Genomic DNA, 144,179 nt, shown 5'->3' on the forward strand with positions numbered 1-144,179 from the left:
TGCTTATTCTATCAACCCATCTCCCACTTCTTGCATGCAAACACGATTTGGAGACATTTGGGTAACGGACAGCGAGAGCTCTTGCACCTTTATGTTCTTACTTTGGTATTTTCAATACTAAATATATACTCTTGCTTGTTATTGTCTTGACTTGAATTACATATCTTACTTGCTTTCTTTTGAAGTTCTTATATGTGTGTTAGCATGTCATCACAGAAATTATTTGTGTTATCATTTACCTACTCGAGGACGAGCAGGAATTAAGCTTGGGGATGTTGATACGTCCAAAATGTTGTTGGGGAACGTTGCATGGGAAACAAAAAATTTCCTACACACACGAAGACCTATCATGGTGATGTCCATCTACGAGGGGAGAGTGGATCTACGTACCCTTGTAGATCGCTAAGAGGGAAGCGTTAAGAAACGCGGTTGATGTAGTGGTACAGCTTCATCATTGAAATGACCGTCGTCCCACGATCCGTCCCACGATCCGTTCCGATCTACCGCCGAATGGACGACACCTCCGCGTTCAGCGCACGTACAGCTCGACGCTGATCTCGGCCTTCTTGATCCAGCAAGCAAGACAGAGAAGTAGATGAGTTCTCCGGCAGTGTGACGGCGTTCCGGTGGTGGTGATGATCTACTCCTCCAGGGCTCCACCCGAGCTCCGCAGAAATCCGATCTAGAGGCAAAGCTATGTGGAATAGGTTTGAGTTGCACGTGGCAAAGTTGTGTCTCAAAAACCCTAAAACCACCAATATATATAGGAGGAGGGGAGGGGCTAGCCTTGGGGCACAAGGGCCCCAAGGGTGCGCCGGCCGAAGGGGTGGAGGAGGACTCCTCCTCTAATTCGGTTTGGGAAGGAGGAGTCATCCTCTTCCTTCCCACCTCCCTCTTTCCTTTTTTTCTTTCCTTTGGTATTTTTACTTGTGGCGCCATAGCCCTCTTGGGCTGGCTCCACCAGCCCACTAAGGACTTGGTGCGCCTCCCTAAGGCCATGGGCTCACTCCCGGGTGGGTGTGCCCCTCCCGGTAAACACCCGGAACCCATTCGTCACTCCCGGTACACTCCCGGAAATGCCCGAAACTTTCTGGTGACCAAATCAAACCATCTTATAGATCAATCTTCGTTTCCGGACCATTATGGAAACCCTCGTGACGTCTGTGATCTCATCCGGGACTCCGAACAACATTTGGTAACCACACATATAACTCAACTATACTAAAACATCATCGGACATTAAGTGTGCACACCCTGCGGGTTCGAGAACTATGCAGACATGACCTGAGACACTCCTCGGTCAATATCCAATAGCGGGACCTGGATGCCTGATAACCCACAAGTATAGGGGATCGCAACAGTTTTCGAGGGTAGAGTATTCAACCCAAATTTATTGATTCGACACAAGGGGAAGCCAAAGAATATTCTCAAGTATTAGCAGTTGAGTTGTCAATTCAACCACACCTGAAAGATTTAGTATCTGCAGCAAAGTATCAGTAGCAAAGTAGTGTGATAACAACAGTAGCAACAGTAACCAGTAGCAGCAAAGTGACAACAGTAGCAGCAAAGTGACAACAGTAGCAGCAGAGTAACAGTAGTAGCAACAGAGTAACAGTAGCAGCAGTGACAACAGTAGCGACAAAGTAATGTAGCAAGGACCTGTAGGAAAAGACTCGTAGGCACTGGATCGATGATGGATGATTATGCCGGATGTTATTCATCATGCAACAGTTATAACACGGAGAGATATGTAACTAGCTCCAGTTCGTCAATGTAATGTAGGGATGTATTCCGTATGTAGTCATACGTGCTTAGGGAAAAGAACTTGCATGACATCTATTATCCATCCCTCCCATGGCAGCGGGGTCCTAATGGAAACTACGGGATATTAAGGTTCTCCTTTTAATAAAGAACAGGACCAATGCATTAACACTTAGTGAATACATGAACTCCTCATACTATGGTCATCTCCGGGAGTGGTTCTGGCTATTTTCACTCCGGGTTGCCGGGTCATAACACATAGTAGGTGACTACAACTTGCAAGATAGGATCAAGAACACACATATATTGGCGACAACATAATAGGTTCAGATCTGAAATCATGGTACTCGGGCCCTAGTGACAAGCATTAAGCATGGTAAAGTAGTAGCAACATCAATCTCAGAACATAGTGGATACTAGGGATCAATCCCCGTCAAAACTAACTCGATTACATGATAGATCTCATCCAATGCATCACCGTCCAGCAAGCCTACGATGAGATTACTCACAAACGGTGAAGAGCATCATGGAATTGGCGAGGAAGGAAGGTTGGTGATGACGATGGCGACGATCTCCCCTCTCCGCAGCCCAGAACGGACTCCAGATCTGCCCTCCAGAGGAAGAACAGGAGGTGGCGGCGCCTCCGTATCGTAAAACGCGATGAACTCTTCTCCCTGATTTTTTTCGGACGAAAGGGACTAAATAGAGATGAGATTGGAGGCAGTGGAGTAACATGGGACCCACAAGCCTGCCAGGCGCGGCAAGGGGGGGGGGCTGTGCCTGGTGGGCTTGTGGGCTCACAGCTCCACCCCTCCGGTTGATTCTTGCGCCAGTATTTTTAATATATTCCACAAAAGATCCCCGTAAATTTCTAGGTCATTCCGAGAACTTTTATTTCTGCGCAAAAACAACACCATGGCAATTCTGCTGAAAACAACGTCAGTCCGGGTTAGTTCCATTCAAATTATGCAAATTAGAGTCCAAAACAAGGGCAAAAGAGTTTGGAAAAGTAGATACGACAGAGACGTATCAACTCCCCCAAGCTTAAATCCTTGCTTGTCCTCAAGCAATTCAGTTGAAAAACGGAAAGAGACAAAAGAAAAACTTTTACGAACTCTGTTTGATCTTGTTGTTGCAACTATGTCTGATTCATAACCAGAATTTTAGCAAGATCATAAGCAAACCACATAAGCAAATGACATCTAGGTCTCACGGTAAACTCATATCAATGGCATAATCAACTAGCGAGCAATAATAATAAGTCTCAAACGTCAACACTTCAATCAAAACAATCATGAAGCAGTATGAACAGATGGTATCTCGCTAGCTCTTTCTGAGACTGCAAAACATAAATGCAGAGCACCTTCAAAGACCAAGGGCTCACTAAACATTGTAATTCATGGCAAAGAAGATCCAGTCACAGTCATACTCAACATCAGTCAAAAGCAAAGCATAAAAAATGACAGAGGTGCTCTCTAATTGGTGCTTTTATAAGAAGAGGATGACTCAACAGGAACATAAATAGACAGGACCTTCGCAGAGGGAAGCATTGACTTGCAGAGGTGCCAGAGCTCAAGCTTTGAAAACAGAGATAATAATTTTGGGTGGCATGCTCTCATTGTCAACACAATGACCAAGAGTTCTCATCATCTTCCATGCTACACATGCTATAGGCGGTTCCCAAACAAAAAACTAAAGTTTTGACTCCCCCACCACCGATCAATCACACTCCACGACTAGCCGAAGACTCGGGTGCCGTCCATACCAACATCAATCCAGGGGGAGTTTTGTTTGCAATTATCTTTTCGATTTGAGCATGGAACTGGGCATTCCAATTACCGGCCCCTTTCTCGTGAATGATAGTGAATAAACACATATCGAGGATAACACGCCTAGCATGGAAGATACTGATAGCCCCCTGTCACCACATGAGCGGTAGGGCATGCAAAACAGATTATTTCTTGAAGGTTTAGAGAGTGGCACATGCAAATTTACTTGGAACGGCAGGTAGATACTGTTGGAAATATGCCCTAGAGGCAATAATAAATTAGTTATTATTATATTTCTTAGTTCATGATAATCGTTTAATATCCATGCTATAATTGTATTGATTGGAAACACAATACTTGTGTGGATACATAGACAAAACACTGTCCCTAGTAAGCCTCTAGTTGACTAGCTCGTTGATCAAAGATGGTCAAGGTTTCCTGGCCATAGGCAAGTGTTGTCACTTGATAACGGGATCACATCATTAGGAGAATCATGTGATGGACTAGACCCAAACTAATAGACGTAGCATGTTGATCGTGTCATTTTGTTGCTACTGTTTTCTGCGTGTCAAGTATTTATTCCTATGACCATGAGATCATATAACTCACTGACACCGGAGGAATGCTTTGTGTGTATCAAACGTCACAACGTAACTGGGTGACTATAAAGATGCTCTACAGGTATCTCCGAAGGTGTTAGTTGAGTTAGTATGGATCAAGACTGGGATTTGTCACTCCGTGTGACGGAGAGGTATCTCGGGGCCCACTCGGTAATACAACATCACACACAAGCCTTGCAAGCAATGTAACTTAGTGTAAGTTGCGGGATCTTGTATTACGGAACGAGTAAAGAGACTTGCCGGTAAACGAGATTGAAATAGGTATACGGATACTAACGATCGAATCTCGGGCAAGTAACATGCCGAAGGACAAAGGGAATAACATACGGGATTATATGAATCCTTGGCACTGAGGTTCAAACGATAAGATCTTCGTAGAATATGTAGGATCCAATATGGGCATCCAGGTCCCGCTATTGGATATTGACCGAGAAGTCTCTCGGGTCATGTCTACATAGTTCTCGAACCCGCAGGGTCTGCACACTTAAGGTTCGACGTTGTTTTATGCGTATTTGAGTTATATGGTTGGTTACCGAATGTTGTTCGGAGTCCCGGATGATATCACGGACGTCACGAGGGTTTCCGGAATGGTCCGGAAACGAAGGTTGATATATAGGATGACCTCATTTGATTACCGGATGGTTTTCGGAGTTACCGGGAATGTACCGGGAATGACGAATGGGTTCCGGGAGTTCACCGGGGGGGGGGGGGAGGCAACCCACCCCGGGGAAGCCCATAGGCCTTGGGGGAGACACACCAGCCCTTAGTGGGCTGGTGGGACAGCCCACAAGTGCCCTATGCGCCAAGGAGAAGAAAATCAAGAGAGAAAGGAAAAAAAGGGAGGAGGTGGGAAGGAAGGGGGACTCCCTCCCACCAAACCTAGTCCAACTCGGTTTGGGGGGGGGAGAGTCCTCCCCCTTGGACTCGGCCGACCCCCTTGGGGCTCCTTGAGCCCCAAGGCAAGGCCCCCTCCCTCCCACCTATATATACGGAGGTTTTAGGGCTGATTTGAGATGACTTTTCCACGACAGCCCGACCACATACCTCCACGGTTTTTCCTCTAGATCGCGTTTCTGCGGAGCTCGGGCAGAGCCCTGCTGAGACAAGGTCATCACCAACCTCCGGAGTGCCGTCACGCTGCCGGAGAACTCTTCTACCTCTCCGTCCCTCTTGCTGGATCAAGAAGGCCGAGATCATCGTCGAGCTGTACGTGTGCTGAACGCGGAGGTGCCGTCCGTTCGGTACTAGATCGTGGGACTGATCGCGGGATTGTTCGCGGGGCGGATCGAGGGACGTGACGACGTTCCAGTACATCAACCGCGTTCTCTAACGCTTCTGCTGTACGGTCTACAAGGGTACGTAGATCACTCATCCCCTCTCGTAGATGGACATCACAATGATAGGTCTTCGTGCGCGTAGGAAAATTTTTGTTTCCCAGGCGACGTTCCCCAACAGTGGCATCATGAGCTAGGTTCATGCGTAGATGTCTTCTCGAGTAGAACACAAAAGTTTTTGTGGGCGGTGATGTGCATTTTTCTGCCCTCCTTAGTCTTTTCTTGATTCCGCGGTATTGTTGGATTGAAGCGGCTTGGACCGACATTACTCGTACGCTTACGAGAGACTGGTTTCATCGTTACGAGTAACCCCGTTGCTCAAAGATGACTGGCAAGTGTCGGTTTCTCCAACTTTAGTTGAATCGGATTTGACCGAGGAGGTCCTTGGATGAGGTTAAATAGCAACTCATATATCTCCGTTGTGGTGTTTTCGTAAGTAAGATGCGATCCTACTAGATACCCCGGTCACCACGTAAAACTTGCAACAACAAAATTAGAGGACGTCTAACTTGTTTTTGCAGGGTATGCTTGTGATGTGATATGGCCAATGATGTGATGTGATATATTGGATGTATGAGATGATCATGTTGTAATAGAAATATTGACTTGCACGTCGATGGTACGGCAACCGGCAGGAGCCATAGGGTTGTCTTTATACTAACGTTTGTGCTTGCAGATGCGTTTACTATTTTGCTAGGATGTAGCTTTGGTAGTAATAGCATGAGTAGCACGACAACCCCGATGGCAACACGTTGATGGATGATCATGGTGTGGCGCCGGTGACAAGAAGATCGTGCCGGTGCTTTGGTGATGGAGATCAAGAAGCACGTGATGATGGCCATATCATGTCACTTATGAATTGCATGTGATGTTAATCCTTTTATGCACCTTATTTTGCTTAGAACGACGGTAGAATTATGAGGTGATCTCTCACTAAAATTTCAAGACGAAATTGTGTTCTCCCCGACTGTGCACCGTTGCTATAGTTCGTCGTTTCGAGACACCACGTGATGATCGGGTGTGATAGACTCAACGTTCACATACAACGGGTGCAAAACAGTTGCGCACGTGGAACACTGGGGTTAAGCTTGACGAGCCTAGCATGTGCAGACATGGCCTCGGAACACATGAGACCGAAAGGTCGATCATGAATCATATAGTTGATATGATTAGCATAGGGATGCTTACCACTGAAACTATACTCAACTCACGTGATGATCGGACTTGGGATAGTGTAAGTGGATCATGAACCACTCAAATGACTAGAGAGATGTACTTTTTGAGTGGGAGTTCTTAAGTAATATGATTAATTGAACTAATTGTCATGAACATAGTCTAATGGTCTTTGCGAATTACGATGTAGCTTGCGCTATAGCTCTACTGTTTTTTTATATGTTCCTAGAGAAAATTTAGTTGAAAGTTGATAGTAGCAAACTTTGAAGAGGATTGTCCTCGTTGCTGCGCAGAAGGCTTATGTCCTTAATGCACCACTCGGTGTGCTGCACCTCGAGCGTCGTCTGTGGATGCTATGAACATCCGACAAACACGTTTCTGATGACTACACGATAGTTCAGTGCAAAATACTTAATGGCTTAGAAGCAAGGCGCCGAAAACGTTGTAAAACGTCACGGAACATAAGTGATGTTCTAAAGAGATAAAATTGTGATTTCATGCTTGTGCCCTTGTTAAGAGGTACGAGACCTCCAACAAGATTCTTTGTCCACAAAGTAAAGGAGAAAAGCTCAATCGTTGAGCGTGTGCTCAGATTATCTGAGTACGACAATCACTTGAATCAAGTGGGAGTTAATCTTCCAGATGAGATAGTGATGGTTCTCCAAAGTCACTGCCACCAAGCTGTGAGAGCTTCGTGATGAACTATAACATATCAAGGATAGATACAATGATCCTTGAGCGATTCGCGATGTTTGACACTGCGAAAGTAGAAATCAAGAAGGAGCATCAATAGTTGATGGTTTGTAAAACCACTAAGTTTCAAGAAAGGCAAGGGCTAGAAGGGATACTTCGTGAAATGGCAAAACAGTTGCTGCGCTAATGAAGAGACCGAAGATTAAACCCAAACCCGAGACTAAGTGCTTCTGTAATGAGGGGAACAGTCGCTGAGGCGGAGCAACTCTAGATACTTGGTAGATAAGAAGGCTGGCAAAAGTCGAAAGAAGTGTATTTGATATACATGATGTTGATGTGTACTTTACTAGTACTCCTAGTAGCATAAGGGTATTGGATACCGGTTCGGTTGCTAAGTGATTAGTAACACGAAATGTAAGCTACGGCATAAACGGAGACTAGCTAAAGGCGAGGTGACGATAATTGTTGGAAGTATTTCCAAGGTTGATATGATCAAACATCGCACGCTCCCTCTACCATCGGGATTGGTGTTAAACCTAAATAATTGTTATTTGGTGCTTGCGTTAAGCATGAACATGATTGGATCGTGTTTATTGCAATACGATTATTCATTTAAAGAGAATAATGGTTACTCTATTTTCTTGAATAATCACCTTCAATGGTTTATTGAATCTCGATCATAGTGTTACACATGTTCATGATATTGGTGCCAAAAGATACGAGTTAATGATGATAGTACCACTTACTTGTGGCACAACCGCTTGAGTCATGTTAGTATTTGCATGAAGAGGCTCCATGCTGATGGATCTTTGTACTCACCTGATTTCGAATCACTAGTGACATGCAAATCATACCACATGAGCAAGGCCTTGTTTTCATTGAGATGAAATAAGATAGTAACTTGTTGGAAGTGATACATTTTGATGTATGCAGTCCAATGGGTGCTAAGGCACGTAGTGGATATCATTATGTTCTTACTTCACTGACGATTTGAGTAGATACAGGAGTATTTACTTAATGAATCACAAGTCTGAAATGTTGAAAAGTTCAATTCCGTTTCAGAGTGAAGTTTGTCGTAACAAGAGGATAAACTGTCTACGATATGATCATGGAAATGAATATCTGAGTTACGAGTTTTGGTACGCAATTAAGACAATGTGGAAATTGTTTCGCAGTTCATGCCACCTGGAACATCATAATGTGATGATGTGTCTGAACGTCATAGCCATGCACTATTTGGTATGGTGCATGCTATGATGTCTCTTATCGAATTACCACTATCGTTTATGGGTTATGCATTAGAGACAACCGCACTCACTTTAAATAGGGCACCGCGTATTTCCATTGAGATGACACAGTATAGACAGAGGTTTAGAGAAATCTAAACTGTCGTTTCTTGAAAGTTTGGGGCTTCGACACTTATGTGAAAAAATTTCAGTCTGATAAGCTCGAACCCAAAGCGGATAAATGCATCTTCATAGGATATCCAAAACAGTTGGGTACATCTCCTATCTCAGATCCAAAAGCAAAGTGTTTGTTTCTAGAAACGAATCCTTCCTCGAGGAAAGGTTTCTCTCGAAAGAATTGAGTGGGAGGGTAGTAGAACTTGATGAGGTTATTGAACCATCACTTCAACCAGTGTGTAGCAGGGCGCAGGAAGTTGTTCCTGTGGCGCCTACACCAATTGAAGTGGAAGCTGATGATGGTGATCATCGAGCATCGGATCAAGTTACTATGAGCCTCGTAGGTTGACAAGGTCGCGTACTACTACAGAGTGGTACGGTAACCCTGTCTTGGAGGTCATGTTGTTGAGCAACAGTGAACCTACGAGTTATGGAGAAAGCAATGGTGGACCCGGATTCCGACAAATGGCTGGAAGCCATGAAATCCGAGAGAGGATCCATGTATGAAAACAAAGTGTAGACTTTGGAAGAACTACTTGATGGTCATATGACTATTGAGTAAAGATGGATCTTTAAAAGGAAGACACACGATGATGGTGATAAGTCACTATTAAAAAAGGCTCGACTTCTCGCAAAGATGTTTCCGACAAGATCAAACAGTTGACTATGATGAGACTTTCTCACTCGTAGCGATGTTAAAAGTCTGTTAGAATTATGTTAGTAGTTGCTGCATTATTTATGAAATATTTCACATAGGATGTCAAAACATTGTTTCCTCGACGGTTTCCTTGAGCAAACATTGTATGTGATACAACCAGGAGGTTTTGTCGATCCTAAAGATACTAGCAAGTATGCAAGCTCCAGCGATCCTTCAATGGACTGGTGCAAGCATCTCAGAGTTGGAATATACACTTTGATGAGATGATCAAAGATTTTGGGTTTGTGCAAGGTTTATGAGAAACTTGTATTTCCAAAGAAGTGAGTGGGAGCACTATAGAATTTCTGATAAGTATATGTGGTTGACATATTGTGGATCAGAAGTAATGTAGAATTTCTGTAAAACATACAAGGTTGTTTGAAATGATTTTTCAAAGGAATACCTGGATTGCGCTACTTGAACGTTAAGCATCAAAGATCTATGGAGATAGATCGAAAGCGCTTAATGGAAGTTTCAACAAGATGCATGCCTTGACAAGTTTTTGAAGGAGTTCAAAATAGATCAGCAAAGAAGGAGTTCTTGGTTGCGTTGTGAGGTGTGAATTTGAGTAAGACTCAAAACCCGACCCCGGCAGAATAAAGAGAATAGACGAAGTCGTCTTCTATGCCTTAGCCGTAGAATCTAAAGTATGCCATGCTGTGTACCGCACCTGATGTGTGCCTTGACTCAAAGTATGTTGAGAGGTACAGAGAGTGATCCATGATTGAATCACTAGCAGCGGTCAAAATTTATCCTTAGTAACTAATGGACTAAGGAATTTTTCTCGATTATGGAGGTGGTTAAAGAGTTCGTCGTAAAGGGTTACGTCGATGCAAGCTTTGACACTAATCCGAATAACTATGAGTGGTGAAACGGATTCGTATAGTAGAGTAGATATTTGGAGCATTTCCGAATAGCACGTAGTAGCAGCATCTATAAGATGACATAAATATTTGTAAAGAACGCACGGATCTGAAAGTTTCAGAACCATTGACTAAAACCTCTCTCACGAGCAAGACGTGATCAGACCCCATAACTATATGGGTGTTGGATTCGTTGGAATCACATGGTGATGTGAACTAGATTATTGACTCTAGTGCAAGTGGGAGACTGTTGGAAATATGCCCTAGAGGCAATAATAAATTAGTTATTATTATATTTCTTAGTTCATGATAATCGTTTATTATCCATGCTATAATTGTATTGATTGGAAACACAATACTTGTGTGGATACATAGACAAAACATTGTCCCTAGTAAGCCTCTAGTTGACTAGCTCGTTGATCAAAGATGGTCAAGGTTTCCTGGCCATAGGCAAGTGTTGTCACTTGATAACGGGATCACATCATTAGGAGAATCATGTGATGGACTAGACCCAAACTAATAGACGTAGCATGTTGATCGTGTCATTTTGTTGCTACTGTTTTCTGCGTGTCAAGTATTTATTCCTATGACCATGAGATCATATAACTCACTGACACCGGAGGAATGCTTTGTGTGTATCAAACGTCACAACGTAACTGGGTGACTATAAAGATGCTCTACAGGTATCTCCGAAGGTGTTAGTTGAGTTAGTATGGATCAAGACTGGGATTTGTCACTCCGTGTGACGGAGAGGTATCTCGGGGCCCACTCGGTAATACAACATCACACACAAGCCTTGCAAGCAATGTAACTTAGTGTAAGTTGCGGGATCTTGTATTACGGAATGAGTAAAGAGACTTGCCGGTAAACAAGATAGAAATAGGTATACGGATACTAACGATCGAATCTCGGGCAAGTAACATGCCGAAGGACAAAGGGAATAACATACGGGATTATATGAATCCTTGGCACCGAGGTTCAAACGATAAGATCTTCGTAGAATATGTAGGATCCAATATGGGCATCCAGGTCCCGCTATTGGATATTGACCGAGAAGTCTCTCGGGTCATGTCTACATAGTTCTCGAACCCGCAGGGTCTGCACACTTAAGGTTCGACGTTGTTTTATGCGTATTTGAGTTATATGGTTGGTTACCGAATGTTGTTCGGAGTCCCGGATGAGATCACGGACGTCATGAGGGTTTCCGGAATGGTCCGGAAACGAAGATTGATATATAGGATGACCTCATTTGATTACCGGAAGGTTTTCGGAGTTACCGGGAATGTACCGGGAATGACGAATGGGTTCCGGGAGTTCACCGGGGGGGGGGCAACCCACCCCGGGGAAGCCCATATGCCTTGGGGGAGACACACCAGCCCTTAGTGGGCTGGTGGGACAGCCCACAAGTGCCCTATGCGCCAAGGAGAAGAAAATCAAGAGAGAAAGGAAAAAAAAGGAGGAGGTGGGAAGGAAGGGGGACTCCCTCCCACCAAACCTAGTCCAACTCGGTTTGGGGGGGGGGATAGTCCTCCCCCTTGGACTCGGCCGACCCCCCCTCCCTCCCACCTATATATACGGAGGTTTTAGGGCTGATTTAAGACGACTTTTCCACGGCAGCCCGACCACATACCTCCACGGTTTTTCCTCTAGATCGCGTTTCTGCGGAGCTCGGGCGGAGCCCTGCTGAGACAAGGTCATCACCAACTTCCGGAGCGCCGTCACGCTACCGGACAACTCTTCTACCTCTCCGTCTCTCTCGTTGGATCAAGAAGGCCGAGATCATCGTCGAGCTGTACGTGTGCTGAACGCGGAGGTGCCGTCCGTTCGGTACTAGATCGTGGGACTGATCGCGGGATTGTTCGCGGGGCGGATCAAGGGACGTGAGGACGTTCCACTACATCAACCACGTTCTCTAATGCTTCTGCTGTACGGTCTACAAGGGTACGTAGATCACTCATCCCCTCTCATAGATGGACATCACCATGATAGGTCTTTGTGCGCGTAGGAAAATTTTTGTTTCCCATGCGACGTTCCCCAACAGATACCGCATATAGGTAGGTATGGTGGACTCATATGGAACAACTTCGGGTTTATGGAAGTGGATGCACAAGCAGTATTCCCGCTTAGTACAGGTGAAGGCTAGCAAAAGACTGGGAAGCGACCAACTAGAGAGCGACAAGAGTCATCAAAATGCATTGAGATTAACCAACATTGAGTGCAAGCATGAGTAGGACATAAATCACCATGAACATGAATATCATAGAGGCTATGTTAATTTTGTTTCAACTACATGCGTGAACATGCGCCAAGTCAACCCACTTGAATCATTCAAAGGAGGATACAATCCTATCATACTACATCATAGTCATCGGAAAATTCATGTTGGCATCCAAGACAAACCATTATAAGCTCCTAGCTAATTAAGCATGGCATCAGAAACTATGATCTCTAAGTTGTCATTGCAAACATGTTTCTCTCAGAACAAAGCTGAATCAGGAACGATGAGCTAGTCATATTTACAAAAACTAAATGGATCGAGTTCATACCAGCTTTTCCAGGCTCAGTCACTTCATCATATATCATCATTATTGCCTTTCACTTGCACGATCGAACGATGTGAACAATAATAAGAGCGCTCGTGCATTCGACTAAGCTGGAATCTGCAAGCAAACACGAAGGAGAAGACTATGTAATATGGCTCTTTGACAGATAAACAGATATGCATGCGAGAGCCACTAAACATTGTAACCATGGTCTTCTACCTTGACCCAAAGAAAAAAAAACTATTTACACGGGAAAGCTCCCAACAAGCAAAAGAAGAACAAGAAATATTTTTGGGTTTTCTCAAACTTGACAAACACACGAAAAGAAAACGAGAGAAAGAAAATAAACTAGCATGGATGATACAGTGGCAAAGTGTGAACACCGACTAACAATGTGAAAGTGTAAGCAAGAATATAAAGTCGGTGAGAAACACGTATTCCCCCAAGATTAGGCTTTTGGCCTAAGTTGGTGTACTCCCAAGGAGGGAAATAACCAGCTCCAGGGTACTCCAGAGTGTACTGAGGATGCACTGCTGTGTGAGCTCCTCTGGATCCCACTGATAAACTGGCGTCTGGTACTCGACTGGTGGCTCGGGCACGGGCACCTGTGGTTGGGCTATGCACCAATATGCGTAGATGTCCAAGGGCATAATAATGTACCTGCCTGCATGAAGATTGAACAAAGAAGGAGCAGGCAAAGTAATAGTCTCACAAGTACCCTGACTAAATACCAGGTTATAAATCATACTTCTATTTATATCTCTTTCAAGAAAGTCATGGCGAACCATGCTATCATAATCTAATTATCTCTCGGGAAGAGGAATCTCTTCTTCCTCGTCCAGTCTAATAGGTATCTCAAAATGTCTAGCAAGATGGGTAGCATAGATACCTCCATAGACAACGCCTTTAGAATGGTTCGTGTTCAACCGTTGAGCTACTATAGCCCCCAAGCTATAAGTTTTATCATTATAAAGGGCTTCGCGCAAGACCGCAAGATCTGGGGAGCTAAGGGACCTAGCTTTCCCACGACCAATCAAACATTTTCCCACGAATAATGAGAAGTACCGAAGCACGGGAAAATGTCTGCTAGCAGCTCTAGCGCAAGACACTCCTCTTTCCTCTCCTACAGCAATAGTATCGATGAAAGCCTCCAAGTCCCGTGGACGAGGTTCATGAATATCCCCAACATAAGGTAATTTGCAAACATTGCAAAAATCCTGGAGTGACATGCGCTGGGGGATATCATATAATTTGAACTCAACCATAGGAGGATTCTTCCTTGGATAGAAGTTAAAGCTTTGCACGAAAATATTAGTGAGGAGGAGGTATTGCGGACACTTATCTTCAACAAAGGCGGTAAGGCCTGCGTTCTCCACCAAGTAGTAAAAGTCCTCATAAAGTCCGGCGGGGCGTAAGAACAAATCGCTTGGCCACTCGCACGCTCGAACTTCTGCAACTCGGGGGATCAGATACTTGGGTTTCTTCTTCTCATTCCCATCATCCTTGGGGTCACGGCTTGAAGAGCCTCTTAAGAACCTCCTCATCTTTTCCCTTTTCTATCTGTGAAAATTTCTGAAATTTATAGTGACTCCAAGGAAAAGTGAACAAGGCCCAACGGAACTCGTAGCAACTACTCCCACAAGTGCCTAGAGGCCATATTACACATCAAAACTACTTGGGACCAGCTCAAATTAGCATGCAAAGCTCAAGAACAGGGTCACCAAGGCAGCAAAAATACGCGACGTATAAGGAACTAGAGCAAAAACTAATTGGACCAATGGAGGAGTCACTTACCAAGGAGCAATTTCCCCAAAACAGTTTAGTGAATGGTGCTTTGCACAAGGAGATCGAAAATCCCAGCAAGAAGAGCAAGAACACGGGTTTGAGCTGCGAAACGATTTTTTTCTGGAGGTAGGGGAAGCAGATGGGAGCTAGAATAAGTCGAGGGGGTACACGTGGGCCCCACAAGCCTGGTAGGCGCGGCGAGGGGGGGGTGCCCGCGCCTCCAGGGCTTGTGGCCCACTGGTGCAGCCCCGTGACTAGCTCTCCGTCTCAGTATTTTTCAAAAAATTTAGAAAAAATCATACTTGATTTTCACGGCATTTAGAGAACTTCTATTTCTGGGGTACTTTTCTACGAGACGCTAAAAGCAGAAAATAGGGAAAACTAAACTAAACCTATCATTTTTCTTCTAAGCAACCGAAGGTGAAAGCTTGGAACAGAGGTTCGTGACTCCTCGATTCATCCATTCCATGGTCATTGAAAGAAATCTGCCAATGAGGTTGATCAAGTCTCCTTGACAAACTTTTTTGAATCGCAAAAGGAAACGAAGAATTTTCGAATAGTCACTAGGTTACCTCAATGGCATTGTGAATATCCCCAACAATCAAATCATACTTCATCTTGACAGGAGGTATAGGGCATTCAAAGCTCCCAATGAGAATCGATGAAGTTTTTTCGATAGCATTGATGCAATGTACTCGATATTGTTTCTTTGGAAAGTGCACTGTATGCTCATTACCATTGACATGGAAAGTGATATTGCCTTTGTTGCAATCTATAACAGCCCCTGCAGTGTTTAAAAAGGATCTTCCAAGGATGACCGCCATGGCATCATCCTCGGGAATATCCAGGATAACAAAGTCTGTTAAGATAGTGACGTTTGCAACCACAACAGGCACATCCTCGCAAATGCCGATAGGGAAAGCAGTTGATTTGTCGGCCATTTACAGAGAGATTTCAGTGGGTGTAAACTTATCCAGTTCAAGCCTATGATAAAGAGAGAGAGAGGCATAACACTAACACCGACTCCAAGGTCGCATAAAGCAGCTCTAACGTAGTTGCCTTTAATGGAGCAAGGTATAGTGGGCACTCCGGGATCACCTAGTTTCTTAGGAGTTCCTGTTGGAATTATGCCCTAGAGGCAATAATAAATATAGTTATTATTATAATTCTTGTATCAAGATAATCGTTTATTATCCATGCTATAATTGTATTCAATGAAGACTCATTTACATGTGTGGATACATAGACAAAACACTGTCCCTAGCAAGCCTCTAGTTGGCTAGCCAGTTGATCAAAGATAGTCAGTGTCTTCTGATTATGAACAAGGTGTTGTTGCTTGATAACTGGATCACGTCATTAGGAGAATCACGTGATGGACTAGACCCAAACTAATAGACGTAGCATGTTGATCGTGTCATTTCGTTGCTACTGTTTTCTGCGTGTCAAGTATTTGTTCCTATGACCATGAGGTCATATAACTCACTAACACCGGAGGAATACTTTGTGTGTATCAAACGTCGCAACATAACTGGGTGACTATAAAGATGCTCTACAGGTATCTCCGAAGGTGTTCGTTGAGTTAGTATGGATCAAGACTGGGATTTGTCACTCCGTGTGACGGAGAGGTATCTCGGGGCCCACTCGGTACTACAACATCACACATATGCCTTGCAAGCAATGTGACTTAGTGTAAGTTGCGGGATCTTGTATTACGGAACGAGTAAGGAGACTTGCACGTAAACGAGATTGAAATAGGTATGCGGATACTGACGATCGAATCTCGGGCAAGTAACATACCGAAGGACAAAGGGAATGACATACGGGATTATATGAATCCTTGGCACTGAGGTTCAAACGATAAGATCTTCATAGAATATGTAGGATCCAATATGGGCATCCAGGTCCCGCTATTGGATATTGACCGAGGAGTCTCTCGGGTCATGTCTACATAGTTCTCGAACCCGCAGGGTCTGCACACTTAAGGTTCGACGTTGTTTTATGCGTATTTGAGTTATATGGTTGGTTACCGAATGTTGTTCGGAGTCCCGGATGAGATCACGGACGTCACGAGGGTTTCCGGAATGGTCCGGAAACGAAGATTGATATATAGGATGACCTCATTTGATTACCGGAAGGTTTTCGGAGTTACCGGGAATGTACCGGGAATGACGAATGGGTTTCAGGAGTTCACCGGGGGGGGGGGCAACCCACCCCGGGGAAGCCCATAGGCCTTGAGGGTGGCACACCAGCCCTTAGTGGGCTGGTGGGACAGCCCAAAAGGGCCCTATGCACATTGGAAGAAAAATCAAAGAGAAAAGAAAAAAAAAAGAGGAGGTGGGAAAGGAAAGAGGGACTCCACCCACCAAACCAAGTAGGACTCGGTTTGGGGGGGAGTCCTTCCCCTCTTTGGCTCGGCCGACCCCCTTGAGCCCCAAGGCAAGGTCCCCTCTCTCCCACCTATATATACGGAGGTTTTAGGGCTGATTTGAGACGACTTTTCCACGGCAGCCCGACCACATACCTCCACGGTTTTTCCTCTAGATCGCGTTTCTGCGGAGCTCGGGCGGAGCCCTGCTGAGACGAGATCATCACCAACCTCCGGAGCGCCGTCACGCTTCCGGAGGACTCTTCTACCTCTCTGTCTCTCTTGCTGGATCAAGAAGGCCGAGATCATCGTCGAGCTGTACGTGTGCTGAGCGCGGAGGTGCCGTCCGTTCGGTACTAGATCGTGGGACTGATCGCGGGATTGTTCGCGGAGCGGATCGAGGGACGTGAGGACGTTCCACTACATCAACCGCGTTCACTAACGCTTCTTCTGTACGGTCTACAAGGGTACGTAGATCACTCATCCTCTCTCGTAGATGGACATCACCATGATAGGTCTTCGTGCGCGTAGGAAATTTTTTGTTTCCCATGCGACGTTCCCCAACAGTGGCATCATGAGCTAGGTTCATGCGTAGATGTCTTCTCGAGTAGAACACAAAAGTTTTTGTGGGCGGTGATGTGCGTTTTGCTGCCCTCCTTAGTCTTTTCTTCATTCCGCGGTATTGTTGGATTGAAGCGGCTTGGACCGACATTACTCGTACGCTTACGAGAGACTGGTTTCATCGCTACGAGTAACCCCGTTGCTCAAAGATGAGTGGCAAGTGTCGGTTTCTCCAACTTTAGTTGAATCGGATTTGACCGAGGAGGTCCTTGGATGAGGTTAAATAGCAACTCATATATGTCCGTTGTGGTGTTTGCGTAAGTAAGATGCGAGCCTACTAGATACCCATCGTCACCACGTAAAACATGCAACAACAAAATTAGAGGACGTCTAACTTGTTTTTGCAGGGTATGCCTATGATGTGATATGGCCAACGATGTGATGTGATATATTGGATGTATGAGATGATCATGTTGTAATAGATAATATCGACTTGCACGTCGATGGTACGGCAACCGGCAGGAGCCATAGGGTTGTCTTTATACTAATGTTTGTGCTTGCAGATGCGTTTACTATTTTGCTAGGATGTAGCTTTAGTAGTAATAGCATGAGTAGCACGACAACCTCGATGGCAAAACGTTGATGGAGATCATGGTGTGGCGCCGGTGACAAGAAGATCGTGCCGGTGCTTTGGTGATGGAGATCAAGAAGCACATGATGATGGCCATATCATGTCACTTATGAATTGCATGTGATGTTAATCCTTTTATGCACCTTATTTTGCTTAGAATGACGGTAGCATTATGAGGTGATCTCTCACTAAAATTTCAAGACGAAATTGTGTTCTCCCCGACTGTGCACCGTTGCTACAGTTCGTCGTTTCGAGACACCACGTGATGATCGGGTGTGATAGACTCAACGTTCACATACAACGGGTGCAAAACAGTTGCGCACGCGGAACACTCGGGTTAAGCTTGACGAGCCTAGCATGTGCAGACATGGCCTCGGAACACATGAGACCGAAAGGTCGATCATGAATCATATAGATGATATGATTAGCATAGGGATGCTTACCACCGAAACTATACTCAACTCACGTGATGATCGGACTTGAGCTACTGTAAGTTGATCATGAACCACTCAAATGACTAGAGAGATGTACTTTTTGAGTGGGAGTTTAGCGTATAATTTTGATTAAGTTAAACTCTAATTATCTTGAACATAGTCTAAGTCCACTTTGAATATATTTGTGTTGTAGATCATGGATCACGCGACAGTCACCCTGAATTTTAATACGTTCCTAGAGAAAGCTAAGTTGAAAGATGATGGAAGCAACTTTGTAGACTGGGCTCGTAATCTTAAGCTAATCTTACAAGGTGGGAAGAAGGATTATGCCCTTAATGATGCGCTAGGAGATGAACCACCCGCTATGGCTGATCAGGATGTTAAGAACGCTGGGTTAGCACGTAAGGAGGACTACTCAGTAGTTCAATGTGCAGTCTTGTATGGCTTAGAACTGGGACTTCATTGTTGCTTTGAGCGTCATGGAGCATTTGAGATGTTCCAGGAGTTGAAGTTTATCTTTCAGAAGAACGCCCGGATCGAGAGGTATGAGACCTCCGATAAATTCTATGCTTGCAAGATGGAGGAAAACTCGTCTGTCAGTGAACATGTGCTCAAAATGTCTGGGTACTCAAACCGTCTAGCTGAGCTGGGGATTGAACTCCCGCAAGAGGCTATCACTGACAGAATCCTTCAATCACTGCCGCCAAGCTATAAAGGCTTTGTGTTGAACTACAACATGCAAGGGATGAACAAGTCTCCCGGCGAGTTGTTTGCGATGCTGAAAGTCACAGAGTCTGAACTCCGTAAAGAGCATCAAGTGTTGATGGTGAATAAGACCACTAGTTTCAAGAGAAACGGCAAAGGCAAGAAGGGTAATTCAAAGAAGAGCGGCAAGCCTGTTGCCAATCCGACGAAGAAACCCAAAGCTGGACCTAAGCCTGAAACGGAGTGTTACTATTGCAAGTGTATGGGTCACTGGAAGCGCAATTGCCCCAAGTATCTGGCAGATAAGAAGGCGGTCAAAGAAAAATCAGGTATATTTGATATACAAGTTATTGATGTGTACTTAACCGGCTCTCGTAGTAGTGCCTGGGTATTCGATTCCGGTTCTGTTGCTCATATTTGCAACTCGAAACAGGAACTGCGGAATAGACGAAGGCTGGCGAAAGATGAAGTGACGATGCGCGTAGGAAATGGTTCCAAGGTTGATGCAATCGCCGTCGGCACAGTTTCACTTCAGTTACCATCAGGATTAGTTATGAACTTGAATCATTGTTATTTAGTGCCTGCGTTGAGCATGAACGTTATATCTGGATCTTGTTTATTGCGAGACGGTTACTCTTTAAAGTGAGAGAATAATGGTTGTTCTATTTCTATGAGTAACATCTTTTATGGTCATGCACCCAATGTGAGAGGATTGTTCATATTGAATCTTGATAGCGATACACACATACATAACACTGAGACCAAAAGAGTTAGAGTTAACAATGATAGCGCCATATTTTTGTGGCACTGCCGCTTAGGTCATATTGGTGTAAAGCGCATGAAGAAACTCCATGCTGATGGACTTTTGGAGTCACTTGACTTTGATTCACTTGACACGTGCGAACCATGCCTCATGGGCAAGATGACTAAGACTCCGTTCTCCGGAACAATGGAGCGTGCAAGTGACTTGTTGGAAATCATACATACCGATGTGTGTGGTCCGATGAGCGTGGAGGCACGCGGCGGATATCGTTATTTTCTCACCTTAACTGACGATTTGAGTAGATATGGTTATGTCTACTTGATGAAGCACAAGTCTAAAACATTTGAAAAGTTCAAGCAATTTCAGAGTGAAGTTGAAAATCATCATAACAAGAAGATCAAGTTCCTACGGTCTGATCGTGGGGGTGAATATCTGAGTTTCGAGTTTGGTGCTCACTTAAGACAATGTGGAATTGTTTCACAGTTGACACCGCCTGGAACACCACAGCGTAATGGTGTGTCCGAACGTCGTAATCGTACTTTATTAGAGATGGTGTGATCTATGATGTCTCTTACCGATTTGACGTTATCATTTTGGGGTTATGCATTAGAAACAACTGCATTCACTTTAAATAGGGCACCATCAAAATCCGTTGAGACGACACCATACGAACTGTGGTATGGCAAAAGGCCAAAGTTGTCGTTTCTTAAAGTTTGGGGATGTGATGCTTATGTCAAAAAGCTTCAGCCTGAAAAGCTGGAACCCAAAGCGGAAAAGTGCGTCTTCATAGGTTACCCAAAAGAGACAGTTGGGTACACCTTCTATCTCAAATCCGAGGGCAAAGTGTTTGTTGCTAAAAATGGAGCTTTTCTCGAGTAGGAGTTTCTCTCGAGAGAATTAAGTGGGAGGAAGATAGAACTTGACGAGGTTGTCGAACCTCTCATCCCTCTGGATGGTGGCGCAGGGCAAGGGGAAACCTCTGTCGTTGCGACGCCGGTTGAGGAGGAAGTTAATGATGATGATCATGAAACTCCGGTTCAAGTTTCTGTCAAACCACGCAGGTCGACGAGACCACGTGCTGCTCCAGAGTGGTACGGTAATCCCGTCTTTTCAATCATGTTGTTGGACAACAATGAACTTGCAAATTATGAAGAAGCAATGGTGGGCCCAGATTCCAACAATGGCTACAAGCCATGAAGTCCGAGATAGGATCCATGTATGAGAACAAAGTGTGGACTTTGGAGGTACTGCCTGAGGGCCGCAAGGCTATTCAGAACAAATGGATCTTTTAGAGGAAGACAGACGCTGACGGCAATGTGACCGTTTATAAAGCTCGACTTGTGGCAAAGGGTTTTTCACAAGTTCAAGGAGTTGACTACGATGAGACATTCTCACCCGTAGCGATGCTTAACTCTGTCAGAATCATGTTAGCAATAGCTGCATTTTTCGATTATGAAATCTGGCAGATGGATGTCAAAACGGCGTTCCTTAACGGTTTCCTTAAGGAAGAATTGTATATGATGCAACCCGAAGGTTTTGTCGATCCTAAGAATGCTAACAAGGTGTGCAAGCTCCAGCGATCCATTTATGGACTGGTGCAAGCATCTCAGAGTTGGAACAAACGCTTTGATGAGGTGATCAAAGCATTTGGGTTTATACAAGTGGTTGGAGAATCTTGTATTTACAAGAAAGTGAGTGGGAGCTCTGTGGCGTTTCTAATATTATATGTGGATGACATATTGCTGATTGGAAACAACGTAGAGTTTTTGGAGAGCCTAAAGGATTACTTGAATAAAAGTTTCTCTATGAAGGACCTAGGAGAAGCTGCTTACATTCTAGGCATTAAGATCTATAGGGATAGATCAAAACGCCTGATAGGACTTTCACAAAGCACATACCTTGATAAAGTTTTGAAGAGGTTCAAAATGGAACAGTCCAAGAAGGGGTTCTTGCCAGTTTTACATGGTACGAGATTGAGTAAGACTCAGTGCCCAGCAACTGATGAGGATAGAGAGCATATGCGCTCCGTCCCCTATGCTTCATCCATAGGTTCTATCATGTATGCAATGTTGTGCACTAGACCGGACGTTAGCCTGGCCATAAGTATGGCAGGTAGGTTCCAGAGTAATCCAGGAGTGGATCACTGGACAACGGTCAAGAATATCCTGAAGTACCTGAAAAGGACTAAGGAGATGTTTCTCGTGTATGGAGGTGAGGAAGAGCTCGCCGTAAAAGGTTACGTCGATGCAAGCTTTGACACAGATCCGGACGACTCTAAGTCGCAAACCGGATACGTATTTATTCTTAATGGGGGTGCGGTAAGCTGGTGCAGTTCCAAGCAAAGCATCGTAGCAGATTCTACATGTGAAGCGGAGTACATGGCTGCCTTGGAGGCGGCTAAGGAGGGTGTCTGGATAAAGCAGTTCATGTCGGATCTTGGAGTGGTGCCAAGCGCACTGAATCCAATAACCTTGTTCTGTGACAACACGGGTGCCATTGCCTTAGCAAAGGAACCACGGTTTCACAAGAAGTCTAGACACATCAAACGACGCTTCAACCTCATCCGCGACTACGTCGAAGGAGAGGACGTAAATATATGCAAAGTGCACACCGATCTGAATGTAGCAGACCCGCTGACTAAACCTCTTCCACGGCCAAAGCATGATCAACACCAGAACTGTATGGGTGTTAGATTTATTACAATGTAATTCGCATGATGATGTGAGGGCTAGATTATTGACTCTAGTGCAAGTGGGAGACTGTTGGAATTATGCCCTAGAGGCAATAATAAATATAGTTATTATTATAATTCCTGTATCAAGATAATCGTTTATTATCCATGCTATAATTGTATTGAATGAAGACTCATTTACATGTGTGGATACATAGACAAAACACTGTCCCTAGCAAGCCTCTAGTTGGCTAGCCAGTTGATCAAAGATAGTCAGTGTCTTCTGATTATGAACAAGGTGTTGTTGCTTGATAACTGGATCACGTCATTAGGAGAATCACGTGATGGACTAGACCCAAACTAATAGACGTAGCATGTTGATCGTGTCATTTTGTTGCTACTGTTTTCTGTGTGTCAAGTATTTGTTCCTATGACCATGAGATCATATAACTCACTAACACCGGAGGAATACTTTGTGTGTATCAAACATCGCAACGTAACTGGGTGACTATAAAGATGCTCTACAGGTATCTCCGAAGGTGTTCGTTGAGTTAGTATGGTTCAAGACTGGGATTTGTCACTCCGTGTGACGGAGAGGTATGTCGGGGCCCACTCGGTAATACAACATCACACATAAGCCTTGCAAGCAATGTGACTTAGTGTAAGTTGCGGGATCTTGTATTATGGAACGAGTAAAGAGACTTGCCGGTAAACGAGATTGAAATAGGTATGCGGATACTGACGATCGAATCTCGGGCAAGTAACATACCGAAGGACAAAGGGAATGACATACGGGATTATATGAATCCTTGGCACTAAGGTTCAAACGATAAGATCTTCGTAGAATATGTAGGATCCAATATGGGCATCCAGGTCCCGCTATTGGATATTGACCGAGGAGTCTCTCGGGTCATGTCTACATAGTTCTCGAACCCGCAGGGTCTGCACACTTAAGGTTTGACGTTGTTTTATGCGTATTTGAGTTATATGGTTGGTTACCGAATGTTGTTCGGAGTCCCGGATGAGATCACGGACGTCACGAGGGTTTCCGGAATGGTCCGGAAACCAAGATTGATATATAGGATGACCTCATTTGATTATCGGAAGGTTTTCGGAGTTACCGGGAATGTACCGGGAATGACGAATGGGTTTCAGGAGTTCACCGGGGGGGGGGGGGCAACCCACCCCGAGGAAGCCCATAGGCCTTGAGGGTGGCACACCAGCCCTTAGTGGGCTGGTGGGACAGCCCAAAAGGGCCCTATGCACATTGGAAGAAAAATCAAAGAGAAAAGAAAAAAAAGAGGAGGTGGGAAAGGAAAGAGGGACTCCACCCACCAAACCAAGTAGGATTCGGTTTGGGGGGGAGTCCTTCCCCCCTTTGGCTCGGCCGACCCCCTTGAGACCCAAGGCAAGGTCCCCTCTCTCCCACCTATATATACGGAGGTTTTAGGGCTGATTTGAGACGACTTTTCCACGACAGCCCGACCACATACCTCCACGGTTTTTCCTCTAGATCGCGTTTCTGCGGAGCTCGGGCGGAGCCCTGCTGAGACGAGATCATCACCAACCTCCGGAGCGCCGTCACGCTGCCGGAGAACTCTTCTACCTCTCCGTCTCTCTTGCTGGATCAAGAAGGTCGAGATCACCGTCGAGCTGTACGTGTGCTGAACGCGGAGGTGCCGTCCGTTCGGTACTAGATCGTGGGACTGATCGCGGGATTGTTCGCGGGGCGGATCGAGGGACGTGAGGATGTTCCACTACATCAACCGCGTTCACTAACGCTTTTGCTGTACGGTCTACAAATGTACGTAGATCACTCATCCCCTCTCGTAGATGGACATCACCATGATAGGTCTTCGTGCGCGTGGGAAATTTGTTGTTTCCCATGCGACGTTCCCCAACAGTTCCACCCTTGAAGGTATAATTAGCGAGCATGGTGGAAATCTCAACCTTAGGTATCCTCCTCTTATTCGTCACAATATCCTTCATGTACTTAGCATAAGGAGACATTTTGAGCATATCTGTCAAACGCATTTGCAGAAAGACATGTCTAATCATTTCAACAAATCGCTCAAAATCCTCATCATCCTTTTTCTTGGATGGTTTGGGAGGAAAGGGCATGGGTTGATGGACCCACGGTTCCCTTTCTTTACCACGCTTCCTAGCATCGAAGTCATTCTTATCGTATCTCTTATTCTTAGGCCGTGGGTTATTGCTACTGCAACAAAAGACCTTCCAACGGCGCCAGAAATAGGCACGTCGACGGGAGAATACTTGGCTTGATCTTTCTGCTACGGCTACGCCTTAAGGGACTTCCTAGGCAAGTGTGCAAAGGATTTCCCCCGTGGCCTTGGAGCCTTGCGTTGGTGTTCCCTCGACGCGGAAAGGGTGATGTAGCGTAGCGGTGGTAAGTATTTCCCTCAGTTTGAGAACCAAGGTATCAATCGAGTGGAGGAGTATCTCAAGATCCTGCATAAACATAAAAACTTGCTCCCAACGCTTTGAAGGGGTTGTCAATCCCTTATAGATTGTTTGCCAAGTGAGAACTGAAAGCAAAAAAGTAACAAAGCAAAGTAAAAGCGCAGATGTAAACGATGGATGTGAATAGACCCGGGGGCCGTAGTGTTTACTAGTGGCTTCTCTCATGAAAGCAAGTAGACGGTGGGTGAACAAATTACTGTCGAGCAATTGATAGAACCGCGCAAAGTCCTGACGATATCTATGCAATGATTATTTCTATAGGCATCACGTCCAAGACAAGTAGACCGATACTGTCTGCATCTACTACTATTACTCCACACGTCGACTGCTATCCAGCATGCATCTAGTGTATTAAGTCCATAAGAACAGAGTAACGCCTTAAGCAAGATGACATGATGTAGAGGGATAATCTCAAAGCAATGATAAAAACCCCATCTTTTAACCCTTGATGGCAACAAAACCCAAGACTCGGAGAGACTTACAAGGATATCAAATCATGCATATAAGAAATCCGAAAAGACTCAAATATATATCATAGATAATCTGATCACAAATCGACAATTCATCGGATCTCGACAAACACACCGCGAAAGAAGATTACATCAGATAGATCTCCATGAAGATCATGGAGAACTTTGTATTGAAGATCCAAGAGAGAGAAGAAGCCATCTAGCTACTAACTACGGACCCGTAGGTCTGAAGTGAACTACTCACGAGTCATTGGAGGGGCGATGATGATGATGAAGAAGCCCTCCAACTCCAAAGTTCCCTCCGACAGGGTGCCGGGAAGGGTCTCCAGATGAGATCTCGCGGAAACGGTAGCTTGCGGCGGCGGAAAATTATTTTCGAGGCTCCCCTGATTTTTTGCGGAGTATTTGGGAATTTATAGGCAAAAGATCTAGGTCAGGGGGCGGCCAAGGAGGCCACTAGCCTGCCCACCGCCGCCTCCCCCTGGTGGCGGAGTGTGGGCTTGTGGGCTCCCTCGAGCCCACCTGGCTTGGCCCAAAGGCCCCCTGGTCTTCTTCCATTCGGAAAGAATCATTTCGGGGTTTTTCTTCCGTTTGGACTCCGTTCCAAAATCAGATCTGAAAAGAGTCAAAAACACTGAAAAAACAGGAACTGACACTTGGCACTGAATTAATAATTTAGTCCCAAAAAAGATATAAAAGGTACATAAAACAACCAAAGAAGACAAGATAACAGCGTGAAACCATCAAAAATTATAGATACGTTAGAGACGTATCAAGTATCCCCAAGCTTAACTCGTGCTCGTCCTCGAGTAGGGAAGTGATAAGAATGAATTTTTGATGCTTTCATGCTACCTAGGATAGGTGTCCTTTGTAATTCCTCTTATGTGACGTGAATATTCAGATCCATTAGATTCAAAACAATAGTTTTCTATTTACGTGGAAACAATAATAATTCAAGCAAACTAGCAAAGTAATCATGAAGTTTCAAAATAACAAGGCCAAAAGAAAGTTATCCCTACAAAAGCATATAGTCTGGTTATGCTCTATCATCATTTCACAATGAATTTAAATCATGCACAACCCCGGTATTGGCCAAGTAATTGTTTCACACCTTTAATTTCTCAAACCTTTTCAACTCTCACGCAATACATGAGCGTGAGCCATGGTTATAGCACTATAGATGGTGTGGAATGTAGTGGAGGTTGCAAGACAAAAAGGAGAAGATAGTCACATTAACTAGGCATATCAATGAGCTGTGGAGATGCTCATCAATAGATATCAATGTGAATGAGTAGGGATTTCCATACACTTGATGCACTAGAGCTATGAGTATGTGAAAGCTCTTAAAGAAAACTAGTGGGTGTGCGTCCAACTTGCTTGCTCACGAAGACCTAAGGCAATTTTGAGGAAGCCTATCATAGGAATATAAAAGCCAAGTTATATAATGAAAATTTCCCACTAGCTATATGGTGGGCTTCTTTGGCCTCTTTTATTTCCTCACATGGGACGATGCTCCATTAATGATGATAATCACACTTTCAACTCAAAACTTAGAGTAACGATGACTCTATATGGAATGCCTTCGGTAGTGTACCGTGGCAATGATCTAGCATGGCATAGACATCAATGGAAACATCATGCTAGCTATCTTACAATCATGCAATGGCAATATAGACGTGGTGGAACATGTCATGGTGGTAGTTGCATGGCAATATATCTCGGAATGACTTTGAAAAATCCATAGTAGGTAGGTATGGTGGCTGTATTGAGGGAGGCTAATGGTGGGTTTTGTGCACCGGCGAAAGTTGCACGGCACTAAGAAGATAGTGATGATGGAAGGTGAAAGTGCATCTAAACCATGGACTCAACATTAGTCATGAAGAACTCATATAATTGTTGCAAAAGTTTTATTAGTAATCGAAACAAAGCATTCAACGCATACTCCTAGGGGAAGGGTTGGTAGGTATAAACCATCGCGCGATCCCGACCGCCACACAAAGGATGACAATCAATAGACTAACCATGCTCAGATTTCATCACATAGCGGTTCACCATAAGTACATGCTACGGGAATCACTAACTTCAACACAAGTATTTTTAGATCCACAACACCTTACTAGCACGACTTTAATATTACCATAACCACAACTCAAAACTAATTGAGATGAATCAAACCTCTCTAACTATTCAATGCACATGAAGGTGGAAGTTTTTGTATCCCTTTGGATCACTACCCCTTTTGAGAATACTTTCAAAGCATAGATCAACTACCAAGCCACGCACCGCTGTGCTCTAAAAGATATAAGTGAAGCACATAGAGCAAAAGTATCTAGCTCAAAAGATATAAGTGAAGCACATGTGAGCTGAATTGTCTACCAAAAGATATAAGTAAAGCTCGACAAAATCATGGTGTGTGCATGTCTCTCTCTCTAGGTGTGCAGCAAGGATGATTGTGACACAACAAAAATAAAAGACTCCTACGATACAAGATGCTCCAAGCAAAAACACATAACATGTGGTGAATAAAAATATAGCCCCAAGTAACGTTACCGATGGATTGAAGACGAGAGAGGGGATGCCTTCCCGGGGCATCCCCAAGCTTAGACTTTTATGGCATCCTTGAATCTCTTGGGGTGCCTTGGGAATCCCCAAGCTTGAGCTCTTGGCACTCTTTATCTCTTTGTCCATAAGAACTTCACCCAAAACTTGAAAACTCCACAACACGAAACTTAAACAGAAACTCGTGCTAACATTAGTACAAGAAAGCAAACCACCACTTCCTTGGGTACTGTAGCAAACTTAAATTCTACTTGTGCTGATATTGGGTTACTGTACTTTCAATCTTCCATGGCTTATACCCCCCGATACTATCCATAGTTTCATAAAAATAAGCAACCAACACAACAAAAACAGAATCTGTTAACAGCAGACCAGTCTATAGCAATCTGTATATTTCGTATACCTCTGGTACTTCCAAAATTCTGAAACATTACGAAAGTTTGAATAATTTGCGTAGAAACCAGCAGCAAAAAGAATCAAATCAAAATCTCTTACAGAAAAAATGAAAGTTCTTTTCGTGAGCAGAAAGTTTCTGTCTTTTCCAGCATGACCAAACGATCATCCCCAAGACTAATCATAACGGTTTTGCTTGGCACAAACGCAAAAAGAAACACAAAAAACACAATCATAACAGAATTATGAAAGTGTGGAAAACACAAAACAGAAAGAAAAAGGATAGATTCGTTGGGTTGCCTCCCAACAAGCGCTATTGTTTAAGGACCTTAGCTAGGCATTCGATGATGCTCTCACAAAAGACAAGAATTTAAGCACAATGAGAGCATCCGAAAGCATGTGAAAATCACATCTAAGTCTAACATACTTCCTATGCATAGGAATTTTATAGGAAAACAAATTATCAAGACAACCAATAGCTGCCATATGCAAGGAAGAAGAAAAAGACAAGAGCAATATCAACATTACGAGAGGTGATTTGGTAACATGAAGGTCTCTACCACAATATTTTCCTCTCTCATAACAATTACATGTGGGATCATATTCGAATTCAACAATGTAACTATCACATAGGATATTCTTTTCATGATCCACATGCATGCAAAGTTGACGCTCTTCAAAAATAGTGGGATTATCATCAAATAAAGTCATGACTTCTCCAATCCCACTTTCAATATTTTTCAAATGTCATATTCATCATGAGGTTTGAACAAATTTTCAAGATCATAAGAAATATCATCACCCCAATCATGATTATTGCAACAATTAGTGGACATAGCAAAACTAGCATCCCCAAGCTTAGGATTTTGCATATTTTTAGCATGATTTTCACTAATAGGATTTATAGTGAAACCACTGCAATCATGCTTTCCATCCAAGGAGCCCTCGTGAATCACTTCATGAATTTCTTCCTCACAATTTTCAGATTCACGCATCTTAAGCAAAACTCCATAGAAATAGTCAATTGCCCTCAACTCACTAGCAATTCGTTCCACATAAGTGGGTCTCTTAAAGAGATTAACAAACAAAGATGGAAGCATATTGAAGGCACGTGGCACACAAGCGAATAGAAAGCAAGCAAGATAAAAGGGCGAACGAAAAAAGGCAAATGTGAAGTGGGGGAGAGGAAAACGAGAGGCAACTGGCAACAAAAGTAAATGCAAGAGAAGAGTTTGTGAGACCTACTTGGATAGATCTTGATTTCTCCTCCCCGGCAATGGCGCCAGAAATACTTCTGCTACTGCAACAAAAGACCTTCCAACGGTGCCAGAAATAGGAACATCGACGGGAGAATACTTGGCTTGATCTTTGTGCTGCGGCTACGCCTTAAGGGACTTCCTAGGCAAGTGTGCTAAGGATTTCCCCTGTGGCCTTGGAGCCTTACGTTAGTGTTCCCTCGAAGCGGAAAGGGTGATGTAGCGTAGCGGTGGTAAGTATTTCCCTCAGTTTGAGAACCAAGGTATCAATCCAGTGGAGGAGTATCTCAAGATCCTGCACAAACACAAAAACTTGCTCCCAACGCTATGAAGGGGTTGTCAATCCCTTATAGATTGTTTGCCAAGTGAGAACTGAAAGCAACAAAGTAACAAAGCAAACTAAAAGCAACAAAGTAACAAAGCAAACTAAAAGCGGAGATGTAAACGATGGATGTGAATAGACCCAGGGGCCATAATGTTTACTAGTGGCTTATCTCATGAAAGCAAGTAGACGGTGGGTGAACAAATTAGTGTCGAGCAATTGATAGAACCACGCAACGTCGTGACGATATCTATGCAATGATTATTTCTATAGGCATCACATCCAAAACAAGTAGACCGATACTGTCTGCATCTACTACTATTACTCCACACGTCGACCGCTATCCAGCATGCATCTAGTGTATTAAGTCCATCAGAACAGAGTAACGCCTTAAGCAAGATGACATGATGTAGAGGGATAATCTCAAACCAATGATAAAAACCCCATCTTTTTACCCTTGATGGCAACTACTTGATGTGTGCCTTGCTGCCCCTACTGTCACTGGGAAAGGTCACCACATGGCAGAACCCAAAATCAAGTAGTTCTCCCATTGCAAGAATCATAGATCTAGTTGGCCAAACAAAACCCAAGACTCGGAGGGACTTACAAGGATATCAAATCATGCATATAAGAAATCAGCAAAGACTCAAATATATATCATAGATAATCTGATCACAAATCCACAATTCATCGGATCTCGACAAACACACCACCAAAGAAGATTACATCGGATAGATCTCCATGAAGATCATGGAGAACTTTGTATTGAAGATCCAAGAGAGAGAAGAAGCCATCTAGCTACTAACTACGGACCCGTAGGTCTGAAGTGAACTACTCACGAGGCATTGGAGGGGCGATGATGATGATGAAGAAGCCCTCCAACTCCAAAGTCCCCTCCGACAGGGTGCCGGGAAGGGTCTCCAAATGAGATCTCACGGAAACGGAAGCTTGCGGCGGCGGAAAATTATTTTCGAGGCTCCCCTGATTTTTTGCGGAATATTTGGGAATTTATAGGCCAAAGATCTAGGTCAGGGGGCGGCCAAGGAGGCCACTAGCCTGCCCACCGCCGCCTCCCCTGGTGGCGGAGTGGGGGCTTGTGGGCTCCCTGGAGCCCACCTGGCTTGGCCCAAAGGCCCCCTGAATTAATAAGTTAGTCCCAAAAAAGATATAAAAGGTACATAAAACAACCAAAGAAGACAAGATAACAGCGTGAAACCATAAAAAATTATAGATACGTTTGAGACGTATCAGTTATCAAGATCAACAGGTTCAATCTCCACATCCTTATCACTGCTTGGTTGAGCATCAACATGAACATCACTATTGGTGTTATCATTAGGCTCATGTTCATCACCAGATTGCGTTTCGGCATCAGAGACAGGGACATCGTTTGGACTCTCAGGTGTATCAGCAACATGGTTGCTAGCGTGCAAATTCCTATCATCTTTCTTCTTCTTTCTTGGATGACTAGGTGCATCAGTGCTCACTCCTTGAGAATCTTGTTCAATTCTCTTAGGATGACCCTCAGGATACAAAGGTTCCCGAGTCATTCTACTGCCTCTAGTGATGACTCTAACATAATTGTCATTCAACTCATTGAGCAAGTCATTCTGAGCCTTAAGTACTTGTTCTACCTGAGTAGTGACCATAGAGGCATGTTTACTCAACAGGTTAAGATCACTGACATTTCTGTCCACACAAGCACTTAAATGACTAAGCATACGAGCATTTTGTTCCAATTGTCTGCTAACATAACCATTGAAACTCTGTTGTTTGGCAACAAAGTTATCAAATTCATCTAGGCATAAGCTAGCAGGTTTATCAAAAGGAATATCACTCTCATTGAATCTACGAAGAGAATTTACATCTACTACCTGTATCGGGTTATCAAGACCATGGATCTCTTCGATAGGTGGTAGATTTTTGACATCTTCAGATTTAATGCCTTTCTCTTTCATAAATTTCTTAGCTTCTTGCATATCTTCAGGACTGAGGAATAGAATACCTCTTTTCTTCGGAGTTGGCTTAGGAGGTGGTTCGGGAATAGTCCAAGCATTCTCATTTCACAAGATGTTATTCAATAGGATCTCAGCTTGTTCTACAGTTCGTTCCCTAAAAACACAAACAACACAAGTATCTAGGTGGTCTTTAGAAGCATCGGTTAGTTCATTATAGAAGATATCAAGTATTTCATTCTTCTCAAGAGGGTGATCAGGCAAAGCATTCAGTAGATGGACGAGCCTCCCCCAAGCTTGTGGGATACTCTCTTCTTCAACTTGCGCAAAGTTATATGTTTCCTGCAAGACAGCTTGCTTCTTATGGGCAGGAAAATATTTCTCAGAGAAGTAGTAGATCATATCTTGGGGGCTACGCACACAACCAGGAGCAAGAGAAGTGAACCAAGTCTTAGCATCATCCTTTAGCGAGAAAGGAAACAGCTTAAGTATATAGTAGTGGCAGGTCTTTTCCTCGTGAATAGGGTGGCTATATCGTGCAATTTGGTAAGATGGGCTACAACCGTTTCAGACTCATAACCGTGAAAAGGATCAGATTCGACCAGAGTGATTAACTCAGGGTCGATAGAGAATTCATAATCCTTATCGGTCACAAAGATAAGCGAAATAGCAAACTTCGGGTCGTATTTCATCCTAGCGTTCAGAGATTTTTCTTACCAGTTGCGCAGTAATTTCTCAACATCATAGCTATCCTTACAAGCAAGAAAGTCCTAAACTATCTCTCCCTCCATAACATAACCCTCAGGCATACCACGCAATTCATATCTAGGAGAGCTAGTTCTAACATGCAAAATAGCAGGTTCTACTTCAATAGTATCAGCAGTTTCAGAAGTATCATCACATCTAGCAGCAACTCTAGCAATTTGTGCATCAAGGAATGCACCTAGTGGCAAAGCAGTATCAAGCAGAGCATCATCATAAGCATCGTGGGCAGCAGAAGTAGCATCATCAAGCACAGGCGACACATCAAGATTTCTAGCAGGAGGTGGTGTCGCAAACTTACTCATAACAGAAGGTGAATCGAGTGTAGAGCCAGATGGCAGTTCCTTACCTGTCCTCGTAGTTGAGGGCAATACTTTAGTTCTTGGATCTTTCGGATTCCTCATAGTGATCAACAGACGTAAATCCCAACTGACTCAGAGAATATAGCTATGCCTCCCCGGCAACGGCACTAGAAAATGGTCTTGATAACCCACAAGTATAGGGGATCGCAACAATTTTCGAGGGTAGAGTATTCAACCCAAATTTATTGATTCGACACAAGGGGAAGCCAAATAATATTCTCAAGTATTAGGAGTTGAGTTGTCAATTCAACCACACCTGAAAGATTTAGTATCTGCAGCAAAGTATCAGTAGCAAAGTAGTGTGATAGCAACAGTAGCAACGGTAACTAGTAGCAACAAAGTGATAGCAGTAGCAGCAAAGTAACAACAGTAGCAACAGAGTAACATTAGCAGCAGTGACAACAGTAGCAGCAAAGTAATGTAGCAAGGACCAGTAGGAAAAACTCGTAGGCATTGGATCGGTGATGGATGATTATGTCGGATGCTATTCATCATGCAACAGTTATAACACGGAGAGATATGTAACTAGCTCCAGTTCGTCAATGTAATGTAGGCATGTATTCCGCATGTAGTCATACGTGCTTAGGGAAAAGAACTTGCATGACATCTATTGTCCATCCCTCACGTGGCTGCGGGGTCCTAATGGAAACTACGGGATATTAAGGTTCTCCTTTTAATAAAGTACCGGACCAACACATTAACACTTAGTGAATACATGAACTCCTCATACTATGGTCATCTCCGGGAGTGGTTCCGGCTATTGTGACTCCAGGGTTGCTGGGTCATAACACATAGTAGGTGACTACAACTTGCAAGATAGGATCAAGAACACACATATATTGGCGACAACATAATAGGTTCAGATCTGAAATCATGGCACTCGGGCCCTTGTGACAAGCATTAAGCATGGCAAAGTACTAGCAACATCAATCTCAGAACATAGTGGATACTAGTGGATTACATGATAGATCTCATCCAACCCATCATCGTCCAGCAAGCCTACGATGAGATTACTCATGAACGGTGAAGAGCATCATGGAATTGGCGATGAAGGAAGGTTGGTGATGACGATGGCGATGATCTCCCCTCTCCGGAGCCCAGAACGGACTCCAGATCTGCCCTCCAGAGGACATGAGGTGGCGGCGCCTCCGTTTCGTAAAACGCGATAAACTCTTCTCCTTGATTTTTTTCGGACGAAAGGGACTAAATAGAGCTGAGATTGGAGGTGGTGGACCTTCGTGGGCCCCACAAGCCTGCCAGGCACGGCGGGGGGGGGGGGGGGGGGCGCTTGGTGGGATTGTGGGCTCCACGCTCCACTTCCTCCGTTGATTCTTGCGCCAGTATTTGTTATATATTCCAGAAAGAATCCCCGTAAATTTCCAAGTCATTCCGAGAACTTTTATTTCTGCGCAAAAACGACACCATGGCAATTCTGCTGAAAAGAGCGTTAGTCCGGGTTAGTTCCATTCAAATCATGCAAATTAGAGTCCAAAACAAGGGCAAAAGAGTTTGGAAAAGTAGATACGATGGAGACGTATCATATACCTATTGTCAAGATGAAGTATGATTTACTTGTTGGCGATATGCACATCCCCGTTGAGGTAACCTAGTGATTATTTGAAAATTCTCCGATTTTAAGCGATTCGAAAAAAGTTTGTAATGGAGACTTGATCAACCTCATTGACAGATTTCTTTTGATGACCATGAGATGGATGAATCTAGGAGTCACAACCCTCTGTCCCCAACTTGTACTTTCTGTTGCTTAGAAGAAAAATGATAAATTTAGTTTTATTTTCCTATTTTCTACTTTCTCCGTCCCTTAGAAAAGTTTCCCGAAAATAAAAGTTCTTCAAATGCTATGAACTTCAAGTATGATTTTTTCTTGAATTTTTGAATTTTTTTGAGATAGAGAGCTAGTCAGGGGGATGTGCGAGTGGGCCACAAGCCCAGGAGGCCCGGCCACCCGCCCTGGCCTGGCAGGCTTGTGGGGCCCACGTGGCCCCCCTACACTTATTCCTGCTCCCATCTCCTTCTCCTACCTCCAGAAAATATCATTCCATAGCTCAAACCCGTGTTCTTGCTCCTCTTGCTCCATTTTTCGATCTCCTTGTGCAAAGCCCATTCACCAAACTGATTTGGGGAAGTTGTTCCTTGGTATGTGACTCCTCCATTGGTCCAATTAGTTTTTGCTCTAGTGCTTTATTCGTTGCGTATTTTTGCTGCCTTGGTGACCCTGTTCTTGAGCTTTGCATGTTCATTTTAGTTGGTCCCAAGTAGTTTTGAGGCATGATATGGCCTCTAGGCACTTGTAGGAGTAGTTGCTATGAGTTTTGTTGAGCCTCGTTCACTTTTCTCTTGAGTCACTAAAAATTTCAGAAAAAAGAAGATGTTCAGGAGAAACTATCATGGTGGTTCCTCAAGCAAAAGGGGTCCCCGTCTCTTGATTCGGGATCCCGACTCTTATCAGCCGAGGAACGCACAGGTACAACCATGTGAATAGCCTCCACATGAATTCATAATTGATGCATGTTTCAAGGATGAGTTTCATACATTTGTTCACAAGGCCGGGCTCGAAGAATTCATCTCTAACAAATGGGAACAATATACTATGCTCACTGCCTCTTTTGTTCGTAGGTTCAGATTTTCAGTTGGCCGTGACTCATCCATACTGTTTGATCTTTATGACAAATCGTATACCATGGATTTAGTGGATTTTAATAGAATTTGCAAGATACCTGATTGGGGTAGTCCCAATGATCCTCCTAAGTCTTCGGTTAGAGATTTCTTTTCTAGTATAACTATTGGAGAAACTAGAGATATTACGCAGGCTACCTTGGGGAGCATTCAATTCCCTCCTTACATTATTTTGCCCTCTTCATAGATAGATGCATTAACGGCAAGATTGATCATTGTCACCTCTGCGCACCTGACCTTAGTATTCTTAAGAGCGCAGTAACGGGTCATAGAAGTTTCAACATGGGAGCTATAATCGCGAGGAGGCTAAATAATAATGCTAATGAAGGGGATTTCTTTGGTGGGATCTATGCCACTCGCATAGCAAATTTTCTTGGAGTACCCATCCACGAAGGAGATCCCCACTCCATACAGCTTTCCTTGATCGCGCCGCTATGACACGTTATCAGTTCCTTGAGAGGGATAATGAATCCCTCCTATACCGGTTAATATTTTACCGACAACGTGTTTTCCATATTACCCTTCCTGTTCCTGCCTTCTTTGACTTTTAGGTAAAACGGAGATATTACATAACCAGAGGAGAGGTAGAGGAGTATGAGAGGGAGGCGAATGCTGCTCGCCTCTGCGAGGCAGCTATTCACGCGGTAGCTGCCGCGATCCCGTACAACCCCCATCGTGATTTTGGATATCGCCCGGACCAGCCGTGGGAGTAAACCAACTTAGGCCAAAAGCCTAAGCTTGGGGGAGTACGTGTTTCTCACCGACTTTATATTATTGCTCAAACTTTCATTTTGTTAGTCGGTGTTCACACCTTGCCATTGTATCATCCATGCTAGTTTATTTATTTTTCTCTCTTTCTTCTCGTGTGTTTGTCTACTTTGAGAAAAACACAAAAAAAATAGTTGTAAGTTTGCTTTCCAGCTTGCTTAGTGGTGTTTAAAAGGAAAACCAAAAAAGGTTTCTTGTTCTTCTTTTGCTTGTTGGGAGCTTTCCTGTGTAAATAGTTTTCTTTTTCTTTGGGTCAAGGTAGAATACCATGGTTAAAATGTTTAGTGGCTCTCACATGCATATCTGTTTATCCGTCAAAGAGCCATATTACTTTGTCTTCTCCTCTGTGTTTGCTTGCAGATTCTAGCTTAGTCCAATGCACGAACACTCTCATTATGATTCTCATCATTTGGTCGTGCAAGTGAAAGGCAATAATGACGATATATGGTGAAGTGACTCAGCCTGGAAAAGCTGGTATGAACTCGACCTATTTTGTTTTTGTAAATATGACTAGCTCATCGTTCCTAATTCAGCTTTGTTATGAGAGAAACATGTTTGCAATGACAACTTAGAGATCATAGTTTCTGATGCCATGCTTAATTAGCTAGGAGCTTGTAATGGTTTGTCTTGGATGCCAACATGAATTTCAAAATGATTATGATGTAGTATGATAGGATGGTATCCTCCTTTGAATGATTCAAGTGGCTTGACTTGGCACATGTTTACGCATGTAGTTGAAACAAAATCAACATAGCCTCTATGATATTCATGTTCATGGTGATTTATGTCCTACTCATGCTTGCACTCAATGTTGGTTAATTTCAATGCATATTTATGACTATTGTCGCTCTCTAGTTGGTCGCTCCCCAGCCTTTTGCTAGCCTTCACCTGTACTAAGCGGGAATACTGCTTGTGCATCCACTTCCATAAACTCAAGGTTGTTCCATATGAGTCCACCATGCCTACCTATACGTGGTATCTACCTGCCGTTCCAAGTAAATTTGGATGTGCCACTCTCTAAATCTTCAAGTAATAATCTGTTTTGTATGCCCGAACCGCTCATGTGGTGACAAGGGGCAGTCAGTATCTTCCATGCTAGGCGTGTTATCCTCGATACGTGTTTATTCACTATCACTCACGAGAAAGGGGCTGGTAATTGGAATGCCCAGTTCCATGCTCAAATCGAAAAGATAATTGCAAACAAAACTCCCCCTGGATTATTGTTGGTATGGACGGCACCCGAGGATTTTACTAGTCGTGGAGTGTGATTGATCGGTGGTGGGGGAATCAAAACTTTACTTTTCTGTTTGGGAACCGCCTATAGTATGTGTAGCATGGAAGATGGTGAAAACTCTTGGTCACTGCGTTGACAATGAAAGCATACCACACAAAATTATTTATCTCTGTTTTAAAAGCTTGAGCTCTGGCACCTCTGCAAATCAATGCGTCCCTCTTTGAAGAGTCTATCTATTTACGTCTCTATTGAGTCATCCTCTTCTTATAAAAGGCATCAATTAGAGATCACCTTTTTCATTTTCATGCTTTGCTATTAATTGATATTGAGTATGAGTGTGACTAGATCTTCTTTGCCATGAATTACAATGTCCAGTCAGCCCTTGGTCTTTGAAGGTGCTCTGCATTTATGTTTTGCGGTCTCAGAAAGAGCTTGCAAGATCCCATCTGTTCATATTGCTTCATGATTGTTTTGATTGAAGTGTTGAAGTTTGAAACTTATTATTATTGCTCGCTAGTTGATTATGCTTTTGATATGAGCACTTCATGAGACCTAAATGTCACTGCTTATGTGGTTAGCTTATGATCTTGCTGAAAATCTGAATATGAGCTAGACATAATTACAACAAGAAGGTCAAACAGAGTTCGTAAAAGTTTTTCTTTTGTCTCTTTCAGTTTGTCAACTGAATTGCTTGAGGACAAGCAAGGCTTTAAGCTTGGGGGAGTTGATACGTCTCCATCGTATCTACTTTTCCAAACTCTTTTGCGCTTGTTTTGGTCCCAAATTTGCATGATTTGAATGGAACTAACCCGAACTAACGCCGTTTTCAGCAGAATTGCCATGGTGTTGTTATTGCACAGAAATAAAAGTTCTCGAAATGACATGGAAATTTACGAGGATTTTTTGTGGAATATATAAAAAATACTGGCGTAAGAATCAACTGGAGGGACGGAGCCAGGAGCTCACAAGCCCACCAGCCCCCCTGGCCGGGCCTGACAGGCCTGTGAGCCCCTCGTGGCTCCGCCGCCTCTAATTCCAGCTCTATATATTCTCTTTCGACCAGAAAAAAAATCAGACAGAAGAGTTCATCGCGTTTTACGATACGGAGCCGCCGCCACCACCTGTTCTTCCCCTAGAGGGCAGATCTGGAGTCCGTTCTGGGCTCCGGAGAGGGGGAATCGACGCCTTCGTCATCACCAACCATCCCTCATCGCCAATTCCATGATGCTCTTCACCGTTCGTGAGTAATCTCATCGTAGGCTTGCTGGACGGTGATGGGTTGGATGAGATCTATCATGTAATCGAGTTAGTTTTGATGGGGATTGATCCCTAGTATCCACTATGTTCTGAGATTGATGTTGCTACTACTTTGCCATGCTTAATGCTTGTCACTAGGGCCCGAGTGCCATGATTTCAGATCTGAATCTATTATGTTTTCATCAATATATGTGTGTTCTTGATCCTATCTTGCAAGTTGTAGTCACCTACTATGTGTTATGACCCAGCAACCCCGGAGTGACAATAGCCGGAACCACTCCCGGAGATGGCCATAGTATGAGGAGTTCATGTATTCACTAAGTGCTAATGCTTTTTTCTAGTTCTCTATTAAAAGGAGAACCTTAATAACCCTTAGTTTCCATTAGGACCCCGCTGCCACGGGAGGGATGGACAATAGATGTCATGCAAGTTCTTTTCCATAAGCACGTATGACTATATACGGAATGCATGCCTACATTACATTGACGAACTGTAGCTAGTTACATATCTCCCCACGTTATAACTGTTACATGATGAATGTCATCCGGCATAATTATCCATCACCGATCCAATGCCTACGAGTCTTTTCCTACTGGTCCTTGCTATGTTACTTTGCCGCTACTGCTGTCACTGCTGCTACTGTTACCGCTACTGTTGTCAATGTTGTTACTGTTACCGTTGCTATCACACTACTTTGCTACTGAAACTTTGCTGCAGATACTAAGTATTTCAGGTGTGGTTGAATTGACAACTCAACTGCTAATACCCGAGAATATTCTTTGGCTTCCCCTTGTGTCGAATCAACAAATTTGGGTTGAATACTCTACCGTCAAAAACTGTTGCGATCCCCTATACTTGTGGGTTATCAAGACTATTTTCTGGCGCCGTTGCCGGGGAGGCCTAGCTCTATTCTCTGAGTCACTTGGTATTTATGTCTATTGATCACTATGAGGAATCTGAGAGATCCAAAAACTAAAGTCTTGCCCTCAACTACGAGGACAGGTAAGGAACTGCCATCTAGCTCTGCACTTGATTCACCTTCAGTTATGGGTAAGTTTGCGACACCACCTCCTGCTAGAAATTCTGATATGTCGCATGTGCTTGATGATGCTACTTCAGCTATCCATGATGCTTATGATGATGCTTTGCTTGATACTACTTTTCCTTTGGGTGCATTTCTTGACGAACAAATTGCTAGAGTTGCTGCTGAATGAGATGATACTTCTGAAACTGCTGAAATTATTGAAGTAGAACCTGCTGTTTCACCTGTTAGAACTAGCTCTCCTAGATATGAATTGCCTGATATACCTGAGGGTTATGTTATGGAGGGAGAGGTAGCTGAGGACTTTCTTGCTTGTAAGGATAGCTACGATCTTGAGAATTTACTGCGCAAGTGGAAGGAAAAATCTTTGAATGCTAGAATGAAATACGATCCTAAGTTTGCTACTTCACCCATCTTTGTGACTGATAAGGATTATGAATTCTCTGTCGACCCTGAGTTAATCACTTTGGTCGAATCTGATCCTTTTCATGCTTATGAGTTTGAAACGGTTGCACCACATCTTACCAAGCTGAATGATATAGCCACCCTATTCACGAGCGAGGAAAAGATTCGCCATTACTATATCCTTAAGCTGTTTCCTTTCTCGCTAAAGGATGACGCTAAGACTTGGTTCACTTCTCTTGCTCCTGGTTGTGTGCGTAGTCCCCAGGATATGATCTACTACTTCTCTGAGAAATATTTTCCTGCCCATAAGAAACAAGCTGCCTTATAGGATATATATAACTTTGTGCAAGTTGAAGAAGAGAGTCTCCCACAAGCTTGGGGGAGGCTTGTCCAGTTACTAAATGCTTTGCCTGATCACCCTCTTGAAAAGAATGAAATACTTTATATCTTTTATAATGGACTAACCTATGCTTCTAGGGACCACCTAGATAGTTGTGCTGGTTGTGTTTTCAGGGAAAGAACTGTGGAACAAGCTGAAATTCTATTGAATAATATTTTGAGCAATGATAATGCTTGGACTATTCCCGAACCACCTCCGAAGCCAACTCCGAAGAAAAGAGGTATTCTATTCCTCAGTCCTGAAGATATGCAAGAAGCCAAGAAATCTATGCAAGAGAAAGGTATTAAATCTGAAGATGTTAAGAATCTACCACCTATCAAAGAAATACATGGTCTTGATAACCCGACACAGGTAGTAGAGGTAAATTCTCTTCGTAGATTCAATGAGAATGATATTCCTTTTGATAAACCTGCTAGCTTATGCTTAGATGAATTTGATAACTTTGTTGCCAAACAACAAAGTTTCAATGATTATGTTAGCAGACAAGTGGAACAGAATGCTCGTATGCTTAGTCATTTAAGTGCTTGTGTGGATAGAAATGTCAATGATCTTAAGATTTTGAGTAAACATGCCTCTATGGTCACTACTCAAGTAGAACAAGTACTTAAGGCTCAAAATGACTTGCTCAATGAGTTGAATGACAATTCTGTTAGAGTCGTCACTAGAGGTGGTAGAATGACTCAGGAACCCTTGTATCCTGAGGGCCATCCTAAGAGAATTGAACAAGATTGTCAAGGAGTTAGCACTGAGGCACCTAGTCATCCTGGTTATAGGAAGAAAAAGAAAGATGATAGGAACTTGCATGCTAGCAAACCTGTTGCTGCTACACCTGAGAGTCAAAATGATGTCTTTGTTTCTGATGCCGAAACACAATCTGGTGGTGAACATGAGCCTAGTGATAATATTGATAGTGATGTTCATGATGATGCTCAACCTAGCAATGATAAGGATGTGGAGATTGAACCCAGTGTTGATCTTGATAACCCACTACCTAAGAATAGGAGATATGATAAGAACGACTTCATTGCTAGGAAGCATGGTAAAGAAAGAGAACCATGGGTTCGGAAATCCATGCCCTTTCCTCCCAAACCATCCAAGAAAAAGGATGATGAGGATTTTGAGCGCTTTGTTGAAATGATTAGACCTGTCTTTCTGCAAATGCGTTTGACAGATATGCTCAAAATGTCTCCTTATGCTAAGTACATGAAAGATACTGTGACCAATAAATGGAAGTAGGATTTGTCCCTGTTCATGCTCACGTACACAACGTCTAATAACACCATCTACTTCTTCTTTATAAAGGTGAGGATCATCCCTAAAGTAATGTCTCAAATCATAAAAGAACTTTTCCTTTTGTTGGTATGTGAAAATAGGTGGTATATATTTAGCAACAATATAATTAGCATAATCATCATACCATGGTGTACTACGTGAAGCATTGATTACATTCACTTGTTCATCAAGAAAGCTATCATCAATAGGTTGTGGGTCATCAAGGACATTCTCTAACCTAGACAAGTTATCTGCTACGGGGTTCTCAGCACCCTTCCTATCAACAATATGCAAATCAAATTCTTGTAGCAAGAGAACCCATCTAATAAGTCCAGGTTTAGCATCTTTATTTTCCATGAGATATTTAATAGCAGCATGATCTGTGTGAAGAGTAACTTTGGAATCAACAATATAAGATCTGAACTTATCACATGCAAACACAACTGCTAAAAATTCTTTTTCAGTAGTAGCATAGTTTCTTTGGGCACTATCTAGAGTTTTGCTAGCATAATGAATACCATTTAATTTCTTATCAACTCTTTGTCCTAGAACAACACCAACAACATAATCACTAGCATCACACATAATTTCAAAAGGTAGGTTCCAATCAGGTGGTTGAACAATAGGTGCAGTTATCAAGGCCTTCTTAAGTATTACAAATGCTTCTTCACAATCATCATAAAAAACAAATGGAATATCTTTTTGCAAGAGATTGGTGAGAGGCCTAGAAATCTTAGAGAAGTCTTTAATAAACCTTCTATAGAAACGAGCATGACCAAGGAAACTTCTTATACCTTTAATGTCTGTAGGGCATGGCATTTTCTCGATCGCATCAACTTTACCCTTATCGACTTCAATACCTCTTTCAGAAATTTTATGTCCCAAGACAATGCCTTCATTAACCATAAAGTGGCACTTCTCCCAATTCAAGACAAGGTTAGTATCTTTACATCTCTGCAAAACTCGATCAAGGTTGCTCAAGCAATCATCAAAAGAAGATCCGTAAACGGAGAAATCATCCATGAAAACCTCAACAATCTTTTCATGAAAGTCAGAGAATATAGCCATCATACATCTTTGAAAGGTAGCAGGTGCATTACATAAACCAAAAGGCATACCTCTATAAGCAAAGGTACCGAAAGGGCAAGTGAAGGTGGTTTTCTCCTGATCAAATTGTGCAACAGGTATTTGGGAGAAACCAGAATAACCATCTAGAAAGCAAAAGTGTGTATGTTTAGACAATCTTTCTAGCATTTGATCAATAAAAGGTAAAGGGTAATGATCTTTCTTAGTAGCTTTATTTAATTTCCTAAAATCAATTACCATCCTATAGCCAGTAACAATTCTTTGTGGGATCAATTTATCGTTATCATTAGGGACAACGGTAATACCTCCCTTCTTAGGGACACAATGCACCGGACTTACCCAATCACTATGAGCAACATGATAAATAATGCCTGCTTCCAGGAGCTTTAGTATTTATTTTCTTACTACCTCTTTCATCTTAGGATTTAATCTTCATTGGTGATCGGCAACTGGTTTGGAATCAGGATCAGTTTTAATTTTATGCTAGCATAGAGTGGGACTAATGCCCTTAAGATCGTCAAGAGTATATCCAATAGCAGCACGGTGCTTCCTCAGAGTTCTCAATAATTTCTTTTCTTCATGCTCTAAAAGGTTAGCACTAATAATAACATGATATATCTCTTTTTCATCAAGATAAGCATACTTAAGAGTATCAGGCAATTGTTTAAGCTCAAAAACAGGATCACCCTTTGGTGGAGGTGGATCTCCAAGTAAGGCAACAGGAAAATTATTCTTAAGGATAGGACGTTGTTCAAAGATGACTCTATCTATCTCATTCCTTTCATCCATATGCATATCATTTTCATGTTCAAGAAAGTATTGCTCTAAAGGATCAGTAGGAGGCACAACAATAGAAACAAGAGCAATAATTTCATCCTTACTAGACAATTCTTTTTCATGAGGTTGTCTACCAAACTTAGAAAAATTAAATTCATGTGACACACCTCCAAAGCCAACAGTAACAGTTTGTTTCTCACAATCAATTTGAGCATTAACAGTATTGAGGAAAGGTCTACAAAATATGATGGACAAAAGCTATCTTGTGTGGTAACAAGAACGAGAAAATCAGTAGGATACTTAGTTTTACCACACAAGACTTCAACATCTCTAACAATTCCCACAGGGCAGATAGTATCTCTATTAGCAAGTTTAATAGTAACATCAATAAATTCCATCTCGACACGTGCAATCTCATCTTTAACTTCATTGTTTAAATATTGAGGTATTGCACTAACACTAGCACCCATGTCACATAAACCATGATAACAATGATCTCCTATCTTAACAGAAACAACAGGCATGCCAACAAAAGGTTTATGTTTGTCTCTAGCATGAGGTTTAGCAATTCTAGCAGCAGCTTCACAGAATTGAATAACATGCCCATCAACATTATCGGCCAAGAGATTTTTAATAATAGCAATACTAGGTTCAACTTTAATTTGCTCAGGGGGTGTGGGTGTTCTAATGTAGCCCTTACGTATCATAGTTGAAGCTTTAGCATGATCCTTTATTCTAACAGGGACAGGAGGTTTCTCAATGTAAGTACTAGGAACAATAGAATCATTATAAGTAATAACTTTCTCTTCAACTGGATTGGGTTTTACTACATTAAGTTCTATGGGAGGATGATATTTAAACCACTTCTCCTTAGGGATATTAATATGAGCAGAAAATGATTCACATAAAGAAGCTACTATCTCAGAGTCAAGTCCATGTTTAGCGCAAAAATCACGAAAAGTATTTGTTTCAACGAAGGATTTAACACAATCGAACTTAAGATTCATACCTGACTCCTTACCTTCATCAAACTCCCAATCTTCAGAGTTGCGTTTAATTCTTTCCAATAAATCCCATTTGAAATCAATATCTCTCTTCATAAAAGAACCGGTACAAGAAGTGTCAAGCATGGTGCGATTGTCATGAGAAAGTCGAGCATAAAAGTTCATAATAAGAATTTCTCTAGGGAGCTCATGGTTCGGGCATGAATATAACATTGACTTAAGCCTCCCCCAAGCTTGAGCGATACTTTCTCAATCATGAGGCCAAAAATTTAGATATAATTCCGATCACGATGTACCAAATGCATAGGATAAAACTTTTGATGAAATTCCAATTTCAATCGGTTGTAGTTCCATGATCCAGTATTATCACATAGCCTATGCCATGTCAATGCTTTATCCCTCAAAGATAAGGGAAAGACCTTCTTCTTGACCTCATCCTCGGGGAAACCTGCAAGCTTAAATAAACCACAAACTTCATCTACATAGATTAGATGCAAGTCGGGATCTGATGTTCCATCTCCTGTAAAAGAATTAGCCAACAGTTTCTCTAGCATACCCGAAGGAATTTCATAATAAATATTTTCAGTAGGTGCAGTAGGTTGAGGAGCAACTCTTTGTGCTTCCGGTTGAGGTGAAGATACCCCGAACAAGCCCCTCAAGGGATTAGTTTCCATAGTGACAAGTGACAGTAAATTTCAGCACACTATATAAATGTTTCCTTACCAAATTCCACTCACCAAAGGCGCTTCACTCCCCGGCAACGGCGCCAGAAAAGAGTCTTGATGACCCACAAGTATAGGGGATCTATCATAGTCCTTTTGATAAGTAAGAGTGTCGAACCCAACGAGGAGCAAAAAGAAATGACAAGTGGTCACTAGAGGCGGTAGAATGACCCAGGAACCTTTGTATGCTGAGGGTCATCCGAAGAGAATTGAACAAGATTGTCAAGGAGTTAGCACTAATGCACCTAGTCATCCTAGGAAGAAGAAGAATGATGATAGGAATTTGCACGCTAGCAACCCTGTTGCTGCTACACCTGAGAGTCTAAACGATGTCTCTGCCTCTGATGCTGAAACACAATCTGGTGATGAACATGAGCCTATTGATAATATCGATAGTGATGTTCATGATGATGCTCAACCTAGCAATGATAAGGATGTGGAGATTGAACCTGTTGATCTTGATAACCCACAACCAAAGAATACGAGATACGATAAGAACGACTTCACTGCTAGGAAGCATGGTAAAGAAAGGGAACCGTGGGTTTAGAAACCCATGCCCTTTCCTCCCAAACCATCCAAGAAAAAGGATGATGAGGATTTTGAGCGCTTTGTTGAAATGATTAGACCTGTCGTTCTGCAAATGCGTTTGACAGATATGCTCAAAATGTCTCCGTATGCTAAGTATATGAATGATATTGTGACTAATAAAAGGAGGATACCTGAGGTTGAGATTTCCACCATGCTCGCTAATTATACCTTCAAGGGTAGAACTTCTAAGAAACTAGGTGATCCCGGTGTGCCCACTATACCTTGCTCCATTAAAGGCAACTATGTTAGAACTGCTTTATGCGACCTTGGAGCCGGCGTTAGTGTTATGCCTCTTTCTCTTTATCGTAGGCTTGAACTGGATAAGTTGATGTTGGAATTATGCCCTAGAGGCAATAATAAATATAGTTATTATTATAATTCCTGTATCAAGATAATCGTTTATTATCCATGCTATAATTGTATTGAATGAAGACTCATTTACATGTGTCGATACATAGACAAAACACTGTCCCTAGCAAGCCTCTAGTTGGCTAGCCAGTTGATCAAAGATAGTCAGTGTCTTCTGATTATGAACAAGGTGTTGTTGCTTGATAATTGGATCACGTCATTAGGAGAATCACGTGATGGACTAGACCCAAACTAATAGACGTAGCATGTTGATCGTGTCATTTTGTTGCTACTGTTTTCTGCGTGTCAAGTATTTGTTCCTATGAGCATGAGATCATATAACTCACTAACACCGGAGGAATACTTTGTGTGTATCAAACGTCGCAACGTAACTGGGTGACTATAAAGATGCTCTACAGGTATCTCCGAAGGTGTTCGTTGAGTTAGTATGGATCAAGACTGGGATTTGTCACTCCGTGTGACGGAGAGGTATCTCGGGGCCCACTCGGTAATACAACATCACACACAAGCCTTGCAAGCAATGTAACTTAGTGTAAGTTGCGGGATCTTGTATTACGGAACGAGTAAAGAGACTTGCCGGTAAACGAGATTGAAATAGGTATGCGGATACTGACGATCGAATCTCGGGCAAGTAACATACCGAAGGACAAAGGGAATGACATATGGGATTATATGAATCCTTGGCACCGAGGTTCAAACGATAAGATCTTCATAGAATATGTAGGATCCAATATGGGCATCCAGGTCCCGCTATTCGATATTGACCGAGGAGTCTCTCGGGTCATGTCTACATAGTTCTCGAACCCGCAGGGTCTGCACACTTAAGGTTCGACGTTGTTTTATGCGTATTTGAGTTATATGGTTGGTTACCGAATGTTGTTAGGAGTCCCGGATGAGATCACGGACGTCACGAGGGTTTCCGGAATGGTCCGAAAATGAAGATTGATATATAGGATGACCTCATTTGATTACCGGAAGGTTTTCGGAGTTACCGAGAATGTACCGGGAATGACGAATGGGTTCCGGGAGTTCACCGGGGGGGCAACCCACCCCGGGGAAGCCCACAGGCCTTGAGGGTGGCGCACCAGCCCTTAGTGGGCTGGTGGGACAGCCCAAAAGGGCCCTATGCGCATTGGGAGAAAAATCAAAGAGAAAAGAAAAAAAGGAGGAGGTGGGAAAGGAAAGAAGGACTCCACCCACCAAACCAAGTAGGACTCGGTTTGGGGGGAGTCCTTCCCCCCTTTTGGCTCGGCCGACCCCCTTGGGGCTCCTTGAGCCCCAAGGCAAGGTCCCCTCTCTCCCACCTATATATACGGAGGTTTTAGGGCTGATTTGAGACGACTTTTCCACGGCAGCCCGACCACATACCTCCACGGTTTTTCCTCTAGATCGCGTTTCTGCGGAGCTCGGGCGGAGCCCTGCTGAGAAGAGATCATCTCCAACCTCCGGAGCGCCATCACGCTGCCGGAGAACTCTTCTACCTCTCCGCCTCTCTTTCTGGATCAAGAAGGCCGAGATCATCGTCGAGCTGTACGTGTGCTGAACGCGGAGGTGCCGTCCGTTCGGTACTAGATCGTGGGACTGATCGCAGGATTGTTCGCGGGGCGGATCGAGGGACGTGAGGACGTTCCACTACATCAACCGCGTTCACTAACGCTTCTGCTGTACGGTCTACAAGGGTACGTAGATCACTCATCCCCTCTCGTAGATGGACATCACCACGATAGGTCTTCGTGCGCGTAAGAAATTTTTTGTTTCCCATGCGACGTTCCCCAACAGTGGCATCATGAGCTAGGTTCATGTGTAGATGTCTTCTCGAGTAGAACACAAAAGTTTTTGTGGGCGGTGATGTGGGTTTTTCTGCCCTCCTTAGTCTTTTCTTGATTCCGCGGTATTGTTGGATTGAAGCGGCTTGGACCGACATTACTCGTACGCTTACAAGAGACTGGTTTCATCGCTATGAGTAACCCCGTTGCTCAAAGATGACTGGCAAGTGTCGGTTTCTCCAACTTTAGTTGAATCGGATTTGACCGAGGAGGTCCTTGGATGAGGTTAAATAGCAACTCATATATCTCCGTTGTAGTGTTTGCGTAAGTAAGATGCGATCCTACTAGATACCCAAGGTCACCACGTAAAACATGCAACAACAAAATTAGAGGATGTCTAACTTGTTTTTGCAGGGTATGCTTGTGATGTGATATGGCCAACGATGTGATGTGATATATTGGATGTATGAGATGATCATGTTGTAATAGACAATATCGACTTGCACGTCGATGGTACGGCAACCGGCAGGAGCCATAGGGTTGTCTTTATACTAATGTTTGTGCTTGTAGATGCGTTTACTATTTTGCTAGTATGTAGCTTTAGTAGTAATAGCATGAGTAGCACGACAACCCCGATGGCGACACGTTGATGGAGATCATGGTGTGGCGCCGGTGACAAGAAGATCGTGCCGGTGCTTTGGTGATGGAGATCAAGGAGCACGTGATGATGGCCATATCATGTCACTTATGAATTGCATGTGATGTTAATCCTTTTATGCACCTTATTTTGCTTAGAACGACGGTAGCATTATGAGGTGATCTCTCACTAAAATTTCAAGACGAAATTGTGTTCTCCCCAACTGTGCACCGTTGCTACAGTTCGTCGTTTCGAGACACCACGTGATGATCGGGTGTGATAGACTCAACGTTCACATACAACGGGTGCAAAACAGTTGCACACGCGGAACACTCGGGTTAAGCTTGACGAGCCTAGAATGTGCAGAGATGGCCTCGGAACACATGAGACCGAAAGGTCGATCATGAATCATATAGATGATATGATTAGCATAGGGATGCTTACCACTGAAACTATACTCAACTCACGTGATGATCGGACTTGAGCTAGTGTAAGTGGATCATGAACCACTCAAATGACTAGAGAGATGTACTTTTTGAGTGGGAGTTTAGCGAATAATTTGATTAAGTTAAACTCTAATTATCTTGAACATAGTCTAAGTCCACTTTGAATATATTTGTGTTGTAGATCATGGCTCACGCGACAGTCACCCTGAATTTTAATACGTTCCTAGAGAAAGCTAAGTTGAAAGATGATGGAAGCAACTTTGTAGACTGGGCTCGTAATCTTAAGCTAATCTTACAAGCTGGGAAGAAGGATTGTGTCCTTAATGCTGCGCTAGGAGATGAACCACCCGCTACGGCTGATCAGGATGTTAAGAACGCTTGGTTAGCACGTAAGGAGGACTACTCAGTAGTTCAATGTGCAGTCTTGTATGGCTTAGAACCGGGACTTCAACGTCGCTTTGAGCGTCATGGAGCATTTGAGATGTTCCAGGAGTTGAAGTTTATCTTTCAGAAGAACGCCCGGATCGAGAGGTATGAAACCTTCGATAAATTCTATGCTTGCAAGATGGAGGAGAACTCGTCTGTCAGTGAACATGTGCTCAAAATGTCTGGGTACTCAAACCGTCTAGCTGAGCTGGGGATTGAACTCCCGCAAGAGGCTATCACTGACAGAATCCTTCAATCACTGCCGCCAAGCTATAAAGGCTTTGTGTTGAACTACAACATGCAAGGGATGAACAAGTCACCCGGTGAGTTGTTTGCGATGCTGAAAGTCGCAGAGTCTGAACTCCGTAAAGAGCATCAAGTGTTGATGGTGAATAAGACCACTAGTTTCAAGAGAAACGGCAAAGGCAAGAAGGGTAATTCAAAGAAGAGCGGCAAGCCTGTTGCCAATCCGACGAACAAACCCAAAGCTGGACCTAAACCTGAAACAGAGTGTTACTATTGCAAGGGTATGGGTCACTGGAAACGCAATTGCCCCAAGTATCTGGCAGATAAGAAGGCGGCCAAAGAAAAATCGGGTATATTTGATATACATGTTATTGATGTGTACTTAACCGGCTCTCGTAGTAGTGCCTGGTATTCGATACCGGTTCTGTTGCTCATATTTGCAACTCGATACAGGAACTACGGAATAGACGAAGGCTGGCGAAAGATGAAGTGACGATGCGCGTAGGAAATGGTTCCAAGGTTGATGCAATCGCCGTCGGCACAGTTTCACTTCAGTTACCATCAGGATTAGTTATGAACTTAAATCATTGTTATTTAGTGCCTGCGTTGAGCATGAACATTATATCTGGATCTTGTTTATTGCGAGACGGTTACTCTTTTAAGTCAGCGAATAATGGTTGTTCTATTTCTATGAGTAACATCTTTTATGGTCATGCACCCAATGTGAGAGGATTGTTCATATTGAATATTGATAGCGATACACACATACATAAAACTGAGACCAAAAGAGTTAGAGTTAACAATGATAGCGCCATATTTTTGTGGCACTGCCGCTTAGGTCATATTGGTGTAAAGCGCATGAAGAAACTCCATGCCGATGGACTTTTGGAGTCACTTGACTTTGATTCACTTGACACGTGCGAACCATGCCTCATGGGCAAGATGACTAAAACTCCGTTCTCCGGAACAATGGAGCGTGCAAGTGACTTGTTGGAAATCATACATACCGATGTGTGTGGTCCGATGAGCGTAGAGGCACGCGGCGGATATCGTTATTTTCTCACCTTCACTGACGATTTGAGTAGATATGGTTATGTCTACTTAATGAAGCACAAGTCTGAAACATTTGAAAAGTTCAAGCAATTTCAGAGTGAAGTTGAAAATCACCGTAACAAGAAGATCAAGTTCCTACGGTCTGATCGTGGGGGTGAATATCTGAGTTTCGAGTTTGGTGCTCACTTAAGACAATGTGGAATTGTTTCACAGTTGACACCGCCTGGAACACCACAGCGTAATGGTGTGTCCGAACATCGTAATCGTACTTTATTAGAGATGGTGCGATCTATGATGTCTCTTACCGATTTGTCGTTATCGTTTTGGGGTTATGCATTAGAAACAACTGCATTCACTTTAAATAGGGCACCATCAAAATCCGTTGAGACGACACCATATGAACTGTGGTATGGCAAAAGGCCAAAGTTGTCGTTTCTTAAAGTTTGGGGATGTGATGCTTATGTCAAAAAGCTTCAGCCTAAAAAGCTGGAACCGAAAGCGGAAAAGTGCGTCTTCATAGGTTACCCAAAAGAGACAATTGGGTACACCTTCTATCTCAAATCCGAGGGCAAAGTGTTTGTTGCTAAAAACGGAGCTTTTCTCGAAAAGGAGTTTCTCTCGAGAGAATTGAGTGGGAGGAAGATAGAACTTGACGAGGTTGTCGAACCTCTCATCCCTCTGGATGGGGGCGACGGGCAAGGGGAAACCTCTGTCATTGCAACGCCGGTTGAGGAGGAAGTTAATGATGACGATCATGAAACTCCGGTTCAAGTTTCTGTCGAACCACGCAGGTCGACGAGACCACGTGCTGCTCTAGAGTGGTACGGTAATCCCGTCTTATCAATCATGTTGTTGGACAACAATGAACCTGCAAATTATGAAGAAGCAATGGTGGGCCCAGATTCCAACAAATGGCTAGAAGCCATGAAGTCCAAGATAGGATCCATGTATAAGAAAAAGTGTGGACTTTGGAGGTACTGCCTGAGGGACGCAAGGCTATTTAGAACAAATGGATCTTTAAGAGGAAGACGGACGCTGACGGCAATGTGACCGTTTATAAAGCTCGACTAGTGGCAAAGGGTTTTTCACAAGTTCAAGGAGTTGACTACGATGAGACATTCTCACCCGTAGCGATGCTTAAGTCCGTCAGAATTATGTTAGAAATAGCTGCATTTTTCGATTATGAAATCTGGCAGATGGATGTCAAAACGGCGTTCCTTAACGGTTTCCTTAAGGAAGAATTGTATATGATGCAACCCGAAGGTTTTGACGATCCTAAGAATGCTAACAAGGTGTGCAAGCTCGAGCGATCCATTTATGGACTGGTGCAAGCATCTCGGAGTTGGAACAAACGCTTTGATGAGGTGATCAAAGCATTTGGGTTTATACAAGTGGTTGGAGAATCTTGTATTTACAAGAAAGTGAGTGGGAGCTCTGTGGCGTTTCTAATATTATATGTGGATGACATATTGCTGAATGGAAACAACGTAGAGTTTTTGGAGAGCATAAAGGATTACTTGAATAAAAGTTTCTCTATGAAGGACATAGGAGAAGCTGCTTACATTCTAGGCATTAAGATCTATAGGGATAGATCAAAACGCCTGATAGGACTTTCACAAAGCACATACCTTGATAAAGTTTTGAAGAGGTTCAAAATGGAACAGTCCAAGAAGGGGTTCTTGCCGGTTTTACAAGGTACGAGATTGAGTAAGACTCAGTGCCCAGCAACTGATGAGGATAGAGAGCATATGCGCTCTGTCCCCTATGCTTCAGCCATAGGTTCTATCATGTATGCAATGCTGTGCACTAGACCGGACGTTAGCCTGGCCATAAGTATGGCGGGTAGGTTCCAGAGTAATCCAGGAGTGGATCACTGGACAGCGGTCAAGAATATCCTGAAGTACCTGAAAAGGACTAAGGAGATGTTTCTCGTGTATGGAGGTGACGAAGAGCTCACCGTAAAAGGTTACGTCGATGCAAGCTTTGACGCAGATCCGGACGACTCTAAGTCACAAACCGGATACGTATTTATTCTTAATGGGGGTGCGGTAAGCTGGTGTAGTTCCAAGCGAAGCGTCGTAGCAGATTCTACATGTGAAGCGGAGTACATGGCTGCCTCGGAGGCGGCTAAGGAGGGTGTCTGGATGAAACAGTTCATGACGGATCTTGGAGTGGTGCCAAACGCACTGAATCCAATAACCTTGTTCTGTGACAACACGGGCGCCATTGCCTTAGCAAAGGAACCACGGTTTCACAAGAAGTCCAGACACATCAAACGACGCTTCAACCTCATCCGCGACTACGTCGAACGGGAGGACGTAAATATATGCAAAGTGCACACGGATCTGAATGTAGCAGACCCGCTGACTAAACCTCTTCCACGGCCAAAGCATGATCAACACCAGAACTGTATGGGTGTTAGATTTATTACAATGTAATTTGCATGATGATGTGAGGACTAGATTATTGACTCTAGTGCAAGTGGGAGACTGTTGGAATTATGACCTAGAGGCAATAATAAATATAGTTATTATTATAATTCCTGTATCAAGATAATCGTTTATTATCCATGCTATAATTGTATTGAATGAAGACTCATTTACATGTGTGGATACATAGACAAAACACTGTCCCTAGCAAGCCTCTAGTTGGCTAGCCAGTTGATCAAAGATAGTCAGTGTCTTCTGATTATGAACAAGGTGTTATTGCTTGATAACTGGATCACGTCATTAGGAGAATCACGTGATGGACTAGACCCAAACTAATAGACGTAGCATGTTGATCGTGTCATTTTGTTGCTACTGTTTTCTGCGTGTCAAGTATTTGTTCCTATGACCATGAGATCATATAACTCACTAACACCGGAGGAATACTTTGTGTGTATCAAACGTCGCAACGTAACTGGGTGACTATAAAGATGCTCTATAGGTATCTCCGAAGGTGTTCGTTGAGTTAGTATGGATCAAGACTGGGATTTGTCACTCCGTGTGACGGTGAGGTATCTCGGGGCCCACTCGGTAATACAACATCACACACAAGCCTTGCAAGCAATGTAACTTAGTGTAAGTTGCGGGATCTTGTATTACGGAACGAGTAAAGAGACTTGCCAGTAAACGAGATTGAAATAGGTATGCGGATACTGACGATTGAATCTCGGGCAAGTAACATACCGAAGGACAAAGGGAATGACATACGGGATTATATGAATCCTTGGCACCGAGGTTCAAACGATAAGATCTTCGTAGAATATGTAGGATCCAATATGGGCATCCAGGTCCCGCTATTCGATATTGACCGAGGAGTCTCTCGGGTCATGTCTACATAGTTCTCGAACCCGCAGGGTCTGCACACTTAAGGTTCGACGTTGTTTTATGCGTATTTGAGTTATATGGTTGGTTACCGAATGTTGTTCGGAGTCCCGGATGAGATCAAGGACGTCACGAGGGTTTCCGGAATGGTCCGGAAACGAAGATTGATATATAGGATGACCTCATTTGATTACCGGAAGGTTTTCGGAGTTACCGGGAATGTACTGGGAATGACGAATGGGTTCTGAGAGTTCACCGGGGGGGCAACCCACCCCGGGGAAGCCCATAGGCCTTGAGGGTGGCGCACCAGCCCTTAGTGGGCTGGTGGGACAGCCCAAAAGGTCCCTATGCGCATTGGAAGAAAAATCAAAGAGAAAAGAAAAAAAAGGAGGAGGTGGGAAAGGAAAGAAGGACTCCACCCACCAAACCAAGTAGGACTCGGTTTGGGGGGGAGTGCTTCCCCCCTTTTGGCTCGGCCGACCCCCTTGGGGCTCCTTGAGCCCCAAGGCAAGGTCCCCTCTCTCCCACCTATATATACGGAGGTTTTAGGGCTGATTTGAGACGACTTTTCCATGGCAGCCCGACCACATACCTCGACGGTTTTTCCTCTAGATCGCGTTTCTGCGGAGCTCGGGCGGAGCCCTGCTGAGACGAGATCATCTCCAACCTCCGGAGCGCCGTCACGCTGCCGGAGAACTCTTCTAGCTCTCAGTCTCTCTTGCTGGATCAAGAAGGCCGAGATCATCGTCGAGCTGTACGTGTGCTGAACGCGGAGGTGCCGTCCGTTCGGTACTTGATCGTGCGACTGATCGCGGGATTGTTCGCGGGGCGGATCGAGGGACGTGAGGACGTTCCACTACATCACCCGCGTTCACTAACGCTTCTGCTGTACGGTCTACAAGGGTACGTAGATCACTCATCCCCTCTCGTAGATGGACATCACCATGATAGGTCTTCGTGCGCGTAAGAAAATTTTTGTTTCCCATGCGACGTTCCCCAACAGTTGACACCCACTGAAATCTCTGTGCAAATGGCCGACAAATCAACTGCTTTCCCTATCGGCATTTGCGACGATGTGCCTGTTGTGGTTTCCAACGTTACTATCTTAACAGACTTTGTTATTCTGGATATTCCCGAGGACGATGCCATGGCGGTCATCCTTGGAAGACCCTTTTTAAACACTGCAGGGGATGTTATAGATTACAATAAAGGCAATGTCACTTTCCATGTCAACGGTAATGAGCATACAGTGCACTTTCCAAAGAAACAATATCGTGTACATTGCATCAATGCTATCAAAAAAACTTCATCGATTCTTATTGGGAGCTTTGAATGCCCTATTCCTCCTGTTAAGATGAAGTATGATTTGCTTGTCGGGGATATTCACATCCCATTGAGGTAACTTATTGGCTATTCGTAAATTCTCCGTCTTCTTTTGCGATTCGAAAAGGTTTGTCAAGGAGACTTGATCAACCTCATTGACGGATTTCTTTCGATGACCATGAGATGAATGAATCGAGGAGTCACAAACCTCTGTTCCAATCTTTCACCTTCGGTTGCTTAGAAGAAAAATGATAGATTTAGTTTAGTTTTCCCTGTTTTCTGCTTTTAGCGTCCCGTGGAAAAGTACCCCGAAAATAAAAGTTCTCCGAACATCCTGAAAATCAAGTATGATTTTTTCTGGAATTTTTGAAAAATACTGAGACAAAGAGCTAGTCTGGGGGCTGCACTAGTGGGCCACAAGCCCTGGAGGCGCGGACACCCCCTGGCCGCGCCTACCTGGCTTGTGGGGCCCACGTGCACCCCCGCCACTCATTCCAGCTCCCATCTGCTTCTCCTACCTCCAGAAAAAATCGTTTCGTAGGTCAAACCCTTTTTCTTGCTCTTCTTGCTTGGATTTTCAATCTCCTTGCTCAAAGCACCATTCTCCGAACTGTTTTGGGGAAAATACTCCTTGGTAAGTGACTCCTCCATTGGTCCAATTAATTTTTGCTCTAGTGCCTTATACTTCGCGTATTTTTGCTGCCTTGGTGTCCCTGTTCTTGAGCTTTGCATGCTAATTTTAGCTGGTCCCAAGTAGTTTGGATGCGTAATATGGCCTCTAGGTACTTGTGGGAGTAGTTGCTACGAGTTTAGTTGAGACTTCTTCACTTTTCCTTTGGGTCACTGAAAATTTCAGAAAAGGAAGATGTTCAGGAGAAACTATCATGGTGGTTCCTCAAGCAAGAGAGGTCCCCGTCTTGCGATTCGGGAGCCCGATCCTTACCAACTGAGGAACGCACAGGTACAACCATGTGAATGGCCTTCTGATGAATTTATGATTGAGGCAGGTTTCAAAGACGAGTTTGATACACTTGTTCACAACGTCGGACTCGAAGAATTCATCTCCAATAAATGTGAATAGTATGTTTCTCTCACTGCCTCTTTTGTTCATAGATTCAAATTTTTAGTTGGCCGTGATACATATGTACTGTTTGATCTCTATGAAAAATCGTATACAATGGATTTAGAGGATTTCAATAGAATTTGCAAGATACCTATTTGGGGTAGTCTCAATGATCCTCCTAAATCTTCGGTTAGAGATTTTTTCTCCGGTATAACTATCGGAGAAACTAGAGATATTACACAGGCTACCATGGGGAGCATTCATTTTCCTCCCTTCCATTACTTTGCCCTCTTCATAGGCACATGCATTAATGGTAATATTGAGCATTGTCACCTCTGCGCACCCGACCTTAGTATTCTTTAGAGCGCAGTAACGGGTGATAGAAGTTTCAACATGGGAGCTATTATAGCAAGGAGGCTGAATAATAATGCTAATGAAGGGGATTCCTTTCGTGGGATCTATGCCACTCGCATAGCAAATTTTCTTGGAGTACCCATCCGCGAAGGAGATCCCCCGCTCCATACTGCTTTCCTTGATCGCACCGCTTTGACACGCTATCGGTTCCTTGAGAGGGATGATGAATCCCTCCTATACCATTTGATATTTAGTCGGCAGCGTGTTTTCCATATTACCCTTCCTGCTCCTGCCTTCTTTGACTTTCAGGTAAAACGGAGATATTACATAACCAGAGGAGTATGAGAGGGAGCCAAAGGTTGCACGTCTCCGTGAGGAAGCTATTCAGGCAGTGGCTGCAGCGCTCCCATACAACCCTCATTATGATTTTGGGTATCGCTCGGACCATCCTTGGGAGCAGACCAACTTAGGCCAAAAGCCTAAGCTTGGGGGAGTATGTGTTTCTCACCGACTTTACATTCTTGCTTATGCTTTCACTTTGTTCGTCGGTGTTCACACTTTTCCACTGTATCATCCATGCTAGTTTATTTTATTTTTCTCGTTTTCTTTTCGTGTGTCTGTATAGTTTGAGAAAACCCAAAAAGATTTTATTTTTCTTCTTTTGCTTGTTGGGAGCTTTCCCGTGTAAATAGTTTTGTTTTTCTTTGGGTCAAGGTAGAAGACCATGGTTACAATGTTTAGTCGCTCTCGCATGCATACCTGTTTATCTGTTATAGAGCCATATTACTTTTTCTTCTCCTTTGTGTTTTCTTGCAGATTCCAGCTTAGTCCAATGCACGAGCATTCTTATTATTGTTCATATCATTCAGTCGTGCAAGTGAAAGGCAAGAATGACGATATATGATGAAGTGACTGAGCCTGGAAAAGCTGGTATGAACTCGATCTATTTTGTTTTTGTAAATATGACTAGCTCATCGTTCCGAATTCAGCTTTGTTGCGAGAGAAACATGTTTGCAATGACAACTTAGAGATCATTGTTTCTGATGCCATGCTTAATTAGCTAGGAGCTTATAATGGTTTGCCTTGGATGCCAACATGAATTTTGAGATGACTATGATGTAGTACGATAGGATGGTATCCTCCTTTGAATGTTTCAAGTGGCTTGACTTGGCGCATGTTCACGCATGTAGTTGAAACAAAATCAACATAGCCTCTATGATATACATGTTCATGGTGATTTATGTCCTACTCATGCTTGCACTCAATGTTATTTAATCTTAATGCAATTTGATGACTGTTGTCTCTCTCTAGTTGGTCGCTTCCTAGTCTTTTGCTAGCCTTCACTTGTACTAAGCGAGAATACTGCTTGTGCATCCACTTCCATAAACCCAAAGTTGTTCCATATGGGTCCACCATACCTACCTATATGCGGTATCTACCTGCCGTTCCAAGTAAATTTGCATGTGCCACTCTCTAAACCTTCAAGAAATAATCTGTTTTGCATGTCCGAACCGCTCATGTGGTGATAGGGGGCTATCAGTATCTTCCATGCTAGGTGTGTTATCCTCGATATGTGTTTATTCACTATCATTCACGAGAAAGGGGCCGGTAATTGGAATTCCCAGTTCCATGCTCAAATCGAAAAGATAATTACAAACAAAACTCCCCCTGGATTGATGTTGGTATGGACGGCACCCGAGGATTCGGCTAGTCGTGGAGTGTGATTGATCGGCGGTGGGGGAGTCAAAACTTTACTTTTCTATATGGGAACCGGCTATAGCATGTGTAGCGTGGAAGATAGTGATAACTCTTGGTCATTGCGTTGACAATGAAAGCTTGCCATCCAAAATTATTATCTCTGTTTTAAAATCTTGAGCTCTGGCGCCTCTGCAAATCAATGCTTCCCTCTGCGAAGGGCCTGTCTATTTATGTTCCTGTTGAGTCATCCTCTTCTTATAAAAGCACCAATTAGAGAGCACCTCTGTCATTTTTATGCTTTGCTTTTAACTGTGATTGAGTATGACTATGACTGGATCTTCTTTGCCATGAATTACAATGTTTAGTCAGTCCTTGATCTTTGAAGGTGCTCTGCATTTATGTTTTGCGGTCTCAGAAAGAGCTAGCGAGATACCATTTGTTCGTACTGCTTCATGATTGTTTTGATTCAAGTGTTGACGTTTGAGGCTTATTATTATTTGATCGCTAGTTGATTAGGCCATTGATATGAGTTTACCGTGAGACCTAGATCTCATTTGCTTATGTGGTTTGCTTGTGATCTTGCTGAAACTCTCGTTATGAGTTAGACATAGTTGCATCAACAAGATCAAACAGAGTTCGTAAAAGTTTTTCTTTTGTCTCTTTCAGTTTGTCAACTGAATTGCTTGAGGACAAGCAAGGCTTTAAGCTTGGGGGAGTTGATACGTCTCCGTCGTATCTACTTTTCCGAACTCTTTCGCCCTTGTTTTGGACTCTAATTTGCATGATTTGAATGGAACTAACCTGGACTAACGTTGTTTTCAGCAGAATTGCCATGGTGTTGTTTTTGCGCAGAAATAAAAGTTCTCGGAATGACCTGAAAATTTACGGAGAATTTTTCTGGAATATATAAAAAATACTGGCGCAAGAATCAGCGGAGGATGTGGAGTGTGGAGCCCACAAGCCCACCAGGCGCGGGCACCCCTGGCCGCGCTTGGCAGGCTTGTGGAGCCCACGACGCTCCACCGCCTCCAAACCGAGCTCTATTTAGTCCGTATCGCTCGGATAAAAATCAAGGAGAAGAGTTCATCGCGTTTTACGATACGGAGGCGCCGCTACCTCCTGTTCTTCATCTGGAGGGCACATCTAGAGTCCGTTTTGGGCTCCGGAGAGGGGAGATCGTCGCCATCGTCATCACCAACCTTCCTTCATCGCCAATTCCATGATGCTCTTCACCGTTCGTGAGTAATCTCCTCGTAGGCTTGCTGGACGGTGATGGGTTGGATGAGATCTATCATGTAATCGAGTTAGTTTTGACGGGGATTGATCCCTAGTATCCACTATGTTCCGAGATTGATGTTGCTACTACTTTGCCATGCTTAATGCTTGTCACTAGGGCCCGAGTGCCATGATTTCAGATCTGAACCTATTATGTTGTCGCCAATATATGTGTGTTCTTGATCCTATCTTGCGAGTTGTAGTCACCTACTATGTGTTATGACCCGGCAACCCCGGAGTAACAATAGTCGGAACCACTCCCGGAGATGACCATAGTATGAGGAGTTCATGTATTCACCAAGTGTTAATGCGTTGGTCCAGTTCTTTATTAAAAGGAGAACCTTAATATCCTGTAGTTTCCATTAGGACCCTACTGCCACGGGAGGGATGGACAATAGATGTCATGCAAGTTCTTTTCCCTAAGCACGTATGACTACATACGGAATACATGCCTACATTAGATTGACGAACTGGAGCTAGTTACTTATCTCTCCGTGTTATAACTGTTACATGATGAATAGCATCCGGCATAATCATCCATCACCGATCCAATGCCTACGAGTCTTTTCCTACTGGTCCTTGCTACGTTACTTTGTTGCTACTGCTGTCACTGCTGCTACCGTTACTTTGCTGCTACTGGTTACTGTTGCTACTGCTGCTATCATACTACCTTGCTACTGATACTTTTCTGCAGATACTAAATCTGTCAGGTGTGGTTGAATTGACAACTGAACTGCTAATACTTGAGAATATTCTTTGGCTTCCCCTTGAGTCGAATCAATAAATTTGGGTTGAATACTCTACCCTCGAAAACTGTTGCGATCCCCTATACTTGTGGTCGTTTGGTCTGGCAAATGCTCCTTCGATATTTTGTCGAATGATGAACTACATATTCTCTCCGTTCAAGAATGAGTTCGTCTTGCTTTATCTCGATGATATTCTGGTCTTTTCAGAGACTGAGGAAGAGCATGAAGAACATCTCAGATTGGTGCTTGATAAGCTGAGAGAGCACAAATTCTATGCCAAGTTTTCCAAGTGTGAGTTCTGGTTGAAAGAAGTCGTCTATCTTGGGCACATCATCTCTGCCGAGGGCATCAAAGTTGATCCGTCGAAGGTGCATGCCATTGTTGAATGGGAGCCTCCGCAGAATGTGAAACAGCTTCGAAGCTTTCTCGGGCTTGCAAGCTATTGTAGAAGGTTCGTTGAGAACTTCTCCAAGATTGCTAAGCCTCTCTCAAGTCTTCTTCAGAAGGGTGTGAAGTATGCTTGGTCTACAAAGTGTCAATTGGTCTTCGACACACTCAAAGAGAAGCTCACCTCTACTCCAGTCTTGGTTCCTCTTGATGATTCCAAGCCTTACCAAGTGTTCTGCGACACCTCTCTTCAAGGTCTTGGTGCAGTTTTGATGCAAGAGAAGAAAGTGGTTCCTTATACCTCCAGGCAGTTGAAGCAAGCGGAGAAGAATCATCATGTGCATGATCTTGAGCTAGCAGCAGTGGTACATGCTCTGATGACTTGGAGACACCTCTTGTTGGAACGAAAGGTTGAAGTGTTCACCGATCACAAGAGTCTCAAGTACATCTTCACCCAGCCTAACCTGAATCTCCAGCAAACTCGTTGGGTGGAAATGCTCCAAGATTTTAATCCGAGTGTTGAGTACACGCCAGGAAAAGCTAATGTCGTGGCAGATGCTTTGAGCAGGAAGGTGTACTACAACAGTCTCATTATGAAGCCACTCTAGCCTGACCTTTTTGAGTCTTTCAGAAAGCTCAACCTTCAGTTAGTACCTCAGGGATTTCTTGCAAATCTTCAGATCTCTCCTACCTTGGAAGATCAGGTCCGAGCAGCACAACTTCTTGATGCAATGGTGAAGAAAGTCAAGATTGGCGTGGCAAAGGGACTTCCCAAATATAAGTGCTTCAGTGTTGATGCCAGAGACACGTTGTTCTTTGAGGATCGTCTTTTCGTTCCGAAAGGTGATCTCAGAAATGTAATCATGGAAGAAGCTCATAACTCTCTGCTCTCTATACATCCTGGAAGCTCCAAGATGTATCAGGACTTGAAACAGACCTTCTGGTGGACTCGCATGAAGCGTGAGATTGCTCAGTTCGTAAATGAATGTGATGTATGTCGAAGGGTGAAAGCAGAGCATCAACGTCCAACAGGTTTTTTGCATCCATTGCCCATTCCCGAGTGGAAGTTCGACCATATCGAGATGGATTTCGTCACCGGGTTTCCGAAGTCCAAGAAGGGTAATGATGCCATCTTCGTCGTCATTGACAAGTTGAGTAAAGTGGCTCATTTTCTTCCAGTCAAGGAATCCATCTCCGCAGCTTAGCTTGCACAGCTATACACTTCCAGGATAGTGTCTTTGCACGGCGTGCCTATGATGATTTCTTCAGATCGTGGAAGTATCTTCACTTCCAAGTTCTGGGACTCTTTTCAATCTTAGATGGGCACGAAGATACGATTCAGCACAACTTTTCATCCTCAGACTACTGGTCAAGTGGAGCGAGTCAATCAGGTTCTTGAGGATATGTTGAGAGCTTTTGTTATATCTTTTGGCATGAAGTGGGAAGACTGCCTGCCTTTCACTGAGTTCTCGTATAACAACAGTTATCAAGCTAGTTCAGGCAAAGCTCCGTTTGAAATTCTCTATGGCAGGAAGTGTCGTACCCCGCTCAATTGGTCGGAGATTGGCGAGAGTCAGATCCTTGGGAATGACTTGATAGAAGAAGCTGAAGAAATGTGTCGGGTCATTCGGGATAATCTCAGAGCAGCGCAGTCCCGTCAGAAGAGCTATTATGATAGCAAGCATCATGACATGTCTTATGAGCTTGATGACTTCGTCTATCTCAAGGTGTCCCCTATGAAGGGTACAGATCACTTTGGCATCAAAGGCAAGCTTGCGCCTCGTTTCGTTGGTCCTTTTAGAGTTATTGGCAAGAGAGGCGACCTTGCGTACTAGCACGAGCTCCCGTCAAACTTTGCAAATGTGCATGATGCGTTCCATGTCTCTCATCTCCGGAGATGCTTCAATACTCCCGAGCGCACTGTTCATCTTGAAGACATCAACCTTCAACCCGACCTATCCTATCGTGAGCATCCAGTTGCGGTTCTCGAGGCGACTGAGTGCAAGACCCGCAACAAGACTGTCAAAATTGTCAAGGTGCAATGGTCACACCATTCTGATAAAGAGGCCACTTGGGAAGGCGAGGATCACCTCCGTTTTGAATTCCCACAGTTCTTTCAATCTTAGATCTCGGGGCGAGATCTTTTTGTAGTGTGGGAGAGTTTGTAATGCCCCAAGAGTGTAACTTGCCTTTATTGGAACCTTCTGTATGTGGGTCCATCTTGTCATTGCAATGAGAGATCAATGCATGTGTTATTTCATGTGTCACCTTGTTTTGTTTTCCCTTTTGCATTCATGCATCCATTCATCCATGCCTATTTGTATCTGTTGTTCTTGTGATTGATGTTGTGGTGTGATGACATGTGATGGGATGTGGTGCTAAGTGAGATGATGTGGAGTAGTGTTGTTTGAAAGTAGGAGCAACTATGTTGGTTTGTACAAGGGTTTTAAAAACTTCTTCCCTCTTTTATCTTAAGCTCAAGATTCACTTGCCCCATCCCTATTTCAAAAATGCCCATGCTTTAGTATTATTTGTGGTGGATGTGATGCTATGAATTTGCTGTTTTGAAACTATGTTTTAAAGGTGCAAATATTCACAAAACAGATCAATTAAATTCTGTTTTGTAAATATTTATTTGCTCCAAATATTCCTTTGCCATTTTATTTAAATAGGTCATAATTCCTTATGACCAGGGGCATTTTTGTTTTAATTTTTAGCTTCAACAGTTCTGCATGTGCTTTTGTTTTGCTTCTGTTTATTTTGTAATTAGAAAACCCGAGAGGGTTTTATTTATCTCTTATCTGGCACCACCTAGTGGGCTTCCTCCCACAAGCTGGCCCACCTCCCCTCGCGCGTGGCCGTTCTCTTGTAGACGGCGTTCCCCTTTCCTCCTCCTCCGCCAGTCTTCTTCAGAGAGACAGAGAGAGCGTGACAGCAAGCAGCACCATCACGGACGTTGAGGCGCACGTCCCTCGCCTCCTCCTCCTCCATATAGACCCCCCTTGGCGTCCGTGCAAGGCTAGGGTTCCTCCCTAGCGCCGCCACCTCTTTCCCATCTCCTTCCCCCTCTCTATCGTCGGCATCAGGTAAGGGGACGAGCTCCTCCGCCATGGCCGCAAGCTGAGGAGGTCCTCGCCGTCGCTGCCGTGCCTCTGCTACCTCCCCCACCCCTCGGCGAGCATGCGGGACCATCAAGCAACCCATTCCCGCAGCTAGGAGGACGAGATCCGCCCTGCTTCCCCTTCATCGATGACGGCGGCTTCATCCCCGACGTTCTTCCCCGACGCGGCTTCTTCCCCTTCTTCCTCTACCTCCTCTCCGGCAGACGCGTCTACCTCGTCTAGTGGGTGAGCACGAACTTCTTTCCTTTCCCCGTAGCTAGATCTTGCACCTAGGAGCCCGTAGCCTCGCCGTGTTCTTTCTCTGTCGCCGGCGCCGCCGCGCGTAGTGGAGCCGTTGTTGTAGGCTACCCCGAGGCGATCTAAGTTTAGGAATGGAACTGTGGGAGCCTATTCTCCCTTCCATCGAATTTAGTGTGTAACACCGGCGAGGTACTTCCCCTGTTCCGGCCACCGTCGGGCAGAGGAAATACAAGAGGGGGTTGCTCAATAGAGTTTACTCCCCTTCTCTGTTAAGATCCGAAGCAGTAGCAGAGTGGTAGGTGTGTTTTGGTTTAGTGGACAGGTCATGGGTTCGAAACCCCTCGGCGCACCCCTTTTGTTGTGTTATTTTTCGGCACAGTAGTTTCAGGAGGAAGCATACCCTGCTTCCTTCCTTGTTGCTGTCGAGCCAGTGCAGGCTAGCCCAGTGGTTTGCATGTGTGTTGTTGACCAGGGGGTCTAGGGTTCGAATCCCTCCCCATTCCTTTTATTTTTGTTGCATTTCTTTTACTGTTTTGCATTGTTTTCTTGCATAGTGTTGTGGTATGCTTGGCCACCTAATGTAGTATTTATTTTTAGCTCTCAAACAGTAGGTGTTCCTAGTATTTGTTGCTAGCATAGTAGGAGTGCACGTGTAGAGATTTTTGTGCTAGTGTAGGTGGATCAAGATAACATGTATGTGAGTGTGTTAGCATGTGTGTAGTGTAGTGATGATGTGTGTGTGATACTTGTGCTCATGGGTGATGATCTTGTGCACTATGATGTGCAAGTGTGTGGGTTCACCCCCATACTTTGTGGTGTAGGAGTAGTGGTTCTTATGTGTGTGTGTGTGTATAGTTGATCATGTGATGTTTGTGTGTGCATGTGTGTGTATCTGTGTGTGTGACACACACATGCCCAGGGCATGATGTGCCTTGATGAGCACATGAGCAAGTTAGTATGTGTAGGTGTAGAGATGCATATGTGAGTGTAAGCTAGTGTGTGTGTGATAACTAGCATGTGTAGGTGATACTATGTGTGTGCTTGTTGTAAGTGAGTGTGTGCTGTTGTGCTTAGGCACATGAACATGAGGTCTACCCTCATGTGCACCATTGGTTTTGTGAGTATGTGCAAATGCATGTGTAGATGATGAGCTAGTGGGAGCACATGTGATGATGCACTATTCACCTCTATGTGATTCCATGTATAGTTTCTTCTTAGCTTTGAGTCCATTTGTTCTATGCAAGTGCCTATGTATTATATATGTTTTTGGGGTAGAATCATCCCAGGAATCCAACAGTGGGTTCAGATTCCACTTTGGAACACTTTCTGGGAATGCCATATTTCTGTTTTGTTTAATGTTTAGAGCTTGGTTCCATGTGATGTGATGAGCCCAAGAGGTTGATTCCTTGTTGTGGTAGTAGAGGGTGAACCCCTTGCTGCGGCACCAAAAGTCCTTCCTTGGCGCTAGGAATTCTTCTTGTTACTTCTCTGGTTTGCGTCGGTTTTTCCCTTGAAGAGGAAAGGGTGATGCAACACAGGAGCAGTAAGTATTTCCCTCAGTTTGAGAACCAAGGTATCGATCCAGAAGGAGGGCCTTGTCAAGTCCAGAGTACCTGCGCAAACACAAACAAGCTTGCACCCAACGCTTCAAAGGGGTTGTCAATCCCTTCTAGATTGTTTGCAAAGTGAGATCTGAAGGCGGAAAGGGCAACGAAGTAAAAAAGGGTAAGGCTAAAAATATGGTGTGGAGTAGACCCTGGGGCCATAGTGTTCACTAGAGGCTTCTCTCATAATATCAAATATCACGGTGGGTGAACAAATTACTATCGAGCAATTGATAGAACCGCACAAAGTCATGACGATATATAAGGCAATGATCATACATATAGGCATCACGTCCTAGACAAGTAGACCGATACTTTCTGCATCTACTACTGTTACTCCACACATCGACTGCTATCCAGCATGCATCTAGTGTATTGAGTTCATGACGAACAGAGTAACGCCTTAAGCAAGATGACATGATGTAGAGGGATAATCTCAAACCAATGATGAAAACCCCATCTTTTTACCGTTGATGGCAACAACACGATGTGTGCCTCGCTACCCCTTCTGTCACTGGGTGAGGTCACCGCACGGTATGAACCCAAAACCAAGCACTTCTCCCAATGCAAGAATCATAGATCTAGTTGGCCAGACAAAACCCACAACTCGAAGAGAATTACAAGGATATGAAATCATGCATAAGAGAGATCAGAAGAAACTCAAATAAGATTCATAGATAATCTGATCATAAATCCACAATTCATCGGATCTTGACAAACACACCGCAAAAGAAGATTACATCGGATAGATCTCCATGAAGATCATGGAGAACTTTGTATTGAAGATCCAAGTGAGAGAAGAAGCCATTTAGTTACTAGCTATGGAACCGTAGGTCTACGGTGAACTACTCATTCATCATTGGAGAGGTCATGGTGTTGATGAAGAAGCCCTCCGTATCCGAATCCCCCCTCTGGCAGGGCACCAGGACGTGCCCCAGATGGGATCTTGCGGAGACAGAAGCTTGCGGCGGCGGAAAAGTACTTTCGATGATCTCTTGATTTTTTTGGGATTTTTAGGGAATTTATAGGCGCAACCCCTAGATTAGGGGGCGCTCAGGGGGCCCACAAGCCTGTGGGCCGCGGCCTACCCCCCTGGCCGCAGGGTGGGGGCTTGTGGGGCCCCTGAGGCTCCCCTGCCTTGGCTCTCAAGCTTCCCGATCTTCTTCCGTTCCAGAAAAAATCTTTTCGGGGATTTTCTTCCGTTTAGACTCCGTTTCAAAATCTCCTCTGAAAGGGGTCAAAAACATGGAAAAAACAGGAACTGGCACTTGGCACTGAGTTAATAAGTTAGTCCTAAAATATATATAAAAGGCATGCAAAACATCCAAAGTTTGACAAGATAATAGCATGAAACCATCAAAAATTATAGATACGTTGGAGACGTATCAAGCATCCCCAAGCTTAACTCCTGCTCGTCCTCTAGTAGGGAAATGACAAAGAATGAATTTTTGATGTGGAATGCAACTTATTTCACGTGACATGAATGTTCAGATCCGTAAGATTCAAAACAAAAGTTTGCTATTGACATGAAAACAATAATACTTCAAGCAAACTAGCAAAGTAATCATGAACTTTCAAAATAACAAGGCCAAAGAAAGTTATCCCTACAAAATCATATAGTCTGGCTATGCTCCATCATCCTCACACAACTAATGTAAATCATGCACAACCCCGATATTGGCCAAGTAATTGTTTTCGCACTCTTACTTCCTCAAACTTTTTATAACTATCACGCAATACATGAGCGCGAGCCATGGATATAGCACTATAGGTGGAATAGAGTGTGGTGGTGGTTGTGAGACAAAAAGGAGGAGATGGTCACATTGACTCGGCGTATCAAAAGGCTATGGAGATGCCCATTAATAGATATCAATGTGAATGAGTAGGGATTGCCATACAAAGGATGCGCTAGAGCTATAAGTATGTGAAAGGTCAAAAGGAAAACTAGTGGGTGTGCATCCAACTTGCTTGCTCACGAAGACCTAGGGCAATTTTGAGGAAACCCATCATTGGAATATACAAGCAAAGTTATATAATGAAGATTCCCACTAGCATATGATAGTGACAAAGCAACAAGCTCTCAATCATGAAGAACATGGTGCTATCATGAAGCACAAGTGTGGAAAAAGATAGTAGCATTGTCCCTTCTCTCTTTTTCTCTCTTTTTTCACTTGGGCTCTTAGGCCTCTGTTTTTTCTTTTCTTTTCTTTTCTTTTTTTTTTGTTTTTGGGCTCTTTGGCCTCTTTTTTTTTATTTCCTCACATGGGACAATGCTCTAATAATGATGATCATCGTACTTTTATTTACTCGCAGCTCAAAGATCACAATGATGATGACTCCATAGGAAATGCCTCCGGCAGTGTACCGGGATGTGCAATGATCTAGCATGGCGTATGATGTTGAAACATCTCGCTAGCTATCTTACAGTCATGCAATGGCAATGTGAGAGTGACGGCACAAGTCATGAGACGGAACGGTGGGAGTTGCATGGCAATATATCTCGGAATGGCTATGGAAATGCCATAGTAGGTAGATATGGTGGCTGTTTTGAGGAAGGAATTTGGTGGGTTTGTGCACCGGCGAGAATTGCGCGGCACTAGAGAGGCTAGCAATGGTGGAAGGTGCATCTATACCATGGGCTCACATTAGTCATGAAGAACTCATATACTTGTTGCGAAAGTTTTTTTAGTAATCGAAACAAAGTGCTAAACGCATACTCCGAGGGGAAGGGTTGGTAGGTGTAAACCATCGCGCGATCCCGACCTCAACACAAAGGATGACAATGAATAGATCAATTATGCTCCAACTTCCTAACATAGCGGTTCACCATACGTGCATGCTACGGGAATCACTAACTTCAACACAAGTATTTCAAGATGCACAACACCCTACTAACATAACTGTTAATATTACCAAATCCATGTCTCAAAACTATTTGAGAGGAATCAAAACTTCTCTTTCTACTCAATGCACAAGAAGATGGAGGTTTTTGCATCCTCTTTGGGTATCTATCACTTTTGGGACTACTTTCATAGCATAAGCCAACTACCAGATCACGCACCGCCGTGCTCTAAAAGATATAAGTGAAGCACATAGAGAAAAAGTATCTAGCTCAAATGATATAAGTGAAGCACTATGAGCATTCTTGTCACAACCCAAGTTTGCCTTGCTTGCCATTGCATTTCATGCATGCATTCAAATTGCATTGAATCTGGAAATGGAAGTGATCAATCCAAATGAGTTGAAATTGACAAAAAGGCAATAAAAATATTACCTTAAAAGGAACCAGAAAAATGTTCCAAACATTTGGGAAAATAGTGACAGGGAATAAATTTGTCAAACCAAATTTCTAAGTCACAGGAACTTATGAACATGAATTTTGATTGGATTAAATACTTGTTTGGAATGGAGTTATTTTGTGTTTCTTTTAAAATAAAAGTTTCAAAAATGTTGAAACTATTTTGTGGCATTGATTATTTTTATTACTGTCACATAATACTATTTAGGGTTTTATAAAATGATTAAATGTTTTATTAAAATCCTAAATCTAAATGCCAGAAAGAAAATAAAACAAAAATAGAAAAAAAGAGACACAGAAACTTACCTAGTGCCTACCTGCTGGCCGAGCCCACCAGGGGGGGTCTCCCCTGTCGTCTTCCTCCTCGTGCCAGAAGGAAGAGGAGAAGGAAGGCACGGCGACCCCTCGCCACCTCCTGCTTCGCCGTGGAGCCTTCTCCTGCCTCCACCGCGTCAGCACGAGGCTCTCCTCTCCCTTATCTCCTCCCCTCTCTCCATTCCCCTCCTCTTCTCCGTGTTTCCTCTCCTCTCTCGCCGTCGTTGCCGAGCACTGCTCAAGTTCGTCGCCGTCGACCCCGGCCACCCCTTGCATCCCTGTCGCGCCCTACACCTCCGCCTCAATGAGCTGCTTCTATCCATCAACAACCCCGAGCTCCAGGGCCTCCGCAACGTCGCATCGCCGTCTTCCCCATCTCCGGCCGCCGGCAACCTCGAGGTCGATTCACCCTGCCCCGAGCTTCTCCTCCGTCGCTGTTGCCCCCATCGGAACCTTCGTGAGCTCCTGCGCCTCCTCCTATGCTCTCCCCCTCCGTTCCTGCCCTCTAGCGCCAACCCCCACCATGGACGACTCCGGCCACCGCCCGAGGTCGTCGCCGGCCTCGCTCCGGCCACCTCCTGGCCCGTGGCTTGGTCGGAACGGATGTTGCGTTTCCTCAGCAAGCCGTAGATCCAAACCGCGACCGAAATGGATGCCCGTAGGGATTTTCCAATGACCTCCGCTGCGTCTGTAGTCGCCGGCGTTGAGCCGCCGGTGGTTCTGGCCCCTTGACCAGGGGTTTGACCTCCCTTGGGTCACCTACAGGTGGGGCCTGGCCCCTGTCAAATTAGAATATTTTCAGAAATAGGTTAAACAAGATAATTAACCTAATGACCCACTGACAATGGGCCCAGACCCTAATTAAAAATAAAAGTTTAAAATTAAACCCTTTTTAACACTTGTGTCACTGACTAGTGGGCCCTGGCTGTCAGGTTTGACCTGGCCGGCCAGTTGACCTGCTCACGTCAGTGCTGATGCAATAATAGTATTTATGTTATAAAATAATTCCAGAAAATGCCTAAAACTTCTAAAAAATCATAGAAAATAATCTGTAAGTCCAATGAAAATAATTTATATATGAAAAAGTATCAGAAAAATCCAAGGAATCTGATTATGGCGTTTTCATGCATGTTTGAAAAAGTTAACAACACCAAATAGGAAAAATGATGAATAGGGTAAATTTGATAAATAGTTTGGAGTTGGAAATTGATACTTATTTGATTTCCACTTCAACTGTTATGACCAAACATTGGTCAATGCAAATCAGTACCTCAAAATACTAACTCCATACATGTTGGAATAATTTGTTATGAGCATCAGGTCGAATCAATTATAAGGGTACTTGGAGAGATACCCGGCTTGAAGGGATGTTTGGATCCTAATTCAAACCAACTTCAACTTAAGAAATGATAACCACATTAGCCCTGCCACCTTTCATTTCATGTCTTGAGCATGCATCATAGTGTTGCATTTCCGTGAAGTAATGTTGTTCTTTCTTGTTTGCCGGTGTTGTTCCCTCTCGGTAAACGATGTTTCCGACGATGTGATCGTTGACATTGATGAAGACTCGTTGCTATCTTCAGACGTGTTAGGCAAGCAAACCCCCCTTGAGCATATTGAAATAAACCCACTCTCTCGCTCCTGCTCTCTTTTACTGCATTAGGACAAACACGATTCAACTGTACATGTTATCGATAGTTGAACCCATTCCTTTGCATGACCTAATTTTGTCACAGTAAATAGTTGAAACCACTTAGCATGAGTAGCAACTGCTTGAGCCTTGATGTGCTTACTCATCCATGCTTGTTTACAATGCCTGCTATGCTTAGAGTCGTGTCGGGTCTGATCCATCTGGATGATGAATTAGAATGGTTGTGTTCATGTCCTACAGTGTGAGAGTAAAAGTGTGAATCCGATGTGGTAAAGGTAGCGATGAGAGGCCATGTAGGAGTACATGGCGGGTTGTCTCACTGGGACCGTCCTTAAGAACTGAGTTCTGTGTATGTTATCCAAGACAAGATACTACCATGCATTGGGCCCTGAAATATGACCCCGCTCGGCTTATTAATTGCCTAGATCTCTGTCCAGGAGTTGCAATTAGTTTCTGGTGTTTGGAGGAAAAGTGTTGGCGGCCGTGTTTAGCTCTGCCCGACGGGGTAGGCTTCACTACGGTAGATACATAGTGGCACGGTGTACCAAGTGGCACCCGGATGGTGGGCTTGGGAACCCTGCGCACATCATTTGGGGCCGTAGAGGAAACCTCGGCCGGACTTCCTTGCGGGTTCAGTCTCAAATAGGCGATAAACCTGGACTAGGGTCTTGTGTGGTTAACGGTCGTGGCCGACACCCACGCCAGTGCTTCCGCTTGAAGGTTGCCGAGATGCATGACATGCATATGGTGCTAAGTGGTGATAGCATGTGTGAAGAAGTATACCCCTGCAGGGTGATTTAATCTGTTCGAATAGCCGCGTCCTCGGTTATGGACTACTTGGAAACATTACGTGGTACATAGACAATGTAAATGGATACTCTAAAACATGCAAGATAAGTGTGAGTGCTATGGAAGGCCTTCTCGTAGGGAGACGAGAGTGGATCCATAGTGGTGTATTGAATTGGTGAATATGTGGACTCGTGTGCGTTATCCCACCTCAAAGAAAGAACTTGTAGTCGTAGTACAGGTTAGCCAAGAGTCAAAGCTGGCTTGCTGCAATCAAACCCCACAATCCTTTCATTGAAACATGATGCATATGTAGATAGTTCTGATGTAAGACTTGCTGAGTACCTTTGTACTCACGGTTGCTTTATTTATGTTTTTGCAGAGAAGACTTAGACTCATTAAAAGGTTCTACGCAATGTGTTCTATGTTGACCGGAATAGCTTGGGAATCCCAGACAGAGGTCTGGCTCCTTTGGTAGGGTCGTAGTAGCTTTTCAGGCTCTTCCAGCCACTTTTAGTAGATGTCTGTACCCAGACATGATTTGCTTCCGCTTGTGGTTTGTATGACTTGAGTGTCGGGTCACGAGACCCCTGTTTGTAATATCATACTATGTTGACTCTTATGAGTCTTTAATAAATGCTTGAGTCATAAGAGTTATGTTGTGATGCCATGTTGTATCTACACATATCGTGCATAATGTGTGTATGTTTGAAATGCATTATATGTGTGGGATTCGACACCTAGTTGTTTGCCTTTAGTAGTACTCTTTACAGAGAAATGCCTCTTTGTGATTCCATCGGGCCTTGGTAGCTTGCTACTGCTCGGAACACATTATTGACCGGCATGTATCCTTCTTTGCTGTTGTGTCTGTCCCCTTGGGGAAATGTCACGCGGTGTAATGGAGTCCTTGTAGCTTGCTACGACTCGTCTACACACGCTGATGACCGACACCTGCTTTGCTGGGTTATGTATGCTTGTCCCTGTACGGCTGTACCGCTTGGGTTTATAACTAGTCATGTCGGACCGGGTTCTTTGTCGTTTGAACGCTAGCAACATATTCATATACGTGAGCCAAAATACGCAAACGGTCCCGGCCAAGGTAAGGTGGCAGCCGTGGAGTTTACCGTGCGTGAGGCCGCAAAGTGATGTGATGTGTTACAGGCTGGGTTCTTATGACTTAGGATCGGGGTCCCGACAATTCTAGCAAAAATCACGATGAGTGCATGTCTCTCTCTCTCTCAAAAAGGTGTGCAGCAAGGATGATTGTGACACAACAAAAGGAAAAGACTCATACGATAGAAGATGCTCCAAGCAAAAACACATATCATGTGGTGAATAAAAATATAGCTCCAACTAATGTTACTGATGGATTGAAGACGAAAGAGGGGATGCCTTCCCGGGGCATCCCAAGCTTAGGCTTTTTGGTGTCCTTGAATTTGGTTTGGGATGCCTTGGGCATCCCCAAGCTTGAGCTCTTTCCACTCCTTATCTAATCGTCCATGAGAACATCACCCAAAACTTGAAAACTTCACAACACAAAACTTAAACACAAACTCGTGATAACATTAGCACAAGAAAACAAACTACCACTTCTTTTGGTACTGTAGCAAACTTGAATTCTATCTATATTGATGATGGGCTACTGTTCTCACTTTTCCATGGCTAGTACCCCCCGATACTAACCATAGTTTCATCAAAACAAGCAACCAACTCAACAAAAAACAGAATCTGTCAAAAATAGACCAGTCTGTAGCAATCTGTATACTTCGTATACTTCTGTTACCTTAAAAAATCTGAAAAATTACGACGGCCTGGGAAAAAAGCATATCAATCAGCAGCAAAAAAAATTACTCAAAATATATTCCTGAATAAAAATGAAAAATCATCTCGTGAGCGAAAAGTTTCTGTCTTTTTCCAGCAAGATCAAACAACCATTACCAAGACTAGTCATAAAGGCTTTGCTTGGCTCAAACACAAAAATAAACACAAAAAACACAATCACAACAGAATTATGAAAGTTTGGACACCACAAAATAGAAAGAAAAAGATAAATTCGTTGGGTTGCCTCCCAACAAGCGCTATTGTTTAACGCCTTAGCTAGGCATAAAAGCGATAGAATCACGTATCATCGTCTTTGGTGTTCAAACCATAAGTGGCCCTCATCATGGATTCATAATGCAATCTTATTTTCTTTCTAGGAAAGTGTTCCATGCTCTTCCTTAAAGGAAATTGAAATCTAATATTCCCTTCCTTCATATCGATGATAGCACGGATAGTCCTTAGGAAAGGTCTACCAAGAATAATAGGGCATGTAGGATTGCAATCAATGTCAAGCACAATGAAATCCACGAGTACATAGTTCCTATTTGCAATAATAAGAACATCATTGATCCTTCCCATGGGTTTCTTGACAGTAGAATCAGCAAGATGCAAATTAAGAGAACACTCTTCAATCTCATTAAAACCCAGAACATCACATAAAGACTTTGGAATCGCAGAAACACTAGCACCCAAATCACACAAAGCATTGCACTCATAGTTTTTTATTTTGATTTTGATGGTAGGTTCCCACTCATCATGAAGCTTTCTAGGGATAGAAACTTCCAGTTCAAGTTTCTCTTCAAGAGATTTTATCATAGCTTTGATGATATGATCGGTAAAGGCCTTGTTTTGGCTATAAGCGTGTGGAGAGTTCAACATAGATTGCATCAAGGAAATGCATTCAATCAAGGAGCAACTATCATAATTGAATTACTTGAAATCCACGGTAGTAATTTCATTACTACTCAAAGTTTTAACATCTTCTACTCCACTTTTAATGCTTTTAGCATCAAGATAGATGGACTCTGAATCATTGGGGCACTTTTCAACCCAAGTGGATTCATATCCAGCCCCATAATCATTAGGTTTGACACAAGAAAAAAAGATTCAATGGGAGTCAGACCAAGCACTTTAAGATCTTCGTTATTATTATCATGAGAACACGCCTTTTTAAGCCATTCATGTCTAGCACGAATTTGGGCGGTTATTTCTTGGCTCTCAGTCATGGAAACCCGCATAGCTTTCAAAGTTTCATCCATGTTGATTTTGGGAGGAGCACATCTAACTTTAAAAGCATCAACATCACTAGCAATTATATCAACGCTCTTAGCCAAATTGTCAATTTTGAGTAGTTAGTCCTCTATGGACGCATTGAAAATCTTTTGAGAGTTGATGAACTCTTTGATATTACTCTCTAGATCAGAGGGTAATCTATTGTAATTTCCATGAGTATTGTTGTAGGAGTTGCCAAAATTATTAGAGGAGTTATACTAGGAAAAGGCCTAGGAACGTAGTTTCCTCTAAAAGCATTGTTGTTGCCAAAGTTATTCCTACCAACAAAATTAACGTCCAAGCTAGCGTTTCTACTCTCAATCAAAGAAGACAAGGGCATATCATTAGGATCCAAAGGAGCACTTCTACTAGCAACCAAATTCATTAACTCGTCCATCTTAGCGCTTAACAAGTTAATTTCTTCTATAGCGTGTACCTTCTTACTAGTAGGTGACCTTTCAGTGTGCCACTGAGAGTAGTTTGTCATGATGTTGTCTAAGAGCTTTGTGGCTTCCCCTAACATGATTTCCATGAACGTTCCACCTGAGGTGGAGTCCAAGATATTTCTAGAAGCGAAATTCAAGCCAGCGTAAAAGATTTGAATAATCATCCAAAGACACAAGCCATGAGCGGGACAATTTCTAATCATTAATTTCATTCTGTCCCAAGATTGTGCAACATGTTCATGATCAAGTTGCTTGAAATTCATGATATCATTACAGACAGAGATGATCTTAGCCGGCGGAAAATACTTGGATATATAAGCATCTTTGCACTTACCCCAAGAATTGTTACTATTTTTGGGCAAAGAAGAAAACCAAGTTTTTGCTTGATCTCGCAATGAGAAAGGAAAAAAGCTTCAATTTAATCACGTCATTATCCACATCTTTTTTCTTTTGCATATCGCAAAGCTCAATGAAGGTATTGAGATGGGATGCGGCATCTTCACTAGGAAGGCCAGAGAGTTGCTCTTTCATAACAAGATTCAGCAAAGCGGCATTGATTCCGTATGACTCCGCACTAGTGGCGGGAGCAATCGGAGTACTAATAAAATCATTATTATTAGTATTCGAGAAGTCACAAAGTTTGGTGTTTTCGTTCATGGTGACTTCAGCAAGCAAGCAAGCACACAAGCAAACAAAGAGTAGGTGAGAAAAAGGCGAACGAAAAGGCGAACGAAAAAGGCAAATTGGTGAAGTGGGGGAGAGGAAAACGAGAGGCAACTGGCAAACAAAGTAAGTGCAAGAGATGAGTTTGCAACACCTACTTGGATGAGTTCTTGCCTTGATCTTCCTCCCCCGCGATGGCGCCAGAAATTCTTCTGCTGCGGCAACAAAAGTCCTTCCTTGGCGCTAGGAATTCTTCTTGTTACTTCTGTGCTTTGCGTCGGTTTTTTCCTTGAAGAGGAAAGGGTGATGCAGCACAGGAGCAGTAAGTATTTCCCTCAGTTTAGGAAACCAAGGTATCGATCCAGAAGGACGGCCACACCAAGTCCAGAGTACCTGCGCAAACACAAACAAGCTTGCACCCAACGCTTCAAAGGGGTTGTCAATCCCTTCAAGATTGTTTGCAAAGTGAGATCTGAAGGCGGAAAGTGCAACGAAGTAAAAAGTGTAAGGCTGAAAATATGGTGTGGAGTAGAGCCTGGGGGCCATAGTGTTCACTAGAGGCTTCTCTCATAATAGCAAATATCACGGTGGGTGAACAAATTACTGTCGAGCAATTGATAGAACCGCGCAAAGTCATGACGATATCTAAGGCAATGATCATACATATAGGCATCACGTCCGAGACAAGTAGACCGATACATTATGCATCTACTACTATTACTCCACACATCGACCGCTATCCAGCATGCATCTAGTGTATTGAGTTCATGACGAACAGTGTAACACCTTAAGAAAGATGACATGATGTAGAGGGATAATCTCAAACCAATGATGAAAACCCCATCTTTTTACCCTTGATGGCAACAACATGATGCGTGCCTCGCTACCCCTTCTGTCACTGGGTGAGGTCACCGCACGGTATGAACCCAAAACCAAGCACTTCTACCATTGCAAGAATCATAGATCTAGTTGGCCAGACAAAACCCACAACTCGAAGAGAATTACAAGGATATGAAATCATGGATAAGAGATATCAGAAGAAACTCAAATAAGATTCATAGATAATATTATCATAAATCCACAATTCATCGGATCTCGACAAACACACCGCAAAACAAGATTACATCGGATAGATCTCCATGAAGATCATGGAGAACTTTGTATTGAAGATCCAAGAGAGAGAAGAAGCCATCTAGTTACTAGCTATGGACCCGTAGGTCTATGGTGAACTACTCACGCATCATCACAGAGGTCATGGTGTTGATGAAGAAGCCCTCCGTATCCGAATCCCCCTCCGGCAGGGCACCAGGACGTGCCCCAGATGGGATCTTGCGGAGACAGAAGCTTGCGGCGGCGGAAAAGTACTTTCGATGATCTCCTGATTTTTTTGGGATTTTTAGGGAATTTAAAGACGCAACCCCTAGGTCAGGGGCGCTCAGGGGACCCACAAGCCTGTGGACTGCGGCCTACCCCCATGGCCGTGGGGTGGGAGCTTGTGGGGCCCCTGAGGCTCCCCTGCCTTGGCTCTCAAGCTTCCCGGTCTTCTTCCGTTCCAGAAAAAATCTTTTCGGGGATCTTCTTCCGTTTGGACTCCGTTTCAAAAATCTCCTCTGAAAGGGGTCAAAAACATGGAAAAAACAGGAACTGGCACTTGACACTGGGTTAATAAGTTAGTCCTAAAAATATATAAAAGGCATGCAAAACATCCAAAGGTTGACAAGATAATAGCATCAAACCATCAAAAATTATAGATACGTTGGAGACGTATCACCCCTCTATAGCATGTTGGTTTTGTTTCATGTTTAGGAGTTCATATGTGCAAGTTGTGCCTAGTCAAAGTAGGCATGTGGGTGAAAATTCCAGTTTAGTGAAAATCTGAGAAACTGTTGTTATTTTCTTCCCTTGTAGTTGTGCTTGTAGAAGTTTTTCATTCCATTTGGCTTCATGTAGATATTGTTTTGGGTGCTGTCAAAATGCTTCAGAGCATAAACAGCTAGTGAGAAACTGAGATTTTCACTAAGTCCCTGAAAACTGATATTTTTGTCCAAGTTAGCAGGTGTAGAACTTTCTGTGTGAAACTCCTTTGAATTAGCTTTTTGCTCATGCTTGTAGAGCTTTTGAATATCTTCTGCCACATATCTTATTTGGCACATTTGGGTGGCTGTAGGTACTTTGCATGTAGCTCCCAAACTGCTATGGTGCTGTTTAGGACAGAATGTATAGTTTTGATGTTTTGATGCTTGTGAGTGCATAGTTGATGGTGTGGTGATATTCCTTGCACCACCCCATCCATACTTGTTTGTTTTATGATATGGCAACCAGGGAATACCATAAGTATGCCATTGGAGTGTGTTGTGATGGATTTGATACGTAGGACTCCATTTCTTATTTCGTTGTTTCCGATTGATTCGTAGCTCCGTTCGTAACGTTCTTTATATGTTTTTGCATCGTTTTCACGTGATGCATATGTTCATGCCATCTTCATGCATGTCAAGATAGCTTAGAGTGCAGTTCTGTCCAGAAGTATGTAGTTTCTTCTCGTGCTTGTGCTAGTGACTATAATAGAGATCCATGTTCATTTTCATGTCATGCATCATGTGCTTGTTGCATCTTGTTGTCATGTTGTTCATTGGGTGCTATTTTTATGTTGGGTAGCACCAAGATCGGAGAACGAGTACGTGGATCCGGGAGAGTACGTGCAGGACGAACAAGAGGAGTTCCAAGCTGAGGACACCACAAGCAAGATGACCTTGATTCCATCTCTAGACTTGTTATGCTAGATTCACGTTTCCTTCGTCTTATGCTCGCTGCCTACCACTAAAATAATTTCCTCCTGATATTGCCATGAAACACAAACACTTTTCCCCTCCTAGCAAATATTGAATGGCTAAGTAGGCTTGCTCAGCTACTAATGTTAGCGTTGCTAGTTGCAGGTGCTTTGTCTCATGTGATAACATGAGCTTGATATCATTATGTTAAATCTGTTATTTAATTAATGCACCTATATACTTGGTAAATAACGGAAGGCCTAGCCTTTTGCTGGGTGTTTTGTTCCGTTATTGCCGCCATAGTTTCCGGCTACCGGTGTTTGATTCCATAACTGATCGCTCCTAACACGTTCGGGGTTGTTATGGGGACCCCCTTGATAAATCGTGTAGTGTTAAGACTTGTCCGGCAGGACCCAACATTGGTTTTAATTTGCTAATCACTTAATAATAATCTGCATAGGGAATAGCTACCCCGAGGAATTAATCAACAACCCGGGCCAGTGCTCCTCATGAGTGTTGGTCCACCCACCTAGCAGTCGGCAATACAGCCTCGGGGAAACTTGAGGCATTGGTCATTGTCCACTATGCATAGACAATGTTGTCCTGAGACTGAGATACGCGGCTCTTATCAGGGTCGTCGACACACCGGGAGGTCCTGCTAGTCTTGTCTTACCTTAGCGATATATCTTGCGTATAGGAATCCCAGTGAATCTTTGGTTCTCCCCAGGGTTGAGGTTTTCCTCTAAGGAATCCGACGAGATCACGAGATTCGTGATAGAGGATTACTTTGCGGCCCGTGACCGTTTGTGATGGACTAGTTGGAGCACCCCTGCATGGTTTAATCTTTCGGAAAGCCGTGCCCACGGTTATGTGGCAACGTGGAATATTTGTTAACATCCGGTTATAGATAACTTGAACCTATTCTAATAAAATTGCCAACTATGTGCGTAACCATGACTGTCCCCTTCGAAGACCTCTCTTCGATCGGGAACACGGTGGAGTTATGATTGACGTAAGTAGGTGTTCAGGATCACTTACTGATCAGCTAGTCATCGATCGCTAGTATAGACCACCTTCAATACTTGTTCTACGTAAGTTAGCCACCATAAATGCTTAGGATGCTGCAACCTAAACACTGACCTTTCCTTACCTAATAACTTGACTAGTTCTGGCACCGAGGTCATAGATTCTGAGTCCCCGTGGCTCACAGATTACTTCAACACCCCCAATAGGTACAGGTACGCCCGACACAGGTGATCCCGACGGCACGCAGTTGGCATGGTGGTATGATGAGGAGAACGACCGCCTGTACGTGAACTATCCAAAAGACTGAGGCGTGGTCATGATCGTGGGCAAGCATGCAGGGTAGCATAGCCTTTTTTCATGTTATGTAGTCCGTAGCAGAACTACCTTGTTTGAATAAATGTGTGATGTAAACTCTGATATAATCTATGAGATGGCAGATGAATCCCTATTTGTCATTCTATTGTTATGTATGTGCTATGTTATCATGCTTGCGAAACGCTTAGATGCACTTCTTTCCATCTTGGGGCCTCGTTCCCTAAATCGGAAAGGACCGCATCTTAGTCGTTACAAGTTGGGATCAGAGCCTTACGACCATAGGAGCCTTTGTGTGATCGTACTTGGCCGAGTCGAGTCTAGTAAAATGTTTTGAGTCTTAGTTATATCGGAGAGTAGGATTCTTTTCTCCTCTTCCATGCTCTGGTGAGGTTCTCGACTTAGGAAATTTTAATTCTACTCCTCTTCTCGCTCGAAAAAAAATAGGATCACGCGGGTATTTTTGAAATCTATATGATATCGATGTGACGGAGTTCTGTCTTGGTGCCTCCTGTCTGCCTTGATTTCTTCCAGGGAGTTGAGCTCCGGGGGATTCTTGCGCACATCGCCATCATTCAGATTTCTGAGTATCTCAGAACAAAGGATATACGTAATTGCTTCAATACTAGTAGTGGCGAGATAACCCCGATGTCCCCAGTACTGGTGCAGATTGTTCGGGAGTACTGTCATACTTTGTATCGTTGTGATCACGAGGGTCTATTGTAGATGAAGGTCCGAGATTCTGGTTATGTGTTGACGGATGTGATACAGTGGACGGGTTAGTATAGGAGTTGTGTGAATATACTCCTTGTATACGTGTACCAGATTGCATGACCAGATATTTCGGGAATTCATAGGTGGGATATCAAGTAGTGACTTATAGGGCAATCTTCCTACAGATGCATGATGTGAGGTTGGGATTCGACATTCAGTGGGTATTTTTGTTCACGGTCCTCTTACAGCGGTTCTTGTTGTGTCTTAAAGAGTCCTTGTAGCTCGCTACAACTCGGGGATACTTCGTAAGTCGTGTGCACTACCTTGCATAGGATGGCTACTGTAAATTCGAGCCCGTGCAATCTTATCCATGAAGATATCAGATGAAATCTCGATCATATGTTTGTTCCGAGCAGTTCCAGCTCATACTTGTTTGCAAGTGGTCTTAATCAGAATTTTGTCGACCGTCACTTTGAGGAAGCATTCTTACTATTTTGTTCGAGTGCAATTGCTAATATCCCTGTTCAGATATTCCTGCCTTTTTGATTCAGCTATACCTTCAATTTATTCTGTGGGCTAATGTGTTGTTCGTCTTCAGGATGGCTCCACCAACTCGTCAGAATCCAGGTCGTGAGGATGTGCCGCCACCACCTCCTCCTCCGCTGCCGCAAGCGGTGATGGCTGCTACAAATGCAAACACTCAGATGCTGATACAGTTGTTGCAAGAGAGGACTAATCAGCAACAAGGCAATTTCCAGCATGGTGGCAATCAATTTGTTAATCTAAGTCAGTTCCTGTCAAATCAGCCGAAGACTTTCACTTCCTGTGACCAGCCGTTTGATGCTGAGGATTGGATCCGCAACATGAACAAGCACTTTGAATGTAGCAATGTTCGTCTTGAGGATTTCGTCAAGTTTGCAACATTCCAGTTGAAGGGGCAAGCATCTATCTGGTGGCAACAGTTGAAGGATTCCAAGGGTGCTAGAGTGATCACTTGGGATGAGTTATGCCGTGACTTGAGATCCCACTACATTCCGTCCATCTTCGTGGAGGAAATGTGTGAGAAGTTCACGCGCTTGAAGCAAGGTGGTAACTCCGTGTACAAGTACAACGCCGAGTTCCATGAGCTAGCCCGATACGCCTTGCAGGGTATACCTGATCAGAAGAGCAAGATTTATCAGTTCAGAGGTGGCTTCAAAGAAGATTTGCAGTTAGCTCTCGCTTTGCACGATCCTGAGGAGTTCGATAAGTTCTACAACTTAGCTCTTAAGGCTGAGGCAGCTTTGCTCAGGGTGGAGAATTCTAAGAAGCACTTCAGATATTCCAACTCGTCTTCTACTCAGGTGGTTCAGAAGCAACAGAAGTTTTGGGTGTCTCCTCCTCCTCCTCGGCACACGCAGCAGTTTAAGCATTCTGGTGGCCATGGTTCTTCCCACCCACCCAACCCAGCTTTCCACCAGAGATTCCAGCAGCAGAAGCAAGGGCCTCCTTAGACACAGTACCATCAGCCAGCAGAGGTTACTTGTCACAAGTGTGGGCAGAAGGGTCACTATGCCAACAAGTGCACTTCTCAGCTCCGTCTTCCGCCTCCTCCTCCAAGCAAACCTCCAAGCAATGCTCTCGTGAAGTTCAACCCCAGGTCTGCTCGAGCCAACATGGTGAATGCGACTGAGGCACAAAACTCGTCACATGTGATCATGGGTAACCTCCTCGTTAATGATATTCCTGCTAAAGTGTTGTTTGACTCTGGTGCATCGCATTCGTTTATCTCAAGGCCATTCTCATTTAAGCATGGGTTCTCAATTCGTGATTTGCCTAAGCCTCTATCAATTGTGTCTCCGGGCAAGATGATGAACTCCCACATGGTGGTTCCGAATGATTCTGTCAAGATGGGTACTTATTCTTTTCTGGTGTCTCCTATTGTCTTGGACAATTCTGACATTGATTTGATCCTTGGTATGGACTGGTTGGCCATGAACAAGGCATCGATTGATTGTGAAGCTAAAGAAGTGAAGCTTACTCACTCTTCGGAGGACGTGCTTATATTCGCGGCGCGCGATGATACAATCCGTCTGTTCTCTTTGAATGAAAAGGGTGAGATTAATCCTATTTCCCAAGTCCCAGTGGTCTGCGAATATGAAGATGTGTTTCGAGAAGAACTGCGAGGAATGCCTCCACACCGAGAAGTTGAATTTGTTATTGAGCTTGAACCAGGTACTGAGCCTATGTGCAAACGGCCGTACAAATTGGGTCCAGAAGAGTTGAAGGAACTTAAGAGGCAACTCGATGAGCAGGAGCGTTTGAGTCTGATCAGACCAAGCTCGTCTCCTTTGGGCTGTGGAGTTTTGTTTGTCAAGAAGAAGGATAGCACGGACCGATTGTGTGTCGATTACCGTCCATTGAACAAGAAGACAATCAGGAACAAGTATCCACTTCCGAACATAAATAAGTTGTTCGAACAGCTGAAAGGGGCTAAGATCTTCTCCAAGCTCGATCTCAGAATGGGCTATCATCAAATTCGCATTCGTGAAGAGGATATTCCAAAGACTCCTTTGAGGACTAGTATTGGCTCGCATGAGTATACGGTCATGTCTTTTGGTCTGGCAAATGCTCCTCCGACATTTTGTCGAATGATGAACTACATATTCTCTCCGTTCAAGAATGAGTTCGTCTTGCTTTATCTCGATGATATTTGATGTCCCACAAGCGTATGTGATCGCAGCAGTTTTTGAGGGTAGAGTATTCAACCCAAATTTATTGATTCGACTCAAGGGGAAGCGAAAGAATGTTCTCAAGTATTAGCAATTGAGTTGTCAATTCAACCACACCTGAAAGATTAGTGTCTGCAAGCAAAGTATCAGTAGCAAGGTAGTATGATAGTAACGGTGCCAGAAAAAGCCTTGGTTGACGAGATTGTCGGTACCGCTTACCTAGCTTCGGCAACGGCGCCGGCAAAGTCTTTAAACAAGTAACAACTGGGTAGCAAGGAACAGCAGTAGCAGCAGCAGCAAAGTAACAAGTAGCAGCAGTAGCAACAGCAGCAAAGTAACAGCAGCAAAGTGGCCCAATCCCTCTTGTAGCAAGGGACAAGCCTAGGCAAAGTAACGTAGCGAGGACCAGTAGTAGAAGACTCGTAGGCAGTGGATCGTTGATAGATGAGTGTGACGGATGTGATTCATCATGTAATAGCTATAACACGGAGAGATATGTAACTAGCTCCTGTTCATCAATCTAATGTAGGCATGTATTTCGTATGTAGTCATACGTGCATAGGGAAAAGAACTTGCATGACATCTATTGTCCATCCCTCCCGTGGCAGCGGGGTCCTAATAGAAACTACGGGATATTAAGGTTCTCCTTTTAATAAAGAACCGGACCAACGCATTAACACGCGGTGAATACATGAACTCCTCATACTATGGTCATCTCCGGGAGTGGTTCCGGCTATTGTCACTCCGGGGTTGCCGGGTCATAACACATAGTAGGTGACTACAACTTGCAAGATAGGATCTAAAACACACATATATTGGTGACAACATAATAGGTTCAGATCTGAAATCATGGCACTCGGGCCCTAGTGAAAAGCATTAAGCATAGCCAAGTGACACACATGGAATTGTCGATGGAGAAAGGTTGATGATGACGATGGGGACGATTTCCCCTCTCCGGAGCCCGAAACGGACTCCAGATCTGCCCTCCAGATGAAGAACAGGATGTGGCGGCGCCTCCGTATCGCAAAACGCGATGAAACCTTCTCTCTGACTTTTTTCCAGGCGAAACAGAAGATATAGGACTGAGATTGGGGGCGGTGGTGCCACGTGGTCCCCACAAGCCCTCATGGCGCGGCCATAGGGGGTGTCCGCGGCCCAGGGGCTTGTGGCCCACTGGCACGCCCCCTCACGTGGATCTTTGCGCAGGTATTTTTATTTTATTCCAGAAAAAATCTCCTAAATTTTCAGGACGTTCCGAGAACTTTCATTTCTGCACAAAAACAACACCATCGCAATTCTGTTGAAAACAGCGCCAGTCCGGGTTAGTTCCATTCAAATCATGCAAATTAGAGTCCAAAACAAGGGCAAAAGAGTTCGGAAAAGTAGATACGACGGAGACGTATCAACTCCCCCAAGCTTAAAGCCTTGCTTGTCCTCAAGCAACTTAGTTGACAAACAAAGAGAGACAAAAGAAAAACTTTGACGAACTCTGTTTGATCTTGTTGTTGCAACTATGTCTAACTCATAACCAGAGTTTCAGCAAGATCACAATCAAACCACATAAGCAAATGACATCTAGGTCTCACGGTAAAGTCATATCAATGGCATAATCAACTAGCGAGCAAATAATAATTAGCCTCAAGTGTCAACACTTCAATCAAAACAACATGAAGCAGTACGAATAGATAGTATCTCGCTAGCTCTTTCTGAGACCGCAAAACATAAATGTAGAGCACCTTAAAGGACCAAGGGATGACTAAACATTGTAATTCATGGCAATGAAGATCCAGTCATAGTCATACTCAACACAGTTAAAAGAAAAAGCATAAAAATGACAGAGGTGCTCTCTAATTGGTGCTTTTGTAAGAGGAGGATGACACAACAGGAACATAAATAGACAGGCCCTTCGAAGAGGGAAGCATTGATTTGCAGAGGTGCCAGAGCTCAAGCTTTGAAAACAGAGATAATAATTTTGGGTGGCATGCTTTCATTGTCAACGCAATGACTAAGAGTTCTCAATATCTTCCACGCTACACATGCTATAGGCGGTTCCCAAACAGAAAAGTAAAGTTTTGACTCCCCCACCATCAATCAACCACACTCCACGGCTAGCCGAATCCTCGGGTACCGTCCAAACCAACAACAATCCTGGGAGAGTTTTGTTTGCAATTATCTTTTCGATTTGAGCATGGAACTGGGAATTCCAATTACCGGACCCTTTCTCGTGAATGATAGTGAATAAACACATATCAAGGATAACACGCCTAGCATGGAAGATACCAATAGCCCCCTGTCACCACATGAGCGGTTCGGGCATGCAAAACAGATTATTTCTTGAAGATTTAGAGAGTGGCACATGCAAATTTACTTGGAATGGCAGGTAGATAACGCACATAGGTAGGTATGGTGGACTCATATGGCACAACTTTGGGTTTATGGAGGTGGATGCACAAGCAGTATTCCCGCTTAGTACAAGTGAAGGCTAGCAAAAGACTGGGAAGCGACCAACTAGAGTGCGACAACAGTCATCAAAATGCATTGAGAGTAACTAACATTGAGTGCAAGTAAGAGTAGGATATAAATCACCATGAACATGAACATCATAGAGGCTATGTTGATTTTGTTTCAACTACATGCGTGAACATGCGCCAAGGCAAGCCACTTGAAACATTCAAAGGAGGATACCATCCTATCATACTACATCATATTCATCTCAACATTCATGTTGGCAACCAAGACAAACCATTATAAGCTCCTAGCTAAGTAAGCATGGCATAAGCAACTATGATCTCTAAGTTGTCATTGCAAACTTGTTTCTCTCACAACAAAGCTGAATCAGGCATGATGAGCAACTCATATTTATAAAAACAAAATAGATCGAGTTCATACCAGCTTTTCCAGGCTCAGTCACTTCATCATATATCGTCATTATTGCCTTTCACTTGCACGACCGAATGATGTGGACAATAAGAAGGGTGCTCGTGCATTGGACTACGCTGGAATCTGCAGGCAAACACAACGGAGAAGACAAAGTAATATGGCCCTTTCAAAGCTAAACAGGTATGCATGCAAGAGCCACTAAACATTGTAACCATGGTATTCTACCTTGACCCAAAGAAAAAGAAAACTATCTACACGGGAAAGCTCCCAACAAGCAAAAGAAGAAAAGAAAATCTTTTTGTTTTTTCTCAAACTAGACAGACACACGAAAAGAAAACGAGAAAAATAAAATAAACTAGCATGAATGATACAATGGCAAAGTGTGAACACCGACTAACAAAGTGAAAGCATAAGCAAGAATGTAAAGTCGGTGAGAACACGTACTCCCCCAAGCTTAGGCTTTTGGCCTAACTTGGTCTACTCCCAAGGATGGCCATGGCGAAACCCAAAATCATAATGGGGGTTATACGGGAGCGCTGCAGCCACTGCCTGAATAGCTGCCTCACGGAGACGAGCAGCCTTTGCCTCCCTCTCATACTCTTGTGCCTCTCCTCTAGTTATGTAATATCTCCGTTTTACCTGAAAGTCAAAGACAGCAGTAGCAGGAAGGGTAATATGGAAAACACGCTGTTGGTTAAATATCAGACGGTATAGGAGGGATTCATCATCCCTCTCAAGGAACTGGTAGCGTGTCAAAGCGACGCGGTCAAGGAAAGCTGTATGGAGCGGGGGATCTCCTGCGCGGATGGGAACTCCAAGAAAATTTGCTATGCGAGTGGCATAGATGCCGCCAAAGAAATCCCCATCAATAGCATTCTTATTCAGCCTCCTTGCTATAATAGCTCCTATGTTGAAGCTTTTTTCACCTGTCACTGCGCTCTTAAGGATACTAAGGTCGGGTGCGCAGAGGTGACAATGCTCAATCTTGCCATTAATGCATCTGCCTATGAAGAGGGCAAAGTAATGCAAGGCAGGAAAATGAATACTCCCCATGGTAGCTTGCGTAATGTCTCTAGTTTCTCCAACCGTAATACCAGCGCATAAATCTCTAACTGAGGATTCAGGAGGATCATTGAGGTTACCCCAAATAGGTATTTTGCAAATTCTATTGAAATCCTCTAAATCCATGGTATACGATTTATCATGGAGATCAAACAATACCGATGGCTCACGGTCAGCTGAAAATTTGAATCTACGAACAAAAGAAGCAGTGAGAGCAACATACTGTTCACATTTATCAGAGATGAATTCTTCGAGTCCGACATTGCGAACAAATGCATCAAACTCATCTTTGAAGCCTGCCTCAATCATAAATTTCTCAGAAGGCCATTCACATGGTTGTACCTGCGCGTCCCTAGGTTGGTAAGGATCAGGCTCCCGAATTGCAAGACGGGGACCTCTCTTGCTTGAGGAACGACCATGATAGTTTCTCTTGAACATCTTCCTTTTCTGAAATTTCCAGTGACCCAAAGGAAAGGTGAACAAGGTTCAACTAAACTTGTAGCAACTACTCCAACAAGTGCCTAGAGGCTGTATTACGCATCAAAACTACTTGGGACCAGCTAGAATTAGCATGCAAAGCTCAAGAACATGGTCACCAAGGCAGCAAAAATACACGGAGTATAAGGCACTAGAGCAAAAACTAGTTGGACCAATGGAGGAGTCACTTACCAAGGAGTAATTTCCCCCAAAACAGTTCGGAGAACGGTGATTTGAGCAAAGATATCGAAAATCCCAGCAAGAGGAGCAAGAACACGGGTTTGAGCTGCGAAACGATTTTTTCTGGAGGTAGGAGAACTGAATGGGAGCAAGAATGAGTGGAGGGGGTGCATGTGGGCCCCACAAGCCTGGGTGGCATGACCAGGGGGTGCCTGATACGTCTCAAACGTATCTATAATTTTTTATGGTTTCATGCTGTTGTCTTGTCATCTTTGGATGTTTTATGTACCTTTTATATCTTTTTTGGGACTAACTTATTAATTCAGTGCCAAGTGCCAGTTCCTGTTTTTTCTGTGTTTTGGCTCTTTTCAGATCTGATTTTGGAACGGAGTCCAAACGGAATAAAATCCCCGAAATGATTTTTTCCTGAACGAAAGAAGATCAGGGGGCGTGTGGGCCAAGCCAGGAGGGCTACAGGGAGCCCACAAGCCCCCACTCCGCCACCAGGGGAGGCGGCGGTGGGCAGGCTTGTGGCCTCCCTGGCGCCCCCCTGACCTAGATCTTGCGCCCATATATTCCCTAAAAATCAGCAAAAAAAATCAAGGGAGCCTCGAAAATACTTTTCCGCCGCCGCAAGCTTACGTTTCCGCGAGATCTCATCTGGAGACCCTTCCCGGCGCCCTGCCGGAGGGGACTTTGGAGTTGGAGGGCTTCTTCATCATCATGATCGCCCCTCCAATGACTCGTGAGTAGTTCACTTCAGACCTACGGGTCCGTAGTTAGTAGCTAGATGGTTTCTTCTCTCTCTTGGATCTTCAATACAAAGTTCTCCATGATCTTCATGGAGATCTATTCGATGTAATCTTCTTTGGCGGTGTGTTTGTCGATATCCGATGAATTGCGGATTTGTGATCAGATTATCTATGATATATATTTGAGTCTTTGCTGATTTCTTATATGCATGATTTGATATCCTTGTAAGTCTCTCTGAGTCTTGGGTTTTGTTTGGCCAACTAGATCTATGATTCTTGCAATGGGAGAAGTGCTTGGTTTTGGGTTCTTACTGTGTGGTGACCTTTCCCAGTGACAGTAGGGGCGGCAAGGCACACATTGTGTAGTTTCCATCAAGGGTAACAAGGTGGGCTCTATCGTAGATATGAGATTGTCCATCTACATCATGTCATCTTGCTTAAGCGTTACTCTGTTCTTTTGGACTTAATACACTAGATGCATGCTGGATAGCGGTCGACGTGTGGAGTAATAGTAGTAGATGCAGAAAGTATCGGTCTACTTGTTTTGGACATGATGCCTATAGATATAATCATTGCCATAGATGACGTCACGACTTTGTGCGGTTCTATAAATTGCTCGACAGTAATTTGTTCACCCACCGTCTACTTGCTTTCATGAGAGAAGCCACTAGTAAACACTACGGCCCCCGGGTCTATTCACACCTATCGTTTCCACTTTCGCTTTTACTTCGCTTTGTTACTTTGTTGCTTTCAGTTCTCACTTGGCGAACAATCTATAAGGGATTGGCAACCCCTTCATAGTGTTGGGAGCAAGCTTTTTGTGTTTGTGCAGGCTCTTGTGATACTCCTTCACTGGATCGATACCTTGGTTCTCAAACTGAGGTAAATACTTACCACCGCTGTGCTACATCACCCTTTCTGCTTCGAGGGAACACCAACGCAAGGCTCCAAGGCCACGGGGGAAATCATTTGCATATTTGCCTAGGAAGTCCCTTAAGGCGTAGCCGTAGCACAAGGATTTCTCGTGCCGTCCACACACCTATTTCTGGCGCCGTTGGAAGGTATTTTGTTGCAGTAGCAGAAGTATTTCTGGCGCCGTTGCCGGGGAAGGAGAGATCTATCCAAGTAGGTCTCACCAACTCGTCTCTCGCATTTACTTTTTTTGCCAGTTGCCTCTCGTTTTCCTCTCCCCGACTTCACATTTGCCGTTTTCATTTGCCTTTCTCCTTTGCCATTTCCTTTTGCCTTTGTCGTTTTCCCCTGCCGGTTTTCTTGCTTGCTTGTGTGCTTGTTTGTTTGTTGAAGTCATCATGGCTGAAAACACCAAACTTTGCGACTTCTCGAGTACCAATAATAATGATTTTATTAGAACTCTAATTGCTCCCGCCACTAGTGCGGAATCGTATGAAATCAACGCAGCTTTGCTGAATCTTGTTATGAAAGAGCAATTCTCTGGCCTTCCTAGTGAAGATGCCGCATCCCATCTCAATACCTTCATTGAGCTTTGTGATATGCAAAAGAAAAGAGATGTGGATAATGACGTGATTAAGTTGAAACTTTTCCTTTCTTGTTGCCAGATCGCGCAAAAACTTGGTTTTCTTCTTTGCCTAAAAATAGTATCGATTCTTGGGATAAGTGCAAAGATGCTTACATATCCAAGTATTTTCCGCCGGCTAAGATCATCTCCTTACGTAACGATATCATGAATTTCAAGCAACTTGATCATGAACACGATGCACAATCTTGGGAGAGGATGAAGCTTATGATTAGAAATTATCCCGCTCATGGCTTGAGTTTGTGGATGATAATACAAATCTTTTACGCTGGCTTGAATTTCGCTTCTTGCAATATCTTGGACTCCGCCTCAGGTGGAACGTTCATGGAAATCACGTTAGGAGACGCTACAAAACTCCTAGACAATATCATGACCAACTACTCTCACTGGCATACTGAAAGGTCACCTGCTAGCAAAAAGGTACACGCTATAGAAGAGATTAACTCACTTAGTGCTAAGATGGACGAGTTGATGAATTTGGTTGCTACTAGAAACGCTACTGTAGTTCCTAATGACATGCCACTATATTCTTTGATTGAGAGTAACAACGCTAGTTTGGACGTGAATTTTGTTGGTAGGAACAATTTTGGCAACAACAATGCTTTTAGAGGAAACTATGTTCCTAGGCCTTTTCCTAGTAACTCCTCTAATAATTATGGCAATTCCTGCAATAACACTTATGGAAATCACAACAAATTACCCTCTGATTTAGAGAGTAATATCAAAGAGTTCATCAACTCTCAAAACATTTTCAATGCGTCCATAGAGGAAAAACTACTCAAAAAAGACGATTTGGCTAAAAGCGTTGATAGGATGTCTTGTGATATTGATGCTTTGAAAGTTAGATGTGCTCCTCCCAAGGTCAACTTGGATGAAACTTTGAAAGCTATGCGTGTCTCCATGAATGAGAGCAAAGAAAGAACCGCCCAAATTGGCGCTAGGCATGAATGGCTTAAAAGGGCGCGTTCTAGTGATGCAAATCACGAAGATCTTAAAGTGATTGGTGTGTCTCCTCTTGAATCTTTGTTTTCGCATGTCAAACCTTTTGATGGAGGGGCTGGATATGAATCCACTTTGGTTGAAAAACGCCCCAATGATTCGGAGTCCACCCATCTTGATGATAAAGGTGTGGAGAGTGGAGTAGAAGAAATCAAAATTATGGGTAGTAATGAAACTCCCACTTTGGATTTCAAGGAATTCTATTATGATAATTGCTCCTTGTTTGAATGCATTTCTTTGATGCAATCCATTGCAAACTCTCCACACGCTTATAGCCAAAGCAAATCCTTTACAGCGCATATCGTAGATGCTATGATGAAATCTCTTGAAGAAAAGCTCGAACTAGAAGTCTCTATACCTAGAAAACTTCATGATGAGTGGGAACCTACTATCAAAATCAAGATCAAAAACTATGAGTGCAATGCTTTGTGTGATTTGGGTGCTAGTGTTTCCGCGATTCCAAAGTCTTTATGTGATATTCTTGGTTTTCATGAGATTGAAGAGTGTTCTCTTAATTTGCATCTTGCGGATTCTACTGTCAAGAAACCCATGGGAAGGATCGATGATGTTCTTATTGTTGCAAATAAGAACTATGTACCCGTGGGTTTCATTGTACTTGACATAGATTGCAATCCTTCATGTCCCATTATTCTTGGTAGACCTTTCCTAAGGACTATTGGTGCTATCATCGATATGAAGGAAAGGAATATTAGATTTCAATTTCCTTTAAAGAAGGGCATGGAGCACTTTCCTAGAAAGAAAATAAGATTGCCTTATGAATCTATGATTAGGGCTACTTATGGTTTGAGCACCAAAGATGACTATACGTGATTTCCATCACCTTTTGCCTAGCTAAGGGCGTTAAACAAAAGCGCTTGTTGGGAGGCAACCCAACGAATCTATTCTTTTTTTATTTCTGTTTTGTGTTTCCACACTTTCATAATTCTATTATGATTGTGTTTTTTGTGGTTCTTTTTGCGTTTGTGCCAAGCAAAACCGTTATGATTAGTCTTGGGGATGATCGTTTGGTCATGCTGGAAAAGACAGAAACTTTCTGCTCACGAAAAGAATTTTCTTTTTTTCTGTAAGAGCTTTTGAGTTGATTCTCTTTGCTGCTGATTTCAACGCAAATTCTTCAGACTATCATAATTTTTCAGAATTTTTGAAGTACCAGAAGTATACGAAATATACAGATTGCTACAAACTGGTTTGCTGTTAACAGATTCTGTTTTTGTTGTGTTGGTTGCTTATTTTGATTAAACTATGGATAGTATTGGGGGGTATTAGCCATAGAAGATTGAAAATACAGTAACCCAACATCAGCACAAGTAGCATTTAAGTTTGCTACAGTAACTAAGGAAGTTGTTGTTTGCTTTCTCATACTAATGTTATCACGAGTTTCTGTTTAAGTTTCGTGTTGTGAAGTTTTCAAGTTTTGGGTGAAGTTCTTATGGACAAAGAGATAAAGAGTGGCAAGATCTCAAGCTTGGGGATGCCCAAGGCACCCCAAGAGATTCAAGGATGTCGTAAAAGCCTAAGCTTGGGGATGCCCCGGGAAGGCATCCCCTCTCTCGTCTTCAATCCATCGGTAATGTTACTTGGGGCTATATTTTTATTCACCGCATGTTATGTGTTTTTACTTGGAGCGTACTGTATCGTAGGAGTCTTTCATTTTTGTTGTGTCACAATCATCCTTGCTGCACACCTAGAGAGAGACATGCAGTCACCGTGATTTTGTCGAGCTTCACTTATATCTTTTGGTAGACAATTCAGCTCACATGTGCTTCACTTATATCTTTTAGAGCACAGCGGTGCGTGGCTTGGTAGTTGATCTATGCTTTGAAAGTAGTCTCAAAAGGGGTAGTTATCCAAAGGGATACGAAAACTTCCACCTTCATGTGCATTGAATAGTTAGAGAAGTTTGATTCATCTCAATTAGTTTTGAGTTGTGGTTATGGTAAATATTGAAGTTATGTTAGTAAGGTGTTGTGGATCTAGAAATACTTGTGTTGAAGTTAGTGATTCCCGTAGCATGCACGTATGGTGAACCGCTATGTGATGAACTCTGAGCATGGTTAGTCTATTGATTGTCATCCTTTGCGTGGCGGTCGAGATCGCGCAATGGTTTATACCTACCAACCCTTCCCCTAGGAGTATGCGTTGAATGCTTTGTTTCGATCACTAATAAAACTTTTGCAACAAGTATATGAGTTCTTCACGACTAATGTTGAGTCCATGGTTTAGATGCACTTTCACCTTCCACCATCACTATCTTCTTAGTGCCGTGAAACTTTCATCGGTGCACAAAACCCACCATTAGCCTCCCTCAAAACAGCCACCATACCTACCTACTATGGCTTTTTCAAAGTCATTCCGAGATATATTGCCATGCAACTACCACCATGACATGTGCCACCACGTCTACATTTCCATAGCATGATCGTAAGATAGCTAGCATGATGTTTCCATTAATGTCTATGCCATGCTAGATCATTGTCACGGTACACTACCGAAGGCATTCCATATAGAGTCATCGTTGCTCTAAGTTTTGAGTTGAAAGTGTGATGATCATCATTGATGGAGCATTGTCCCATGTGAGGAAATAAAAGAGGCCAAAGAAGCCCACCAAAAAAAAGAGGCCAAAGAGCCCACCAAAAAATAAAAAAATGAGAAAAAATGAGAGAAAAAGAGAGAAGGGACGATGCTACCACTTTTTCCACACTTGTGCATATTAAGCAGCATGATCTTCATGATTGAGAGTCTCTCGTTTTGTCACCACCATATAGGTAGTGGGAAATTTTCATTATATAACTTGGCTTGTATATTCCAATGATAGGCTTCCTCAAAATTGCATTAGGTCTTCATGCGCAAGCAAGTTGGATGCACACCCACTAGTTTTCTTTAAGAGCTTTCACATACTCTTAGCTCTAGTGCATCATTCGTATGGCAATCCCTACTCATTCACATTGATATCTATTGATGAGCATCTCCACAGCTCATTGATATGCCTAGTTAATGTGACTATCTTCTCCTTGTTTTGTCTTGCAACCTTGATGTCAACTGTTCTTCCCCTTTGCAACGGCACCAGAAGAATGATGTTAGCACTCTCCGGCAATCGAAACTCGAAGAATGTTGTTGACGCCCACCAGCGCGTGGGATCGTAGCAGTTTTCGAGGGTAGAGTATTCGACCCAAATTTGTTGATTCGCACGACGGGAGGTGAGAGAATACTCTCAAGTATTAGCAGCTGAATTTATCAGTTTCGAAAAAAATCGTTTTGGCAGTTTCATTCCGTTTGGACTGTGTTCAAAATCCTCCTCTGAAAGGGGTCAAAAACATGGAAAAACAGGAACTGGCACTTGGAACTGAGTTAATAGATTAGTCCCAAAAAATATATAAAAGGCATACAAAACATCCAAAGTTTGACAAGATAATAGCATGACACCATGAAAAATTATAGATACGTTGGAGACGTATCAAGCATCCCCAAGCTTAACTCCTGCTCGTCCTCGAGTAGGGAAGTGATAAAGACTGAATTTTTGATGTGGAATGCTACCTAGCATAGTTGTCCTTTGCAACTTCTTTCACGTGACATGAATGTACAGACCCGTAAGATTCAAAATAATAGTTTGCTATTGACATGAAAACAATAATACTTCAAGCAAACTAGCAAGGTAATCATGAACTTTCAAAATAACAAGGCCAAGGAAAGTTATCCCTACAAAATCATATAGTCTGGCTATGCTCCATCATCCTCACACAACTAATGTAAATCGCGCACAACCCCGGTATTGGCCAAGTAATTGTTTTCGCACTCTTACTTTCTCAAACTTTTTATAACTATCACGCAATACATGAGCGTGAGCCATGGATATAGCACTATAGGTGGAATAGAGTGTGGTGGTGGTTGTGAGACAAAAAGGAGGAGATGGTCAAATTGACTCGGCGTATCAAAAGGCTATGGAGATACCCATTAATAGATATCAATGTGAATGAGTAGGGATTGCCATACAAGGGATGCACTAGAGCTATAAGTATGTGAAAGCTCAAAAGGAGAACTAGTGGGTGTGTATCCAACTTGCTTGCTCACGAAGACCTAGGGCAATTTTGAGGAAGCCCATCATTGGAATATACAAGCCAAGTTATATAATGAAGATTCCCACTAGCATATGGTAGTGACAAAGCAAGAAGCCCTCAATCATGAAGAACATGGTGCTATTATGAAGCACAAGTGTGGAAAAAGATAGTAGCATTGTCCCTTCTCTCTTTTTCTCCTTTTTTTTGTTTGGGCTCTTGGCCTCTTTTTTTATTTGGGCTTTTTTTTTATTTCCTCACATGTGACAATGCTCTAATGATGATCATCACACTTTTATTTACTCACAGCTCAAAGCTTAAAACGATGATGACTCTATAGGAAATGCCTCTGCAGTGTACCGGGATGTGCAACGATCTAGCTTGGCGTATGACGTTGAAACATCTCGCTAGCTATCTTACGATCATGCAATGGAAATATGAGAGTGACGGCACAAGTCATGAGACGGAACGGTGGGAGTTGCATGGCAATATATCTCGGAATGGCTATGAAAATGCCATAGTAGGTAGGTATGGTGGCTATTTTGAGGAAGGCATATGGTGGATTTGTGTACCGGCAAAAGTTGCACGGCACTAGAGAGGCTAGCAAAGGTGGAAGGTGAAAGTGCATCTATACCATGGACTCACATTAGTCATGAAGAACTCACATACTTGTTGCGAAAGTTTTTATTAGTAACCAAAACAAAGTGCTAAACGCATACTCCTAGGGGAAGGGTTGGTAGGTGTTAACCATCGCGTGATCCCGACCTCAACACAAAGGATGACAATCAATAGATCAATTGTGCTCCGACTTCCTAACATAGCGGTTCACCATACGTGCATGCTACGGGAATCACTAATTTCAACACAAGTATTTCTAGATTCACAACACCCTAACATAACTCTTAATATTACCGAATCCCCGTCTCAAAACTAATTGAGAGGAATCAAGACTTCTCTTTCTACTCAATGCACATGAAGATGGAGGTTTTTATATCCTCTTTGGGTACCTATCACCTTTGGGACTACTTTCATAGCATAAGCCAACTACGAAGTCACGCACCGCCGTGCTCTAAAAGATATAAGTGAAGCACATAGAGCAAAATTATCTAGCTCAAAAGATATAAGTGGAGCACTATGAGCATTCTAGCAAAATCACGATGAGTGCATGTCTCTCTCTCTCAAAAAGGTGTACAGCAAGGTTGATTGTGACACAACAAAAAGAAAAGACTCCTACGATACAAGGCGCTCCAAGCAAAACACATATCATGTGGTGAATAAAAATATAGCTCCAAGTAATGTTACCGATGGATTGGAGACGAAAGAGCGGATGCCTTCCCGTGGCATCCCCCAGCTTAGGATTTTTGGTGTCCTTGAATTTGGCTTGGGATGCCTTGGGCATCCCCAAGCTTGAGCTATTTCCACTCCTTATCTCTTTGTCCATGAGAACATCACCCAAAACTTGAAAGCTTCACAACACAAAACTTAAACAGAAACTCGTGATATCATTAGCACAAGAAAACAAACTACCACCTCTTTTGGTACTGTAGCAAACTTGAATTCTATCTATATTGGTGTTGGGCTACTGTATTCTCACTTTTACATGGCTAGTACCCCCCCCCCCGATACTAGCCATAATTTCATCAAAACAAGCAACCAACTCAACAAAAAAAGAATCTGTCAAAAACAGACCAGTTTGTAGAAATCTGTATACTTTGTCTACTTATGGTACCTCAAAAATTATGAAAAATTACGACTGCCTAGGAAAAAGGCATATCAACCGGCAGCAAAAAGAATCAACTCAAAATCTCTTTCTGAATAAAAATGAAAAATAATCTCGTGAGCAAAAAGTTTCTGTCTTTTTCCAGCACGATCAAACAACCATCACCAAGACTAGTCATAAAGGTTTTGCTTGGCTCAAACACAAAAGGAAACAGAAAAGACACAACCACAACAGAATTGTGATGGTGTGGACGCAATAAAACAGAAATAAAAAGATAAGTTCATTGGGTTTACCTCCCAACAAGCGCTATTGTTTAACGCAGTTAGCTAGGCATTGATAAATCAATGATGCTCACACAAAAGACAAGAATTGAAACACAACGAGAACATCATAAAGCATGTGAAAATCACATCTAAGTCTAACATACTTCCTATGCATAGGCATTTTGTAGGAAAACAGATTGTCAAGAGAACCAATAGTTGCCATATGCAAGGAAGAAGAAAGAGACAATAGCAATCTCCACATAACGAGAGGTAATTTGGTAACTTGAAAGTTTCTACCACAATATTTTCCTCTCTCATAGCAACTACATGTGGGATCATAATCAAATTCAACATAATAACTACCACAAAGGATATTCTTTTCATGATCCACATGCATGCAAAGTTGACGCTCTTAAAAAATAGTGGGATTATCATCAACTAAAGTCATGACTTCTCCAAACCCACTTTCAATATTATTGCAAATATCATTGCAACAAGTAGTGGACATAGAAAAACTAGCATCCCCAAGCTTATGGTTTTGCATATTTTTAGCATGATTGTCATTAATAGAATTTATAATGAAATCATTGCAATCATGCTTTTCATTCAAGGATCCCTCGTGAATCACTTCATAAATTTCTTCATCACGATTTTCAGATTCACGCATCTCAAGCAAAACTCCCTAGAGAAAGTCAAGTGCACTCAACTCACTAGCAATTGGTTCCACGTAAGTGGATCTCTTAAAGAGATTAGCAAGTGGGTGAGGATCCATGTCGCTAGTTTTTCAGCAAGCGAAGATGCAAGCATATTGAAGGCACATAGCACACAAGCAAAGGAAAGGCAAATGAAAAGGGCAAATTAGTGAAGTGGGGGAGAGGAAAACGAGAGGCAACTCGCAAACAAAGTAAATGCAAGAGATGAGTTTGCGACACCTACTTGGATGAGTTCTTGACTTGATCCTCCCCGGCAATGGCGCCAGAAATTCTTCTGCTACGGCAACAGACAACAACGCCAGAAATTGACACGTTGACGGAGACTGGGCTTGCGTTGGTTTTTCCCTTGAAGAGGAAAGGGTGATGCAGCACAGGAGCAGTAAGTATTTCCCTCAGTTTGAGAACCAAGGTATCAATCCAGTAGGAGAATCTCGTCAAGTCCAGAGTACCTGCGCAAACACAAAAGAGCTTGCACACAACGCTTTAAAGGGGTTGTCAATCCCTTCAAGATTGATTGCAAAGTGAGATCTGAAGGCGAAAAGTGCAACGAAGTAAAAAGTGTAAGGCTGAAAATATGGTGTGGAGTAGACCCGGGGGCCATATGTTCACTAGAGGCTTCTCTCAAATTAGCAACTATTATGGTGGGTGAACAAATTACTGTCGAGCAATTGATAGAACCGCGCAAAGTCATGAGGATATCTAAGGCAATGATCATACATATAGGCATCACGTCCGAGACAAGTAGACCGATACTTTCTGCATCTACTACTATTACTCCACACATCGACCGCTATCCAGCATGCATCTAGTGTATTGAGTTCATGACGAACAGAGTAACGCCTTAAGCAAGATGACATGATGTAGAGGGATAATCTCAAACCAATGATGAAAACCCCATCTTTTTACCCTTGATGGCAACAACACGATACGTGCCTCGCTACCCCTTCTGTCACTGGGTGAGGTCACAGCACGGCATGAACCTAAAACGAAGCACTTCTCCCATTGCAAGAATCATATATCTAGTTGGCCAGACAAAACCCACAACTCGAAGAGAATTACAAGGATATGAAATCATGCATAATAGAGATCAAAAGAAACTCAAATAAGATTCATAGATAATATGATCATAAATCCACAATTCATTGGATCTCGACAAACACACCGCAAAAGAAGATTACATCGGATAGATCTCCATGAAGATCATGGAGAACTTTGTATTGAAGATCCAAGAGAGAGAAGAAGCCATCTAGCTACTAGCTATGGACCCGTAGGTCTATGCTGAACTACTCACGCATCATCGGAGAGGTCATGGTGTTGATGAAGAAGCCCTCCGTATCCGAATCCCCCTCCGTTGCGGAGACAGAAGCTTGCGGCAATGGAAAAGTACTTTTGATGATCTCCTGATTTTTTCTGGGATTTTAGGGAATATATAGGCGCAAAACCTAGGGCAGAGGTGGCCCGGGGAGCCCACAAGCCAGGGTGGCGCGGTCCCCCTGGCCGTGCCATGAGGGCTTGTGGGGTCCCTGCAGGCCCCCTACCCTGATTCTCCGGCTTCCCAATCTTTTTCTGTTTCGGAAAAAATCATTTTCGCAGTTTCATTCCGTTTGGACTCCATTCAAAATCCTCCTCTGAAAGGGGTAAAGAACATGGAAAAAACAGGAACTGGCACTTGGCACTGAGTTAATAGGTTAGTCCCAAAAAATATATAAAAGGCATACAAAACATCCAAAGTTTGACAAGATAATAGCATGAAACCATCAAAAATTATAGCTACGTTGGAGACGTATCACACGTACCTCGCCTCCTCCTCCTCCATATAAACCCCCCTTGGCGTCCGTGCAAGGCTAGGGTTCCTCCCTAGCGCCGCCACCTCTTTCCCATCTCCTTCCCCCTCTCTGTCGTCGGCATCAGGTAAGGGGACGAGCTCCTCCGCCATGGCCGCAAGCTGAGGAGGTCCTCGTCGTCGCTATCGTGCCTCTGCTACCTCCCCAACCCCTCGGCGAGCACGCGGGACCATCAAGGAACCCATTCCCATAGCTAGGAGGACGAGATCTGCCCTGCTTCCCCTTCATCGACGACGGCGGCTACCTCCTCGATGTTCTTCCCCGACGCGGCTTCTTCCCCTTCTTCCTCTACCTCCTCTCCGGCAGACGCGTCTACCTCGTCTAATGGGTGAGCACGAACTTCTTTCCCTTCCCCGTAGCTAGATCTTGCGCCTAGGAGCCCGTAGGCTCACCGTGTTCTTTCTCTCTCGCCGACGCCGCCGCGCGTAGTGGAGCCGTTGCTGTAGGCTACCCCGAGGCGATCTAAGTTTAGGAATGGAACCGTGGGAGCCTATTCTCCCTTCCATCGACGAGTCGTAGTCGAATTTAGTGTGTAACGCCGGCGAGGTACTTCCCCTATTCCGGCCACCGTCGGGCAGAGGAAATACAAGAGGGGGTTGCTCAATAGAGTTTACTCCCCTTCTCTAATAAGATCTGAAGCAGTAGCAGAGTCGTAGGTGTGTTTTGGTGCAGTGGACAGGTCGTGGGTTCGAAACCCCTCGGCGCACCCCTTTTGTTGTGTCATTTTTCGGCACAGTAGTTTCAAGGGGATGCATACCCTGCTTCCTTCCTTGTTGCTGTCGACCCAGTGCAGGCTATCCCAGTGGTTTGGTGTGTGTTGTTGACCACGGGGTCTAGGGTTCGAATCCCTCCCCATTCCTTTTATTTTTGTTGCATTTCTTTTACTGTTTTGCATTGTTTGCTTGCATAGTGTTGTGGTATGCTTGGCCACCTCATGTAGTATTTATTTTTAGCTCTCAAACATTATGTGTTCCTAGTATTTGTTGCTAGCATGGTAGGAGTGCATGTGTAAAGATTTTTGTGCTAGTGTAGGTGGATCAAGATAACATGTATGTGAGTGTGTTAGCATGTGTGTAGTGTAGTGATGATGTGTGTGTGATACTTATGCTCATGGGTGATGATCTTGTGCACTATGATGTGCAAGTGTGTGATTTTGTGTGTGTGTGGGTTCACCCCCCCCCCCCATACTTTGTGGTGTAGGAGTAGTGGTTCTTATGTGTGTGTGTGTGTATAGTTGATCATGTGATGTTTGTGTGTGCATGTGTGTGTGTGTGTGTATGTGTGTGTGTGACACACACATGCCCAAGGCATGATGTGCCTTGATGAGCACATGAGCAAGTTAGTATGTGTAGGTGTAGAGATGCATATGTGAGTGTAATCTAGTGTGTGTGTGATAACTAGCATGTGTAGGTGATAATATGTGTGTGCTTGTTGTAAGTGAGTGTGTGGTGTTGTGCTAAGGCACATGATATTAGGTCTACCCCTCATGTGCACCATTCATTTTGTGAGTATGTGCAAATGCATGTGTAGATGATGAGCTAGTGGGAGCACATCTGATGATGCACTATTCACCTCTATGTGATTCCATGTATAGTTTCTTCTTAGCTTTGAGTCCATTTGTTCTATGCAAGTGCATATGTATTATATATGTTTTGGGGTAGAATCATCCCAGGAATCCAATGGTGGGTTCAGATTCCACTTTGGAACACTTTCTGGGAATGTCATATTTCTATTTAGTTCAATGTTTAGAGCTTCGTTCCGTGTGATGTGATGAGCCTAAGAGGTTGATTTCGTGTTGTGGCAGTAGAGGGTGAACCCCTCTATAGCATGTTGGTTTTGTTTCATGCTTAGGAGTTCATATGTGCAAGTTGTGCCTAGTCAAAGTAGGCATGTGGCTGAAAATTCCAGTTTAGTGAAAATCTGTGATTTTCACTAAGTGTGAGAAACTGCTGTTATTTTATTCCCTTGTAGTTGTGCTTGTAGAAGTTTATGTGTTGGGAATCAGCCCCTGCAATCAACTGAGAAGTTGTAGCTTTTCCGTTTGTCTAGCTCTCTGTCAATTTTAATTCCATTTGGCTTCCTGTAGATATTGTTTTGGGTGCTGTCAAAATGCTTCAGAGCATAAACAGCTAGTGAGAAACTGAGATTTTCACTAAGTCCGTGAAAACTGATATTTTTGTCCAAGTTAGCAGCTGTAGAACTTTCTGTGCGAAACTCCTTTGAATTAGCTTTTTGCTCATGCTTGTAGAGCTTTTGAATATCTTCTAGCACATATCTTATTTGGCACATTTGGGTGGTTGTAGGTACTTTGCATGTAGCTCCCAAACTGCTATGATGTTATTTAGGACAGAATGTATAGTTTTGATGTTTTGATGCTTGTGAGTGCATAGTTGATGGTGTGGTGATATTCCTTGCACCACCCCATCCATACTTGTTTGTTTTATGATATGGCAACCTGGGAATACCAGAAGTATGCCATTGGAGTGTGTTGTGATGGATTTGATACGTAGGACTCCATTTCTTGTTTCGTTGTTTCCGGTTGATCCGTAGCTCCGTTCGTAATGTTCTTTATATGCTTTTGCATCGTTTTCGCGTGATGCATCTGTTCATGCCATCTTCATGAATGTAAAGATAGCTTAGAGTGCAGTTCTGTCCAGAAGTATGTAGTTTCTTCTCGTGCTTGTGCTAGTGACTATAATAGAGATCCATGTTCATTTTCATCTCATGCATCATATGCTTGTTGCATCTTGTTGTGATGTTGTTCATTGGGTGCTATTTTTATGTTGGCTAGCACTGGAATCGGAGAACGAGTACGTGGATCCGGGAGAGCACGTGCAGGACGAACAAGAGCAGTTCCAAGCTGAGGACATCACAGGCAAGATGATATGACCTTGATTCCATCTCTAGACTTGTTATGCTAGATTCACGTTTCCTTCGTCTTATGCTCGCTGCCTACCACTGGAATAATTGCCTCCTGATATTGCCATGAAACCCAAACACTTTTCCCCTCCTAGCAAATATTGAATGACTAAGTAAGCTTCCTCAGCTACTAATGTTAGCGTTGCTAGTTGCAGGTGCTTTGTCTCATGTGATAACATGAGCTTGATATCATTATGTTAAGTCTGTTATTTAATTAATGCACCTATATACTTGGTAAATAACGGAAGGCCTAGCCTTTTGCCGAGTGTTTTGTTCCGTTATTGCCGCCATAGTTTCCGGCTACCGATGTTTGATTCCATAACTGATCGCTCCTAACACGTTCGGGGTTGTTATGGGGACCACCTTGATAAATCGTGTAGTGTTAAGACTTGTCCGGCAGGACCCAACATTGGTTTTAATTTGCTAATCACTTAATAATAATATGCATAGGGAATAGCTACCCCGAGGAATTAATCAACAACCCGGGCCAGTGCTCCTCATGAGTGTTGGTCCACCCACCTAGCAGTCAGCAATACCACCTCGGGGAAACTTGAGGCATTGGTCATTGTCCATTATGCATAGACGGTGTTGTCCTGAGACTGAGATACGTGGCTCTTATCAGGGTCGTCGACACACCGGGAGGTCCTGCTAGTTTTGTCTTACCTTAGCGATATATCTTGCGTATAGGAATACCGGTGAAGCTTTGGTTCTCTCGAGGGTTGAGGTTTTCCTCTAAGGAATCCGACGAGATCACGAGATTCGTGATAGAGGATTACTTTGCGGCCAGTGACCGTTTTTAATAGACTAGTTGGAGCTCCCCTGTAGGGTTTAATCTTTCAGAAAGCCGTGCCCGCGGTTATGTGGCAACGTGGAATATTTGTTAACATCCGGTTATAGATAACTTGAACCTATTCTAATAAAATTGCCAACTGTGTGCGTAACCGTGATTGTCCCCTTCGAAGACCTCTCTTTGATCGGGAACACGGTGGAGTTATGATTGACGTAAGTAGGTGTTCAGGATCACTTATTGATCAGCTAGTCATCAATCGCTAGTATAGACCACCTTCAATACTTGTTCTACGTAAGTTAGCCACCATAAATGCTTAGGATGCTACAACCTAAACACTCACCTTTCCTTACCTAATAACTTGACTAGTTCTGGCACCGAGGTCATAGATTGCTGAGTCCTCGTGGCTCACAGATTACTTCAACACCCCCAACAGGTACAGGTACGCCCGACACAGGTGATCCCGACGGCACGCAGCTGGCGTGGCAGTATGATGAGGAGAATGACCGCCTATACGTGAACTATCCAGAAGACTGAGGCGTGGTCGTGATCGTGGGCAAGCATGCAGGGTAGCGTAGCCTTTTTTCATGTTATGTAGTCCGTAGCGGAACTACCTTGTTTGAATAAATGTGTGATGTAAACTCTGATATATTCTATGAGATGGCAGATGAATCCCTATTTGTCATTCTATTATTATGTATGTGCTATGTTATCGTGCTTGTGAAATGCTTAGATGCACTTCTTTCCATTTTGGGGCCTCATTCCCTAAATCGAAAAGGACCACATCTTAGTCGTTACAAACACTATGGCCCCCGGGTCTACTTCACATCATATTTTCAGCCTTACTCTTTTACTTCGTTGCACTTTCCGCCTTTAGATCTCACTTTGCAATCAATCTTGAACAGATTGACAACCCCTTTATAGCGTTGGGTGCAAGCTCTTTCGTGTTTGCGCAGGTACTCTAGACTTGACGAGATTCTCCTACTGGATTGATACCATGATTCACAAACTGAGGGAAATACTTATTGCTCTTGTGCTGCATCACCCTTTCCTCTTCAAGGGAAAAACCAATGCAAGCAAGACTCCATCAACGTGTCAATTTCTGGCACTGTTGTTTGAGAAGTAGCAGAAGGATTTCTGGCGCCGTTGCCGGGGAGGATCAAGTCAAGAACTCATTCAAGCAAGTGTCGCAAACTCATCTCTTGCATTTACTTTTTTGCCTCTCGTTTTCCTCTCCCCCACTTCTGAAAAACAAAAATTTACAAAAATATTTGCCTTTTTTTCGTTTGCCTTTCTCGTTCGCCTTTTTCTCTCGCTTGCTTTCTCTTTGCTTGTGTCGCCATGTGCCTTCAATATGCTTGCATCTTCGCTTGCTCAAAATCTAGTGATATGGATCAACATCCACTTGCTAATCTCTTTAAGAGATCCAATTATGTTAATCCATTTGCTAGTGAGTTGAGTGCACTTGACTTTCTCTATGGAATTTTGCTTGAGATGCGTGAATCTGAAAATCGTGATGAAGAAATTTATGAAGTGATTCACAAGGGCTCTTTGAATGAAAAGCATGATTGCAATGGTTTCACTATAAATCCTATTAGTGTCAATCATGCTAAAAATATGCAAAACCCTAAGCTTGGGGATGCTAGTTTTTCTATGTCCACTACTTGTTGCAATGATCATGATTGGGGTAATGATTTTTCTTATGATCTTGAAAATTTGTTTAAGCCTCATGATTAATATGATGTTTGCAATAAGATTGAAAGTGGGTTCGGAGAAGTCATTACTTCCGTTGATGATAATCCCACTATTTTTGAAGAGCATCAACTTTGCATGCATGTGGATCATGAAAAGAATATCCTTTGTGAAAGCTATATTGTTGAATTTGATTATGATCCCACATGTAGTTGCTATGAGAGAGGAAAATATTATGGTAGAAACTTTCATGTTATCAAATTACCTCTCGTTATGTTGAGATTGCTATTGTCTCTTTCTTCTTCCTTGCATTTGGTAACTACTGGTTGTCTTGCCAATTTATTATCCTATAAAATGCCTATGCATAGGAAGTATGTTATACTTAGATATGTTTGTCACATGTTTCATGATGCTCTCTTCGTGTCCGATTGCTATCTTTTATGTGAGCATCATTGAATTATCAATGCCTAGCAAAGGGCGTTAAACAATAGCGCTTGTTGGGAGGCAACCCAATGAATTTATCTTTTTCTTTCTGTTTTGTAGCGTCCACACCATCATAATTCTGTTATTATTGTGTCTTTTGTGTTTGTTTTTGTGTTTGAGCCAAGCAAAACCTTTATGACTAGTGTTGGTGATGGTTGTTTGATCCTGCTGGAAATAGACACAAACTTTTCACTCACGAGATTATTTTTCATTTTTATTAAGAAAGAGCTTTTGAGTTAATTCTTTTTGCTGTTGGTTGATATGCCTTTTGCCCAGGCAGTCGTAATATTTCAGAATTTTGGAGGTACCAGAAGTATACAAAGTATACAGATTGCTACAGACTGGTTTGTTTTTGACAGATTCTGTTTTTGTTGAGTTGGTTCCTTGTTTTGATGAAACTATGGATAGTATCGGGGGGTACTAGCCATGGAAAAGTGAGCATACAGTAATCTAACACCAATATAAATAGAAATCAAGATTGCTACAGTACCTAAGGAGGTGGTAGTTTGTTTTCTTGTGCTAATGATATCACGATTTTTTGTTTAAGTTTTGTGTTGTGAAGTTTTCAAGTTTTGGGTGATGTTCTCATGGACAAATGGATAAAGAGTGGAAAGAGCTAAAGTTCGGGGATACCCAAGTCATCCCAAGCCAAATTCAAGGACACCAAAAAGCCTAAGCTTGGGGATGCCCGGGGAAGGCATCCCCTCTTTCGTCTTCAATCCATCGGTAACATTACTTGGAGCTATATTTTTATTCACCACATGATATGTGTTTTGCTTGGAGCGTCTTGTATCATAGGAGTCTTTTCTTTTGTTGTGTCACAATCATCCTTGCTGCACACCTTTTGATAGATACATGCACTCATCGTGATTTTGCTAGAATGCTCATCGTGCTTCACTTATATGTTTTGAGCTAGATAATTTTTCTCTATGTGCTTCACTTAGATCTTTTAGAGCACGGCGGTGCGTGACTTGGTAGTTGGCTTGTTCTATAAAAGTAGTCCCAAAGGTGATAGGTACCCAAAGAGGATACAAAAACCTCCATCTTCATGTGCATTGAGTAGAAAGAGAAGTTTTGATTCCTCTCAATTAGTTTTGAGACATGGATTTGGTAATATTAAGAGTTATGTTAGTAGGGTGTTGTGAATCTATAAATACTTGTGTTGAAGTTAGTGATTCCCGTAACATGCACGTATGGTGAACCGCTATGTTAGGAAGTCGGAGCATAATTGATCTATTGATTGTCATCCTTTGTGTTGCGGTCGGGATCGCGCGATGGTTAACACCTACCAACCCTTCCCCTAGGAGTATGCGTTTAGCACTTGTTTTGATTACTTATAAAAACTTTCGCAACAAGTATGTGAGTTCTTCATGACTAATGTGAGTCCATGGTATAGATGCACTTTCACCTTCCACCATTGCTAGCCTCTCTAGCGCCGCGCAACTTTCGCCGGTGCACAAACCCACCATATGCCTTCCTCAAAACAGCCACCATACCTACCTACTATGGCATTTTCATAGCCATTCCGAGATATATTGCCATGCAACTCCCACCGTTCCGTCTCATGACTTGTGCCGTCACTCTCATATTGCCATTGCATGATCGTAAGATAGCTAGCGAGATGTTTCAACATCATACGCCAAGGTAGATCGTTGCACATCCCGGTACACTTTTGGAGGCATGTACTATAGAGTCATCTTTGCTCTAAGTATTGAGTTGTGAGTAATTAAAAGTGTGATGATCATCATTATTAGAGCATTGTCCCATGTGAGGAAATTAAAAAAATAGGCCAAAGATCTCAAATAAAAAAAAGAGCCCAAAGAGCCCAAATGAAAAAAACAGAAAAAGAGAGAAGGGACAATGCTACTATCTTTTTCCACACTTGTGCTTCATAATAGCACCATGTTCTTCATGATTGAGAGCCTCTTGTTTTGACACTTCCATATACTAGTGGGAATTTTCATTATATAACTTGGCTTGTATATTCCAATGATGGGCTTCCTCAAAATTGCCCTAGGTCTTCGTGAGCAAGCAAGTTGGATGCAAACTCACTAGTTCTCCTTTTGAGCTTTCACATACTTATAGCTCTCGTGCATCCTTTGTATGGCAATTTCTACTCATTCACATTGATATCTATTAACTGGCATCTCCATAACCCTTTGATACGTCGAGTCAATGTGACCATCTCCTCCTTTTTTGTCTCGCAACCACCACCACACTTTATTCCACCTATAGTGCTATATCCATGGCTCATGCTCATGTATTGCATGATAGTTGTAAAAGGTTTGAGAAAGTAAGAGTGCGAAAACAATTACTTGGCCAATACCGAGGTTGTGCATGATTTACATTAGTTGTGTGGGGATGATGCAGCATAGCCAGACTATATGATTTTGTAGGGATAACTTTCTTTGGCCTTGTTATTTAGAAAGTTCATAATTACCTTGCTAGTTTGCTTGAAGTATTATTGTTTTCATGTCAATAGCAAACTATTGTTTTGAATCTTACGGATCTGAACATTCATGTCACATGAAATAAGTTACAAAGGACAACTATGCTAGGTAGCATTCCACATCAAAAATTCAATGTTTATCACTTCCCCACTCGAGGACGAGCACGAGTTAAGCTTGGGGTGCTTGATACGTCTCCAACGTATCTATAATTTTTGATGGTTTCACGCTATTGTCTTGTCAAACTTCGGATGTTTTGTATGCCTTTTAAATCTTTTTTGGTACTAACTTATTAACTTAGTGCCAAGTGCCACTTCCTGTTTTTTCGTATTTTTGATCCTTTTCACGGGAGGATTTTAAACGGAGTCCAAACGGAATGAAACTTCCAAAAAGATTTTTTCCGAAACAGAAGACGATCGGGAGACTTGAGAACCAAGGCAGAGGGTCACCAGGGACCCCACAAGCCCCCTAGCCGCGACCAGGGGGTCGCGCCTCCCAGGCTTGTGGGCTTCCTGGGCCCCCTCTGCCCTAGGTCTTTGATGATCCACAAGTATAGGGGATCAATCGTAGTCCTTTCGATAAGTAAGAGTGTCGAACCCAACGAGGAGCAGAAGGTTGTGATAAACGGATTTCGGCAAGGTAATAACTGCAAGCACTCAAAGTAGCGGTAACAAGTGATTTTGTAGCGAGGTGAAACGTAGCGAGCAAAAAGTAACAAGTAACAAGTAGTAGCAACGGTGCAGCAAGTGGCCCAATCCCTTTTGTAGCAAGGGACAAGCCTGAACAAAGTCTTATAGGAGGAAAAACGCTCCCGAGGACACACCGGAATTTCTGTCATGCTAGTTTCATCATGTTCATATGATTCGCGTTCGTTACTTTGATAGTTTGATATGTGGGTGGACCGGCGCTTGGGTACATCCCTTACTTGGACAAGCATCCCACTTATGATTAACCTCTCTCGCAAGCATCCGCAACTACAAAAGAAGAATTAAGACAAAGTCTAACCATAGCATTAAACTAGTGGATCCAAATCAGCCCCTCACGAAGCAACGCATAGTCTGGGGTTTAAGCTTCTGTCACTCCAGCAACCCATCATCTACTTACTACTTCCCAATGCCTTCCTCTAGGCCCAAATATGGTGAAGTGTTATGTAGTCGACGTTCACATAACACCAATAGAGGAAAAACAACATAGAGCATATCAAAATACCGAATGAATATCAAATTCACATGACTATTATCAACATGACTTATCCCATGTCCTCAGGAACAAAAGTAACTACTCACAAGACATAATCATAATCATGGCCACAGGTGTAATGAATAGCATCAAGGATCTGAACATAAACTCTTCCACCAAATAATCCAACTAGCATCAACTACAAAGAGTAATCAACACTACTAGCAACCTTACAAGTACCAATCGGAGTTGCGAGACGAAGATTGGTTACAAGAGATGAACTAGGGATTGGAGAGGAGATGGTGCTGATGAACATACTGATGAAGATGCCCCCCCTCCGACGAGAGGAGTGTTGGTGATGACGATGGCGACGATTTCCCCCTTCGGGAGGGAAGTTTCCCCGGCAGGATCGTCCTGCCGGAGCCTTGGATTGGATCTGCTCAAGTTCTGCCTCGTGGCGGCGACGAAACCACGAAAAAGCTCCCTATTGATTTTTTCCAGACCAGGACGCTTCATATAGAAAAAGAGGGGGGCTAGTGGCCCTTCAGGCAGCCCACAAGCCTGCCCTGCGCCACCAGGGGGGTGGTGGCGGTGGGCAAGCTTGTGGGGCCCTGGTGGCCCCCCTCCGGTAGTTCTTTCGCCCAGTATTTTTAATATATTCCAGAAAAAATCCACGTAAATTTTCAGGGCATTTGGAGATGTGTTGAATAGTGGACTATGATTTGCTCCTTTTCCAGTCCAGAATTCCAGCTGCTTGAATTCTCCCTCTTCAAGTAATCCTTGCAAAATAAGAGAGAAAAGGCATAAATATGGTACCACAAGTCATATAACAGCCCAAAAAGCAATAAATATCAACACGAAAGCATGATGCAAAATGGACGTATCAACTCCCCCAAGCTTAGACCTCGCTTGTCCTCAAGCGAAAACCAAGTTCCATAAACATGTCCACATGTTGAGGGACAAAGGTGTCGATAAAACATAATACGGACATGAGGGCATCATGATCACACATAGTACAGCAATATATCATAAAGATTCTTATGGGAAAGTAAAAATTCCTTCACAAAGAAAAGCATGAAGCAAAAACCTTACCGAGAAGTAACCAACAATAATCCATAGTCATTGAAGCAATTGCAATTTATCACAACATAAGAAAGAGTCAAATAAGAGCTTGTAAGGCAAACCCACATACTCAATCATCTCTTTTGTTTTCCACAATTGTTACAACTCACGTGGTACTCATGGTGTCAAAGTTTCAGTTGGACACAGAGGAAGATAGGGGCTTATAGTTTGCCTCCCAACCATTTACCTCGAGGGTAAAGTCAACAACAATAAAGCATAAGTACTCAACTCCAAGTTGATATATGAATATAGATCTTTCCCAAACATGTGACGGTAGCCAAGACAAACGCAAAAAGGGAATTGGTGATGATCACCATGACTCTTACAAGGGTAAAAAGTCAAGGTACAAGATAGGCCCTTCGTAGAGGGAAGCAGAGGTAGTCATGCGCTTTTGAGGTTTGAATGCGTGTCCTCTTAGAGCGGAGGAACGTCACTTTATATTGCCTCCTGTGACAAAGAACTTTATTATGCAGTCTGTCGCTTTTATGTCTTCCTCATCACAGGTTCGTACAAAAATAACAGGTTCGTACTCATACTCACAGTTTTGATTCTGCAGGTCATAGATCTGGCCCTGAAGTTGGTCAACCCTATCGTAGAGCCTGGAGAGGTGTTTCCCAATATCAATGGCATCCATCTTGTGATTGCTAGTGAACTCCGTGATCATCGTGTGGTTGGCGTTGAGTCCACGCTTAACCATCCCTTGGCACTTGAAGACTTGTTGCTCCATTGCTTTGAGCCTCGTCTCCATGCTTCCGGTCTTCTTAGGCCCCTCAACATCACGGATGTGCAACATCCCCTCGCACATCTTCATAGATTGAGGGTGTTTCAGCACTTCCGTGAGGTAGGGATTGATGACCTTCTCGAAGATCTTGTCCTTAGGAGCGTTTGGGGAAGTCATGATGATCTAGATCTGCGGCAGAAACAAGCTCGAAACGAAAACAGAGGAAAACTGCGCGATACGGAGATCAAAACCTTCGGGCAACTATATATTGATTTTTTTTCTGGGCCAGAAGGAGTCCTCTGCAAGAAAACAGAGTCCGGGAGGCACACGAGGTGCCCACAAGCTTTCCCACCGCCACCAGGGGGTGGTGGCGGTGTGGGCCCTTGTGGCTTCCACGTTTGCCCTCCGGACTGCTTTTTTATTTTTCTAATTTTCCAAAAATTCCAAAAATGAGGAAATTTCCTATTGGAAAAGTATCGGAGTCCAATTTCTTGCCGAAACAGATACATCTTCGTATTCAAGGTCTCAAACAGGCTGATAAACATCCCTTATGTATTCCTCTAGAGTTATGACATTGATGATATTGGTCTCAACATTTATGGGAGTACCAGAGATATAATGTTTGATTCTTTGCCCATTTACCACTCGAGGAAAATTTCCTTCTGTGTTATTGATTTTGATGGCACCGGAACAATATACTTCCTCGACAACATAGGGACCTTCCCATTTTGAGAGAAGCTTGCCTGCAAAGAATCTCAAACGAGAATTGTATAGCAAGACATAATCACCTACATTGAACTCTTGTTTCTGTATTCGTTTGTCGTGCCATCTCTTAACCTTTTCCTTGAACAACCTGGCATTCTCATAGGCTTGGGCTCTCCATTCATCTAACGAGCTGATATCAAACAACCGCTTCTCAATGGCAATTTTGAAATCAAAGTTGAGCTCTTTGATTGCCCAATAAGCTTTGTGTTCCAGCTCAAGAGGTAAATGACAGGCCTTACCGTAAACCATTTTATACGGTGACATGCCCATGGGATTCTTATAAGCAGTCCTATAAGCCCATAGTGCATCACCAAGTTTGCTAGACCGGTTCTTTCGAGATCTATTGACGGTCTTTTGTAGGATCAACTTGATCTCCCTATTACTCAACTCCACTTGACCACTAGACTGAGGATGATAAGGAGATGCAACTCTATGGTTTGATATCATACTTAGCTAGCATCTTGCAGAAAACACCATGAACGAAGTGTGAACCGCCATCAGTCATCAAGTATCTAGGGACTCCAAATCTTGGGAATATGACTTCCTTAAGCATCTTAATATAGGTGTGGTGATCAGCATTTTTAGTGGGGATAGCTTCTACCCACTTAGTAACGTAATCCACGGCAACTAAGATGTGAGTGTACCCATTGGAACTCGGGAAGGGTCCCATATAATCAAAGCCCCAGACATCAAATGGTTCAATGACAAGTGAATAGTTCATAGGCATCTCTTGACGCTTATTGATGTTCCCTATTCTTTGGCATTCGTCACAAGACAAGACAAACTTACGAGCATCCTTGAAGAGAGTGGGCCAATAGAAACCTGATTGCAATATCTTATGGGCAGTTTTATCTCCAGCATGGTGTCCTCCGTAAGCTTCGGAATGACACTTCTGCAGGATCTGTCCCTGTTCATGTTCAGGCACACAACGTCTAATAACACCATCTACTCCTTCCTTATAAAGCTGAGGATCGTCCCAAAAGTAGTGTCTCAAATCAAAGAAGAATTTCTTGTTTTGTTGATAGGTGAAACTGGGTGGTATGTATTTGGCTACGATATAGTTTGCATAATCGGCATACCACGGTGCACTAAGTGAAGTGCGGGTGACATTTATTTGCTCATCAGGAAAGCTATCATCAATAGGTAGTGGGTCATCAAGGACATTCTCTAGCCTAGACAAGTTATCTGCTACAGGGTTATCAGCACCCTTTCAGTCAACGACGTGCAAATCAAATTCCTGTAGCAGGAGAACCCATCTGATCAGCCTAGGCTTAGCGTCCTTCTTCTCCATGAGGTAATTAATAGCAGCATGATCAGATTGAATAGTGACTTTGGAGTCAACTATGTAAGATCTGTACTTTTCACATGCAAACATGACTGCTAAAAATTCCTTCTCCGTAGTGGCATAGTTTCTTTGGGCACTGTCTAGAGTTTCACTAGCATAGTGAATGACATTCAACTTCTTGTCAACTCTTTGTCCTAGAACAGCACCAACAGCGTAATCGCTGGTGTCACACATGATTTCAAAGGGCAAGTTCCAGTCAGGTGGTTGAACAATAGGTGCGGTTATCAAAGCCTTCTTAAGTATTTCAAAGGCTTCCTCACAATCCTCATCAAAAACAAAAGGAACATCCTTCTGCAAGAGGTTGTTAAGAGGACTAGAAATCTTAGAGAAGTCTTTAATGAACCTTCTATAGAAACCAGCATGACCTAGGAAACTTCGTGTACCTATGATATCTGTGGGGCAAGCCATTTTCTCAATTGCATCAACCTTAGCCTTATCAACTTCAATGCCTCTTTCAGAGATTTTGTGTCCTAAGACGATACCTTCATTAACCATAAAGTGGCACTTCTCCCAATTCAAGACGAGGTTGGTTTCTTCGCATCTCTGTAAGACTCGATCAAGGTTGCTGAGGCAATCATCAAAGCAAGACCCGTAAACGGAGAAGTCATCCATGAAAACCTCGACAATCTTTTCACAAAAGTCAGAGAATATAGCCATCATACATCTTTGGAAGGTGGCAGGTGCATTACATAAGCCAAAAGGCATACGTCTATAGGCAAAGGTACCGAAAGGGCAGGTGAAAGTGGTTTTCTCTTGATCAGATTGTGCAACGGGTATCTGCGAGAAACCTGAATAACCGTCTAGAAAGCATAAGTGTGTGTGCTTTGATAGCCTTTCTAGCATTTGGTCGATGAAAGGCAAAGGGTAATGATCTTTCCTGGTTGCCTTGTTCAGTTTCCGTAGGTCTATCACCATTCTATAGTCGGTAATAATCCTTTGTGGGATTAGTTCATCCTTATCATTTGGAACGACGGTGATACCTCCCTTCTTAGGTACGCAATGTACTGGACTTACCCAGTCACTATGAGCAACAGGATAAATGATTCCTGCTTCCAGAAGCTTTGATATTTCTTTTCTAACGACCTCTTTCATCTTAGGATTTAATCTCCTTTGATGATCAACAACTGGTTTAAAGTCAGGATCGGTTTTAACCATGTGCTGACATAGAGTAGGACTAATACCCTTAAGATCATCAAGAGTATATCCAATAGCAGCGCGGTGCTTCCTCAGAGTTTTTAGTAACTTCTTCTCTTCGCGCTCTGAGAGGAGAGCACTAATAATGACATGATATATATCCTTCTCATCAAGATAGGCATACTTAAGAGTATCAGGCAACTGTTTAAGCTCGAACACAGGATCACCCATTGGTGGGGAAGGATCCCCAAGCAGTTCAACAGGCAGATTATTCTTGAAAATAGTATGTTGTTCTAAGACAATTCTATCTATCTCATCTCTCTCCTCCATATGCATATCATTTTCATGCTCAAGCAGATATTGCTCTAAAGGATCCGTAGGAGGTACGGAAATAGAGGCAAGAGCAATGATTTCATCTCTACCAGAAGACTATCTTTCATGGGTTTGTCTACCAAACTTGGAGAAGTTAAATCCATGAGACACACCCTCGAAACTTATTGTGACAGTCTGCTCAATGCAATCAATGTGAGCATTGACAGTGTTGAGAAAGGGTCTACCAAATATGATGGGACAAAAGCTATCTTGTGCAGTACCAAGGACGAGAAAATCAGTAGGATACTTCATCTTACCACACAGGACTTCTACGTCTCTCACAATTCCCAGAGGGCAGATAGTGTCTCTATTAGCTAGCGTAATAGTGACATCAATGGGTTCTAACTCAGCAGGTGCAATCTCATCTTTGATTTCATCATATAGAGAACGGGGTATTGCACTAACACTAGCTCCCATATCACATAAACCATGGTAACAGTGATCTCCTATCTTAACAGAAACAACGGGCAGGCCAACTACAGGACCGTGCTTGTCTTTTGCGTGAGGTTTAGCAATTCTAACGGAGTCCTCACAAAATTTGATAACATGCCCATCTATGTCTTCGGCTAAGAGATCTTTGATAATAGCAACACTAGGTTCAACTCTAATCTCTTCAGGGGGTGCAAGTGGTCTAATGTAACCCCTACGTATCACAGTTGGAGCTTTAGAATAATCCTTCATCCTAGCAGGGTATGGTGGTTTCTCAGTGTAAGCACAAGGAACAACGGGATCACTAAAAGCTATGATTTTCTCCTCAACTAAATTGGTTTTGGCTATGTTGCTTTCTACAGGAGGATGATATTTAAACCACTTCTCTTTGGGAAGATCAACATGAGCAGCAAAACATTCACATAGAGAAGCTACTATCTCAGAGTCAAGTCCATACTTAGCGCTAAAATCTCTAGAAGTGTTTGTCTCAACAAAAGATTTAACGCAATCAAACTGGAAATTCATACCTGACTCCTTACCTTCCTCCAGCTCCCAATCTTCAGAGTTGCGCTTGATTCTCTCCAATAAATTCCATTTGTGATCAATATCCTTCTTCATAAAAGAACCAGCACAAGAAGTGTCAAGCATGGTACGATCTTCATGAGAAAGCCGAGCATAAAAGTTTTGAGTGGTGATTTCTCTCGAGAGCTCATGATTGGGGCATGAATATAGCATTGATTTAAGCCTCTCTCAAGCTTGAGATATGCTTTCCCTGTCACGAGGCCAAAAGTTATAAATAAAGTTCCGATCACGATGTACTAAATGCATAGGATAGAACTTTTGATGAAATTCCAATTTCAACCGATTGTAGCCCCATGATCCAGCATCATCACATAGTCTATACCGTGTCAACGCCTTATCCTTCAAAGATAAAGGAAAGACTTTCTTATTTACCTCATCCTCGGGCAAACCTGCAAGCTTAAATAAACCACAGACTTCATCTACATAGATTAGATGAAAGTCTGGATGTGAAGATCCATCTCGTGTAAAAGGATTAGCCAACAGTTTCTCAAGCATACCCAAACGAATTTCATAAAAGATATTTTCAGTAGGTACCTCAGGTTGAGGAGCAACTCCTCGTGATTCCGTTCGTGGTGAAGATACCCCGAACAAACTCCTCAAAGGAAGAGTTTCCATAGTGACAAGTGACAATCAATTTCAGCACAGTATATAAATGTTTCCTTACCAATTTCCACTTACCAAAGGCGCTTCACTCCCCGGCAACGGCGCCAGAAAAGAGTCTTGATGACCCACAAGTATAGGGGATCAACCGTAGTCCTTTATATAAGTAAGAGTGTCGAACCCAACGAGGAGTAGAAGGCTCTGATAAACGGATTTCAGCAAGGTAATAACTGCAAGCACTGAAAGTAGCGGTAACAAGTGATTGTGTAGCGAGGTGAAACGTAGCGAGCAAAAAGTAACAAGTAACAAGTAGTATCAACGGTGCAGAAAGTGGCACAATCCTTTTTGTAGCAAGGGACAAGCCTGAACAAAGTCTTATAGGAGGAAAAACGCTCCCGAGGACACACGGGAATATCTGTCATGCTAGTTTCATCATGTTCATATGATTCGTGTTCGTTACTTTGATAGTTTGATATGTGGGTGGACCGGCGCTTGGGTACTGCCCTTACTTGGACAAGCATCCCACTTATGATTAACCTCTCTCGCAAGCATCCGCAACTACAAAAGAAGAATTAAGACAAAGTCTAACCATAGCATTAAACTAGTGGATCCAAATCAGCCCCTCACGAAGCAACGCATAGACTGGGGTTTAAGCTTCTGTCACTCCAGCAACCCATCATCTACTTACTACTTCCCAATGCCTTCCTCTAGGCCCAAATATGGTGAAGTGTTATGTAGTCGACGTTCACATAACACCACTAGAGGAAAAATAACATACAACATATCAAAATACCGAACGAATATCAAATTCACATGACTATTATCAGCATGACTTATCCCATGTCCTCAGGAACAAAAGTAACTACTGACAAGACATAATCATAATCATGACCAGAGGTGTAATGAATAGCATCAAGGATCTGAACATAAACTCTTCCACCAAATAATCCAACTAGCATCAACTACAAAGAGTAATCAACACTACTAGCAACCTTACAAGTACCAATCGGAGTTGCGAGACGAAGATTGGTTACAAGAGATGAACTAGGGATTGGAGAGGAGATGGTGCTAATGAAGATGTTGATGAAGATGCCTCCCCTTCGACGAGAGGAGTGTTGGTGATGACGATGGCGACGATTTCCCCCTCCGGGAGGGAAGTTTCCCCGGCAGGATCGTCCTGCCGGAGCTCTAGATTCGATCTGCTCAAGTTCCGCCTCGTGGCGGCGGCGAAACCACGAAAAAGCTCCCGATTGAATTTTTTTTCCAGACCAGGATGCTTCATATAGCAAAAGAGGGGGTCTAGTGGGCCTTCAGGCAGCCCACAAGCTTGCCCACCGCCACCAGGGGGATGGTGGCAGAGTGGGGGCATGTGGGGCCCTGGTGGCCCCCCTCTGGTAGTTCTTTCACCCAGTATTTTTAATATATTCCAGAAATAGTCCACGTAAATTGTTAGGGCATTTGGAGGTGTGCAGAACAGTGGACTAGGATTTGCTCCTTTTCTAGTCCAGAATTCCAGCTGCTTGAATTCTCGCTCTTCAAGTAATCCTTGCAAAATAAGAGAGAAAAGGCATAAATATGGTACCACAAGTAATATAACAGCCCAAAAAGCAATAAATATCAACATGAAAGCATGATGCAAAATGGACGTATCAACTCCCCCAAGCTTAGACCTCGCTTGTCCTCAAGCGAAAACCAAGTTCCATAAATATGTCCACATGTTGAGGGACGAAGGTGTCGCTAAAACATAATACGGACATGAGGGCATCATGATCACACATAGGACAGCAATATATCATAAATATTCTTATGGGAAAGTAACAATTCCTTCACAAAGCAAAGCATGAAGCAAAAACCTTACCGAGAAGTAACCAACAATAATCCATAGTCATTGAAACAATTGCAATTTATCACAACATCAGAAAGAGTCAAATAAGAGCTTGTAAGGCAAACCAACATACTGAATCATCTCTTTTGTTTTCCACAATTGTTACAACTCACGTGGTACTCATGGTGTCAAAGTTTCAGCTGGACACAGAGGAAGATAGGGGATTATAGTTTGCCTCCCAACCATTTACCTCAAGGGTAAAGTCAACAACAATAAAGCATAAGTACTCAACTCCAAGATGATATATGAATATAGATCTTTCCCAAACATGTGACGGTAGCCAAGACAAAGGCAAAAAGGGAATTGGTGATGATCACCATGACTCTTACAAGGGTAAAAAGTAAAGGTACAAGATAGGCCCTTCGCAGAGGGAAGCAGAGGTTGTCATGCGCTTTTGAGGTTTGAATGTGTGTCCTCTTAGTGCGGAGGAACGTCACTTTATATTGCCTCCTATGACAAAGAACTTTATTACGCAGTCTGTCACTTTTTTGTCTTCCTCATCACAGGTTCGTACAAAGCTTATTTTCCACACACTAATAGATCATACATATTAGAGAGCAATTTTTATTGCTTGCACCGATGACAACTTACTTGAAGGATCTTATTCAATCCATAGGTAGGTATGGTGGACTCTCATGGCAAAACTGGGTTGGAGGTTTATGGATGCACAATTAGTATCTCTACTTGGTGTGGGAGTTTTGGCTAATATGAGGTGGAAGCAATCGTCACATGCTAAGGGATCTCTAATCATATAACATTTTTTGGAATCAAGCAAACACAATTCATTATGTTGTCTTACTTGTCCAACATCTACTCCTAGGCATGTAATAGTTTGGTGAGTGCTCACAATTGTAAAAAGTGTCTAAGATGATATATTTATATGTGAACCTCTCTGTGACAACCCGAGACCGACGCTCCAGAAGATTCCCCCCTTTATTCTGTTTCCGTCGTGTGGTTATTTTATTTTGTCGGTTGCATCATCATTTAGTTTGCATCGCCGCATCATGCATGGCATCTTGCATCCTCTGTCACATGTGGTGTTTTGAGTGTTGTGCTTCGAGTGATCACCGAGTCGTAGTGCGGTAGGAACTCCCCCTCTCCCCTCTTATTTCGTTTTTGCGGATGCTAAAGTTTCCCGTTTTAAACCCCTATTTAAAAGGGTTCGTCTTCTTCTTTTCAATAAAAGTCATTTTATTAAATGTGGGGGCAACCCTTGGGCTTTCTTTATTTTCTCCTTTTGTTTATTTTAAATCCGTATCATTTTCTTTTTTCTTTTAAAGTGCTTTTATTTTATTCTTTAAATAAAAGAGGTTTATTTTATTCTTCAAAAGATTTTAATTTTAATTCTTCAAAAAAAGGGTTTATATTATTTCTTTTAAAATGCCCAACTATTTCTTATAGTTGGGAATATTTTTTTTCAAAAGGGGTCAAAGGCATTTATTTTATTTTTTGTTAAAAGCCTTTCTTTATTTAAAAAAATTTATGTTTTAAAAGTTAAAGAAAAAAAAAGAAAAAAAAGGGGGAGGACCCAGGCCAAGGCCCAGTCGACCAAGGCCCAGGCCTCCCCTATCCCTAGCGACACGAGAGCTCCGCTCGATCCCATCTGCCGTTGCGCCTCCCTCGTCTCCCTCGCGCCGTCGTCCTCCCCGTGCGTTCCCCTCTGCCCCGCGTGCAAGCCCCTGCCTCGCCAGAGACCTCGCCGGGCCCCCGCCGTGGCTGCCGCCTGCGCCCTCCGGCAGCCCCGCCGGCGCGCTCTCAGCTGCCGCGCGCCGCCCTCGGCCTGGCCGCGCCTCCCGTCGTTGTTGTGCCGTCTCGCCGCGTCGCCTACTCCGCCTCGGCACGCCGTTCCCCGCGTCCGTCGGCCGGCCTCAGCAGCGGCGTGCTCGCCTCCCCGCGCCAGCGCCATCCCCCGCCTCGCCGCCTGCTCCATCCCCTGCTCGCCGCCTCCAGCCGTGCTGTGCTCGTCACGCCGCCTCGCCTCTCCTTGCCGTCCCCACGCACCGCCGCGTGGTCGTCCTCGCCGGCTGCTGGTTCCAGCGCCGCCCAGTGCCGCGCCCCGCCGACCTCGTCCAGTCGCTGCCGAGTTGCTGTTTTGCTGTTGTTGCCGTTTTGCTGTTGCTGCGCGTGTTGCTGTTGCCGCGTCTTGCTGTCGGATGAAGTTGGTTGCTTAGCTGCTAGCTGTTGCATGCTGTTGATGTTAGTGCTAGCTGTAGCTTGCCTAGCTGTGTTGTTGTTGCCTGTGCCGAACATGGTAGTTGTTGATTGCTTTGCTAGCTGCTTGCTGCTAATGCTAGCCGCTGCTAGTTGCTGCTAGTGTTGTTGGTTTGTTGTGCCGTATAGCTGCTTCTCTGGTTGCCTGTAGGTTGTTGTTGCGGGCTGCTGCTTGGAGATGCCCTTGCTGCCCATGCCGTGTTGCCTGCATGCTGCTCTGCTTGCTTGTGTGTCCCGTTGCCGTAGCTGCTGATGCCCTATTGCCTTTGTTGTTTGCTGCCGCTTACCTTGTGTCGTGGCCGTTTGTTGTTGCTTGCCGTGCTTAGTGCGTTGTTGCTTGCTCTTCTTCCTGCTGCCTATAGTCGCTGCTACGTGTGCCGAGCTCGCCTGCCGGCGTTTTGCTGTTGTTTGTACCGATGGTGCTGCTCTGCTGCTGCCTGAGGTGCCTGTTATGCTGCTGCTATAGATGTTGTTGCTTGCCGCTTTGCCTTGTTGTAGGTGTTGTAGTTGTGTTGCCGGTGTCTCTGTTTTCCGTTGCCGCGTACACCATCCCTTCCTTCATGGAACCGAAAAGATCGGTGAGTACCACGACGTCCTCGACGACCCCCGGAACGAGTTCGACTACCGTCGCCGAAGACCATGGACCGACGCCGAAGACCGAGTACCTCGACATCCACAACGAAAACTACTTCCACGACGACCACGACGATCGTTGATCTCCTTCAATGACCCGATCCGCTCCGATATGCACGCGTCGAAGGTATACCGATGGGACATGTCGTGTACCGTGTACTAGTGATGTATGAATGTATGTATGTATGCGGCTATATATGTTTGCCCGTTGCATGTTGTCTGCCTTTTCGTCGTGCCCCCGACACGTGGCAACCCGAGATACGGGATCACCCCATCTTTACTTAACGTTCCCACACACGCTTCCCAGTACGTTGACACGATATCTCGTTGAGTATCGGGATAGGAAAATTGCCGTGGCTTCGTTTCTGTCTTGCCGCCATGGTTCCCTCTCACTCGCCGTGGCGATACTTGTTTCTGTCTCTTCTTGCTGTGGTGTTGATGAACTCTCATGCATGATGCATTCATGGCATATACATCTTGTGTTGCATGTTCTTGTGCCGTAGCTCCGTTCTAAGTCTCGCGTGCTATCGACTAGTATTACGGGTAGAATCATCGCTTCACCCATTGCCATGTTAACAACAACTTAATATGCCGCGTAAATAATCAGGAGTGAATTAAATAATTAAACATGGAGTATCGTCGATATGCAACCCGTTGCATATCGAGCTTCACTTAATGTGTAGAGTTTGCTTGAGGTGAATTGCCATGCCATCCCTTGCATCATTGAACTGATCATGCACTATAGTAAGTAATGCATCATGTTGTGCATCGTGTGGTGAATATCTATGTTGATGTTTGTTTCTGGTTTGCTCCGTCTCGATAGAGTTCCGCAAGCGTGTCGGAATGTGAGGACCCGTTCAACTACGTTGGTTCGCCGACATCTCGGAGATGTTCTTCTTCCAAGAGGAATCTGAGGCAAGATGACCATTTCCCCAGATACCATTACTATCATTGCCATGCTAGGTTATCGCTTCTATCGTTTATGTCTCGTTGCCTACCACTTGTTAAATATCAGCCTCTCAACAATGCCATGAAACCTTCAACCTGTTCGACCTAGCAAACCACTGATTGGCTATGTTACTGCTTGCTTAACCTTGTTGTTAGCGTTGCTAGTGGCAGGTGCAGATGCTTCCATGTGAAAACATGGGTTCCTTGTCATATCACCATATATTAATGCTATTTAATTTAATGGACCTATATACTTGGTAAAAGGTGGAAGGCTCAACCTTTCTAGCCTGGTGTTTTGTTCCACCTTTGCCCCCTTAGTTTTCGGTTACCGGTGTTATGTACCATAAATGAGCGCTCCTAACACGATCGGGGTTGTTATGGGGACCCCCCTTGATAATTGGTTTTTGATTAAAGCTGGTCTGGCAAGGCCCAACTTTGGTACTACATTTGCCTAATAACTAATGAATTGCATAGGGAGTAATTAACCCGAGGATAATTTAATCAACCCCCGGGCCAGTGCTCCTCATGAGTGTTGGTCCACCCACCTAGCAGTCGGCGGTGCCACCACGGGGCAACTCGAGGTTTGGTTCCCGTCCACTTTGCATAGACGGTGTGTCCTGAGAACGAGATACGCGGCTCCTATCGGGTTCGTCGACACACCGGGTGGCCTTGCTTGATTAGTTTTACCTTTGACGAGATATCTTGTGCATCGGGATTCCGGTGATGCTTTGGGTAATCTCAGAGTTGAGGTTTTACACTAGGGAATCCGACGAGATCGCGAGATTCGTGATTGAGGATTTCTATGCGGCTTGTGGTAATTTGTGATGGACTAGTTGGAGCACCCCTGCAGGGTTAAATCTTTTCGGAAAGTCGTGCCCGCGGTTATGTGGCAACGTGGAAACTTTGTTTAACACTGGTTCTAGATAACTTGAAGTTAACTTAATTAAAATATGCCAACTGTGTGCGTAACCGTGACTGTCTCTTTCGTGAGTTCCTTCTCCGATCGAGGACACGGTGGGGTTATGTCTGACGTAGGTAGGTGTTCAGGATCATTCATTTGATCATCTGTAGTTCACGTCCGCTATGCGTAGATCTTCCCCCTTTTATTTCTTGTACTCGTAAGTTAGCCACCAAATATATGCTTAGCCGCTGCTGCAACCTCACCACTTAACCATACCTCACCCATCAAGCTTTGCTAGTCTTGATACCTTTGGAAATGAGATTGCTGAGTCCCCTGTGGCTCACAGATTACTACAACACCAGTTGCAGGTACAGGTAAAGGTTACTTGACGCGAGCGCGTTGATTGTTCATTTGGAGTTGCTTCTTCTTCTTCTTCTTCATCGATCTAGGATGAGTTCCAGGCCGGCAGCCTGGGATAGCAAGGATGGACGTCGTTCTTCTTTCTCGTTTGTTTTCGTCCGTAGTCGGACCCTGCTTTTACTCTTGATGATTATCTAATGTACTGATGTGACTCTGATGTAGCTTGTGGCGAGTGTAAGCCAACTCTTTATATATATCTCTTCTTTTCAGTACATGTACTTGTAACGATATCCATTCTTGCGACACGACGAGATGCGCTTCTATCCCTGACGAGGCCTTCGTGCCAAATTGAGGATAGGGTCGGATCTTGGGCGTGACAAGTTGGTATCAGAACAGTACCGACCTAGGAGCCCCCTTGATTGATCGAACTTGGCCGAGTCGAGTCTAGTGAAAAACTGCTTTGAGTCTAGTTATATATCGGAGAGTAGGATTCGTTTTTTCTTCTCTTCTATGCTCTGGTGAGGATTCTTGACGTAATAATTTAATTCTACTCCTCTTCTCACTCAAAAATTTTTTTAGGATCACAGGGATATTTTTGGAATCTATATGATGCCGATCTTACGGTGTTCTGTCTTGGTGCCACCTATCTGCTTTGAGTTTCAGGGGAGTTGAGCTCCAGGGGATTCTTCAGCACATCGTTATCATTCAGGTTTCTTAGTATCTCAGAACGAAGGATGTTCGTAATTGCTTCAATACTAGTAGTGGCGAGATAACCCCGATGTCCCTAGTACTGGTGCAGATTGTTCGGGAGTACTGTCATACTTTGTATCGTTGTGATCACGAGGGTCTGTAGTAGATGAAGGTCCGAGATTCTGGTCGTGTGTTGACGGATGTGATACAGGTGACGGGTTAGTATAGGAGTTGTGTGATATTACTCCTTGTATCCGTGTACCAGATTGCATGACCAGATATTTCGGGAATTCTTAGGTGGGAATTCAAGTAGTTACTTATAGGACATTCTTCCAACAAATGCATGATGTTAGGTTGGGTTCGACATCTAGTGGATTCGTTTGTTCACGGTCGACTTACAGCGGTACACGTTGTGTCTTAAAGAGTCCTTGTAGCTTGCTACGACTCGGGGACGCTTCGTATGTCGGGTGCACTGCCTTGCACTTAATGGCTACTGTAAAATCGAGCCCGTGCGATCCTGTCCATGAAAATATCGGACGAAATCTTTCTCATGAGTTTGTTCTGGCTTGTTTCATAAGCCTCTCCCTTTGTTTTGTTGATTATGGTAATTCATGTTGCTTCGATGTCAAGTGGTGATTTCAGATCTTTCCTAAGTGGTGCTCTCATATTTTTATGTGGGAATGCAAATTCTTTTGTTCGTTCAAATTGTCATATCAATTCTTGTCTACCGGAGTTGTCATATCAATTCTTTTCCAACCGGTGTGCTTCTCTTCAGTGAATTCAATCCTCTCTAATTTTTGTAGATCATTCTCTCAATCCTTTCCGGAGTTTGTCTCATCTGTTCCGAGTTGTCTTTGTTTTTCCCTGCCCTCACACCCTTTTTCTTGAGTGATTCAATTTTCATCCAAGAGTTTTCTTTTCTTTGTGCTTCTGTTGTCTATTATTTTCTCTTTTAACCGGTGATTCATGGTGAACATTCTCAGGAGCTTCATGTTCATCTTTATTCCTTCTTGTCATCTTTTCCGGTGATTTTAATTCAGTTGTCCGCGATTCATCACATCCTTTTCATCCTTGTAATTCTTTCCTATGTTGGGAATTCTTATGATCCTATCTTGTTATTTATTCCTCTCTTTTCAATCCGGAGCGTTGAAGCTATCCTAGAAGTTTTTGTTTCCAATCTTTTCAATTATTTCGAGGTGCTAACCTCATCTAGTTCTCTTCATACCGGTGCAATATCTCTCTTCTAAGCAATATTTTCTAACGGTGATTTCTTTGAGTGGGCCCATAACCCACAGGTTCTTTCCCAGGATCTTTCCTGGCTCTTTTAATCCTTTCCCGGAGATCATTAATTCTTTTCAACTATGACGTAAGTATGATTTCCATCAGTCATATTCCTTCTTCAAGATCTATTTGAATTAATTCTCATATTTGGCTCAACCTTGCATTCTTCTTTATTCCGGAGTGTCTCAGTTATTCTTGGTGTTGTTTCTCGTTATCATTCTCAGCTTGCAAATTCGAAGGAATGTTTCTCTCAGTCTTGGTCCATTCTCTTGGAGATTCATCATTTCAGCTTTGTGGCATTATCTTTTTTGTTCCAATCATGAGTAATCCATTTTCTTCCTATTCGGTGCATTTCAATGTTGTGTTCATTTCTCGATCCTCCGAAGGCCATCATTTCAGAAGAATCTTCGTTCTCAGCTTTCAGCTTTCATCCTCAATTCTTCTCCATTGTTGTCTCTTCGTTCGTCTCTCGGTTATCCAGTGCCTTGTTCTAGTTTCTCTCGAGTGGTTCATGATCTCTTCATTCTCATGTATCTCCATTAATTCGTGGTGTTCCCATTTAATTGTGAATTCTTACCGGTGCTTCCTTCGTTTATGCTTCAAGTGGTGCTTATCTATCTCTCCTCAATCTTTTCAGAAGAATAAGTTGTATGCTAGATCCGTTGCTTGTCATCAATTTAATTTGATGAAGGACAAGCATAACATAATTCTTATTCTTGTTCATAGTGTTCTGAATTCTTCTTCCGGAGTGGCTCATGATATCAATTCCTTTCTCTCAAGTGTTCTTATCTTTTCTTTTCCGGAGTTCTGAGTTTATCAAGTATCTCTTGGTGAAGCTTCATCTAAATCTTGGCAAGGCCATAATCTTATTATGTTCTACCTTCATGTCTTTGCATCATTCATTTGTATACGGTGGTCCTTATTGGTGGTTCATCAAGGTTTCAATTCATTCTCTAGTGTTCTTCAAGATTCTTATTGGAGAACCTCAAGTTTTCTTCTCTTGCATTTCTTTGTGCAATTGTTCTTCCTTTATCCTTTGAGGTGGTATTATAGGATTCTTGTTAGTGTAGGAGCCTCGAAGTGTTTTCCTTTCAAGAGTGAGATAATTAAACCCACCAATTCTTTGATCATGAGATATTTTCAACCCATGATTTCTACATTGAGCTATTTTGGGCTGGATTTCACCTAAAGCTTTTCCTATGGATTATGCTATCATGGTGCTTGTCATTGATCCAAGTTCTCAAGGTATCCTCTTGGTGTAAGAAATTGTTCATATCTTGTTTCTCCAAATCTATCCTTGTTTCTTTTAGTGGTTGATTGTCACCTCATATATGTTGAGATGATCTTCATAAGCCCACTAATATCTTGTTCTTTTCGTTGTTGGTTTTCCAACCACTACGTCAATTCTCTATCCGAAAGCTCTTCAATTCTATTGTGATGATAGTTGGCATTCTTTCTTCATTCTCTTCTTCCGCTTGAGCTAGTTCCTATTCTATTGTTCTGGAGGCATCTCGTTGTTGCTCTTTTGGGTCTATTATGTTGTTCTATCAAGATCATGGTGTTCCCTTGCTCTACTTAGTTGTTTGTGGTGCATATTGTCTAATTCTCTCTTCTTATCGAATTTTTTGTCCCATTTTCCTATCGAAGTGCTGCCGAAATTTTTCGTGAATTCTTGCTTCTTTCTCATTTCAGTCCTCATCTCTTTGCAACCTTCAAGGATTGTTGGTTTCACTCGTTTGTCAAAGAAGCGACTAAGTTTTATCTCTTGTTCTTTCTCATCCTCCCCCCCCCTTTCATTCTTGGATCTCGGGGCGAGATCCTCTTGTAGTGTAGGAGAGTTGTGACAGCCCGAGACTGACGCTCCAGAAGATTCCCCCCTTTATTCCGTTTCCGTCGTGTGGTTATTTCATTTTGTTGGTTGCATCATCATTTAGTTTGCATCGCCGCTTCATGCATGGCATCTTGCATCCTCTGTCACGTGTGGTGTTTTGAGTGTTGTGCTTCGAGTGATCACCGAGTCATAGTGCGGTAGAAACTCCCCCTCTCCCCTCTTATTTCGTTTTTGCGGATGCTAAAGTTTCCCGTCTTAAACCCCTATTTAAAAGGGTTCGTCTTCTTCTTTTCAATAAAAGTCATTTTATTAAATGTGGGGGCAACCCTTGGGCTTTCTTTATTTTCTCCTTTTGTTTATTTTAAATCCGTATCATTTTCTTTTTTCTTTTAAAGTGCTTTTATTTTATTCTTTAAATAAAAGAGGTTTATTTTATTCTTCAAAAGATTTTAATTTTCATTCTTCAAAAAAGGGTTTATATTATTTCTTTCAAAATGCCCAACTATTTCTTATAGTTGGGAATATATTTTTTTTCAGAAGGGGTCAAAGGCATTTATTTTATTTTTTGTTAAAAGCCTTTCTTTATTTAAAAAAAATCTGTTTTAAAAGTTAAAGAAAAAAACAAAAAAACCAAAGGGGGAAGACCCAGGGCAAGGCCCAGCCGGCCAAGGCCTAGGCCTCCCCTATCCCTAGCGGCAGGAGAGCTCCGCTCGATCCCATCTGCCGATGCGCCTCTCCCTCGTCTCCCTCGCACCGTCGTCCTCCCCGTGCGTTCCCCTCTGCCCCGCGTGCAAGCCCGTGCCTCGCCAGAGACCTCCCCGGGCCCCCGCCGTGGCCGCCGCCTGCGCCCTCCGGCAGCCCCGCCGCCGCGCTCTCAGCCGCCGCGCGCCGCCCTCGGCCCGGCCGCGCCTCCCGTCGTCGTTGTGCCGTCTCGCCGCGTTGCCTGCTCCACCTTGGCACGCCGTTCCCCGCGTCCGTCGGCCGGCCTCAGCAGCGGTGTGCTCGCCTCCCCGTGCATGCGCCATCCCTCGCCGCACCGCCTGCTCCATCCCCTGCTCGCCGCCTCCAGTCGTGATGTGCTCGTCGCGCCGCCTCGCCTCTCCTCGCCGTCCCCATGCGCCGCCGCTTGGTCGTCCTCGCCGGCTGCTGGTTCCAGCGCCGCCCAGTGTCGCGCCCGCCGACCTCGTCCAGTCGCTGTCGAGTTGTCGTTTTGTTGTTGTTGCCGTTTTGCTGTTGCTGCGCGTGTTGTTGTTGCCGCGTCTTGCTGCCGGATGAAGTTGGTTGCTTAGCTGCTAGTTGTTGCATGTTGTTGATGTTAGTGCTAGCTGTAGCTTGCCTAGTTGTGTTGCTGTTGCATGTGCCGAACGTGGTAGCTGTTGATTGCTTTGCTAGTTGCTTGCTGCTAATGCTAGCCGCCGCTAGTTGCTGCTAGTGTTGTTGGTTTGCTGTGCCGTATAGCTGCTGCTCTGGTTGCGTGTAGGTTGCTGTTGCAGGCTGCTGCTTGGAGATGCCCTTGCTGCCCAAGCCGTGTTGCCTGCATGCTGCTCTGCTTGCCTGTGAATCCCGTTGCCGTAGCTGCTGATGCCCTATTGCCTTTGTTGTTTGCTGCATCTTACCTTGTGCCGTGGCCGTTTGCTGTTGCTTTTCGTGCTTAGTGCGTTGCTGCTTGCTCTTGTTCCTGCTGCCTGTAGTCGCCGCTGCGTGTGCCGAGCTCGCCTGCCGGCATTTTGCTGTTTTTTGTACCGATGGTGCTGCTCTGCTGCTGCCTGAGGTGCCTGTTATGCTGCTGCTATAGATGTTGTTGCTTGCCGCTTTGCCTTGTTGTAGGTGTTGTAGTTGTGTTGCCGGTGTCTCTGTTTTCCGTTGCCGCGTACACCATCCCTTCCTTCATGGAACCGAAAAGATCGGTGAGTACCACGACGTCCTCGACGACCCCCGGAACGAGTTCGACTATCGTCGCCGAAGACCATGGACCGACGCCGAAGACCGAGTACCTCGACATCCACAATGAAAACTACTTCCACGACGACCACGACGATCGTTGATCTCCTTCAACGACCACGACGATCGTTGATCTCCTTCAACGACCCGATCCGCTCTGATATGCACGCATCGAAGGTATACCGATGGGACATGTCGTGTACCGTGTACTAGTGATGTATGAATGTATGTATGTATGCGGCTATATGTGTTTGCCCGTTGCATGTTGTCTCCCTTTTCGTCGTGCCCCCGACATGTGGGAACCCGAGATACGGGATCACCCCATCTTTACTTAACTTTCCCACACACGCTTCCCAGTACGTTCGCACGATATCTCGTTGAGTATCGGGATAGGAACATTGCTGTGGCTTCGTTTCTGTCTTGCCGCCATGGTTCCCTCTCACTCGCCGTGGCGATACTTGTTTCTGTCTCTTCTTGTTGTGGTGTTGATGAACTCTCATGCATGACGCATTCATGGCATATACATCTTGTGTTGCATGTTCTTGTGCCGTAGCTCCGTTCTAAGTCTCGCGTGCTATCGACTAGTATTACGGGTAGAATCATCGCTTCACCCCTTGCCATGTTAACAACAACTTAATATGTCGCGTAAATAATCGGGAGTGAATTAAATAATTAAACGTGGAGTATCGTCGATATGCAACCCGTTGCATATCGAGCTTCACTTAATGTGTAGAGTTTGCTTGAGGTGAATTGACATGCCATCCCTTGCATCATTGAATTGATCATGCATCATAGTAAGTAATGCATCATGTTGTGCATCGTGTGGTGAATATCTGTGTTGATGTTTGTTTCCGGTTTGCTCCATCTCGATAGAGTTCCGCAAGCGTGTCGGAATGTGAGGACCCGTTCGACTACGTTGGTTCGCCGACATCTCGGAGATGTTCTTCTTCCAAGCGGAATCTCAGGCAAGATGACCATTTCCCCAGATACCATTACTCTCATTGCCATGCTAGTTTATCGCTTCTATCGTTTATGTCTCGTTGCCTACCACTTGTTAAATATCAGCCTCTCAACAATGCCATGAAACCTTCAACCTGATCGACCTAGCAAACCACTGACTGGCTATGTTACTGCTTGCTTAACCTTGTTGTTAGCGTTGCTAGTTGCAGGTGCAAATGCTTCCATGTGAAAACATGGGTTCCTTGTCATATCACCATATATTAATGCTATTTAATTTAATGGACCTATATACTTGGTAAAAGGTGGAAGGCTCGGCCTTTCTAGCCTGGTGTTTTGTTCCACCTTTGCCCCCTTAGTTTTCGGTTACCTGTGTTATGTACCATAAATGAGCGCTCCTAACACGATTGGGGTTTTTATGGGGACCCCCTTGATAATTCGTTTTAGATTAAAGCTGGTCTGGCAAGGCCCAACTTTGGTACTACATTTGCCTAATAACTAATGAATTGCATAGGGAGTAATTAACCCGAGGATAATTTAATCAACCCCCGGGCCAGTGCTCCTCATGAGTGTTGGTCCACCCACCTAGCAGTCGGCGGTGCCACCACGGGGCAACTCGAGGTTTGGTTCCCGTCCACTTTGCATAGACGGTGTGTCCTGAGAACGAGATACGCGGCTCCTATCGGGTTCGTCGACACACTGGGTGGCCTTGCTGGATTAATTTTACCTTTGACGAGATATCTTGTGCATCGGGATTCCGGTGATGCTTTGGGTAATCTCAGAGTTGAGGTTTTACACTAGGGAATCCGACGAGATCGCGAGATTCGTGATTGAGGATTTCTATGCGGCTTGTGGTAATTTGTGATGGACTAGTTGGAGCACCCCTGCAGGTAGCTTGCCTAGCTGTGTTGTTGTTGCCTGTGCCGAACATGGTAGTTGTTGATTGCTTTGCTAGCTGCTTGCTGCTAATGCTAGCCGCTGCTAGTTGCTGCTAGTGTTGTTGGTTTGTTGTGCCGTATAGCTGCTTCTCTGGTTGCCTGTAGGTTGTTGTTGCGGGTTGCTGCTTGGAGATGCCCTTGCTGCCCATGCCGTGTTGCCTGCATGCTGCTCTGCTTGCTTGTGTGTCCCGTTGCCGTAGCTGCTGATGCCCTATTGCCTTTGTTGTTTGCTGCCGCTTACCTTGTGTCGTGGCCGTTTGTTGTTGCTTGCCGTGCTTAGTGCGTTGCTGCTTGCTCTTCTTCCTGCTGCCTATAGTCGCTGCTACGTGTGCCGAGCTCGCCTGCCGGCGTTTTGCTGTTGTTTGTACCGATGGTGCTGCTCTGCTGCTGCCTGAGGTGCCTGTTATGCTGCTGCTATAGATGTTGTTGCATGCCGCTTTGCCTTGTTGTAGGTGTTGTAGTTGTGTTGCCGGTGTCTCTGTTTTCCGTTGCCGCGTACACCATCCCTTCCTTCATGGAACCGAAAAGATCGGTGAGTACCACGACGTCCTCGACGACCCCCGGAACGAGTTCGACTACCGTCGCCGAAGACCGAGTACCTCGACATCCACAACGAAAACTACTTCCACGACGACCACGACGATCGTTGATCTCCTTCAATGACCCGATCCGCTCCGATATGCACGCGTCGAAGGTATACCGATGGGACATGTCGTGTACCGTGTACTAGTGATGTATGAATGTATGTATGTATGCGGCTATATATGTTTGCCCGTTGCATGTTGTCTGCCTTTTCGTCGTGCCCCCGACACGTGGGAACCCGAGATACGGGATCACCCCATCTTTACTTAACGTTCCCACACACGCTTCCCAGTACGTTGACACGATATCTCGTTGAGTATCGGGATAGGAAAATTGCCGTGGCTTCGTTTCTGTCTTGCCGCCATGGTTCCCTCTCACTCGCCGTGGCGATACTTGTTTCTGTCTCTTCTTGCTGTGGTGTTGATGAACTCTCATGCATGATGCATTCATGGCATATACATCTTGTGTTGCATGTTCTTGTGCCGTAGCTCCGTTCTAAGTCTCGCGTGCTATCGACTAGTATTACGGGTAGAATCATCGCTTCACCCATTGCCATGTTAACAACAACTTAATATGCCGCGTAAATAATCAGGAGTGAATTAAATAATTAAACATGGAGTATCGTCGATATGCAACCCGTTGCATATCGAGCTTCACTTAATGTGTAGAGTTTGCTTGAGGTGAATTGCCATGCCATCCCTTGCATCATTGAACTGATCATGCACTATAGTAAGTAATGCATCATGTTGTGCATCGTGTGGTGAATATCTATGTTGATGTTTGTTTCTGGTTTGCTCCGTCTCGATAGAGTTCCGCAAGCGTGTCGGAATGTGAGGACCCGTTCAACTACGTTGGTTCGCCGACATCTCGGAGATGTTCTTCTTCCAAGAGGAATCTGAGGCAAGATGACCATTTCCCCAGATACCATTACTATCATTGCCATGCTAGGTTATCGCTTCTATCGTTTATGTCTCGTTGCCTACCACTTGTTAAATATCAGCCTCTCAACAATGCCATGAAACCTTCAACCTGTTCGACCTAGCAAACCACTGATTGGCTATGTTACTGCTTGCTTAACCTTGTTGTTAGCGTTGCTAGTGGCAGGTGCAGATGCTTCCATGTGAAAACATGGGTTCCTTGTCATATCACCATATATTAATGCTATTTAATTTAATGGACCTATATACTTGGTAAAAGGTGGAAGGCTCAACCTTTCTAGCCTGGTGTTTTGTTCCACCTTTGCCCCCTTAGTTTTCGGTTACCGGTGTTATGTACCATAAATGAGCGCTCCTAACACGATCGGGGTTGTTATGGGGACCCCCCTTGATAATTGGTTTTTGATTAAAGCTGGTCTGGCAAGGCCCAACTTTGGTACTACATTTGCCTAATAACTAATGAATTGCATAGGGAGTAATTAACCCGAGGATAATTTAATCAACCCCCGGGCCAGTGCTCCTCATGAGTGTTGGTCCACCCACCTAGCAGTCGGCGGTGCCACCACGGGGCAACTCGAGGTTTGGTTCCCGTCCACTTTGCATAGACGGTGTGTCCTGAGAACGAGATACGCGGCTCCTATCGGGTTCGTCGACACACCGGGTGGCCTTGCTTGATTAGTTTTACCTTTGACGAGATATCTTGTGCATCGGGATTCCGGTGATGCTTTGGGTAATCTCAGAGTTGAGGTTTTACACTAGGGAATCCGACGAGATCGCGAGATTCGTGATTGAGGATTTCTATGCGGCTTGTGGTAATTTGTGATGGACTAGTTGGAGCACCCCTGCAGGGTTAAATCTTTTCGGAAAGTCGTGCCCGCGGTTATGTGGCAACGTGGAAACTTTGTTTAACACTGGTTCTAGATAACTTGAAGTTAACTTAATTAAAATATGCCAACTGTGTGCGTAACCGTGACTGTCTCTTTCGTGAGTTCCTTCTCCGATCGAGGACACGGTGGGGTTATGTCTGACGTAGGTAGGTGTTCAGGATCATTCATTTGATCATCTGTAGTTCACGTCCGCTATGCGTAGATCTTCCCCCTTTTATTTCTTGTACTCGTAAGTTAGCCACCAAATATATGCTTAGCCGCTGCTGCAACCTCACCACTTAACCATACCTCACCCATCAAGCTTTGCTAGTCTTGGTACCTTTGGAAATGAGATTGCTGCGTCCCCTGTGGCTCACAGATTACTACAACACCAGTTGCAGGTACAGGTAAAGGTTACTTGACGCGAGCGCGTTGATTGTTCATTTGGAGTTGCTTCTTCTTCTTCTTCTTCATCGATCTAGGATGAGTTCCAGGCCGGCAGCCTGGGATAGCAAGGATGGACGTCGTTCTTCTTTCTCGTTTGTTTTCGTCCGTAGTCGGACCCTGCTTTTACTCTTGATGATTATCTAATGTACTGATGTGACTCTGATGTAGCTTGTGGCGAGTGTAAGCCAACTCTTTATATATATCTCTTCTTTTCAGTACATGTACTTGTAACGATATCCATTCTTGCGACACGACGAGATGCGCTTCTATCCCTGACGAGGCCTTCGTGCCAAATTGAGGATAAGGTCGCATCTTGGGCATGACACTCTCTTTCCTTATTACTTCTTATTAATTGCAACAATGACTGAGGTCTCTGTTGATTTATTCTCAACAAGTTTCAATCATCATACTTGTCCTAAGTGAAGTTATCACTTTCCATAAGATCGTCTCAGGATCTTTCATGCTATCGTTCTTTTCATACTTTTGATCATGGCACAAAGCAAAGCCCTTGACTAAGACACTCTTTATTATATAGCTCGTAAGCTCGAATACATCGGTGGAGAGACAAAAGCAAAAGACTCAAACTAAAAACTAAAGACTTATTCCTCTAAGAGAAGAAATAAAAATTGAAAAGGAAAGAACTAAAACAAAGGTAAAAGAAAAAGATATAAAGGTGATACGATACCAGGGCAACTCCCCCAAGCTTGGCAAAAGCCAAGGGGATTGCCCATACCAATGCTTAGTTGTCTTCCTTTGGTGGTGATGGTGGTGTTGTTGGAGTAGTCTGATCCTCCGTCTTCCAAGGCATAGGTGCTCCATCATGGCAGGATGAACGAGTCGCCGGAATCCTCAAATCTGCAGCCAACCTTATTGATTTAAATTTGTACTCATACTCACAGTTTTGATTCTGCAGGTCATAGATCTGGCCCTGAAGTTGGTCAACCCTATCGTAGAGCCTGGAGAGGTGTTTCCCAATATCAATGGCATCCATCTTGTGATTGCTAGTGAACTCCGTGATCATCGTGTGGTTGGCGTTTAGTCCACGCTCAACCATCCCTTGGCACTTGAAGACTTGCTGCTCCATTGCTTCGAGCCTCGTCTCAACGCGTCCGGTCTTCTTAGGCCCCTCAACATCACGGATGTGCAACATCCCCTCGCTCATCTTGATAGATTGAGGGTGTTTCAGCACTTCCGTGAGGTACGGATTGATGACCTTCTCGAAGATCTTGTCCTTAGGAGCGTTTGGGGAAGTCATGATGATCTAGATCTGCGGCAGAAACAAGCTCGAAACGAAAATAGAGGAAAACGGCGCGATACGGAGATCAAAACCTTTGGGCAACTATATATTGATTTTTTTTGGGGCCGGAAGGAGTCCTCCGCAAGAAAACGGAGTCCGGGAGGCACACAAGGTGCCCACAAGCTTGCCCACCGCCACCAGGGGGGTGGTGGCAGTGTGGGCCCTTGTGGCTTCCTCGTTTGCTCTCCGGACTGCTTTTTATTTTTCTAATTTTCCAAAAATTCCAAAACTAAGGAAATTTCCTATTGGAAAAGTATCGGAGTCTAATTTCTTGCCGAAACAGATACATCTTCGTTTTCAAGGTCTGAAACAGGCTGATAAACATCCCTTATGTACTCCTCTGGAGTTATGACATTGATGATATTGGTCTCAACATTTATGAGAGTACCAGAGATGTAATGCTTGATTCTTTGCCCATTTACCACTCTAGGAAAATTTCCTTTCGTGTTATTGATTTTGATGCCGAAATGATATACTTCCTCGACAACATAGGGACCTTCCCATTTAGAGAGAAGCTTGCCTGCAAAGAATCTCAAACAATAATTGTATAGCAAGACATAATCACCTACATTGAACTCTCGTTTCTGTATTCGTTTGTCGTGCCATCTCTTAACCTTTTCCTCGAACAACCTGGCATTCTCATAGGCCTGGGCTCTCCATTCATCTAACGAGTTGATATCAAACAACCGCTTCTCACCGGCAAGTTTGAAATCAAAGTTGAGCTCTTTGATTGCCCAATAAGCTTTGTGTTCCAGCTCAAGAGGTAAATGACAGGCCTTACCGTAAACCATTTTATACGGTGACATGCCCATGGGATTCTCATAACCAGTCCTATAAGCCAATAGTGCATCGTCAAGTTTGCTAGACCAGTTCTTTCGAGATCTATTGACGGTCTTTTGTAGGATCAACTTGATCTCCCTATTACTCAACTCCACTTGACAACTAGACTGAGGATGATAAGGAGATGCAACTCTATGGTTGACATCATACTTAGCTAGCATCTTGCGGAAAACACCATGAATGAAGTGTGAACCGCCATCAGTCATCAAGTATCTAGGGACTCCAAATCTTGGGAATATGACTTTAAGCATCTTAATAGAGGTGTGGTGATCAGCATTTTTAGTGGGGATAGCTTCTACCCACTTAGTAACGTAATCCATGGCAACTAAGATGTGAGTGTACCCATTGGAACTCGGGAGGGCTCCCATATAATCAAAGCCCCAGACGTCAAATGGTTCAATGAAAAGTGAATAGTTCATAGGCATCTCTTGACGCTTACTAATGTTCCCTACTTTTGGCATTCGTCACAAGACAAGACAAACTTACGAGCATCCTTGAAGAGAATGGGCCAATAGAAACCTGATTGCAATACCTTATGGGCAGTTCTATCTCCAGCATGGTGTCCTCCGTAGGCTTCGGAATGACACTTCTGCGGGATCTGTCCCTGTTCATGTTCAGGCACACAACATCTAATAACACCATCTACTCCTTCCTTATAAAGGTGAGGATCGTCCCAAAAGTAGTGTCTCAAATCAAAGAAGAATTTCTTCTTTTGTTGATAGGTGAAACTGGGTGGTATGTATTTGGCTACGATATAGTTTGCATAATCGGCATACCACGGTGCACTAAGTGAAGTGCGGATGACATTTAATTGCTCATAACGAAAGATCAATAGGTAGTGGGTCATCAAGGACATTCTCTAGCCTAGACAAGTTATCTTCTATAGGGTTATCAGCACCCTTTCGGTCAACGACGTGCAAATCAAATTCCTGTAGCACGAGAACCCATCTGATCAGCCTAGGCTTAGCGTCCTTCTTCTCCATGAGGTACTTAATAGCAGCATGATCAGAGTGATTAGTGACTTTGGAGTCAACTATGTAAGATCTGAACTTTTCACATGCAAACATGACTGCTAAAAATTCCTTCTCCGTAGTGGCATAGTTTGTTTGGGCATTGTCTAGAGTTTTACTAGCATAGTGAATGACATTCAAATTCTTGTCAACTCTTTGTCCTAGAACAGCACCAACAGCGTAATCACTGGCGTCACACATGATTTCAAAGGGCAAGTTCCAGTCAGGTGGTTGAACAATAGGTGCGGTTATCAAAGCCTTCTTAAGTATTTCAAAGGCTTCCTCACAATCCTCACCAAAAACAAAAGGAACATCCTTCTGCAAGAGGTTGGTAAGAGGCCTAGAAATCTTAGAGAAGTCTTTAATGAACCTTCTATAGAAACCAGCATGACCTAGGAAACTTCATATACCTCTGATATCTGTGGGGCAAGGCATTTTCTCAATTGCATCAACATTAGCCTTATCAACTTCAATGCCTCTTTCAGAGATTTCGTGTCCTAAGATGATACCTTCATTAACCATAAAGTGGCACTTCTCCCAATTCAAGACGAGGTTGGTTTCTTCGCATCTCTGTAAGACTCGATCAAGGTTGCTGAGGCAATCATCAAAGGAAGACCCGTAAACGGAGAAGTCATCCATGAAAACCTCGACAATCTTTTCACAAAAGTCAGAGAATATAGCCATCATACATCTTTGGAAGGTGGCAGGTGCATTACATAAGCCAAAAGGCATACACCTATAGGCAAAGGTACCGAAAGAGCAGGTGAAAGTGGTTTTCTCTTGATCAGATTGTGCAACAGGTATGTGCAAGAAACCTGAATAACCGTATAGAAAGCATAAGTGTGTGTGCTTTGATAGCCTTTCTAGCATTTGGTCAATGAAAGGCAAAGGATAATGATCTTTCCTAGTTGCCTTGTTCAGTTTCCGGAAGTCTATCACCATTCTATAGCCGGTAATAATCCTTTGTGGGATCAGTTCATCATTATCATTAGGAACGACGGTGATACCTCCCTTCTTAGGTACGCAATGTACTGGACTTACCCAATCACTATGAGCAAGAGGATAAATGATTCCTGCTTCTAGAAGCTTTAATATTTCTTTTCTAACGACCTCTTTCATCTTAGGATTTAATCTCCTTTGATGATCAGCAACTGGTTTAAAGTTAGGATCGGTTTTAATCTTGTGCTGACATAGAGTAGGACTAATACCCTTAAGATCATCAAGAGTATATCCCATAGCAGCGCGGTGCTTCCTCAGAGTTTTTAGTAACTTCTTCTCTTCGCACTCTGAGAGGAGAGCACTAATAATGACAGGATATATCTCCTTCTCATCAAGATAGCATACTTAAGAGTGTCAGGCAACTGTTTAAGCTCGAACACAAGATCACCCTTTGGTGGGGGAGGATCCCCAAGCAGTTCAACACGCAGATTATTCTTGAGAATGGGATGTTGTTCTAAGACAATTCTATCTATCTCATCTCTCTCCTCCATATGCATGTCATTTTCATGCTCAAGCAGATATTGCTATAAAGGATCCGTATGAGGTACGGCAATAGAGGCAAGAGCAATGATTTCATCTCTACCAGAAGACTCTCTTTCATGGGTTTGTCTACCAAACTTGGAGAAGTTAAATTCATGAGACACACCCTCGAAACTTACTGTGACAGTCTACTTAATGCAATCAATGTGAGCATTGACAGTGTTGAGAAAGGGTCTACCGAATAAGATGGGACAAAATCTATCTTGTGCAGTACCAAGGACGAGGAAATCAATAGGATACTTCATCTTACCACACAGGACTTCTACGTCTCTCACAATTCCCAGAGGGCAGATAGTGTCTCTATTAGCTAGCGTAATAGTGACATCAATGGGTTCTAACTCAGCAGGTGCAATCTCATCTTTGATTTCATCATAGAGAGAACGGGGTATTGCACTAACACTAGCTCCCATATCACATAAACCATGGTAACAGTGATCTCCTATCTTAACAGAAACAACGGGCAGGCCAACTACAGGACCGTGCTTGTCTTTCGTGTGAGGTTTAGCAATTCTAGCGGAGTCCTCACAAAATTTGATAACATGCCCATCTATGTCTTCGGCTAAGATATCTTTGATAATAGCAACACTAGGTTCAACTCTAATCTCTTCATGGGGTGCAAGTGGTCTAATGTAACCCCTACGTATCACAGTTGGAGCTTTAGAATAATCCTTCATCCTAGCAGGGTATGGTGGTTTCTCAGTGTAAGCACAAGGAACAACAGGATCACTAAAAGCTATGATTTTCTCCTCAACTAGATTGGTTTTGGCTATGTTGCTTTCTACAGGAGGATGATATTTAAACCACTTCTCTTTGGGAAGATCAACATGAGCAGCAAAAGATTCACATAGAGAAGCTACTATCTCAGAGTCAAGTCCATACTTAGCGCTAAAATCTCTAGAAGTGTTTGTCTCAACAAAAGATTTAACGCAACCAAACTGGAAATTCATACCTGACTCCTTACCTTCCTCCAGCTCCCAATGTTCAGAGTTGTGTTTGATTCTCTCCAATAAATTCCACTTATGATCAATATCCTTCATAAAAGAACCGACACAAGAAGTGTCAAGCATGGTACGATCTTCATGAGAAAACCGAGCACAAAAGTTTTGAGTGATGATTTCTCTCGAGAGCTCATGATTGGGGCATGAATATAGCATTGATTTAAGCCTCCCCCAAGCTTGATCTATGCTTTCCCGATTGTAGCCCCATGATCCAGCATCATCACATAGCCTATACCATGTCAACGCCTTATCCTTCAAAGATAAAGGAAAGACTTTCTTCTTTACCTCATCCTCGGGCAAACCTGCAAGCTTAAATAAACCACAAACTTCATCTACATAGATTAGATGAAAGTCTGGATGTGAAGATCCATCTCGTGTAAAAGGATTAGCCAACAGTTTCTCAAGCATACCAAAGGAATTTCATAAAAGATATTTTCAGTAGGTACCTCAGGTTGAGGAGCAACTCCTCGTGCTTCCGTTCGTGGTGAAGATACCCCGAACAAACTCCTCAAAGGAAGAGTTTCCATAGTGACAAGTGACAATAAATTTCAGCACAGTATATAAATGTTTCCTTATGAATTTCCACTTACCAAAGGCGCTTCACTCCCCGGCAACGGCGCCAGAAAAGAGTCTTGATGACCCACAAGTATAGGGGATCAATCGTAGTCCTTTCGGTAAGTAAGAGTGTCGAACCCAACGAGGAGCAGAAGGCTCTGATAAACGGATTTCAGCAAGGTAATAACTGCAAGCACTGAAAGTAGCGGTAACAAGTGATTGTGTAGCGAGGTGAAACGTAGCAAGCAAAGAGTAACAAGTAACAAGTAGTAGCAACGGTGCAGCAAGTGGCCCAATCCCTTTTGTAGCAAGGGACAAGCCTGAACAAAGTCTTATAGGAGGAAAAACGCTCCCGAGGACACACGGGAATTTCTGTCATGCTAGTTTCATCATGTTCATATGATTCGCGTTCGTTACTTTGATAGTTTGATATGTAGGTGGACCGGCGCTTGGGTACTGCCCTTACTTGGACAAGCATCCCACTTATGATTAACCTCTCTCTCAAGCATCAGCAACTACAAAAGAAGAATTAAGACAAAGTCTAACCAAAGCATTAAACTAGTGGATCCAAATCAGCCCCTCACGAAGCAACGCATAGACTGGGGTTTAAGCTTCTATCACTCCAGCAACCCATCATCTACTTACTACTTCGCAATGCCTTCCTCTAGGCCCAAATATGGTGAAGTGTTATGTAGTCGACGTTTACATAACACCACTAGAGGAAAAACAACATACAGCGTATCAAAATACCGAACGAATATCAAGTTCACATGACTATTATAATAATGACTTATCCCATGTCCTCAGGAACAAAAGTAACTACTCACAAGACATAATCATAATCATGACCAGAGGTGTAATGAATAGCATCAAGGAACTTAACATAAACTCTTCCACCAAGTAATCCAACTAGCATCAACTAAAAGAGTAATCAACACTACTATCAACCTTACAAGTACCAATCTGAGTCGCGAGACGAAGATTGATTACAAGAGATGAACTAGGGATTGGAGAGGAGATGGTGCTGATGAAAATGTTGATGAAGATGCCTCCCCTCCGACGAGAGGAGTGTTGGTGATGACGATGGCGACGATTTCCCCCTCCGGGAGGGATGTTTCCCTGGCAGGATCGTCCTGCCGAAGCTCTAGATTGGATCTGCTCAAGTTCCGCCTCGTGGCGGCGGAGAAACCACGAAAAAGCTCCCGACTGATTTTTTCCAGACCAAGACGCTTTATATAGCAAAAGAGGGGGGCTAGTGGGCCTTCAGGCAGCCCACAAGCTTGCCCACTGCCACCAAGGGGGTGGTGGCGGAGTGGGGGCTTTTGGGGCCCTGGTGGCCCCCCTCCGGTAGTTCTTTCGCCCAGTATTTTTTAATATATTCCAGAAAAAATCCACGTAAATTTTCAGGGCATTTGGAGATGTGCAGAATAGTGGACTAGGGTTTGCTCCTTTTCTAGTCCAGAATTCCAGCTGCTTGAATTCTCCCTCTTCAAGTAATCCTTGCAAAATAAGAGAGAAAAGGCATAAATATGGTACCACAAGTAATATAACAGCCCAAAATGCAATAAATATCAACATGAAAGCATGATGCAAAATGGACGTATCACGTACCCCTTTTCCAGGATGCGGGAGATGGCGTTGATCACCGTGATCGGCCAGAACTGACTGACCTCAGCTGCACCTGGAACTTTGGGAATGAGCGTGATAATCCCAAAGTTGAGGCGAGCGAGGTCAATAGAGCCAACAAAGAAATCGTCAAATATGGCCATGATCTCCGGTTTAATGGTGTTCTAGAAAGACTAGAATAACTTCACCGACAGGCCATCAGGGCCTGGTGCGGAGGTCGGGTTCATGCTCTTGATGGCTAACCAAACCTCCTGTGAGAACGGGGCTGTTAGGGTCATGTTCTCATCCGCAGTTATGCACCGATCGACCGGCTAGATGCCGAGGGCTAGGGACACCCTCCCAGAGGGGAGGGGAAAACAAGGCTATATAAAAGCCATCTACGTGAGCGCGGACATCCGCGGGTCGCTGCAGCAGGGTATCCCCATCCCAGAGCCAAGGAATGGAATTCCGGGTCGGCGATCATTAGTGATGGTGTGGAAGTAGGCCGTATTGGCGTCGCCCTTGAGGACCCACTTTAGGGTGCCTCACATCCGCCAATACGCCTCCTCGTCTGAGTATATGATGGATAGCTGGTCTTCAAGATCGTAGCGCAAGAACCATTTGTCGGCAGACAGACCTAAGGCATCGACCCATAAGTCAAGAAGGTGGATGGAGGAAAGGGGAGTCTGCTTCCACATGCGAAGATCCCGCCCGAGATTTGCGCCCCATCCCTTCATGAATTGGCGCGAGCGCTTGGTTCAAAGCTGCCAGACATCTACGATGAAGGGAGCGTGAAGGGGGGCTAGAAGTGCCTCCCTCCATTTATTGCCCACCGCCTCAACAAACCCATTATGGTTGAGCCAGAATACCTCGAACCAGAACCGGGGTGTCTGCGGCGGACGATCGTCGTCGGAAGAGAGGAGGAGGGGAACATGATCCGACCCAATTCGAGTAATTGCCTTAAGCGAAGCAAGGGGGCAACGAAGCTCCCGCTCTGGGGCGACAAGGACCCGGTCGAGGACGGAGAAGGTCGGAGCGGCCTGATGACCCACAAGTATAGGGGATCAATCGTAGTCCTTTCGGTAAGTAAGAGTGTCGAACCCAACGAGGAGCAGAAGGCTCTGATAAACGGATTTCAGCAAGGTAATAACTGCAAGCACTGAAAGTAGCGGTAACAAGTGATTGTGTAGCGAGGTGAAACGTAGCAAGCAAAGAGTAACAAGTAACAAGTAGTAGCAACGGTGCAGCAAGTGGCCCAATCCCTTTTGTAGCAAGGGACAAGCCTGAACAAAGTCTTATAGGAGGAAAAACGCTCCCGAGGACACACGGGAATTTCTGTCATGCTAGTTTCATCATGTTCATATGATTCGCGTTCGTTACTTTGATAGTTTGATATGTAGGTGGACCG

This window comes from Hordeum vulgare, chromosome 5H (assembly GCF_904849725.1).
Source record: "Hordeum vulgare subsp. vulgare chromosome 5H, MorexV3_pseudomolecules_assembly, whole genome shotgun sequence".
Classification (NCBI taxonomy): Eukaryota; Viridiplantae; Streptophyta; class Magnoliopsida; order Poales; family Poaceae; genus Hordeum; species Hordeum vulgare.